This window comes from Anabas testudineus, chromosome 16 (genome assembly GCF_900324465.2).
Source record: "Anabas testudineus chromosome 16, fAnaTes1.2, whole genome shotgun sequence".
Classification (NCBI taxonomy): domain Eukaryota; kingdom Metazoa; phylum Chordata; class Actinopteri; order Anabantiformes; family Anabantidae; genus Anabas; species Anabas testudineus.
In genome coordinates, this window is record NC_046625.1 from 8397618 (window position 1) to 8538418 (window position 140801).

Genomic DNA, 140801 nt, shown 5'->3' on the forward strand with positions numbered 1-140801 from the left:
AAGGGGGTAAACACCTAAAAAGGAAAAAAAAATCAGAGGCAGAGAGCAGCGAGTCCACATAAAGATTATTCCAGAGATTTTTTTTCCCAAGTTTGGCTCTGCACTATATCGATGCGCCCACTTCTGAAATAAACTCTCATGCGAGACTGAAAACACACACACACACACAAACACACACACACACATCACAGGCTTCACCCCTGTTGGAGTAAACTTCGGCTTTTCTTTCCTTCCCTGAGTGAACAGGCTGACAGACGGGCACAGACAGTCCAAGTGTTGTAGCCGCTTGGAACATTTTTTTTTTAGATGAGGGAAATTTGTTTTGGTGCAGAACTGGAAATCTAAACTTGAAAAAAAAAAAAATGTTGGAGAGACATTTTTGAAAAGCTGTGCACTTCAAGGCAGATCAGTAACTTACAAATTAGTGAACTTTCAGTTCAAATAAAACTTTTTTTTTAGCAAATAGATGCAAATAAACAAAATCACTAACACTTGAAAATACACCGGAAAGCAGAAAGATGCCAAATACAAATACAGCCGAGCTCAAACATCACACACACACACACACACACACACACACCTAACAATGGTCAAGATAAATTATCACTCTCTCTCTCTCTCACACACACACACACACACATATGGAGCATAGAGAGAGAGAGAGAGAGAAAGAGAGAGAGAGAGAGAGAGGGAGGGATGCACCGGCTGAGGTCCCGCGCAGCTCGCTGTGTGTGAGTGGCTGTTTAATTGACTGATTGATACGGCCGTGTGGAGGTGAGGGCTGGACGCTTTAACAAATAGAGACACTTAAAGGCTAATCCGGGCCAACGCCGACAGATGAGCGCGTCAAAGTGCGACCGTACAGGCGAGAATTTCACACACCTGCACACGTACGTGCCAAAATCTGGACAGTTATTTCCTTTTCCTCCTGGGTGCGTGTTTGCAAAAGATGCGAGTGTATCATTTAAAGTTTCCCAGTTTTCTCGAACCCAGAAGAGGAGTAAAAAAAAAAAATGTAATCATTAAAAAAATAAAAGTAGAATCCAAACAACAGTGAGTAAGAGCCTGCGTAAATTACGCACGGTTCAACTTTTTGTTGAATGTGACCATCAAACCGACCGCGATGCAATGAAAACTGTTCAAAACACAGCAGAGCTCATCTCAACACTGAACAATTATATCACCAGCAATAATATATTATGACATATTGTCTAAACACACTCTCAAAAAGAACAATCACAACTTTTTTTTTTATCCTCTAGAGAAAATAATTTCAAATTTAAAAGCAATCATAATTATTATATGTAAGTAAATAAATAAACAAAAGTAAGACATCATACCTCCAGTTTTAATTTCAGGAAATGGTGTCAAAGCGCTCACCGGCTAAAGTGCGACCAGTCTATCCACACGCATTCACTCTGACGGCGCAGAGAGCCAGCGACCGGAGAGGCAGCACTACTACCAACCTGAACCCGGCGAGAAGAGCAGAGGGAGGGAGGAGGGAGGAGGAGGAGGAGGGAGCAGAGGAGGTGGGCATCTCTCTCTCTCTCTCTCTCTCTCTCTCTCTCTCTGTGTGTGTGTGTGCGTGCGTGCTTGTGTAAGTAGTTAATTAGTAAATCCCCATTCGCTGTGCCTCGGGTCGGTTTGTTTTCCCCGGTCGACAAGCCGAGAGGAAAGAGAATTTGAAGTAGGATTCGACCCGTTTCCGCTCCTGTGTCTCATATATGAGGTTTGTGTGTGTGGGAGAGAGTGTGTAGCTTAATACTGTGTGAGTGTGTGTGTGTTTTCTCTTTCAGAGCTCCATTTGCGGCCACAAGAGGAACACCTCCATCCCCTGGGTCTCACCTCCCACCGTGGAGTCACTGTGTTAGCCAACACGCTGACCCCAAAAGTTGCTCAACTTGAATCATGCAGCAAAACCAGCAGCAAATGTGGCCACTTATGCACTGGGATGCAACTGGGTTTCACTCCAGCAAGGTGGACAATGTTTTCTATGACAGCACAGCTCCATCTAAACCTCCATCTAAACCCAGCTTCCTGTTTTTACTCGGCGTGAAAAGCTGAATAGAAAAGAAACCTGAAAGAAACCTAAAACCCTGCTCACTGAAGGTCAGGCCCCACATGTCAGCCCAGCTTCACCTGAGACCCATTGCTGTTGTCAACATTTTCTCTGCAGCAAAATCCACATTAAAATGAAACACATTGTGTGTCTTCAGCTCAGCAGCATGAATTCTTTCAACCATCTGAAATCTCACACACACACCTGCACGACGACAGAGTAAACTGAGGAGATAATGCCCCAGCTTGTGTGCCAGTGAATCGACTCTGCCCTTAACAAACTTTAATTATTCAATTGATCCCCAATCAGCAACTTAATAATCAATTAGGTAAACCCCAGGAACTCACTAGAGTGCAGAGAGCCGGAGTCTATGACAAGGGAATCAGCAGATGAGAGGAGATCTGTGGACGGGGGAAAGAAAGGACTAAAGCTGCAGGGAAGATGCTGTGTTCTCTGCTGGTTACTGTTCGCTGGACAAACAATTTGAAGACACCACCTTGAGCTATGGGGCGTTATGATGGGTATTTTTCATCATTCCCTGACATTTTATAGACCACGCGATTGATCGGGCAGTTGAGAATTTAAGCAGATTAATCATTAAAAGAAAGTAATAATACTAATTAGTTGGTGGCCTGATTGTAATTTAGAAATTCTTAGTCTCTCAGATGCAACTCCTGCTTGAATGTTTTAAACAAAAAATTATGTAAAAGGAGCTAAACATGTTTCATGGAGCAATATTGGTGTAAAATGGTCATAATCACAGCCATACACATGCAGGGTATCACCCCACCCTCATACCCAGATACAATCAATTCACTTCTTTACTGCCCTCTAGTGTCAACGGCTGATCTGAGCCTTCTATCACAGCTTGTTGACCCCTGCAGCTGACACTTTCTCATCTCCCCCGCCCCGATTCTTGGCCTAACACCTGCACAAAGCTACGCCCAGAGTGTCTTTTTTTTATATATATATACTGTATGTCAATGTTATGTGTGCCAGCAACAGGATATATCACACACACACACACATACACACAGCAGATAAAAGCTTTTCCAGTACGCCAAGTCCCCTAAAGGTCATGGCAGTATTGATGTGACCACTAGTGTGTGTGTGTTATACATTTGTCACTTCTAAAACCCAAATGTGGACACACAGCAGCATGCCGGTAACCTCCAACCACTGATCGCACACCGGCTTGTTTTAACAGCCACTGTCGCGTGCGTGTGTGTGTGTTCCCCCCCCCCAGTGATCTCTGCTCAGCAGCTGGTGCGTTGGAGCTTTTGACACCTGCGAGGTATATGTGACAGAGTGAGGAGGCACTGGAAGAGGATGAATAACTGACCTATCACATCCCCATTGACTGAGTTAATTAATATAAGTAGAGCAGGGGATTCTTAGCTCACTTTTCACTGTATGGATTTGCTGTCTCCTCACATTTGGTATGTTTTATGTCTATTCAATGCAAATCCAATGTGTTCCGTCCCACTGCCTGATCATGACAGCTAATTTTGGTATGTGAGCTGTTTTGATTGGGAGGATTTTAATTGTGGCACAACACAGGACCTCAGTGTGACTGATTGATATAAAATCTCATGTGAGTGGACGCCAAATTGAGGTAGAGTGAACTGTTAAAAGGCTCACATACAGTAGTATGCATTATATTTCACAATGCGCTGGACGTTTTGGTTTCTATTCTTCTTTTGGATTTGATAATGGCAAAATAATGTATGTTCATTTAAATAGGAGTAGAGATCAGATGAGGTTTATGTTGGCACAGAAATGGGAATTGGGAAATAGTGAGGGAGAGGTAGGAGGGACAGGAAATCCTCATAGACTCTTATATGTACATGCAAACACTCTCTTCTTCTTCTTTGTGGGTTTGAAAGACAAGAGAGCTCAAGGAGGAGGGGGGATGGCACAAACAGGACAGACAGGAAGACAGCCAGAAGAAGGTGGGAAATGGAGAGAAAAGGAGGGGAAAGAGAGCAAGAAAGAGCTCCAGTGCCTAGTCTTAATCTGAGCTGTTCTGATCAATAGCCCATTTCCCATTGTTGCCAGAGCTGTTCGATCGCTACACCACGGAATTAACACACCCACTTTAATCTAGGGGGAGAGGAGTGAGGGCAGGGAGAGGAGGGGGGAAGGGAAAAAGGGGGAGAAGAGGGTTAAGGGGGTGAGTGGGGAGCAGCTGTGGAGGCATTCTCAAATGAAATCAAATCTAATTGTTATCACTGTAGCCGCTGCACTTATTACTACCACTGTTACAATTATCCACCCACCATATAGCGCCTTTTTCTCCCGCTCATACATTGCGCCATGTGGTGTAAACTGGACGTAAATAATACGAATTAGTGTTTATATGTTTCATTTTGCTGGCTGTAGATTGGATTGGGTTGGGGAGTGGGGGGGGGGGGGGGCGGGGGGCGACGGCGTGGAAGGCTTGGCTCATTCCACGGTGACAGGGAATGGGGTTTGTGGTCAGGTATATTGTGCCGGATACACTCCAACATCTTGGTGTCTCCGTTGAGCGCGGCTGCTGTGATACCGTTTTCAGTGGGGCTTCGTGAGATAATGCTGTTATGTTACAACAATGTGTTCATGCAGTGTAACCTTATTAAATGTAAGTGGGTTTGTTCTGGTGGCACCAATCAGCCATTTCTTTTTTCTGCTAGTCTTCTACAGTGGGTCTTTTCATTACTTGCAAAGCTAAACATTAAAGGGCTGGTTGAACCAAATTACAGAGCCATGAGAGTTTTGGCTTTAAGTGGCCAGGGAGATACGTCCCTAAGCTTTGTCCCACTACAGTGGATGTGAACTGAACATCAGTGCTAAAAAGATAAACCAGACCTCACTCTGAACATGGGAACAGTTTTTATTCATATCCTACTGAAGTTCCTGTTGATGCTTTTAGTTATACCAGCAGCTCCATGGATAACAATGTCCTGTTCAGGTAACCACTTAGTCCCAGGCTGGAATATCTCAGTCACTGTGTTGTGTTGCAGTAAATAATTTTTTTATGTTATCAACTGCACCTTTTCATGCTATGACAAGCAAACATGTCTTGACAACTCCTGGAAGAATGTCCATGACAGGCGATGGAGGTGGTGCAGCAGTGATCCCTTAACCTTTTATTCAGAGGAACTGTAAGGTCACATTTTCATTTATGATCAAATGCTCACATGTGGTAATTCCTCTTCAGAGCTACCTTTAGGAATTTATAGAGACTGAAATCTCCAAATCTGGTATGAGCAGTACCAGTAGCATATTAGTGTGATAGTCATAAATGGGGTGACCAACACAAAAAACTATGACAACAACATAAACTAAGAAATTAGAACAATGTGAAAGTAGAATTCATGTCAAAGCTACTGAATTGGATTCCAATACATTGTATAAGTGTATCTAATAAAGTGAGTTTATATTTCTTTAAGAGAAATACATGAAATGCAAGATGAGCTGTACAGTACTGTGCAAAACACACATCCTCCTTATTTAGAAGTGACGTGATTGAAATAAATATGATGTGCTGTCGTTCCACACGTTCTCTCCTCCTGTACTGAAGTGAATACTTGTGCTTTACCAACACTTGAGCTTAGTTGTTGAATACTCTAGTCTACAGCTCTGGGTGTTGCCAGCGGAGTCTTTGCTTACTGCCTTCCACTGAGACAGCTCGCAGGGGGAAAAGACAGCAGAAAAGCTCTTCCCTACCACCTAAGGCTACCACCCAACTTTTCCTCCAATCAATTCTACTTATGCTAGTCCTTTTGAAGTCATTTCATAACAGAGCAATTTTCTCGTTAGCGTTAGGCTTTAATTGTGGGTAATTAAGCGTGCTACAGCAGTATAGAGAGCGTTGTTCAGAGGACTGGGGGGAAATTAGCTGTAGTTCAGCTGTGAAATATGGGGTTAAGTGGGAGACCGGGTTGGGAGAGAAGAGAGAGCCGAGGTGGGTCAGTGAATCCAAAACAGGGGGCACGTTGTCTAAAAAGAAAGCTGTTTTGGGCGCAACGGAAGATGAGAAAGGTAGCAGGAAGAAAGGGGGAAACACAAATAGGTAGTTTTAGCATCATACTGAAGGAGGCACTGTGGGGAGTGCAGGAGAACAATGACTTGATGGAGCAGAGAGAGAATTGAGTGGACGAACAACACGATAAAAGGAGTCAGAGAAATGACTCTGTTAAGGAACTTTTGGTGCAATAAGAAGAGTGCATGGATTTGGTAAGAAATGTTCACTAGTGTAAGTGTTCTGATTTAAATGTGCCACGATAATCTGAAAAACATTAAGCACCAAGAAAATATATGTGCTGTCTGAGAAAAGAAGGCGGTTGGACTAAAAATGGTATTATACATGTGCATGTGTCACAAATGCTGGTAGAAGTATGATTTTTGATTTTACACATTCATGATCTTGGGGCAAATAGTCGTTAAGAGTGGCAGCGATCAATAGTGCTTCAGATCTTGGTAAAAAAAAAATGAGTGCATTTCACCTAGTGGCTTCTTTGAAGCAACCGATTGTGTGTATACAAGCAAAACCCAAGGGTGCCACTAACTGTCGCCAAGTGGATTATAGACTTTACACAAAGTGACCCTTGACTAAATGCAGCGCGGTGCTGAATGGATCTGCTGCCCTTTCGCATCCATTAATGCTTTTATTTTAACCCTGTGACAGTTAACGGCCATAAAGCAGATGAGGAACGATTGGACTCACTGACTGTATGCTCAGTGAACAAGGACTAACTCCGCTGAGCCCTTTATGAGTTTTATCCCCTGGTGGAACCGTCCCCACAGACAATAATGAGCCTGTTAAAGTCTCTATAAATATTGGCTCCATGCTTAGTGATCGTTTGAATACACCCAAAATAGAGCAGCATTTGCAACAAGTAGCTGGGCGTTGGAGGTGGTGCAGCCAATCAATGGAGGGACGCTCCCTTGCAGTGTGCCTCACAGAGCCTCGATTCATACACAAGGTGTGGATATAATGTCGTTTAGAATAAGCACAAACAGTATTGATTAACAAATTATCAACGTCAATAGGAACATTTCTTCTGCAGGGATATCGAGATGGCGATGTAGGAAAAAATAAAGACAGCAGTGGGAGCTAAATATCTTCCTGCCAGCTCCAGTGAGGAATTCAGACTTAAGAAGTCAGGGTCAGTCTCCCAGGGCTGGGTGCCAGTGTTACAGATTACATGTGAGTCCAGGTTCTACAAGCCCAGGAAATCCAAACATTCCCCAGTCGACAAAAGAAAGATTCTCTCCATGATTGATGAAGATATGTAGGTTTAGAAAGTCTTGAGAAAAAGCTACACGGCTACATTTCAAGAAGAACAGCAGTGGAATTCAGTGTGTAACTATGTCAATTGGAAATTAAGCTTTATATTAACCAACATATGTACGTATGTACATCAAAGAGTCTGACTATGTAACAAGGCTTTTCCATTGTTTGAGACATCAACTAATAAAAAAGATGCTTATCTACATTTAAGGGGACATATTTTAAGAGACTGGTCATTATTAGCACTGTAGATAAGTTATAACGTATTTAAGAAACGATTCACGAAACCTGTCTCTGAAGCCTGTTTGGCATGTGACAGAGTCCTGTGGCTTTGAAAAAATAAAAAGACTCAGTGGAAGCTTAAAAAAACAGGCAGAAAAACTAAAACCAGCCAAATGAGAATGACTCAAAACGACAATCTATCTAATATTTCACTCAAAGCATTACAGTTCATATCAACAGTAACTCCTGTGATGCACCCGTCTTCAGTCTGATCCTAATCACACACAGTTTTTCTCCTATAATGAAAAACCTTACATGCATTTATTTATATGTCACTGGGGAACTGATTTATACACATTGATTTTATATTCAGCACTGTTGGTGCTCTGTTTATTTTATCAAAAGCTGTGTCAGTGTGAAAGCTAAACATGTACCGTTTAACAGTGGCAGCAGCGTCGCCGACTGACATTTTTCTTTTTGCATGGCTAACACAGACAGAGATGTAATTTCTCATTTCCCGGCGCATTAACGATAGTATAAATTCATGCTGCACATTGGATTTTGATCCCTAAATGAGGAAAAAGTACCCGAGCCGTATCAGTTTTACAAGTGATGTTTTTGACCTTGTGTGACATGAACTTGAAATCAATGGAAAGGTCACGCTGACAGTATCCATTGGGGCTGTATGTGAGGAGAGGATTCATGAGCAGGGGAGAGTGGGAGAAGCAATTTTAGACCTTTAACAATATTCACAGTGAGCATCGGTCCAGTATTTAATTTGTGTTGCCAAATCAATATCTGAGAATGTCGGTTTCCTTGATAAAAAGTAAAAAACATCAACCTAAATTCAAAGACATGAGCTGGTAATGATCTTGTAAAATCTTCACAATAAAGCTGCAAACGTTGAGACGTGGGATGGTGTGAAATAGTTAGGCAGCAAAGTGCTCCACTTGTAGTGAAGGAGCCTGTCTGACACTGACCTCTTAGGTGAATCCATCCAATCCTTTGTTTTGCAACTAAAATGAATCTAAAGCTTGTGAACATATATAAACTCAAGCAAACACAGCATGAGTTCACAGCATCGCCCCCGTTCTGAATCAAAGCAACAGCTCTAGACTGTGCATCAGCTGGACATCAAAGATTAGTCTCACTTCTTTGCTCTGTGCGTTTGGGAAGGAGTTCTTCATAATCATTAAAACAGAGCAGACCACCCCGGGCCACAAGAATATGAAGAAATTCCCTTTTATCACATCATCCACCAGTTAAACTTGACCACATTTGATTTGAAGCTATGGGATATAGAAAAAAACATGATAGATAGTTGTGTGGGCAAAGGATGAGCAGCATATACATCCACCCAGATAACTGTTCTAATGGTTTAAGTGATCATTGATATCAGCTGTAAACATATGACTTACTTTTTATAATGAAAGGTCTGGAAATACATTAACTGAACAGGAGACTGTAGCAGCACTGCTCACCTTTACGCATACAATACATACAGAACTATTAATCCACAAGACATCAAGCAGTGAGGTTACCACCGTGCGCACACGCATATGCACGCATGCTCACCTGTGCACTTTTTGAGTTGATCAACTTTTTTTGAAGTGAAAATCCTCATCTCCCAAGTTCCTGTTCCACTTCCCCGAGCGCTCTCATGCTTCCCATCTCTCATTTGTCTGACATCAGACTGGAGCCGCAGTAGGATACAAATTACAAATGCAACGCACTAACACGTTTTCACTTTAAAGTAGGAACCTTTTAGGAATTGTTGCCGACGTACTGCGGATTGCGCGATGTTCGACAGCTCCGCGGTGCACAAGCGTGCTCAGCCTGCACCAATCAATGTGTGCTGGAGAGAGGCGCACGTTTCCCGCTCAGCAAACTATATTATATTTCTCATGAGAATCTCATTTCTGACTGAGGCGTTTCTCAATTATTAATGCTACTTGTCTGGAACAGAGTAGGGAAGTGTGGTGCTTACCTTCAGCGATGCACCTTCATTGACTTGACCAGTAGCTCCCACCCGGGGTGTTGGGAATCCTGTCGCCGTGCGCAAAGGACAGATGGCAATCAGGACAATTTAACTAATCGGACCGCGCATCCTTTCTCTTGCACATTGGCGCAGAGTTACACTGGCATGATCTGACAGTGGCACTGTGAGTGAATACCGATCGTAGCGGGGAGGGGGAAAAAATCAAGATGAGAGAGATGAGGGAAGCAGCGCGAGAGAAAAGTTGTCCTCGGAGCAACAAAAAGTTGACAGGAAAAAAGGGGACTCCACTGCAACCTGCAACGCTCCGAGATTGGTATGGTGTGGTTTACATTAGCATTGAAACCAAAACCTTAAAAAGAAAAAGCAAAGACAAGGTGGAGAAAATGTGAGAGAAGAGAGCGCGGAGGGGAGAGATCCAGGTGCAGGGAGGGTGGACAGCACAGAGAGAGGGGGGTGAAAAAGGAGAAGGTGCTGAGCCTGAACCTCCACCTCACATCAGCCCGACCGCATTTAAGTTTCTATCAGCTGCAGACTGTGTTCTGCACGTGTTCCTGTGGACTTGAGACTGGAAATTGACCTGCACAGTGAAGAGACCGCACAAGGAAAATATATGTAGACGGGTGGTGGCCAGCAAGCGGATCGATCAGGTTATAATTTTGTCCAAAGTCAAGAGAAAATAAAGTTCATGGAGGAATGAAATTTAAAAACAGATGGCGAATCCCGTCGCCCCTAAATAAGATTCGATCTTTGGGAATGGAGTGTAGATAATATTTGGTTGGACGTTTGATGAAAATGACGGATTTTTCATTTTGGACAGGTGGGGGTAGATGGAGTGAGGGGAGAGGGGGTTGGTGGGCTGGTGGGGGGGCGGTGTGGAGGTGATAGAGGGTGGATATGATGTGTCTAGAGACAGAAACTAAACTTGGGAAAGGAGGACGCAGTGTTTTTCCCCCCTTCAGATTTCATCCAAAGATCTCATCCCCCTTTCTCCATTTGTCCCCAGTGCGCACACAAGACCCCCCCCCCCTCCCCCCTCCGCCCCAAAACGCACACCTCCCCTTCACTTTCCTCCAGCTCACCCCGCAAAGACGGGCGGCTGGTTGGAGGGAGGAAAGGGAGAGAAAACAAGAATACCAAATAAATGAGAAATTTTCGTACAGGCCCCGCTTCCGTGCGTTCCATGCTAGCAATAACAATTAAATATCGACCGCTTTCCCGGCCGGAGAGAACCTGAGATACCCAGAGACTGCCAAGTACCGAGACCCCCCTCCCCTCCATTTCTCCCCATCTTCCACATATGCACTCACTCACTCCCTCACTCTCCTCTTCTCGTCATCCCCTCCCTATATACCTCTTTTCCTTCTAATCCAAGTCCATCAGGCCAATCTCTTCTAATTTGGTGTATCTCATTTCTCTTGATTCCATCCCACAACCCATTTCAGCTCCACTTTTATCATTGCTGATTTGGGGGTGGCCTCTTGGACACACTCTCATTTTCTCTCAGTGCAAGAGGACTTCCTCACACCATGCATGTTAGTTTATCAAAATCAATTATGGGATTGAGATTCACGTTGCTTTGTCCTGGATGTTAAAGCACAGACTCCACGGAGCTCTATTGGCACACTCTGCTTCAGCTTCACTCTCACAATGGATGTGTAATTTTCAGCACATCTGTGTGTCTGGTTTCCAACACTACATGCCCACAAAGACACTTAATGAGCCGGCAGTGTATGATTGAAATATATTGTGTTTTAAAGGAGCACGAACACACATGGATGTACGCCAATATTCAGAAATGCTGTACAGACATGTGACCTCCAATCAAAATACAGAAATTAGAATGATAGAACGACAAACTGTGTGTTTGTGGCCATCAGTCGGCAAACGGCTGAGCTGTTGTAACATCCACTGACAGATTATTGTACTGAATGGTAAGATTTTCTTTTCGGCAGCTATTTTCTTTCATGACAGAAATTCTGTATCACCTTCGGGAGCGTGGTGAGCTATAATTTAGTGGACCAAAAGATAAAGGTCTAAAGTTTACCACCAACCAGGCTAAAGAAACGAACATGACAAATGCTACGTTTTGGCTGCGAGCTGCTATATAATGGCGAACGGGTGACCTTCTGAAGGTCCAGTGATTCTCTGGGAACCTTTTACCGGATTGTATTGTTTTCCTTTACGGGTAAATTTGCCTTTGTCATTTCTGTGTTGGGAATTTTATTTGTGAAACCTTAAAGGCTTGTTATAGAATGTATTGGGCTATAATTTGGTTGTCTGTCTTACAGAGGACAAAACCATTGACCAAATATAAGTGTACTCAGAAGAAATGCTGCAGAGGCAGGTCATAACTGGAAATGAAAAAGACAAATGTCAATGAGTTGCTATATAATGGCAAATGGGCGAACTGCTGAAAGAGCCTGTGATTCTTTGAAAACCTCTTATTGAATCGGACTGTTTCCCTTTATGCTGGGATTTTCTTTGAACAGGAATAAATCCATGTTGGGCTCATGTTTACCTCACTGTAGATGTGATATTCTCACCCATCATTTCGGGTGCAAATGGTAATTACAACCATCCAAAGTAAAGAAATGTGTTGAATGTTTTCGTCTATGAGTTCATATACACAGTAATAGCAAAAAGGTAAACTCCCATCACATTCACCTCTTGCTGGACTACATCATTTTTCTTTGGGCCGTTATTTTGATAGTGGATGAATTCATTTTTTTTTTTTTTTTTTGGCATTTGTGAAACTTTCGAGGATCATTGTAGAATATGGTGAGCGATATCATGATGGAGCAACAGATGACCTAAAAGATAAAAGAGCCACCATATATCTACTCCTGGGAGGATTTTTCTGTGAGGTAAGCGAATGCACCTCCTTGACATTTATTTCAGAGACTGTGTGAATCCTTGTCCAATATGATGATCTATAATCTAGAGTTCTATACCCAACAGGGAACAATGGAGTCGGGGGGTTTCAGACTTTCGACCAAAAGACAAACAGGTAGACTCCATTCCTTTCCAACAACCTCCTTTTGTTGATTGACGGGGCCCCTGGATTTGTGCAACTCGTGACAAGACTGCCAGAGGAGTGGCATTATGTTGGACTTATAAGTCCTGAGCACGCCAATGCCAACTTTCCAAACGAATTGCACAACTATCAAAAGTTTCTCCATCATTGTCGTTGTGTCTTCTCTCACTCCTCTTTATATTTTTTTCCGCCTCAGAACTTCTCTCTGCTCGCACCCAAGCCATTCAATTTCTATTTATTTCACCCCCCCCCCCACACACACACACTCACCCTCCACTTCTTGAGCTCTCCCACCCCCCCGCCACCCAACACCTCCCCTCGGTCTCCCTCATCTCTCCCTTTTCACACCTCTCCGCATCTCTTGGCTCGCTATTAAAACCCATTCTTCCCCTGTTGTCGCCCTAATTCTCCTCTCTCCATCCCGCCGTCTTTTCCCTTTTCCTTATACTTCCCTCCACCTCGTTATCTCCCCTGTTTGACTTTAATTAGTTAATGCATTAATTATCTACGCCCCAATACCTGCACCATTAACATACCCTCTCCTGCCTGTGGCTCCCTCTCCGCCTCACCCCGAGGCCTCTGGGCTGGAGATGCTCTGTGGACACGGGGAGAGTTGCGCACACGCACAGACACACAAAACTGTGCTCTCCGTTTTTTACCCCATGCCTCTTTTTCACTCTATTTCTCGCTCTTCCACTCTTTGCCCCCTACCTATTTCCCCCCCAAGTCATCTCTCTCCCCCCGTCTATCTTTCCTCTGCCCCCCATACTCTCCTCTTTTTCTCTCTGTGCCTTGCAGTCGCCTCTGCCGACTGGTCTCTCTCCCCGGCGACGGAATTATGAAAAATGCGCCCATCGACAGAGCGCCTCAGCTTCGATTAGCCGAGATGGGACATGACAGGCCGCGATCAATACTTATACCGTCCTATAACGTGTCAACTAATGAATCAATCTCGGCTAAATTTTCCATTTTTCAAAAGCCGACGCGAGAGACTGGAATATCCTCTTTTGTAAAGATATTATTATCGATTTCGTCGGCAATTTGACATCGGGGGTAGTTAATTCCACTCTAGAATAAAATTGAAAACACTTGAGATTGAAGTGAGAGAGGGAGAGAGAGAGAGAGGGAGTGAGAGAGGGAGGGGAGAGAAGAGGAGGGATGCAGGGCAGGCAGGAGGGGAGGGGGAGACGGCTGTTGACTTGATAAAAGAGAATGGGAAGATGGAAGGAAGGGGAAAGGGAGTAGGAAGAAGAGATACTACTGGCTGTGTGTTGCAGAGGCACCAGCAGTCTATCTATATATCTAAGAACAAATGGTAAAAACAGTGCAAAATAACACATATACCTGTGCAGTGGCAGTATTTGTGAAGGCTTTACTGCTCTATTGTTGCTGCAGCTGTGTAGTAGAGCTTCTTGACTCAGCTCTGTGGTCATTGATGATGCACGGTGCAATGCAAATAGGCCTCTTTTTGTGTATTATTATGGTAAACTGTGTCTGTGTCAGTCACGTGAGGTTAATAATACACTAATATAGTTAAAAGAAGTTAAAGAACTCGTCACCGCTTCAGATAACTTCACTCACTGCTACAAACAAACACTTTTGTTGTCTACGAGTGCATATTAGCGAGCCGTAACTTATGGTGATATCACCATCGGCGTGTTTCAGTGCACGCACATGCAAGAACGTGTGTGTTGGTGAAGACAGAGGCAGAGAGTCAGCATGTGTGTCAGAGTGAAATATAGATGGAGGCGGCCGGTGTGTGTGAGGGTCAGCGAGGTGCAGTGTAACTGTCGACAATCACAGCCTTATTTACCTGTCAAAAACACTATCATCCCACACAGCCCCAGCCAAGCAATTTCTCCTGTCTCTTCCTCCCTCCTCTCCCTCGCTCTCTTTCTCTCCCTCTCTCCAATTACAACCAAGAGGGCTATTTCTCTCCAGGACAAAAACACTCCCCACAAGCCCTCCCTCTCCTTTCCGATAGCCCCTTCTCTCTCCCCATCGTTTCTACCTTTCTCCCTCCTCTTTTTTTTTTTTTCCCTCCTCACTCTCACCCGCTCTTTTCCTCTGCTGAGAGTTGGAGAGTGGAAATGAACAAGCTGTAAACACACACCACTTATCGCAGTGTATGCTGTTGTGTATTTGTTGGCCAAGGCTGGCGAGGTGAAGGCTGTGGTATATGAGGCCAGAGGTGTGGGCTACCTTACCAGATGGACAGACGTGAAATAAAGATGCACCACAGGTTGAAAGGCAGTTTGATCAATGCACTGCTGGTCACTTACTACACCCTCGCAACTACTGAAATGTGCATACAGTGACAGGATAAGTTGGATTTTTATACAGTGTAGAATAGGAATTGTGGACTCTGCTCTCTTTTGGACCATTAATACTCCTGTCAAGTTTCTATATTTGTTTTTAACCATCAACAAACCCCAAGTAAAGGACCAGAACTATGACTGAATTGATGCTGCCAACAAGTGTCTCAGCATTTTAAAAAACCACAAAGGAGCCACACTGCTGTGCAGAGTGACGTCTACACTGATGTTCTTGTTAGATAACTTTACTAATCATGTAAATGTGGAGCCTTCAGCAATATTAGTTTATCTTTTTTTTTTTTTTTAAATCAAACTGCATTTAGTTTTACCTATTATTGTGCATTGGATGTCTGACTGAAACCAGAACTCTTTGTGTTTGAAAGTGACTAAATATTTGTGTTGGAGTTAATACTGTGTCTCCAGCCAGTGTCGACGGCTGTGGTGTCAAAGCTGACATTACATTTGACACCAGTCTCCTTTAATGTTCTTTTCCTCCATAATCCCCTCATGAAGGAAAAGATGACGAGTGCTTGGATTAGCACTATAGTGGTGAATCATGCTAAAGCAAATACACCACTCTTAAACAGTTGTTCGGATTTGAATTACAAGTCATTATCTTTTCATAAAAAGACATATCAGACAGACTGAGGACTGAATGACAGGAAACACTGTTGTGCTGCCCGACTGAAAAGCCACTCAGGAATTTTGCTGATACATGTCTCTGGAGGATACTTGTGTGGCCTTTTATTTCCTGAACCAACTCTTGATGCCTGTGACTAAAACACGCACATGTACACGCACACACTAACAGGGACACACACATACTGATAGCAGTCCCCTGTCTGTCTTTGTGACCAGCTCTGTGAAAAGGCCATCTGACAAAGCCATTAACAGGGCGGTGTAATACCTGTGTCTGTAGTGAGCTGTGTGACACACAAAGACGTTTATGGGCACTGCCATGACAGGAGAAGCACTGTGACATCTGACTGACTGGATTGCAAGCCTGACAGATAAAGGAAGACAGAGACACCAACACCGCAGAGACAGTGATGGAGACAAGAGGAGAGGGGGCACGAATCATGTCAGGGAAAGTGAGGGAGGATTCGCATGTTCTGCAAGACGGTCGGATATCAACACACAGGAATATGTCGGCATAATTTCACTCATTGTATTGACGCTTCAGCGCCAAAGTTTTTCAAATATATCACAACGGGCCAAGATTTTACGCAGCTGGGGTCCAGTTTAAGCACACAGAGGGTCACAGTTAATGGATCACTGAGTGTTGTATCTTCAAATTTCAGCAAAAAATGAATTTTGATTATCAGTAAGTGTAGCACTCTGCTGTAAATTATGGGGAATTGAGATGTCATTTTAGGATTTCAGTTCCTTCTCTCTGGTGCCTCCAGAGAATACAACAAAAAGAAAGTCAGAGCAGAGATGTAAAGTGGGAGACAGAGACAAAGCGTGAGACCACGGGAGAAAGAAAAGAATTATGTTGGATTGAGTGTGTGTGTGTTATAGTGTGTGCAGCCAGGGCAGCAGGCAGAGGCAGCTAAGCAGAACCAGCCAGCCCTCACAAACCAATCAGGCCTTCATTAGGCTGGGCGGGAGGGATCGATGGCCAGCCCGCATCAATTAAACAGCACCACCACCACCACCACCACACTATATGTACACACACACACACACCTATTTTATACACTACCATCCTCACCACACACCCACGCCTATAGCAACACTAATCACATAAATATGTAAAAACCAGACAGACATGCACATCGAACATAACAAAAAAGTTGGAAAAGTCCAGACTGAATTATCTGAATTTTTCATACCTATGTTTCACAATGTTGTATTATCATACAATAACATGAGAAACTGTATTAAAAATGATTCCTGTCCTGAAAGCGTAGAGAATCGGACAAAATAACATACTTTTAAATGCACTTTTCGAACTACAATCACATTGTAACCTGTCCATTTGCTCCTTCACCCCCAACATATACTCACAACATTGATAACACCCAATTACACACAAGCTTACACATGGAGGGTCCTGAAAACACACAATTACCCGCGCGCCGGACACACTTTTTATTAACACTCAATTACACATGTGCATAAATCACTTGCGAGCAGTGCACCCATGAGAGAATAACTGGAGACTGGTGTGTGAGGGATTTTTCTTTTGACATTACGTTCACGAAGGGCCGAAAATGTTTTAGAGGTGGGTCTAACAACAGAACAGGGTGTGCTTTAGACATTTTACAACTCATAGACGCCTTTAATATGTCCTCTTCAACATAATTTATTTTACCTTTACAGCAGCAAACACATGACGTGCATGCACAGAGATCTAATAAGTAAGGGTTTATCGCTAATACACGTTTATTTTTTTTATGCCTTCTGTCTGTAGTTGTCATCCTTACAGTATATTTATCTTTTTGACTTTTCTGTACCGTCCTGTCAACCAGAAACTAAATGCATGTGATAACTTATGAGTCAAACTAAAAAACTAAAGAAAAGGAAGATATTCTACAGGCACATGGCAAATGTCAGCAGGACACAACAAAGCACATTTCAATTGCCAAGTTGCTGCAAAACTCCACTGCTTGTTCCAACTAAGTCTCATTACATAACAGCAGCCTATAATATAACATGTTAATTGATTTCCATTAGTCATATTATTTCTGCTCAGGTATTGATTAGATGTAATGGCTCCTCCCTAAATATCCACCGCGTGGTCAAAATATTCAACTCTACAATAAACGTGTCTGTTTTGGGCCACGCTTCCTGAGCCCCCCCGTGTCACCTGCTCGCCATGGCATTGACACGTCAGTCTCCCGCGGCTAACGCAATGTGACAGTGTTGAGATTATAATATCTGGCCCGCATTACCGGGCATTAATGCCATTACCGCGCCCCGCCCGCTCAGGTGGGCCACTCCGGAACAGAGTGAGACCAGGAAATTGAGAGGAGGCACAGTGGAAAAGGAGGGAGGGGGGCGATGAGATAGATGAATGCATTTGAGAAAATGGGAGAAACAGTTTAGCTCCAGTAAAATGCCTGTACAGCCGTCCAGAGAATGTATAAACACTGGACAATCAAATGGGAAAGATGGGGCGTTTCTGTCTGATTTTATGGCATTTCAGGAGGATGCGTTCAAGGAGGGACTGTGCTTATTGTGATCCTGCCTGTAGTAAACCATTTACTGAGTAATGATGATGAAATCTGTGTCTGTGTGTGCGCTCCTTATGCCAGAGGAGGGGCTGCCGTGTGATATAATCATAAAGAAAAAGGGCTAAGAGGGGGCAGCCCAGTTGGATAAAGCTATTTTAATAATGAACAGCTGAACAAGCACCATCACTTCACATGATTTAATGTTTACACCATGCCACGCCTGGTTTCATATAGCTTTTCCAGAGACTTCATTTGTTTCGCAGAAAGAAAACACTTCTATTCCACTGCCTTGTTGTTTTAATTAGGGAAATTAATAAATAAGAATAAATTAATGTGGCCTCCTCGGCTCCTCCTGTACCCTCCAGAACTGTGGCAGGCACCATCGCTTCCCTGCTAGCTCGCCTGCATGGGATGTATTCGGGTGCCATAATTAACGCTTAATAAGTAAGTGATTCATTATGATTAGCGTGCGGATTCGCAGTAATGGCCCCTCTCTGTGCTAGCAATCAACCTCACTCTGTTTATCCACACATAAACCCCCTGATCCATCTCTGTCTGCGCCCCCCAATATACATATCCACCAATGTACACCATTCCTCTGGTCCTGATGCTGGGCCATTTGTTGGGCTGCTGGTGGAGTCCTCTATCAATCTGAGTGTCATTAGATAAGCTGAGGAGGAGGAAGGGGCCTCGCTGACTTCAAAAAGGGGAACTGTCATAAGACAAAAGGCTCACTTGTGTTGGTGACGGGTTATAAAATATACGTATGAATATATAACAAGTATAAGTTGGTGAGAAGAAGGCGTCATGTGTCAAAGGATCACTTATTGTTGCTCATCAAATGAAGAATGTTGATGGGGGTTCAGCACAAACCCCAAGAGTGAAGGAGATTAATTAATTATTGCTGTATCTTCTGGGGTGGGGTCTAGTGGGGGAGTGCTAAAGTACTGTGACTGTTGTAATGTGATAGAAACTCATTTAGTTAATGTCTCTCAGGGGCAGTTTATTATTGTTTTGCCATCACTTATGCCCCCATGAGAGTGGTGCTTAGCATGCCAGCGGTGGAGTAATCCAAAGAGCAGTGCTTGTGATGACACCGAAGGCTTCTGTGACACGAAACACAGATGACAGAAAGTGTAGAAAGCAGAAATCACCTGTTCAGTAAAAAGTTTCTGCACATACAGTGAATTAAAACATGCTTTATACCTGCTGCATATGGCCACACTCAAGGATGTCTCCTTGAACTGCAGCAAAGGGATGGTCACACTCTAGATTTTGTCCCCTCTGTTTTACATTAGAGTTGTGTTGAAAGGGACTTCTTCATGACCACTAGAGACAGTTTAAGACACATTTAAAAAGTAAGAACTCAGTCAAGAAAATCCAAGTCAGTATTATGTATTTTAACCAAAATTACAAATTTGCCTGTACACTTACAAAACTCGATGTATTTCCATTTAACAAATGGTCTATCTGAGAAAAACAGTAGATTTAGTCATTTCAGCAAATCACCTAAAATTATTTATGCTTACCTTCAAGTGGCAAACACTGGTGGCTGCTGTCTGTCGGGAGGAAAGGCAGAAAAGTGCTGATATTGTCATAGATCCACAAAGTTCACAGGACGGGGCCAAGATGGTTGGTTGGTTGGACACAGGACACAAATATTATACCTCCTAAAAAACAGTCAATACTGCATTCTGCTAACCAGCTTTTCACCTTGACCACTAAAGTTACCCACCAATAGCAAATTAGTCATTTTAATTTAAACCATAATCCTCTCTAAACCTACTGAAGCTGTTGTTGTATCTGTATAAACCGTAATATTAGATCAATGGTTTTATTGTTGCAACAATGATTTGTACTATAATGTTTTAAAAGGCCCTTAACAACTGATGCCATTTTAATGCACTAGATGAAAACATGTTTACAATGTCAGTTACCTGTACAACACATGTGTTTTGTCTATCCTTTAACTGCAAAGTAATTTGCAGTGCAAACACACCCACACACACACACGCTAAACATACTAGTACGTTACAGTTAAAAGTTTGGCTTTGCTTGAAACTCTTGTTTGTGTAAGAAAAGCAGATTTTATAGCTTTAAACTGATCAGAAATAAAGTGTATACCTTGTTACTCATGCACAGTAAATGACTAACGGCTGGAAAGGGCTGTATTTTATGTTGAATGACTCCACAGGCGTACAGAGTCCATTACCAGTACAATAGCATGTTGTGTTCCCTTTTGCTATTTTGTTATCACAGCTGAAAACTTGAAAAACAAAAAACAAAACAGGAACATTTCCAAGTGACCCCAAACGTCTGAACGATAGAGTAGATGTAGGAATGTACTTGTACAGATGTGCATGCATACACACAGACATGCACAAATAACCCCTAAACTGGCTCAGTAGCGATCTGCCTGCACATTCACACAATGAGCTTTCTCACCAACAACTCCACTTGACAGCAGCTTGCTTGAGCCATTTTGTACCCTTTGAGAAAGGTTTGCACTTTCTTTCAGCTCTCTCTCTCTCTCTCCTTCCCCCCATGCCTCCCAGAATGTTCATTGCCCAGAAAATAATTTCTCTAGTCATTTCTGCACCTTTGTGAGCGGCAATCAATTTCTCTTCTCTTCATGATGGCCCCGCGTGTGGGCACAGAAGTTTGACCTTCTCTAAAAGATCTATCAATTTATCCGTCCATCCTGCAACCTATCCATTAATGTTTTCATCTTCCCCTGTTGTTTTTTTCCCTTCTCTCTGGCTGCTGACTGTTAGGTGGTAAAGTGGCTTTAAGCTCATGTGCTCATCAAGACCTAGTGGGTGTCTGTTTGTGCAATTATTCCTCAGTCTTAGAGCTGCACCAAAATCAGCCAGGGGAGAAAATGATGGTCATTTTGACTGAGGAGAATATGCACTTGAGACAAAGGGATGGGAAGCCCATTTGGAGCATGGTGACGATAGAGAACCCAGGGAGGGGATAGGGTCGGGCTAAGGCTAAATGACATATCACATTACCAGCTAGGGGTCACCCAATTTCTCCCAATCTACTACCAGCATTTCTGAGGCAACAGCTCTGTTAAAAGCTAACCTATCGTTTATCTGCCTCTGCCTAACAGTGTCTTACTCCCCCTCGGCTTATACGTTCATCTGTTGTGCAATAGAAATTAAAATGCTTATTGTCGGTAGGTTACTGTAGAAGTCAAGGTATTTTGTTCTTTTGTGACTGAGGACATTTTAGTGCTACAACATACAGTTACATTTATCAGTGGAGCCACATGATCTATGATCAGATAATGATGTAGTCTTAAAGTGTACATCTTGTTTTATGTGTCAGGCCCACTGGGAGTGAGCTGACAACATAAGGAGGTTCCAGGGTGCCTGAAAGGGGTCATGACCCTAGGAACTAAAACCAGGTTAGGAAATAGTGAAAACAGCCACCTTTCTTTCTGTGGGAACATAAATTGAGGCAGGGCTTCTGGACAGATAAATGATTTAAACCTGCATAAAGGCTGAGGCTGTGTGAGGTTCAAGGAGACAAAACTGCATTAATTGCTCAAGTGTTTCTCTCTTCATAGTACCAACATAATCCCTTTAAACTGATTCTGTTTAATCTTTGCTTTTTCTCTCAATAGGACAGCTAAGGAGAACTTTGGCTCTGCAGAGCCCCTCTCCATGGGCCTATTCTGCTGCATCCTCTCCATCTCACTGCACCCTTTTCTCCTCTCTTCCCCTCCACCTACCCCGAACCTTTACATTCTCATCTCTCTCCCTCACTCGTTTTCTCTTTCCCTCATTCACACTCCTCTCTCTGTCCCTTCCAATCTCTCTCCTTCTCCCGCTCTGTCTCTCTCTAGCTCACAGGACAGTATTATATATTCCAGTCTCATGCTTTGCATGATTTGGGCAATAGATGAAGCCATATCCCACTCTCCTCTTTGGGCTCTCCCCTCCCTCTCTCTCTCGCCTTGTTGTTTAATGTTTCAATTTGGAGGAAGCAAACATTCAATCAGACAGATTAACTGTTTAATGCATGTCATCAGTCAAACTGTCTACGAGAGGGGGGCCCCTCGGCCTGGTGCTGCCTCTCCCCCCCTAACTGCTGCTACGTCCTTCTCACTCCCCTGCTCTCCACGCGCACACTGTCTACTCTCATATACACAGGCCCATCCAGCCTGGATACAGAGGTGTCTGTGCTCACACACACACACACACACAAACATGCACACATACACACACACACACTCACGCATCCTCAAACACAGACATATACATGAAACGTGAACTGGCAGTCACACATGCATGCATGACCACACACCCACATACACACAATCATATACTTAGACAGCCATATACTTATGCATGAAAAACCTCATGCTGATATCCATATAAATATAGTTTATACAAAACAGAGAATGGAGTAGGACACCTGCAACCAACACAAAAAAGTGTGTGTGTGTGTTTCTGAGGTACATGGATTACACGAGACATTCCATGTAATTCCAATGCCACATATACTGATGTGCTAAAGGACACATCCACTGATTCACTTACGATTGTAAAACTGCTTTACACAATTAAGTCATGCTCTCTTAACAGACAACACACTTACACACTCTTTTCCCCTCACACACATCTCACTGGCCAGTGGATAGGGAAATCAAAGTGACACGGAGGTAGAGAAAGAGAGAGTGAGAGATTAGAGGAAATGAAAAGAGTAAAGAGGAAAGAGGGAAAGAGGGAAAGTGAGGCCATGCGTGGTGCAGATGGTTTAGACTGTAAAATAGGGAGTGATGCACACACAGTATATCAAAGATATAGTATGAATTCAGATTGAGGACATATGATTACATTTATGACAACAATCATCAAAATAACAATAATGCATTGGCTTGAAAATTTATTCAAACTTGTCACTTTCTACATAACCAGTGATGTAGATTTAATTTTAAATAGATTTTTCAAAAAAATTAAAAAAAATATTTGCAAATATGTTGAAAATAACTAGTGTGGTGGTGGCGTACTTAGTTGCAGCTAGGGCACCATTTACAGCTGCAAGTATTACTGGGTGAGACTCTACAGTACAAACACACAGGTTTGACAGTTTTTCCCATTCTTCTTGGCAGATCTTGGAAGCTCCCTCCCAAGCACCAGAATGCTATAACTAAGGCGGAGCTTAATTAGAAATAGCAGGAGTTGAATATGACAACAATAAATATCAGAGTTTCTAATAGGCCATTTTGGACTCAACGTGGATGAAGCTGGTTTGTTTGGCTGGTGAAAATGTGGATCTGTGTGTCAATTCTTTTTATGTGGTATCACATGGTAAAATACCAAGTTGGGGTCTAGAAGTCTAGTTGTTGAATGTAAATACAAAAGCTTCACAACAAGCTGCAACAACACTGATGGAACTAAGAATAACTTGTATCAGAATGATGGGAAGAGAAAAGAAAAGAGAAGGCAAGGAACGACTCATGATTCGTAGCATCCAAATCAATGTCAAACATGGTGGAGGCAGTGTTATAGCATGGACATGTATAGCTGCCAGTGGATTGGGGTCACTGGTGTTTATTGATGACCTGTGGATAAAAGTGTCAGGATAAATTCTGTATTCTGTAGTGTATAGGTCTACATTCTCTGCTAAGAGATACATGCTGCAAATCTGACCCCTGCTTCATAATGCAGCTGGATAATGACCCAAACATACAGCAAAAGCTACCCAAGAATACTTCTAGCATGCTATCACATCTACTGCATGCAGAGGCCTATGCAGACGTTTTTACTAGAGTTACTGTTGGGTTCTTGGTCACCAGTCAGACTAAGGCATCTCTTCACTTGTTACCCAGTTTCCCTGGATAGTGGTTGCAAATTTATTCCATATCACCATTACTGAAGCCACTGTGGGCCTTCTCCCTGTTTTAGTCATTGTAGGATATTAAGTGCACAGTGTTGGGCAAAGAGTGGAGATGTCTGAATACTATCTGAAGCCACTGCACATGAAGTGTTGATGCAGTAGAATATTATGAACAGTCAACCACCAATGTCAGCTGATTACAGTGTTTGAAACCTAAAAAAAAAAACAAAAAAAAACAGTTATTTATATTCATTCACATTTGTAGAAATGTGACAAATAAACACACTTTGTAGACTTTGTGCTAATGTATATTTCTTGGCAGTTTTTGTGAAAGAAAGGGTAGAATTTCTAAAATTAAGAATCTTAGGTGATGGCTGCAGATATCTGGAGCAGGTCATGAGCTCATCTACTGTAAAGCTTCATGTGCCAAGAAGTGAGAGGCTCTACCAAACTGTAACAACCTCATAAGGCTGCTGACCAGCTGTTTCGCACACTGACTCCCTCAATCATTTTCTTCTCCATCCCTCTTTGTTTTACTCTCCCTCTCATTCATTTTTATTTTATCTCCCGGTGCTGTGGAGCATCTCGTGTATCTCCCTTACTCCCCCCACTCTCTGACCACAGCGCAGAGGGTGGCCAAACCTGGTAAGTATTGACAGGGAGCTCCAGTGACACGGAGAAAGCCAGTCAATGCCCAGACACCCAGGGCAGGGGTCAATGACAAAACAGTAGGCAGCCTGAAAAGGAAAAGGAGAGAGAAGAAGGAGAGAGAGAAAGAAGAGGAGAAGGGGAAGGAGGTTGATAGATGGGGACACATGAGAGATGTGCAGTGAGATAGTATAACTTTGAGGCAAGAGAAACAGAAGGTGAAAGATAAAGAAAGACAGAGGAATAAAGACGGCATCTGAAGAACTGAACAAGAAAAATGTGTATGAAAACTTAATCTCACAATATAGTAAAAGAAAAACAGAGTTATTGTCCGATGTTAAAAACAGTGATTGATAATCATGATTTTCAGCTAATAATCAGCTCCAGTGTGATTGGAAACTAAAGGCAACATGAGAAGTTTGAGATAAACTGTGAAGCAGAGAACAACGGATGAGACAAACGAGGCAAGCTGGACTAGGATTAACAGACCTGTACCGACTCATACGCACACACACTGTTTGTGTATTGACAGAGAGAGAGGGTGTCAGTATGTATTGAACAGCGGGCAGTAAGTGAGCCCTCCTCTCTCGCCTGTACCCCCCTCCATCTCTCTTTCTCTCTATCGGATATCAGTCCCTTCTCCTCTAATCATTTCCTTCCTTTTGACTCTCTCTTCTTTCTAATGCAATTATCCCTCGATCTTCCTTTCTTTCTTCTTTCCCTTTCTATCCTTCTGTTTCTGCTATTTCCATTCTCCTTCTCCTGGTGGTACTTCTCTGTTTTACTTTGAGATTTTCTGTTTCTTAGCTTTTTCTTTATCTCTCCAGTCATGTTCTGGCTAACAGGATCGTGTTTAACATTGTCAGTTGTACTTATTGTTCTCCCTCTTTTTTGTACTTACCTGGCTCTCTCCTTTGTTTTGATCTTTAGTGATCACTCTCGCGTATCCTCAGTGTGTGACAAAAAGGTTCTCATTAATCAATATCACTCTCCAAATGTGATAACATTCTTCTCCGAGCCTCTGCAATATGGCAAAGAGAAACACGCATGATGTTTGTGAACAAAAACTGCGGTTTAAAATATAAATCATCAACTTTGCCTAAACATTAGCAAAATTTGTCAAAGTGTCACTATTATATATGTCTATCACATCCATTACATTTTACCTTGTGGCTTCCCTTTATATTTGTCGACTAAGTTTGCGTTTGGTATATTTTGTCCATATTTTTGAGACTTTTCCTCTATAGTGATTATATATTATTGCAATTTTGTTATGATATACTGATTATTTTTTCACAAATAACTTGCAACTCTGTTTTTCTATTTGCTTCATGCTACTTTGAAAACTCACAGATCAAAGTGCTAATTGCCAGACCTGTTTTGCGTCTGATTTCTGCTAATTGGCATTGTATCTAACATGATACACTTTTGTAGCAGTGTTTATAATTGTGATTCTGCTATTTAAAGATAAATTGTATAGTCTAGAAATTAGCTGCTGTAAAAAGTTTCCTTTATACTCTAAATAGAAATTAAATATACTGTACTTGTACATTTTACATATACATTTAGCAGTAGTCATCTACAAAGACCATCTATTACATGTCAGAATTTTAAATCATGAAAAAGCAGAAATACAGTTGGACAAGATGATGCCCTATAATAAATAAAATAGACCTCCTTTCCTGTCTTCAGGCTATGATCCTGTTAACACTTTCCACTGTGAAGTGTCTGGTCTCAGGTGATGTATCCGCAAGCCTCCTCATCTCACCTTTGTAAGTGTAGGAGATAACACTGCCCCTAAAGTAGAAGCAAAGTAGATGTCTTCACTTTTTGCATTGGCCCTAAATCTACCAATTCTGTCATCGTGCTAATAACAGTGATGTGCTTTGAACAACAAGGCTCTATGTTCGTCTTTTAGCTAATTATTATTATTTTAATTAAGTCAATAACAATACACTTCATTCACCCAAACATTCATCAAATCCAATCAATCATAATTTGTCTCAATGGGCTTTACTGTCCTTAGGACCCTTGAAACAGCTACAGAAGTAAATCCATTCAATGTAATGAATTTAAATTCATTAAACTAAAGATATACAACTGGGGAAAAGCCACTAGAAGAAATGTATCTGATTTAACTACAGTGGATTGAAAAGAGAGGTGGTAAGATTATATCTTCACCACAGCATGGTGTTACAGTCTCTGCTGCAAATGCTCAGGGCAATTGTCAGAGGTGGAGATTGGTTTGTCTCTCTGCCAGTTTACCTTGACACCAACTCTCTGCATTCCCTCTTCTCCTTCACACACACACACACACACACACACACACACACACACACACACACACACACACACACACACACACACACACACACACACACTAACGCCACTAACACCTGTTATCTGGATCAGAACTAACTGCTTTTAATGGTGAACTGAGGTGGTGTGAAGAGGTAACCCTATGGTGAACTATACCACAGTCATTTCCACGGTGCGTCTCTACAACGCACACTAATTTGACGCTCTAGTATTAGGTTGACGCGCGGCTCTGCTCTGCGACACTTTTTTCTCTCGTTAGGTGCACGACATAACAAATAGGAATTCAAGCGGAGAGGGGAAGGCGATATTTCACAACACGCGCACTGGCAGACAACCACCTTTCCTCGCAAATTTGTGAGCCTCGCTTCCTGCACGCCCCGCGCCCCGCGCCCCGCCGGAAACAGATGGTTCCCGGAATGTCCTCGAGCGGAGTTCAGAGGAGCTGCTAGTAGCCCGAGAGGCGCGTGAAGGATGGTGGGGGGGTGACAAACTTTACTTCATCTGTCTGTCTGTCTCTGCAGCTCTGCAGCTCTGCCTGTCGATCAGGGCTCTAATACACAAACAATGGAGCTCTACTGCAGCAGCTGAATTAGTTCATTGGTATTTTACTGTAGTTGAGTAAAGAGTCTGACCAACTGATCAAAGGGAGTAAAAGAGGTCGTGTACACTGAAAACAAGCAGGTCACGTTGGATTCAGAACCACGGACAGAGAACATGTGTCCGCACAGGACGCGACAAATTCAGCACCATGGACAGCGCATCATATGAACTCAGCAGCAAACATTAGGTCACATTCAAGGTTATGGTGTGTGTGTGTGTGTGTGTGTGTGTGTGTGTGTGTGTGTGTGTGTGTGTGTGTGTGTGTGTGTGCTATGAGAGAATATCATTCATTTGTGAAACTAATAAAGTTTAACTAGACTGTGTTTTGACCAATACACTTATTGTTGTAAGTGCTGCATTGTTGTTCAGTTCATAATATTAAATATAATGTTCTAGATCAAATTGTATATGAATTAGTTAAAATCATTTGCACCATTTACATTTTAAGAACTACAATATATATGTTCATGCAGAAGTGATAACACTCTTAGCTACAATTGTAAAACCTAATGCAATCTAATATAACAGCTCTTATAATTTATCTATGAGTTTATGTTGAAACTGTCAGATCAGTTTTATTTCTCCTGTATGTTAATTATGGTAGGTGGAGTCCTCCTGAATACTTAATAATACGTCCTCATTTGTGTAAACAGCGTGGCCACAACATTAGAAACACATCTTAACGTAAAACCCTGACTATATTTGTGCATCCGATAATGGACTGAAAGTATCCTTTCCAATTAGCCCACTGTAATCCGCAGCTCATCCCTGTCTTACGCACCACTTGCCCTACAACCGATACTTTGATCCAGACTTGGCGGAACCTGACGATCCGGCCCTTTGTTACAGAGCACGCCGGGGCTAATCTCACTGACCCAGCGCAACCTTGACCACCCACTCCCCCGGCCTTGGGCCTGGGCACTCAACGCTTCCCGGGAGAGAAAGGAGAGATCCCTCTTGATCGTTTCATCAAACGCGTCCCCGCTGCGAGAGCATGTGCGCGCCGCCGTCCTCCCACTCGTCCCAGCAGCGGGGATAAAGGGGAAGTCGATGCAACAGCGCCAACACAGCCAGTGATCTATAAAGAGGTGCCAATAGGCGAATGCGTAATGAGGGACTTTATTTGAACTTTATGTAATCAAAAAGGAAACGGAACAGATGGATGGACAGCTACGACACGAAATGAACGGATGTGGAGTCTCTACTCCATTGAAAGAGACTCATTGTTGTTGGTGTCTCATGTGCTTATAAAGGCAAAAACCGCAGAAATAAGAATAAACATCCAATTTCAGGACAGACGCTTTTACACTGACTCCACAGCAACGCGCAATAAAACACACACATACAAACAAACTCAAACAGAGAAAGAGAGAGTGAGAGTGAGAGAGAGAGGCACCTTTCACCGCCCCCACCCCCTCTATCTCTCGTTTTCACCCCCCCACTCCTCCAAAACCCCCTTCTCTCTCTTTCTCTCTGGAAAAAACGGCAAGGAGGCGCGACTCGCAGGGCCGCACATAGCTGATCAATATTCGATTTAGTTGCTAATTTAGGGCCTTTCTATAGCTGTCATCCCGTGATGTATGAGTCCTAACCCGAGGTCGCCGCGGAAAAGAAGAAGAAGAAGAAAAAAAATAAGAAAAAAATCAAACACCAGTCAACTTTTCACTTAACAATAGAGCGACTTGAATATTATTTATGGGCGAAAGACCCACTTTATGGGTGAATTGCTCCTATCGCTGGTGGGATGATGAAGCGCCTTGTAAGTACATGCCAAACAGGCTCTGACACCGGCGTAAACAGACATGCAGGCAGGGGAGAAACATGTAAACACACACACGCAGCTTTTCAAACGGGCGCAAAGCAAAGCCATGCAAAGAGGGGAAATATTCATATCAACACACGTCAATATGCCGGTCCCTCGGAGTTCACAAAGCAATTTGAACGCACACGTCTGATTAATGGCGTTTGCGTGATAAAGAGACCCCCCCCCCTCCTCCTCCATCCCCACACTTGCTCACGTGCACACGCCCGCCCCGGACCCGCACTCGTGCACACAGGCAAGTTTGAAACGACACCAAATGCATCCTATTTGTCATGCGAACTAATATTATGTATTATGGACCTAATTGTTTTTGCACATTGCTTCACGCACACGCGCGGGCGCCCATCAAATCTGAAAGCGGCTGCTTTATTTTGCCACTTAATGTCTTCCCGATCGATCACTGTTCTAAGGATGTTATCAATAATTTGAAAGCTTGATTAACTTCAACGTTTCCATAACAATTCTACCACGTTTATCCTTCTCTCGAATTTTTAATTAACGCTTGCTTAATTAGTTCGAGATCGTTTGGGAGGGAGATACTTTATTTTATGAGGAGGGGGAGGAAATTAACATAAAAATCGCTGCTGATAAATTGATATATTATCAGGAAAGAAATGTTGTAGGAATTTCTAGGCGGAACGAGTCATAAACAGACATCCATCAAAATAAGACAGCTTGAGACAACGTATAATTCTTTGGCAGCGTTATTTAATTATTTGATGACTATACTATTCTAATTTCTTCAAATAATGAGGTGTACCTCGTCTCTGCCTCAATCATTCATAGACAAAGAGGCCGATTTATAACATGCAGCAGAAACAGGAAACCAATTTCCTCAGGTGACAAAGTATTTTAAGGAACAGTAAGCTTGGTAGCTACATATATACTATTCATTGTAGACCTTGAACTTGCTCAAACCAGAATCACCTAATATAATTAAAGTGTGAGTTGTCGTAACCTCTTGAAAAAGGCTCCAACTGTTCAAATGCAGATCTTTGCCAAAAACAGTAAGTGTTGACAGAAATTTCAGTATATTTGTGTGATCCTTAAATGCAAGCAGTAGGCTGCCATGTAAAGCACTGAATGAATAAAAGGCCTTTTAATTAGTGTGATTAGTTAAGAAATCAATGAGCTGGCACTAGCAGAGCTCACAGGGAGACCTGAGATCAGCTAATGGAGCAGTACAACACTAAAGTAAGCTTGTATACCCCTGCTTTACCTAGCAGCTCCTTTTGTTATTGGCTGGTTCCTGTAAGCGGAACTTAGGAAGTTCTAGGTGTTGTAAAAAGTTATTTAGGTGGCCGACTAAACTACTAATAAATACTGTCAATAAAGGAAAAAGCACTTTTTTTTAATATTCCTTTCTCTAATGTGTTTGACTAACACATCATGAGGCTGTTAAGGCTGTTGTGTGATTCTTGGTGAATTCTGAATTTCTACACAGGCCATACATCACAAATCCAATGTGTTTAGAAGTCTCTTTGCATATAAACTAGAATATGAAGAGCGGGAGTGTGTGTATTGGCTGCTGCAGCTGTCATGCAGCCTCCAGGTTGTTTGGGGAAAGTGAGAGTGTGATTTCCCCAGACCCTACTCTCCGGGGACGCCTAGCTCCCCCTGCCATCTCCCCAGAATCCCACCAGTTAAACGGACAGGTCATTGACAAACACACACACATACACACCCTGGCTGCCTTTCAATCTCCTCTTCCTAGATAGGCCCCCACTACCATATAAAGGCCACATTTCCCTGGTCATTACCGGCAAGTCACAGAGAATCTCTCACCTCACTGTATACACGGTAATCAGATCAAACCTGGAATTATCATCATTAGAAATATTGCAGGAGGCGAATCATAAGGAAACAACCTCATGAATAATAGCCTACACTGCCAATGAGAGTTGTAATTGTAAATCTGATTCTACCCCTCAACCACATGCTGTAATGAGCACCCGGCATTGTTTAAATGACTCAAATGAAATTGATGCCGATTCACCAAGCATGAATGACAGCTCATATGAAGATGTGTGCCGGGAATGAGATATGATGGGGGCCTGAGAATGTGCGTGCACATTTTGGTTACGTGTGTCTGCATGTGTGGATGGGGTGCTTAACAGTGGTATTAATAATCTCTATGATCTATGAGCTCGTCTGGTGTCACTCAGCCATTAGAGAGACAGCCTCTGTGTGTTCTCCACACCTCGTTCCCTCCCCCCCGCCTGTCTCGGCCCCCCCAAATAATTGTGTGTTAATGGGTGAGGAGGAGGGGTTAGAGGAGGATTAGAGTCCAGGGAAGGAGGTTAGAAGGATTATCAGGGAGATGGGTCACTGGGAACAGAGAAGATGATTAGGTGTGATGACTGACCATTCCTGGTCACAGAGAGAGTGGAAGAGACCTGTGTCAATAATTAGTGGATGAACCCCACACAGAAGAGCTAAGAAATTATGTAAAGCAAACAAAAGCAGGAGCAAAGAGACATTTTAGGACAAGATAGTTCTGAGCGTATAATAATGAAAGAGGGAAAAGTAAGAGTTCCCCTGTATTCTTGTGAGATGCAGAGAAAAGCCAGGTGAGGTACCCTAAAGCCATTTACAGGTCCTAATCTGGGTGGAATGAGCCGTGAGAGGAAGAAGGAACTAAAGTACACTGACTAACAGGTCTCCCTTGACCCCTGTGCAACTCCCACTCTCCCACCACTACTTTTCCTCTTCTCCGTTTCCTCTCTCCTTCCCACCCTGCTTTCCACCACTTCCATCTACAAAACAAAGTTGGCTGGCATTGACGGCACCCCAGAGGCTGTAAGCAAGGAAAGGTGGGAGTCACCCACAAAAGCGAATAAGAGAGAGAGACGGAGAGAGAGAGGGAGGGAGGGAAAAGAAATGGGAGTGAGGAGACTGAAGCGTTTCTAATTTAAATAAACCCTTTGGCAGACTGAAACTGGCAGTGAGCTTCCCCTTTGCTCACAAGGAAAAGGAACGAGAAGAAAGGAAAGGAGGGAGGGCAAAAGGAAAGGAGAGACTGATAGATGGATATAGAGATGTCTCCATGCTGGTTTGCTTATCCACATGGGAGAGTTACAGGCCAGAAGACTGGGAATAAGGGAAATTTAGAGAGTGAAGTGAATAAGATAGGGAGGTACTAGGAGAAGAAAGAGAGACGACACAAATACTGGTGAAGACACTGACAAGATACAAGGGTTAAGGTAGGTCAGAATAGGAAAGGACTTTAATAGTCAGGTAATAGAGAGCTGTGTGTGTCAATAGATAGAAATGTGATCTATCTGGAAGAGCTCATCCATCCTCCCTCTCCTGAAGAAACACGCACGTATACATCGGGAGAGAGAGTGAAAAAGAAAGTGGAACAGGGTCCCTCAGTAGTGGGTCCAATCAGTCTCATCTCATCAAAACTTGGCTCAAGTTTTTTGGATGGATCCCAGCTGCATTCTACTTGAGCCACCACACTCTTCTCCGTCACACTGTCTCCCCCTGTCTGTCCCTTTGGCTCGTCACAGCAGTAGCCCACTCACTGGGCTATACACTCCTAATAGGCTGCCATGGAGAGAGGAGCTGCAGCACTATGGGCTGCAATCTAAAGTCTCACTACTGAACGCCAGAGGATGCCCATTTTGTTTGTCTGCTGTTTGTTATGTTGGATGGGTAAGAGGTGACAACAGGCAAACCATGCAGGTGGAACATTTGGAGAGGAGAGGTTGCCCAGGAAGGCACTGGAAAAATAGAAAACACCACAAACAAAACACTTCATCAGGGTTGTGCAGAGGGCAAGCTCGCAGAGTTGTCCCAAGATTGCTTTTATCTGGAGATGAGCTGATTGACATCTTAAATCTGTGATGCATCCGACTGATAAACTATAATTATACAGAATGAGAAGAGGTTATGCGTTTCTGAATGCTGACTGTGCTGCCAAAACATCATCTAGAGACTTTTTTTTTTTTCTTTCCCACATCGCTTTTTACATAATGCACAAGTCCCATGCTCATATGCATACAGGCTAGTTACTACAGATATATTACCAAGTCAACAAACGTAACAGGCCCTGACACGCCTGTTGACAAAAAATGACAAGTTGCGATTACACAGGCTCTGGACTAAGGATGTGTGTGTGTGTGTGTGTGTGTGTGTGCGTAAAGCCGAGACACGCATGCAGTGTATAGGCCCACAGGTAGGGGCAAAGTCTATAGGATGGATGGAGAGAAGGAGAGAGAAGGAGAGAGAAGGAGAGAGACTCCCGACCCCCTCCTTCAAACATACACACCGAGAACTGGCTCCGGCTCCGGCTTCGCTGGAGTGGAGAACCATAAATCTTCATATAGCGGCTGTTTTGATTAATGCAGCCGAGTCGAGCTAGGGGGCTGGACCTATCCCATTACGGCCTAATGGAAGATGGAGCGGCGCTGTCTCCACCACTAGGCCCCTGTCATTTGTTCCACTTTGCAGTCCATTTGGCCGAGAGACTACAAGCCACTCCATCAAAAATATTTTCAGAGTTAATTTCCGCCCGCTTAATTCGCCTTGATTCGGATTGCGTATCGAATGGCAGGATCGATTTTCGCCTGGCGTCTAAATTAAATAAAAGAGAGGGGGTATACTTTAAGTCTGCGTTTTCTTTCTTTTCTCTTTTCCATTCCTTTCTCCCACCTCTTTTCCAGCCATCTCCTACTGTGGGCCTGCTCATTCTTTTCTTTTTAAACGATGCATCTCATTTCCTCCTTTCTCTCCCGTTTTGATAGACCCACGTTTGGAGAGCAGCAGCAGCAGCAGCAGGAGGAGGAGGAGGAGGAGGAGGCACAGATCTTATTGTAGTTAAAGATGAAGGGAAACCTACTGATAAACGTGCTCAGGTGGATGGATTTATGGATTTGTCATACATTGCAAACACACACACACACATAAAGAGCTGGATGCAGGGCAGACACCTTTTTATGACAGGCAGGTTATGAAGTGGGAGAAAGAAAGCGAGATGCTATACGCTCACATGACAACGCAGGGATGTCACCACAATGTGTGGATTCTGAAAAATAGATTTGGAAAACATGGAGTGAAGAAGAATTGGACAGGCCTACACGGGGAAAGTGGGGTAAATTAGGGGCATCGGGGTATTGAGGGGGTGAAAAATAATAGGAGGGAAAGTACCAAAAAAAAAAGAAATGAAAAGAGGCAAAAAGCACAGTGACAAATTGGTCGAGTGTGTCGCGAATTCCCTTTTAGATTTAAAGCCGCGTGTAGCCTATCGTCATATCTTTCCAGAGTAATTTATTTTCTCATTTCTCTCTCTCGCTCCCCTCACTACCTTTTCCCTCTCTGTGTGTGAATTTATCTGGTAGTCACGTGGACAGAGGAGGGGGAGAAAAGTCAATAAAAGTCTCTGGCGACAACTGTTTCCCCCATCGGTCTCTTGTCTCCTTCTTGCATTATCTCCCCTGCTTTGCTTTCTATTTGTTTATTTGCTGAAGCTGCTTAGCTCCTCCCCATTTCCTCTTCCTTCAGCTGGGTTTCCTGTTTTTGGAGCCTCTCTCATATCATTGGACTACACAAACCTATATCTACTCCTCTCCAGAGAGGCCCATTGATTTTATTCTCCCCAACAGCAAGCCTTACGCTTTGAAATTACAAAATCAGGAAGCTGTAGGATCCATCTCTTGTATCCAGCTCAGAAATGTTTCGATAAGCGTCAGAAAGTTCTCAGAAGCTTACAAGTTTTGAGATGAAGGTCGGGGAGCTTTGGCCGGGAGTCATGAAGTCAGCTGTAGATTACTTAAATCAACAAAGGAAATAAATATGAGTCAATTAGATTTTATCACACTACAACCCATCCACAAGTCTGTCTACAGCTCTAACATGCAGCACAAAGAAATTAAGGAGGAATCACACAACATTCAGGAACATCTGAACACTCTTTAAGACCCCAAAACGTCATTTAAACTGCAGTGTATCGTGATACACTCACAGTGGTGGGAAAAGTATTCAGATTGTACAAGTACCACTTCAAGTAACAGTCCTGCATGTCAGTATAACATGATAAAATAGATCCTGTCCACTTTATGCCTATTTATTAGGTACCCGCAAGCTCTGAGCTCTGAGCTAGTTCTACTTTTACAACATTATAATGTCTCAGTATTTGTTGAATGATGATTGATGTTTTTGAATATTTGTAAATTGGGAGTCCAAAACATTATAAAGTGGTCAAAGAGTTTATCTTGTATGAGCAGGATATTGTTGCAGGATCCTGCTATTGTAAAATTGGTTTAGGGACATAAAAAGATAAGTTGTTTTTACTTTAAGAAACACTGGTGTTTAGGGAGCCGTCTGTGTTCATATATTTAAAAACTGATTTAGTAATTGAAAACTTGTGTACAACTATAAACTGTATCTTATTTTTCAATAGGTGGGTTTACTAACATCAAATCCCTTCATCTCGATAAGTACTAATAACATATTAGAACATGCTAAAGAGCTTATATCAGAATATTTATTTATTTTTATACTTGACCCAGTTTCAGGTTTCATCCCTGGTCCACAGTTATCATAGGAGGGTTCTCGTGATTGGCTGTACTTGTTAGATTAAATGCATTATCGGAACAATAACAATAATTACATTTCCTCATTTATTAGTCAATAGTAGGCTATATGGACTGCTGACATATTGTGCGTCTGTAATTACTGATGCATGATTGCAGCTTTTTAATATTGGCTGAAGTGAAGCTGAAGTTAATTTCAGCTGCATCGACACATCAGCTAATATTAGCTTATTGTAGATCCATATGTGCTTATATGTTGACTGACAACAAATTGCATTAGAAGTTTTCCCAAATAGGGTGTATGTTCTGAATTTTGAATCAGTGATACCATTACACAGTTTGTCCTTTACTTTCAACTATATTACAAGAAGTCCTGCAGACTACATATGTTGGTTACACTGCTTAAATTAAAAATAAAATGTAATTTCAACGTGTTTTATTATAAATATGCTCCAAGATGTATCTTAATGTGGATAGGTGCCATCAAAGCCTCCTGTGACTCCAGAAGTGAATTTTGCCTCTAAAAGGTTTTTGAATGAGGCTCACCCTTCTAACCAATCAGAGACTTTCAATTAATCCTGCTTGGTAAATAAGTTTAGAAATATTCTCATTTATTGTAATTTCATGAGTACAACTACATAACAAAGGAGATTATCACAAATGGTTGAAGTAAAATAGGATAGCCTGGTGCATATATGTAGTTATATTATTTAACTTAATATATAAAATACAGTATCAGTAAAGTAATTTGTTTTGTTACATTTTATACCATTATAATACAATTGGCTTAATAGGTAAATGTTGTAATAACAGTATACCTGAAATGTAGTTAAGTAGAATCTTTAAGGAAAAAAGTGAAATGAAAGTACATTTACCCTAAAAATTATTCTCGAGTTAAAGTTTCCACATTATAAGCCAATATAAAAAGATATAAATGGACATGCTGTGAAACATTTTAACACTACGTACAGGAGCTTATGGCTCATGCAACTGTCGAACTGAAGGGGTTGATAAAATGGAAGGGTCTGTGTCTGGGTATCCTTGAGGGGTTTACACTTCCACAGCAAACACGACTGATGGTCGACCCACACGGCAATATGACTTGTTCACTCAGCCCCTCCAAAATCAGTGTCTCTATTTCAGTCGCCACATCTGTTATTGTCTGATTCTTAAGAAAAAAGTGGCTGAGCAGAGGATAATGAAATCAAAGCGCAACACACGCAGTCAACATGCCCCTGGTAAGAAACACACTGTGTCAATATTAATCTCCCAGACAGAAAGTCGAAATATGGCATCTGTCACACATCATCTTCCCTCTCTCCTGTCTTTCTGCGGAGCGAAAAAAGATGGAGAGGAGGCGGCTTTGGTGGGAGAGAAAAGGGGGAAGTTGTTGGAAATTGAGGACATGGACCAGAAAGGGCAAAGGACCCTGGGATTTTCAAGAAATATTATGTTGTTGCTTTTGTCTCCTTGAATTTGGAACATTCAAAGGTTCAGTAAAATAAATGTTAATTTGAATTACAGTTGTATGTGATGCCATATGTAGCGATAATTGTCATTTGTGTTGAGCAGATATCACCAAAGTACGTAACAGCTCAAAGAATTTAAGTTGCACTTCTAATTAATGGTTTTCATCTCTTCAATTAACACTCAAATGAGCTAAACTGATTTGCTAGCCAGTGGGTGAGCCAAAAATAAATAACTACCATATGTATCTCAGTCAAACCCATCTTGCACATTGCTCTCGGCTGCAGGTTTAGTTTTAATGCTGCCACTGAGAGAGGCCAAAGTCAGTGTAAACTGATCTGCATTTTCTTTATTGTGTATTGTTTGGCTGAAATCATTTTGTTTCGAAATGTTTACCTCTCTCTTGTTCATACAGATGTTTTTAAATAGACAATAATAGATAGAAAAGTCTGGTAAAATCCTGGATTTTCATCATCATAAAATCCCATGAAAATATCAAAAGCAGCCATAAATGCATCCGAGTTTTTGCCCAATATAGATTGCACCACTGTGCCAAAGACCTCCATTGTTGGAGAAAAAATATTAAAAACAAATCAGTGATCCACAGTGCTGCACAATTTTGAGTTAATCCCATATACACTGACATAGTGCTGTAAACGCCAAATTCACAGCTGAAAATAGCCCACAACAAATACCTCTTTCACTTCTTTTGGAGTGCTGTTTGCCAGTAATCACTGTGCTCAGCTGTTTTTGGAAATTATTTAGTTTTTAAAAAAGCATAGCCCACCTAAAAATTTTGTCTTAGGAGGGAATAAAAGAGCCTTGGGCTGAGCCACACTCTGGGGAAGCTGGAAAGGTCTGATGCTAATGATAATTTAAGTTTAGACAACAGTTTTGTTTTTTCATCTCATGCTTAAATGGCACTTAAAATCCAACTTTCACAAGGGTCTAAGAACATATTCACAAAATTATGCAAGAGGCAGATATCTAAGGTCAAAATGTGAGAAGCAATCAGACTGAGTGGGACAGAGTTCCTGACTGCAGGGCAGCAAAACTAATGTTGCTCTCACAACAAGATGCTTAAAGGCTATGACCACTAAACAAAATCTCTTGGTGATGAGATATAAAATGTCCTCGTATAGTTCATCAGCTTTCTTGAGCATGCTTGAGGTTTCTCCTCTCCACGCACATCCGCTATCCTTTATTTATCCTTCAATCATCCAGGACTCTCCCCCTTTTTAGTCTCTTATCTCTTTCTCCCACTCATTTCACCCAGAACACTTTCCTTTCTTTCATTCTCTTTCTATCTGCTTCCTATTCCTCCCACCTCTCTTCTTACTCCTCTTCCTCACTCCCTCTCTGTCTTTTGGACATTTCTCTTAGTCCTTTCTGTATTCCTCCATCCTGCCTCCCACCCCCTTTCCCTCCACTTTCCCCTGTGATGAATGAGTCTGTCTGCTGGGTGCAGTTCATATTTACTGAGCAGGGGAGCGCACACTGTCAGCCTCTCTCGCCCTCCACATCTCTATCCCTCCACTAAAGAGACAGAAAGAGCAAGAGGTTACAGTGGGATGAGAGGAGGAGGGAGGCCGTGGTCAAGAGATCCACTCCAGCAGTCACCAGGATAGCAGCTGGCTTGGTGGGGAACACATTAGTCTGGACCAACACAGTTTCTCTGTGCTAGCATTAGAAGTTGTTGAGGGAGAGAGAAATCTTCCTTACCTCTTGACCAACCTGTCAATGTGGTGATACTAATAGGGAATAAACAGCGTCTTTCCATCCCTTTATGTGTAACTCGGCAGCCCACTCTCAGCACTCAATGCAACACAATTTAATGGTGTTTTCTCTCTCCTTCCTTTGTGTGAGCCATGCTTTTAGGCACATTTGGACTTGAGAGGGAGAGAAGTAAGAGCTGCTACCAGCTGCAGCTTACCAAAGGCCCACAAAATACACAGTTTCATCTACACCCACACACACCAGTGTGTTGCGGGGAGTCAAACGGTGTGTTTTGACCCGTGCATTGACCCCTTCATGAATGAGAGAAGTGGATGTGGGCCTGCCAGAGCCCGAAGGGACAGGCCAAGAGACGAGGCAAAGCCCTGCAGAGCCACCATCCCTTCCCACTCACTGACCTCTGAGGCCAACCAACACCAAAACCACCACAGCGTGACGACATCAGTGACACCCCGCGCCAACGCACACAATGTGTTCCTCTGCCAAATTGACAAAAATATAGACAGTAAGTACAAGGAAAATTGGATAGCTCAAATTACATCACAAAAAGAAAATCCCCTCAACTGGACTTTTATAAGATTCAATATGGGGTAATTTAATTCTCAGGCTGCAACCTAAAACACTACCAACTGTCTGTCAAAGGGGGCAGATTGAAAATGTTTTTGCCATTTGGCTTTGGGACAGGGAAGACTAAATAAATGTAAGGTTTTATGTTTCGATTTGTGGATGATTTGCAGTAGACTCTCAGCCATCGTAGAGTCTACTGCATATATATCAGTGCTGATTAAACATAATGTCACTGTAAACATTCATATCATGTAGCTGTATGTCAGAATCTAAGGAGGAGAGTGAAAGAGAATCAGGGGGAAATAGGAGCATGAGAGGAAAAGAGTAGAATACTGAAGGGAGGGAAGGAAAGCATCATGCCATAATCATCTGAATATTAGGGAAAATTGGACATGGGAAAGGCGAAAATTGGATATGGGAAAGACTTCTGAGGAGCAGAGAAAAGCCTGAATGCATCAAATGTGAAAACAATGACCGATATCAAAACGGATGGAAACAAATGTAGGCCCCTCTGGATAAATCACTGCTGTAAAATATCCTTTAGAGGTTCTAAAAGCCATCTTCAGCAGACAATGAGAGGGTCAGAGGTCTTACATGGCGAGCACTATCAGCTGAAACAACACTGTTTATGATAGTGGATGGAGGAGACAAGGTTTATAATGGGATATAAAATATATTTTCTACATGTAATACAGACCACAGATTCTTTCTATATAGGAGTTCTAACAAATGGCCCGAACTTCTGAGTGATGGACATTTCCTGAGCTCGCCTATTCCCTGAAGCATCCTTTCCACAGCTATCCATTTCCCCCTGGTGCCTCAAGAGAGGAACTACTGCTGTTTCACTGCTGCCTCTGAGGAAGAATTCACCTGCTTTAAAGCTGATGCAGGCCTCAACCTGTGATGTATCCAGCTATCACCTGCCAGACGATGAGATACAAACACACTGCAAGGAAAGGGTAAACAGTAACACCTTTATTTGTCAGGATGCATTCTCTGCCACCCTGTATTTGTGTGTTGCAGCGTCCCTCCCACCTCCTCGTCCCTGGATCATATTTGTCCATCTGCCTGCCACGCCAATGGAACATTCCAAGAACGGCTGCTGTGCAATCTATCTCAATTTTCCAAATCTATTAACTTTCTTTGTGTGGCCTGCCTCTCCACAAGCCCGATCTTTAAAAACCGTGGTTGTTCAACAATTATGATAACTGCAACAGGGGGAATTAGAGGATCCACCCATTCATCTCTCTGCCCCTCCTCTGCACAGACATGACGCGGCCAAATGAAAAATGGACACACTTTAAGAAGTATTGATTCCAGCTTTAAACAAAGGTACAGTCAATATTATTTACTCCTAAATATATCTTTGTTATCTGTGCTGGACTCGTAGTTACTGCTCTGTCCTTGTAATTGCGGACATAAAAATAATAGACCAATTCCCAGTGAATTGGCCGAGACAAGTTTGACTGTGGCCCTTGTCCTAGTGATGCATATCCTGGGTGCAAATGAATACGTGAGCAAGTTTTTCCTGTGATGACTGCTGGACTAGAGGCAGATATTTATTTCAATCCAAACAGAAACTAAAAAGCAAGAGTTACAGTTAAGATAAAAAGACAATGTTCATCCACAGTGTATTTTGAAAATAATCTGAAGCATTCATGACATTTCCATCTTGGTTCCACTACGGATTTTTCAGGTTTTATTTTTAAAAATGTCCTTCTCAAATATGACACATTTTTAGTCCAGATTTTTAAAAATTAATTTCTTTTGAATAATTTCATATTAGGCTTATTTTGTCATTGACCAGTCATCTTAGTGGTGTTTTTTTTTTTAAATGCAATACTATAAATGAGTTTCTTATATGAATCTACTGTTCATTTATGTGCAGATACACATATACAATAAAAAAAATAAAACAAATAAAATAGAATGGATGAGTAATTTAAGAATACAATTTCTCAAAGCTAAGAAGTAAGATAATGTCAATATGCTGCAACTAAAACCTGTTTTATCTTAATATTATGATAATTATGTATTTTTTTGCTCATGTTTACTAAAAAATGAATTAAGAGTAGATCACTCTAAATCTTGAGAGCATACAGAACCACCAGTTAATGGTGGTTCTGTATGCTCTCTGTCAGTATTCTGAGTGAATCTGAAATTACTAAAGATATAAAAAAAGGATTTTTATGTTTCCTTAAATATTCACTAAATGCAAAGTCTTTCTCCACCAGGAGGAGGTGTAAAGTTTTATTTACATGTTGTGTCAATTCTGACAGTAATGAGTGCACATTCTGGACAGTAGTAGGTTTCCCATGTGAAGGAAAAGGACAGGTCAGTTACTTTAGGACTGTGAGCTGCATCAAAGTCTGGAAACATAGAGAAAGGTAGACAAGCCATCTTGAATCCATTAACACACAATTATTGAATTCTGCCAAAAAAACTATGCAAATCTAAGTTTTGCTTATATTTTTCACTACCATAGAAATTCTTTGGCCAGTAGACAGTCTAAGTGCACAGAGGTTTTTCTCTTGGTATGGCTTAACTGTTAATTCTAATGAAACCGACACACTCAGTTATTGGTTCTGGTACTGTTGATATTCAAAAATATAGCTATGTTAATTTTTTTTAATTTGGAGAAAACTGGGCAAAGTTGCTTAGCTGTTTTATGTAGATGTAATATGAAAACCCTGCTTAAACCTTAAAGAGTCTTTCAGGAAACCACGTGTGATTTTTCACATGGCAGGTGAAGTGGGTATTTTCTCCTTAATGCATGCATTTCTTTTACATTGCAACAGTAACCCAGGAAAAAAAAATCTTCCTTTCTGGTAACAATACACTGGCCTACATGAGTCATTGTGCATTGTAATTGTACATTGTTTAGTGGTGAAAACAATGTGATTTGGTGAATGTACAAGACAGAAGGGGAGACTAAAGTAACAATTAAATCATTTAGAATTACTCTTAGAATGAAGACAAAATTTAATTTAATAAACAAATTAAAATAAAACAAGTTTGAGCAAGAAATTAACATTCCAATTAAAAATTAGTCTTAAAAACTCTTCAATTAAGCACCTAGCTGCATTGACGAGGATTAGTGAAAGATTAGATGTGAGTGTTGCTTATCACTGCCTCAGTTTGTGGTGTCTCCTCATGGTGTCCAGTTAAGCGTGGCACAGTCTCTCCCTTAACAAATGCCTCAGGCCTTCAAATTCCCAATTCCCAAACTTTGTTACATGGCAGATTTAATGTGTCTCAGACTCTGCTGCCTCTCCTTTGACTTATTTACAGACAACTTCATTCGGGCTCATGCTCTTCTTTTCATTTTTCAACTCATCTCCATTGTTGGAGTGGGGTTTTTTGGGTTGTCCTCTTTTTTTTATGTTGTTTGTCAGGGTGGGTCCTTCACTGGGCTACGAAGTATTCATTTTGGGTCACTAGATCCCTTTTTGATGCACTTCATTTTCTCCCCCAGGGAAATATGCCATGCTTTATCTTTAGGATGTCCTCATCCTCTCTTTGCAGATGACTTACAAGAAAAGAACGGGCCAAAGACAGTTGCTCTTCATCCCCTGGTATGGCTTCAGTTTTTTCGGGTTTTGAATCGCTGGATGTTCATCTTACCTACCTATAAACAGATAACCCATAAGTCAGTTTAAGCTTGCAAGGTCACTCATAAACTGGAAAATAAGACCAAGTTAAATTTATTTTGATTCCCTCCTTTTCTAGATAAATGTATACAATATTATGACAATTTACAATGCCAGTGTAGTAATGACCTTGATGGCATATTATGTGTCATTACTGTCTGATTATTTTGTGCAATTCATTTTAAGCAGGATGAACAACCACAGTGTAGGTAGACATTGTCAGACTTGTTAGGGTTAGGGTGAAACCAGTATGGCCTAGAATTATTTTGTGTCCTATTAGATGACACTTTTACGTTACTTTCTTTTAATAAATCCTAATAATATAAGTGATTAACAATGTGACCTAGGCTCAGATAAGGAGCACAGACTACATAAATGGATTAACGTATTTAAAATTGCTCATTTAGGTTTTAATGTGTGTGAATAGTTGATTTAACTAACAAATCACTGTTGTAAAACATGGGACCCTTCATTACCAACATCACTGCCTCCAATACAGATTAGCTAATTTAGCTTTTCATTTTAGTTAGGATTTTTGTTGTTACGTTACAGACTTTCCTACCATCTAAAGTCTTTGAGAGAAACTTGTATACACCTATTAATTCAGATACCATATCCTACCAAAGAAACGACAGATATATTGAAAGGCTAGCTCGAAAAGCTAACACTAGCTGGTTCAGCTAACTAAATGACTAGGTTGGTGTTGGTTGTTTTGGGGATATACAGAGTACATTTGTTTACAATGTGCTTAGAAACATTAGAAGAGCCTGTTTTAATACGGTTAGCTAGCTAAATTATGACAATTTAATGTTAGTATAGCTAGGTTAGCGCTAGCTTCAGCTACTTTCTGTGCTCACGCATTAGCATAACAGCTAACGGCTACATGCGGCTCACAGAGACGATGTTTAAAAACACCCAAAGTAAGTTTAAAACACTCACCGCTCTAATTTCAGCATCTTTAGGATCGCCAGACTCGTTGAACCACATCGATGTAAAAAAAAAAAAATAATAAAGACCCTAAAAAACAAATCGTCCACAGCTCTGTAAAACTGATTCTCACCTGTTGTGACGACTGTCCTGAAAACAGGTAGACAGTGTTAGTGCTCAGGTGCAACAAGCAACAATAAAGGTGCTTCAATTCATTTGTAATGTTAGTTACTGCAAAAAGAAAAACTAACAAGCAACTAACATGTGTACTTTAATGTAAAAATACTAAACACTCTTTGGTTTTAATCTCTTAAATCAGATAATTTACTTTCCTTTTTTTGCAGTAGTAATTGGCTAATTTGGAAACTGGACTGTTGACAAAAATGGTAAATGTAAAAGTGGTTCCTGAAAATATAAGAATGCCCTTTTTCTTTTGTTTTCATATTCATATAATTAATTAATTGTTTTTAAAAAACTGTATTTTATAGAAACTGGTGGTTCTAGATAACCTTCACCTCAATTAACAACGGCACAGTTAAATCTAATAATAGTTTTACTTTTTCAAAAAAATATTGTGGGTATGTAACACTACAAATAATTTGGCCTCTCCCAGTAACTTCACACAGAGTAGCATCACACTTATTTATACATACATGCGATCTTCAAATAATTTATTAGACTTTTTACAGGTAATACAGCATTGATCACTAGAGAAACAAACCCTGCATGTGTCATTGAGCTCTGCCTCACGACTCCATTATAATAGTGTCTTCAAACCCAGTTTGACCCAACTTAGCCTGAACACAATTCATACAAGGCCTGACATAGTGCTTTTCAAAATCTCCATGCAATAACATTTTATTTACTTTTAGTAGTGAAAACAGTCATCTGAGTCAAGAAGGTTATATAACGTTCATATAAATAATTTACAGAGTTGATTTTGATTTTAATACATTAAAAAATCCAGTAATACACTGTAAGAATCTCCTATGATTATCACTACCAAATCTGGACTAGCTTATTTACAGTCATCTGAAAAAAGTCAGCGGCATTTAGCCACATGCCCAGAAAGATGGTGAGATCGAGCAAACCTGCGGAGGCAGTTGGGGCAGCAGTATGGTTTCTCCCCTGTGTGAGTTAACATGTGAGTTTTCAAATGGCCTGACAAGCGAAAGCTTTTACCACATTCTTGACATGTGTAGGGACGCAGGTTAGTGTGGCTCCTCCTGTGCTTGCCCAGATCGCCAGACGATGTATAACAGCGGTGGCAGTCTGGACATTCGAAGGGCTTTTCCCCCGAGTGTATCCTCTTATGCTTCACCAGGTCGCCGGACTGAGTGAAACTCTTGTCGCATTCAGTGCATTTGTAGGGTCTCTCACCAGTGTGCGTCCGTTGGTGGTTCCGCAAGTGTGCAAGGCGAATAAACCTATTACCACAGACTGTGCAGTGGTAGGGCCTTTCTCCAGTGTGAGTCCGCAGGTGTATTTTTAAAGCCCCAAGGTCTCCGATCTTAAGCCCGCAGTCGCCACACTGATGAGCTTTTTCATTGGTGTGGAGTTTGGAGTGTACTCTCAGGTTTCTCTTTGTGTTAAAGTTTTTCCCACACACATTGCAGTGGAACGGTTTCTCACTGGAATGCGTCCTCAAGTGGAGATCCAGACTTGACTTAAATCCAAACTGCTTTCCACATTCGGAGCAAGAATACTCCTTCTTGCCAGAGTGTGTGGTTAAGTGGCACTTCAGGTGGTGTGATCTTAGGAAGGCCTTCCCACACACCTGACATTTGTACTTCTTCTCCCCTGTGTGTATCTTCATGTGTTGCCTCCATCCACTGCGCTCCACAAACCTCCTGCCACAATCTTTGCAGACAAACGGACGGTCACCTGTGTGGGTGCGCATGTGGTCCTCCAGGCTTTGAGGTGTGCGTACCTTTTTACCACACTCTGGACACTGCACACCTGTGTCCAGACAGATTGGTTTATCCTCATGTTCAGTGTTATCTGGCTCATGACACAAATGAGGCCCTTGACCCCAGGTAGCTTTGAAACTCTTCCCGCAGTCGGCGCAGCTGAGATGCCCCCCTCTGGTAACCACAGACATGTTGTGCCAGCGCTGACAGTGATTCTTCAGATTCTTCAGGTACTGGAAGCTGCGTGCACAGGTTGGGCAGGGGTGGAGCCTGCGAGGAGGAGCAGAAGGATGGGCTTCACGTAGGTGGACCCTAAGGTGCACTTTGGAGTTAAAGGTGCTGCTGCAGACTGTGCAGGCGTGTTTGGGGATGAGGCTTAGTGTGCGGCTTGAGAGGCATTTTTTCAGTTTGGCCAGATACTGTTTCTGATGGACCCACTTGACATGCTTCTCCAAGAAGTCCAAGTCAGTAAAGGAGACAGTGCAGTGGGGACATGGGAAGAAGTCAGATGATGACTCTAAGCAGGAGAGGAAGACACACAGACAGCAGAAGAATGTATTATCTCACACTTCCCTTATAGACTTTAAACAAGACATTTAGATGTTTATTTATGGGAATCAAAGTAAGGCCACTGTAGACACCAGAGCTGGTTTGTTAGGCTAATATAATACTGATACAAGAAGGCACAAAAATAAAAAAACCCAACTGTGTTTATAACCTATATATATATAGGTTATATATAACCTTATCTTTCAGCTGCCTTTATGTTATTTAGGCTCTTTTAGCAATTTAAATCTCTATTATAAACATAAAAAATACCACATGCAGAGCTATATTACACCTATAACAATGTGTGTGTGTTTTATGCTGACGTTTGGCTCCATCTGAGAACACGCCGTGGTAGCAAATGATAACCAGGCAGCGTGTGTGTTTCATAAACGAACGCCTCCTACCTGTGCACATCGCCTCTCCCTCTTCATCATCTCCCTGGATCTTGCCTGGATCCTCTGCCTCCTCCTCACTGTCTCTGTCCTCCTCTTTAACCCAGGACTCCGACTCCTCCTTGACAGCAGCTCCACTGAGTTCATATTGTGACTGATGGTCAGAGTCGTACTCGTCCTTCGTGGGTCCCAGTTGAAGGTGAACATCTGACCTGGCTGTGTCAGGGTCAGGCTTAGTGTCTACACAGCCTGATGTGTCCCAGTCACTGTGCTCCTCACTGATCTCCTGTGACTGGGGCTCCTCTTTGATTTGGACGTGAAGTCCATCTCCATTAGTGTAAACTTCCTCTGCATCACCATCCAGCTCTGCATCATTTTCAGTTTTAACTATCACCCCACCGAGCTGCTTGTTTGTCTTCTTGACAGATCTCTTCATGTTGTCACCATTTGAATTTCGCCTCTTTCGTTTGCTGCAAATCAGGAAAAAAACACATAACTAAAGAGACCATCCTGGAGGACGAATACAGCGATGTACGACTCAGTATTAGCAATAATAAAATAGGAATTATTTAGCCATCTGTGTTATTTAACGTTAGCAACATAGCTAAGCAATAACGCTGCAGCATTAGCTTAGCAGCAGTGCTAACGCTGTGGAGCCTTTACTGCACTTTTCTTGCAGCTGTGCATATGTCAGTGTTGTTTAGCTTTTGTCTGCCATAAAGAAAATACTTACGGTCGTAAATGACGCGATTGAGCCGAAGCTGTTTCTGGATATTTAAGCTGTCGTGTGGTGACTGTCTGTGTTGGTGTGTGTGGTGAGAACAACACAGGAAAAGCACAACACTTCCTGCGGCTCAGGCCAATGAGCTCAGATCAGCGATGTCCAGGTTGCAGCCCACAGTGCGGTTAAAGCGACAGCCTGTCCATAAAAGACACCAATGCAAGACTAAAACAGGGCAAAAACACAAGGACAACAGGGTATTCTGATCAGAATTTAGAAAAACCTCAAATAAAATAATACAAACTATTTGTATTGACAGATCTGATAAGCTGATGACATGACTTCTGGACAGTAAACCTTAGTGTAGTAAGATATAAACTGTATTTAAGTGTCTGCAGGGGTGAATGAGGGAATTGTAACAGCTAAGTAAGTGGAGTAACATATTGGTGGAGGTGGGATGCAGTGGAAAATGACCCCACAGCTGTGACTGTGCTGATGGTGCGTGGAGAGAGGACTGGGGGCGCTTTTCCTAAAGACTGTTATCTACTGTACTTCCAGGCTGCTGTGGCTGCACCAGGATGTCTGTCACGCCACCTCTTGTCAGCAGGTTCATCCTCGTCCTGCATCAGCCCAATTGTGTTACCTGCAAACTCAGCCAGCACTCTGCAAGCATGCAACCCTGAGGTGATCCTGCGCTGACGGTCAGAGGGGACAAAGTGTGCTTTCCCAGCCTCATGCGCTGCCTGTTGTCTGTCACAAAGTTGATAATTAATCATCTAATAGCATTTGCAGTACTGACAGCATGATTTTCTTTTGCGTGAAACACTCGCACACAATCATGTTCCACAGACTTTATTTCAGCCAACTGAGGACAGAGAATCTTCACACAATCTTATGTACAACACTGTTCCCTTCTTTTAAAACAAAAAACAAACACAAGAAAATTTATGTACAAAAATAAAGTATGTTAAAAAAAACATACACAAAAATACAAGATCAAAATAAAACACTATTAATGCGCATTTGTGGAGGGTTGCTATAAATAGTGACAGTATTTATTTTAACTGTAGTTAGAAAAACTATCCCATGGAGATTCAATCTTTTTTTATTTGATAAACCAGGAGCACCATTCTGAGTTCATCCTTGATGCTGTGTGCCTTCTGAGGCTGGACGGCATCTGCTCTTAGTGTTTCACATGAAAAATGGAGCTTATTGGTTCCATGCAGTGCAAAAAAAAAAAAAAAGAAAACAAAAGAGAAAACAGAAAATACTAACTCCACCACTGACCAGCAAACAAGTCATTCAGTCTCATTGGAAATCAAAATGCTTTCAGGTCTTTCAGAAATCTCTCACCAGGAGAACTTTCTAACAAAACTCTTTCCAATACCATTGTTATTTAAACAGAGTAACATTTTTCATACTGTATTTTTTCCACATCCAATTTTCTTGATCAAATTGTAGCTACGATTTGCTCATACAATCGTCTACGCAGGCACGCTGCCTCAGGAAAGCAGTTCGGTAAAGCTAGCCAAACACCAACATACATTTGTTTTAGACAAAAATATTTCAAGGACACATCATTCAGTGATTTTTATGGATGAGCCCCGTTGCATTATTAAATTACTGTAGTGTCAGTGTCAGAAACTAAAGACTAATATTGAAAATATCCTTCATTTTTTTTTTTTTACAAAAACATGTAATGAAACAGCAGTGTTAGTGTAAGCCAGATGACTCACAGACAAGGCAGGAAGTGAAGGCAGATGAGCAGAGAAACAATACCCAGGTAACAGAGCAGAACGTATATGAAAAACATAAATATAATAGCTTAGAAGCCTGCCATATACCGAGTAACAATGATAAATCGCTCATATTGACTATGATATAAAAACCATCTCAAGAGCAACTTTGACTTTTTTTACTTGCACTGAGCTGATGATCAAAATCTTGCACATTGTTTTGAACCAGTTTTAAAAGTCCTTTGTTCTCAATGGCAATTCTGATTGTCACCTTTTGGGGTGTAAAGCACGTTGGTTCCAAGGTGAGTCTTTCCTAACACCTCAAATGGCCAATGAGAAGAATCTTTTTGTCAGTACGAGGCCGACTGCTGGGTGTGCCCATGCCTCTTCAGTGATCACAGACTGGATGCAACATTGTTTTGTTGATACGTATAGCAATTGTAGTGCATTCTAGAGATAGCTGGCTTGGTCAAGTGAAGCACTGAAGTACAGTATAGCAATACATAATACAATAAAAGACAATAATTCATTATACAGTGTATGTACAACTGTGTTCAAAATGCTCACATTAACTGACTTTGACACAACTTTCAGTTAGACTCTTGCCTTGCAGCTAGGTTTCTTTCAAAAAACTAATTTATTATATATCAAACACTTTACAGACTTATTCCATCTCTTTTATCTTGGTCTTAAACCATTAATATCCCTTGTTTCTCTACATAGCCATAGTGGTCAGGTGCTGGTGCCCGAGCAGCCCCTTGCGCCCTGCTCCTGCCCCTGGGTGTCCTCCTCCATTGCCATGGCCACAGTATTCTTGTAGGTTTTGACGCAAAGTAACCAGTGCAGAGCCGAGACAGGCACGATTTGGAGCCAAGACACCTCCAGGCAACTGGAAGAGGACAGTGGCCACTCCAGCCATACCATCATCTGTGGGCTCCAGGGTGATGGGCCCTACTTTAAAGGATGAATAGGAAAAGCCCATGAGTTGAGAGAGGAAGGGGTCAGAACGGCAAAAGTGTTGGTAGCCGCTGTAAGTGGATGGGTGGTGGTGTGAGGCTGGGTTGCCAGCGGTGGTGCTGGCATAGTGGTGGGTGTTCAGGTAGTGCAGTGGCAGGTGCTGGCCGCTGTTGCCCCCTCCACCAAGGGTGAGGTGATGGTGATGGTGAGCTGTGGGCCCAGAGCCTGGGTCATGTTTATAGGAAACAGCTCCTGCCCTACCCCTCTGGCCCACCACCACTCCTCCTAACTTGCTCGTGCGGGCATGAGCAAGTGATACAGTGCTGCCGCCGAGCCCTCCACCCGCTGAAGGCAAGTAGATGAGCTGCGGCTCCTCTGGCTCAAGGTATATGGTGAGTTTAGCAAAGGGTCTTGATGCCATCTTGGTCATCTCCTGGATGTGACGACGCTGCTCACGACGGAAGTCCAGGAACTGCTTAACCTTCCACAAGAGGACACAGACAGACAGGAAGAGGAAAAAGCAAGAAAAGAAAACAGAGAAGAAGACAAAAAGGTCGATGTGTGCTTGGTCCTGTCGCAGAAACAGCAGGCCCTGCGACTCTCCCTGCCTCTCATCAGTTCCCACACCTCTCAGAGCGATGTAGAAGCGGCTGGACTTCAGGGAGTGCACCTCATGGGGGAAGGTGATGACCACACGATCTCGAACACCTCGGACAATCAGCACTGTCTGTGGTTTCCACACAGTGATGTAGGTGATGAGTCCTTCAGCCCGCTCCTCCTTAATTTCTCTCTCTGCCCCTGGGGGTTTTGCTTGTAGCTGCAATGGGTTGTGGGAGAGCACTGGACCGCCAAGGCTGGATGAGGTGTTGGCAAACACCTTTATGGGGGATGGAGGAGAATCCTTATCCATTGTTGTGCCCCGAGTTACAGATTCCTCTTCAATCTTGATGGTGTGAATCCCTGTGTACCGGTCAACATCCACAATAAAGGTGTCATGAGAGTTGGACACATACACCTCCACCTCACCAAAAGTGACATCAATGGTGACGCGAATGTCCACATTAGTGAACTTTGGCTGGGCAGCAAAGAAGACAGTGCGCCCCTTGGGCAGATTGCGGATGGTGGGATCATGGAAGCAGTTGGTCTGCGATGTTGGATCAAAGCAGCACTCAGTGTCCACGTTGAACTGACGGTAACACTGACGGCCATTCACTGGTGTGCCATTGAATGAGTCTTTGCACTTGGCACACTAAATAGAAGTGCATAACAATACAAATTTAATAAACCCCAATAATAACAGAACAACATATTTTGTACATAGTTTAAATACTGCTTACATCTAGAGAAGCTATATTGTGATACAGGTAAGGTTTTGTGTAGATAATCTCTAGTCCGTACAAACCTGTTGCCTGTAGCAGTCTTTCCGGTCACTCTGAGGGCTGCTTAGACAGGATGAGGTCTCTGTGTTATTTTGGCAGGGGCAACCAGTGCCATCATGTTCATTACAAGTGTCTGCGTGGCCATTACACTGACACCTACAAAAAAGAAAAGGAAATTCACACATCAAAAAGGAGAAAGTTCACATACTCTGAGGGATGAAAATTTGCACTAAAAAGGAAAAACTATAGACACTTCAAGGTAAAACATCCCAACTGTAAGAGTAAAAAATACAAGTTTGACTATTACTCACTTCTCACACTTCCCCTGCAGCAGGAAGTAGCCACTGAGGCAGCTTTCACACTTGTCACCCACACTGTTGTTCTGACAGTTCACACACACAGCATTCTCCTCTGTAGGGCCCTCAGAAACCCAGTTCTGAATCTGGAAAGTTAAAAATGAACCTTTATACTTAATAAAAACTGTGATTAAAACAAATTTTCTTTATAAGTAAGACATGGTTACAAGAATCTTAGACACTTACACTGTTGGGGTCTAAAGGAAAGAGCCTTGGGTTTTCAATGGCCTTCTTGTGTTCATCACGGGACAAGCACACAGCACTGTTTCCCTTACAAAACTCTCGACATGGACGACAAGTGCCGCCCCCTTTGGCAGAGCCCACAAACAGTGGTTTACACTTTTCACAGTGCTTACCCTAGAATTAGGGTGAGAATAAAAGTCAGTATACACCAAGTAAAGTCAAAGAACAGTGTATAGATGTGTTTTACTATAAGCACTTACTATGGTGTTATTGTGGCACTCAAGACATACATCTGGTTTGTTTACGCCAGCACAGTTGCTGTGCTTGTTGCAGCTGCACTGGGAGGAGCAGTTATCACCCACAAAACCAAAGTGACACTGGCAAACCCCTGGGGACACGCACGTCCCGTTCACACAGCCTTGTGCACACACTGGCTCACATTGACCAGAAACACTGACAAGAAAAATATAGAAAAGGAGATCTGGGGTTAACCTGTCTAATTACAATAAAATGCAATAGCATTTTTTGACTTATTCTTGTCGGTCAGTGCTACCTGCTGAGTATATAACCCTGTTTGCAGGTGCAGTGGTATCCCTGGGGTAGGTTGTGGCAGTCCTGGGTGCTGTTGCAATGGTGATGGCCGTTGGCACACTCATCCTCCTCTGGACAGTGGAGAAAAGACCAACTGCTGTTTTTCAGGGGACAGACACCCTCACTCACACCTAGGAGACAAAAATGGTGGAAGGTAAGTGACTCTGGGATTTGAAAGGCAGAAACATGCAAAGAGGAAAATATAACATTGAACTGGTTACATTCTACATTTGTCAGATCATTGTGAGAGGATATTTCTCACCATCAAGTCCTCCCTGCAGGCAGCGTCCAGCCCCATTGCCCCCACGAGTAGCACACCAGCCACACTGAGGCCTGGCAATGCACTGGGAGCACTGGGTGAGCTGGGAGCACTGTGGAGAGCAAGTGTCACCCCCAGAAAGCAGACGACCACATTGACCCGCCTCACATCGCAGTGGCACGAAAGATGGGCTCATGCACTAGAAGAAGGAGAGAGAAGTTAGCCATGTATAAAAAGGCTTTTATTGATGAACTCACATGAAATGCAGTGTTACCTGCTGCAGAGCCATGCTCCACACACAGCGCTGCCAGCCCCCATCAGAGCCTCGGGAGCTCAGACAGAGGCTGCAGGTGTGGAGACTGTGGCAGGGTGGAGGACACGGCAAAGGCGGAGAAGACTCCACCTGCATCGGTGAAACGTTCAGCAGAGCGTAGCTAAAACAGGTCCAGTCATAGGTGGGGTTCACACTCAGGATGCGTCTTGTCTCACCTGTAAAAATCCCACCACAGTCAAATGTTTTGTGGAACACTTCAAGTGATTATCAAAACTCTACAGTGAAATTCTATTTGATTTGAGATCAAAAAGCAAATGAATCCCAAAATAATAAAAATTATAATAATAATAATAAATCATTTGTCTATAAATTACTTTTAATATGTTCTGGGATGTGGGATCAAAGAAGGGTATAATAAATAAAATAAAATAATAAAATAATAAAATAAATAAGGTTATTATTATTATTATTTTTTTTTTTATTTACATTTACAAAGGCAAAACTGCTCCTACCTGTGCGTTTGAATTGGCGAGTCCACATGCATTTCCCAGACGCAGTACACTTGGGGCAGTCAGAAGCCTCACAGCTGGTCTCAGTGCAGTTGCTCGATAAGAATATCTCCCTCTGATTGATCCGACAGTCATGCTCAGATGTACAGCTAACAGAGCTGCTGATACAGGCACCCTCTGGACAGTTTGTGCACCACTTACACTGTAGACCATGCTGGTGAATTCAGTAAACAGATAGTTTAGTGTCACTGTCTTTGTGCTAGTGATATTACAGCAGGTGTGTTGTATGTTACCTGTGATGGACTTGAGAATGTTTTAGGGTGTCGGGCGAGGCATTCACTGCAGGTCTTCAGTCTGCGACACTGATCTGGCTGACGAGGAGTTGGGGAGCAGGGTGACTGTCCAGTGAGGCAGCCCATTCTGGTGGAATGGAAGAAAGAGAATTGAGAGCAGGATTAATGTGTAGCAGCTACGCAATTAAATATACATTTCATAAAATCACAGCAAAAAGATTTGTGAGATTGTAAGGTTATTTATTTCAACCACATTACCTCTCTGCAGTATCAGAAGAAGCACAAGTTCCCCTACACCAGATGCAGCTGCCTGTGGTGGTGTTGCAGGCCTCTGGTGTGGGCAGCACAGCACAGGGGTCAGAGGGCACAGTCAGTGTTAGGAGTCTACCCAGTGTGACACCATTAAAGCCTCCTGATAGGAACAGACGGCCATCCCAGCTTGTCATGGCAAGAGAGACGGATCGATTAACAGGAACACCTACAGCTGAGACTGAAAAGAAAGAAAAATAGATTACAGTTTTCTAAATAAGGTTCTGATATAGCTGAATATGCAGACATCTACAGACAACCATTTTGACAGTCACCTGGTTGGATCCAGGTGTTACAATTTATCTGGTACAGAGACACTGAGTTACTGTAGTCTTCTGCTTCTGTCCTCCCACCAACAATGACCATGGTGTCTTTCATCAGGGCTGCAGCATGGAAAAAACGTGACAGGGGCTGTGTAGGAAAGAGTAAACAGTAAGTTATCTCTATGCAGCGAATTAACTGATTAGCTGTAAAGATGAGGCATAGACTAAAGGAGACTTACCTTATTACCCTGTGAGGGGACCAGCAGAGACCAGGTCAGGTTGGGATAGTACAAACTATAAAGCTCGCCTGAAGGCTCAACAGTCTCCACATGAAAGCGGTAGCCTCCAAAAACATAGATGGCATCTGTCTGCTCATGGTAGATGGCCGAGTGGCCATATAAACCTGATTGCAGAAAATAGGAAGCAAAAAAGGTACAAAAGGAAATTGGCTTTATGCATCTTTGCGTTGACTATTTTTACACATTTTCCCAATGTAATGCTAAATGTTTTTGTGTGATAGTAAATAAACATTTTGTGTTTATAACAGTGGTTCATCAGTCATGAAATTACTAAGTATAAACTATGTCTGAACCTTCATACAGCAAAAGGTCTCACAAACCTGTTGGTGGTGTGCCAGTATGAGGGGCAATGGTCCAGTTTCCAGAGTGAGGGTTAAATTCCAGCAGATGGTGGTTGAAGCCATTCTCTGGAGAGTAACCTCCAATCAACAGCACAGAGGAATCTCGACGTACAGTCAAAGTGTGGCCAGCCACTGGTGGCAGCACTGAGCTCTGTCAGAGGAAGAAAGAACTTTACGTTTCCAGAAGTAAAAAAGGACACTATAGATTTTCTTCAAATATTTGTTTTTCCAATTTAATCCTAACCATGTGTTCTCTCCAGACTAAACTGCTGAGATTAAGACTCCAGGTATCCATGGCAACACCACTTTGAGTGACACCGCCCACCACCAACATGAAGTTGTGACTGGCAACATGATTTCCAGAGCCAGACTCATGAGTGGTCAGTAGTGCAGAGGCGTGGTGGTAGCGAGCAGTAGGGGTCAAGCCTTCTTCCACAGAGCTTGTTAACATCTGGGTCCAGCGGTGTTCCAACACAGAATATCTGAATGAACCAAGAACAAGATGCATAACTGTACATGTAAAGACAACACGTATGCTATATACATACCGTACAATAATACATTATAAGTTTTGTGACATAGTAATTTGATCTGCAGTTGAATGCATCTACCTGTAGACATTTCCCAGAATGCCCTCTGACAGAGAGAGTCCGCCATACATCCAGAGGTTGCCCTGTGGTCCAGCCACCAGAGAATGGCCCATCCTGTGGAGGAACCTGTGGGCCTGGTTCTGTGGAGCAACAGCAAACATTAAGGTGTGTGTGTGTGTGTGTGTGTGTGTGTGTGTGTGTGTGTGTGTGCTTGTTTGTTTGTTTTTTTCTAAGTATATATTTAATGAACTGTGCAGATTACTTTTTTTTTTTTTTTACTGTTTAGTTGTGTTCTGGCCATACCACTGTCAGCTGTGTATCCAGCAGTGTTTCCCAAATGAGGCTGTTGGAGTCCCGTGGTTCAGAGCAGTCTGAACCAGCCCAGCTGGCTGAACATACACACACTCCCAGGGACTAAAACAAACAAAATATGTTGGTTAGCCATGCTTTCTTGTGTTTTTGTATTTCGAAATTCCAGATAGTAGAAACTTGATTTGTTGTTTGAAAATGAAACCAAATCTAAACATCTTAGTATATATTTTCATAATTCTTACTGTATTACAAGCTCCTCTTCCTTCTCCTATTCCACAATCTTGAGGACAAAAGGGTCGGTCACAGTGGGGTCCCCTGTACCCATGAGGACACTGGCAGAGCCCACCTACACACTGGGCTCCACCCGGACACACAGGTGAACCCTCTTCACCCTCATCTGAGCTCTGGTGACATCGACGCACCCAAAAAGATGCATTGAAGCCTTGTGGTTTGTTTGAAGAGACATTGGCCTCAAAGTAGACCGAGATCACACCTAGTGGGGAAAAAACAGATTACGGTTACAGTGTCTGTTAGTGAATCAGTACCTTAAGCTGCTGCCACAGTTTAGGTCTCAAATTCTAAAAATACCTGAGGTGGCCTCCACTGTGATAGGTTGAGTCCTTGTGGTGCCACAAAATGCTCCAATTAGGTTATGATCTGAATGCACAACTCCATTGCCCAGAAAACGAGGAAGGCCATCAAACACGTAGACATATGAGCTCTGCAGAATAAAGGCGAAGGAACATAATTGTTTTTTTTGTTTTTTTTAAGACTTAATGAAAATGTTGATGCTACAAAACAAATTGGTTTTACTCACTTTACAATATGTATGGGAGTCTGGATGTAGAGTAAGGGCTACAGGTGGACAAACTTGTCTTGGCAGACAAGGTGCCAGGTTCTCTGTCACAGACAGGACCCACAGACAATGGGAGAGCCCTCCTTTTCCCTCAGTGCCACTTCGCCACCCAAGAGAAGAAGAGAGAGACATGATGGAGGGGGAGGTGGAGGAGAGCAGCACAGACCGGCCCTGGCACTGGCGGTAGCATGTGCCATTGTTCCTAATGAGAAAAGAAGTCATGACCAGAAAAACACAAAAGTCAAACAATTTTGTCTGATTTCACTTTTAACAGTATCTAGACATAAAAGAAAAGTGTGTATTATATACAATGAAGACCTCTTTACCTGGGGTCTCCATAGTAACCAGGCAGGCAGGACTCACAGTGTGGTCCTTGGGTATTGTGAGTGCAGTAGCACTGGCCTGTCTGGTTGTGACAGTAGCCTCGGAGAGGATCACCATGGCCGTTACACTCACAAGGAACACAGCCGCCACCATCAGCAAGGGCTGAACCAAAGCTACCTGGACGGCAGTGCTCACAGTGGGGCCCTGTAGTCCAGTCTGAAAGACAGAGAAAAGGTTATTTGAGTATAATTTGGGGAAACACAGTGGAGCAGTAGTTAGTACAGCTGCCTCACAGCAAGAAGGTTCAGGGTCTCTGCACATTCTCCCTGTGCATATGCAAGTTTCCTCTGGAGAGTACTCCAGTTACCTTCCACCATCCAAAAAACATAGAAGTCGCAAGTCAGTGTTAAAGATTAGCACTGGGACAGATTCAAGCATAATTATGTGGATTAAAAATGACTTAAGTAAAGCCCATTAAATCCAATCCAATCCTTTCCTAACCAAACTTTACTGTCTTGGTCTCTTTAGCAGGTCAAGCCATTGATAATTAAAGTTACATCTTCAGTTTTTGGATCAAGTATCTGGTGAAAATTTGGTCTGTGTCTAAGGCAACAGCTGATTTTTCACTGTATCAGATGCACATTTATTCAATATTTAAGTAAGTGTCTGATTCATATTTTTTTCCATGGAACGGTAAAGAGGATGGTTACCTTGCCAAAAATAACTAAGAACAAGCTATTGAGATCAGTCTAAAAAGGTCCTACCCTGACATTCATCACAGATGCCTGGAGCAGTAATACATGTGGAGTGGAAGTTGCAGCCACAGTCCACGTCACATTCAACACCACTCAGCACGAGGGTTGCAGGATCAGACGTCCAGCCTAGAGAACATTCACACTCAAACCGTGGGCTACCGCTACACTGTCCCACTCGACACTCATTGTAGCATCTGTAGGAAAATGAAAAATTAAGGAGAGGGTGTGAGGCGAGGGACTTAAGGTGTCCTTCTTCTATTTAAAAAAAGCAATAATCATGAAGACTAACAAAGGTAGAAGAAGATTTCTATGCTAAGAGAGTTGAAGTAATGAATCAACACATTTTATGTGACGTTGGTGTTTTCTTACGTCTGATTGCAGTGTAGTGTGCCATCCCCCGTGTATCCCCTCTCACAGTGGCACTCATAGGAGGTTGGAGTGTTGATACAGGTGGCAAAGGGGTGACAGTTGTGGAGTCCCAGTCTGCATTCCTCAACATCTGGGCAGGTGGGGTAGGACCAAATTGCATCTTGCTCTTCATCATCCAGGTGCTCCAGCTCCATCTCCATTTCCAGGGGCCGAGGGGGTGCAGATGTCTGGGGCTCAGGGCTGGATTATTAAGACAGTCATAGAAACTTATTAGGTATACTGTCTGTCTTTTTTAGTCCATCCATTTAGCTATGTCTCTATGCAGAATTTCTGTTTTAGCTGATTTGACAGGCAAGGTATATGAAAGATACGAGAAAAAAAAAAAAAAAAACACAATTAGTAAGAAATATATTGTATATATATATATATATATATATATATATATATATATATATAATTAAAATTAAGGAAATAAAAAGCTGTGTCTAAAGAGGACAGTATAAGTTAAGAAAATATCAATATTTTGTGTACTGTCATCATGATGTCGATATCTTACTTTGCAGCCCGTGCTTCAGCAACCGCTACGCTGCAGTTATACACCGAGGGGTCATCCATGCCTGCCCAGTCTCCCCTTAAACATCTGAAAATATGTGTAGAAATAAATACAAGAAACAATCACTAATAACAAATTTGTAAATTAAATTCCTTTTTTTAATTAAAAATTTTAAATACTAACTCATATTGTTTAGAATACTCACTTTCCAATTGTAGGATTGTTATAATCACCACACCAGCCACACTGGAATGTTCGCAAGCAGTCTGTACATGTGTATAAAGCTGAACACTGCTTACACTGGGGAACTGAATGAACGCTGGTGGGCAAGAGAGGAAAAAACTATAATATTAGATTACAAATAAGCATTATAACTCCAATGTCTACTTAAAAGACTAAAAATCATTACTAGTTTACCAAAACCAGCATGAAAGTGCAACTACAAATTGTTATTATGTTCAACATGTTTCAGCTAAAAATAAAAAAAAAAAGGGGTTTTTTTACCTGTCATACCAGTCCCTGCACTCTCCATATGGGTATTTTGTAAGGTAGGCAGCAAAATAAAAGCAAGCCTGGGCTGACTCACACCAAGCACACTGGCTGGAGTTAGACAGGCACTCACCACAAGTCCTTCTCCTTTGAAAGACAAAAAGATGACCAGAGAAATCAGGACAATAAGGGTGAGGTTCCTGTTGAAATGTGTATGATCTGTAATTGCTCATGTTAAAAATCTAGTCTTTCAGCTCACTGGTTGCAGACTTTAGGACATCCCCTTGGGTCACGTATAGATCCCTCAAGCCTTCCCCGTCTGCTACATTGGTAGTCGCCTTTCTTATTGGAATTAATCTGCCACTCACAATAAGGGTCCTGCAGCCCAAAATTAGCTTAGCATGAGTCAGGAATACAGTTCCTCCAGATTAAGATATGTAATATAAGTAGTATTAGAAGTTTATTGTTACATTTTTAAAGTTGTAATCTGTGTTTTACCTGAGTACAAGCAGAGCAGTCTCTATATTCTTCACACAAAGTGCAGTGCTGGGGTGCCAACAGCAGATGGCGCTGATCTTCTCCTTTGCCCTGCCCCTTTTCTCCTTCACTTTCCCCATTCCCACTCTCGGGGCAAGGCTCCAGGTCTGGCCCATCTCGCAGCAGGCAACGGGATAAAGACGGGCACCAGCCACAAGACTGGTCAGACAGACAGGCCAGACAGGACATGTACCCCGAGCAGGAACCTGAGCGGTAGGGCTCCAAGAACAAGAACGAGATCTCCTGGATATAACATGGGAGAGAGGTAGAAGTTCAGCTAATGGAAAAACTTATTATGCCAAAACATCCTTAGTTGAGTTCAAATTCGAATTAAACAAAAGAAAATAAAACAATTTGCATCATTGGGCTTTACAGTTTATACAACAAAAATATCCTCTGTCCTGACCCTTATTGAATAAAGACTCCTTTATAACCATCATACCAGAGAAGAGAAGAGAAGGTTTTCAAAGTCCCTAAGGCCCCCTGTGAAATGGGGAAGACTAATGTCTGTGTCTATGCACCTTACTACTGGAATGAGCTGTACTCACACTTCCACCTGGCAATGTTCTGTTCCAGATGAGGGCCATCTCACTGGTCTGTCCTGAGCCCGAGTTGTTAAGATAACCCTCAGCCTGAACAAGGTAATGGTTGCCCCTGGTCAGATTGGAAAACAGTTTACTCCCATCTGTGCGAGTCAGCAGCTTTAACTCTTTCTCTTGCTGGGCTGCCCAACGTCCAACCACCTCCTGTTACATTAGTAAATACATAAAGAATTATGAAGAAGAAGGTAAATAAAAATGGCAACAAATAATTATAAATTAAAAATAATAATAAAGATACATAAAAAACTGAAGGTATAAGGGTATGGTTATGAAACCAATACCAGAACCCCAACAGGTCCACGTACCCCTGCTGTCCCATAAAAGAGCGACTGGTACGCTTAACACTGCCTTTGTGTACTGGTGTTATCCAGCCACTTAAACCACATCAAAGCACTTTTTTTTTTTTAAAGCAGTTACAATGTGAGAAAGACAAAGTACAAGCTCAAGTAGCTATCGGATTATGATTTATTTGGTAGGTGGTAGTAACTGAATTTGTAGATGTGAGAGGAAATTGCTCTTTTATGAACATGGTATTCGGGACAGCCTTGGTCTGAACCAAATTGTGAACCAAATTGAGGACACCCTAAAAAGCATCCTTAGGGAACATTATTTACCAAGAACTCATACTAATAATCTACTACTAATGCTTAGAAAACATATATGAAATATCGACATGCATTTCCCCTCACCAGTTGGCTGGAGTTTGGTCCTGATGCCATTCGAGCCTCAAAGTGGAGCCTCTGGATACGAGCCCACATGGATACAGTCTCAGTGGGTGGGGTTGTAGGTGAAGGGACCCCCCACAATGGGTGGATAAAGCCCCTGAACTGTAGAGCTACATCCATTTCTGTGGTAGGGCTAAGGATGATGTTGGTGCTGCGGAGGATGGATACCTGGTGAAGGGAAGGGGTGAGGAGGATGGAGAATAGTGGGTGGAAGCGTAAACACATTAAAAGAGGCAATATTCTCTACAAAATTCTCCATAAGTTTGACAAAGTACTTGAAAAAGGAATCTTCTCTATGAGCGCATTGCAAAAAAAATGAAAAAAAAAAAAAACAACAGAAGTGAGCATTGGAGTCATAAGGTTAAAAAGCAAACTGCATCCAGAAGAAGTGGACAATAAAAGAGAAACAATTATAATATATAAGTTGGAAAACTATACTGGGGTCAAAGCAGTGCTGGAGGCAGGAAGGAGGGTAAGTATAAGCAGAGAGGGAAGTAGTTACAACCACAACTAGAACAGACAGCACTTAAAATTTGGACTCCATACCTTGTCAGGCTGGGAGTCGTTGCGGGGGTGTTGGAAGGTGAGCAGGTGCAGTCCCGGGACATAGTTCTCGGTGCGACAGGAGTGGAGGGAGGTTAGGAAAAGGGTACGCTCCCCCCACCAGCCGTACGCCCCTGAGATCTGGTCCACACGGCACGCACTTCGCTCTGTGAGACCGAGAGGGAGAGGTCAGCACACAAAAACACATCTGACCTCTTATAAGTCATAATACAGCAGTTTCCTAATGTGCACTACTGTACTAAAACAGGCGAGATCTGTGACTTTTGTGTGGCATGTATTCAAAAGGAGTAAAAAGACATGACATCACTGCACCAAAAGAAGTAGGGGACTGGAGAGGCAAGTCAAATCGTGGTTTGAGTAACCTGTCCAATCTTAAGTAGGTGCAGTAATGCCACTGTGCTCCATCTCTGAAACACGCCCAACATGAGTCTAGTCCCTCCCACGTCAACTCCCAACATCTTTTTTCCAGTATGAGGCACATCTCTTCTGCCCTCCTTCCTCCCTCTCTGGGTCTCACCTGACACTGGTAGGCAGGACTCATTTTGAACACACCAGCCAAAATCACCAGGGGCACGAGCCAGAGAAGCTGGAGTGCCACTGAACACCACACATGACTGGCAGTCAGAAAGGAAGCGAGCCAGACCTAGGCAACCAGTACTGCCACACTGTGAACATGAAAAAAGGGATTTTACATCATAATGGCAATCTTGACAGACATTGATGCAGACACATAAGTGAGGGCAATGTTTAGGTTGCCTGACAATGTCTGAATTGATGTGAGAATAATGCATTTTAATATAAATTTGTATGAATCAGTCTAAGACAGAAAAAAACACAAGGTTATGTTGAGGAAATTATTACCGGATTAGTGGGCTGGTACTCTCGACAGCGGCCTTCACACCAGCTGCACTCTGGGTTCTTAAGGCACATACTTTCATCAAGCGCCTCAGCACAAACAGCATCCTGGTAAGACAACCCACACATACTGCAATGTAGTTATATCTAGTTGCTCTTATCCAACACAATCTTTTCAGTCTTTGTCCCACCAGTCTTGACACAGATTATTGAGAAAGTTTTGCCAGTATTCTCAATGAGATGACTCCCTTTTCTTTAGTTTTATATTTTCACTCACCCTGTCGCCTTGATCGCTACTGACGAACAGTGGGACTTTGTAAGCCACCAGGTCTCCAAGGGCAACACCACTGTAACCCCCAGCAATCAGCAGCACTCTGCCCTCCATTACAGCAGCAACATGGGAGTAACGCCCCCGCACAGCATCCCCATCTTCAAAAAAAAAAATTGGAGTAAATATCAGGAAACTACTTGCTGATGAAAACTGTACTGTACTGTAGTGGAAATGTGAAGTGTGAAGATTAAATGTACAAAAACTCACTGAGTGACCATCTCTCCCCAGTAGACACCCACTGATGACAGCCCAGATGATAAAAGAAGATCTCCTCATCATAGCACTTCTCCTCTTGATAGTGAATATGTACGTTCCCTCCTGGGAGAGAAAGACAGGAACAAAAGAGATAAACATATACACAGGACTGCAATTAAAATGGAATAAGGCTGATAATGTTCACGATGCTCACCATAGACCACCATGTAGTTTCCAATGACAGTGGCGGAGTGGAAAGCTCTCTCTCTGGGGCCTGTTGCTGGGAAACGGGAGCGCAAGGATGTCCAAAACCGCCTGTCTACATGGAACATGTCGGTGTTGTTGACTCTCACACTAAACCTGGGATAGAAACACACCAAAAGAACTTCTATTATGTAAAAAAGCGCTTCACATTTTTCATTTAGTTCATAGATTATTCTCAAAATGTTCACTTGATAACCACTTTTTTCTTCATTATTTTGAATCATTTCTACTTCTGTACTATTCTGTAATCTGTATATTACACACAATAAACAGAAATATCACATCTTCCATCATATATAATTACCAACCACAAATAGAGAAGTGTGTATGAAATGTTGACACAAGTCACAGTCCTCATTTTCTGTACCTCTAGCTTTTGACTTTCTGTGTACTCAATTTGCTCGTGAGAAGATGTGTACCTGGCAGTGGTAGGCCTGTGGCCTCCGTAGACAAGCAGTGTCCTGGACGGACTGTGGAAAACCATAGAGTGACCAGCAGTGGCTGGAGGCTTCCCACCAGTGGGCTGAACAATCTCCCATCGTCCAGAGCCGCGCAGGCTGAAACGATACAAAGAAGAGGAAAACATATCCTCTTCTGTGCGACCTGTAAAATAAGGAGAAAATGAAGGATGATGAAAAAAGATGCTACTTAGATGCCAAACACAAACTGCAAGCTGACAATATACCAAGAAACCCACCTCCAAATACATAAAGATAACTGTCTACTACAGCTGCAGCATGATTGGCCAGTTTAGGAGCACCACGTGAGTTTGAAAAGCCAAGCTGTTGCCAGTCATCTTGGATTGGCCGGTACATCCAGACATCACTGGCCAGCGAACCGTTGGCGAGCTCTCCTCCAAAGATAACCATATTACCCATCCACTCTACTGCTGTGTGGGAGTGACGAGCCACCTGACAGTATAAGACAGCCAAAGAGTGCAGGAAGGAGGGAATGATAAGAAAATGTTATAACATAATTAAGGGGAGCACTTACATACATCACTTAAAAATTAAGAAATGTATTTACTTGTACAGCAATAGCCTGATAACTATAAAAACCAATATTTAAAGACATATTATATAATCCGATTCCTGCTCTACATTATTCTTAATAATATTTGGTATAATATATAGTGTATGATGCTCCGGGATGAGAGTTGTCTGCCAAGATACACTGCTTGTCCAAAAAAAAGTCACACATATTTCGTTGGACCTCTTTTAGTTTTGATTACAGCACACATTTGCCGTGGCATCATTTCAATAAGCTTCTGCAATGTCACAGCATTCACAGCAGAGTTGCATAAATTTTTTGCCAAGATCATGTATTGATGATGGGAAAGTCAGACCGCTGAGCAAAGTCTTTTCCAGCACATCCCAAAGATTATCAGTGGGGTTAAGGTCTGGACTCTGTAGTGGCCAATCCATGTGTGAAAATGATGTGTCATGCTCCCTGAACCACTCTTTCGCAATTTGAGCCCGATGAATCCTGGCATTGTCATCTTGGAATATGGCCGTGCCATCAGGAAGGCATAATGTGTGCATCACTTCACTCGCCCCTCTTCTTATCCTGATGCGCCCATTATTCTGGAACAGGGTAAATCTGGACTCATCAGACATCAGTAAATTGAAGCCTTTTTTCCCCCAATTAAAGTGGTTTTCTTAAGGCTACACAGCTCTTTAGTCCCAATTCCTTGAGTTCCCTTCACATTGTGCATGTGAAAATGTTCTTATTTTCACAATTTAACATAGCGGTGAGTTCTACTGTTGTTTTTTCTACGATTTGATTTCACCGAATGTTTAAGTGATCGGCAATCACGATCATTCAAGATTTGTTTTCTAACCACATTTTTCCCTTGAAGATGATGGTTCTCAACCATCCTTCCAGTTTTTAATAATGCCTTGGACAGTTCTTAACGCGATTTTAGTAGTCTGATCAATCTTCTTAGATGTTTTTTTTGATTGATGCATGCCAATAATTTGACCCCTCTAAAACAGATTGACATCTTTCACTGCATCAGTTAGGGTTAAAGAACTTGTTTCCAGCTGAAAAATAATCATCCATGCTTTAATTAAATCCAATGGGAGGGTCTTACCTAATTGCTTAGTTAAATTCCAGGAGGTGACTTTTTTTTTGGGACGGGCAGTGTATTTAGACTGACAATAGAATGAGAAGACAGTCCCAACAGTTAAAATTTTAGTGAAAAAGTAATTTCAGTTTTCAAATGATTAGCCGTGGAAACCAAATGTGTCACACTTGACTAGTTCAGCCTGGGTTTAAGTTGGTGTTCAGTTGATTTTCTATTGGAAGACTACTTTGCAACAACTAATTATGTTTCCTTTTATCTCTCTGTCAAAAAAATAAGATTTCTCATCCAAATGGTGGGTGTGTTGACAGGGTTTGTCTACATTTGTCATCCTAATTTATAAAACCAAGGTACTTGTTTACATGACATTTAAAGGACCTAGTTACTGCATATGATACTAATCAGGACACACAGTCAGGAAACACAAAAAATAAGATGCAGTAAAAGGAGTAAGCATGTGTATTCACAGATCACTTACCGGAGAGTGACCATAAGACCTGCTTTCCCATTGGTTGTATGTAAAATTGTATTTGATCAAATCACCAAGAGCCCTGTTCAGATCAAACCCTTTAAGGACAAGAAGAAACATACATCATTGTCATTGAACATCAAAAGCACTAGAGACTGCAGCTAAAAACAAGATGGCAGTATTAAGGTATTAACCTAACCCTTGTTAATTAGTGTTTAGAGTCAGAAATTTATAGATCTGCTGTTTTATTGACATACAACAAATGTGTAAAAATGTGTTGGACAGTATATTTGTCACTGAACAAAAATCAGTAGAATTCTGTAGGAGTTAAGAACATGCCACTCTCACCGCCAAACAAGTACAAAGCTCCAGAGGAGGACAGGTACACGCCAGCAGAACCTGTCCTGGGAGGTGTGGAGGGGTTTCCATCATTTACACGCCACCACTGTCCTGCCCCACCATCATCGTGGAGACCAAGCTGGCAGCTCTGACCCATGAAGCTGGCATTGCACAGACAGCGCTCTCCTTTCTGTGATAAAACATGAGTAATTGAAAAACCTGAACCAACTAACAATAAGTAATGTTTTTAAACTGCACACATGACATAATATTGGATGGGTGACCCTTTGGCTAGGTTGTTCCCCAACTCTTACCTTGTCACACTGGCCATTCACAGAACAAGAGAGGGAGCACATAGGGGTTGTACAAGATGCTCCTCCCCAACCCTGATGGCAATGGCACTTTGATGTAGAGGAATCACAGCGGCCATGACCGCCACAGGCTCCGGGGCACAGAGAGAAGGTGTAAGTTGCATTGAAGCCCAGAAGGTTGTAATTAGCATCACTGAAGAGATGAAGCAGCATCTGGAACAAGAACATTAAATAACGTAAAGTTAAAATTTGGCATAGTTACAATGCTTCAGTGTTTCATTCGTTGAGTCCTAATTGGTTACCTTGCCAGATTTGGCTTCGATGGGCTGAGGCAGAGTGTTGCCACTCAGACTGGCTATGAGAGGGCTCTGGTAGGAGTCTCCATCATAAACAAACAGGTAATCATAGGTACACTCTGTGTCCATGAAGGTGAAATTCAAGACAATGCGGTAACTGTTGTTGGGAGCTGGAGGATATAAAGCAAATAGTATATAACAGTATGACTAGTCTCACACTAGTATTCAGCTTAAATGATGTCTATAGGTTGTAGTTTATGTTTTAGTAATCAGATTATCCTTTGTCCAAGGCATATCATCTAGATGAAAATACCTTTAATAAGCCACTCGCAGTTTCCATTTACAGAGTAGTTTCCTGGTCCATCTGTGACATAGCCTGGTGATCCCCTCAACACCTGCCTGTGGCCCTTGCAGTCCCCTGCCTGGCACACAGAGGACTCAGCCAACAGCAGAACCACCAGGATAAAGGAGACAGGGACAGGGGAGGCCATCACTGGCACTGCCTGGATGATGGGAAGCAGAAGGGGAAAGATAATAATTTGGTATTAGCATTATATGAAAGATTTCCACCACAAACATACAGCAAAAATGTGGATCAACTACTTTACTATATTATTCCTGACAGGTAACAGTCTCATAAACAGCTTGGTGTGGCCTGGTTTTGTTTTGAAACATTTTTTTTGCTGGCTTGTCACTGCAAGATTTCAATTCAAGACTGCGTAGCACCTCCGTAAACTGCACTGCCACTCACACTGCATCCCTAGACAAACCTAAAGGTACCTGATGCGCATTACGAGACTCTGAAACAGTGTCATAAAAAAAATAAATAAATATTGAGGTTCAGATGGAGCCAACAACTGTTAACACTAACCCTAACCTAACTCAGTCTGCAAATCTCACGAACATAAAGCAGTCAACATTAAAAGAAGGTTTTTACACACACATAACAGTGTCTACAAACATTGTTATACACCGCTTAGCGTTTACTAACTGCATTTCTAACAACCATCTAATGCTAGTACCAGTAACGAGGAGCTCCCCGCAGGCTATCATAACAAAGCTAACGTAACGGCTTGCTAAGCTAACCCAGCTAACCGAACACCGCTAACAGTCTGGGGCCGTTAGCTGACCAGTTTGCACATTTTAGTTATTTTATCATACTCACCAGTTCCCGTCTCTTTAGTCCCATGTCAATTTACATTTTCGATTACCCTTTTTAACGTTAGCTACCACATGAGCCAACCTGAGTTGTGAGTTGCCCGAGACTAAAAGCTAGCTACTAACGCTAACTCCGAGAGCAGTGCCAGGCGACAACACAACGCTCTGCTAGCTTGTTCGCTAGCTAGCGGTACCGTCTTAGCCAAATCCAGATGCGCAATGTCCACTGGCTGCAAAATATCACCTCAAGTCGTTCATCATTACGTAACTAGACAGTAGTGTTTCTAAAACCCTGACATTACACCAGTAGGAAGCGCAGCCCACTAACAACAGATCCTTTACTGAGCTACGACGCGATCCCTGCGGTCCATCGCTCGGACAGACTCCCGTTGTTTTGGTGTTTGTAGCTGACGAACAGTAACCGGTGGCTGGCAACACAAAAGACAGCGCAGCCAGTAGCATGTCCCACCACTGCCATCCAGAGGAGATGATAAATACCGTCCAAACATCTGGACGCTTTGGATTTCACACGCTGATAATAATGCATTACCCAGGGAATTATAATTCTATATCATTTTACCTTCACATTAAAGTCAAGTCTCTAATGCAGTGCAGGACTTTTACTTGCAAAAGAATATTTCTACACTTAGTAATGATAAGATCATTCAGCACAGTAGTACCATGAACACAGGGATGGAAAAAGAAATCCTTTCCTGTCACTTGAATGCTGCTGTTTTTCTTATATTGGTAACAGAACATTGTTGGCTCTTCTTTTAATTAAATTGGTAATATATATTGTATTATGAGTATTGCACCTTTACTCGAGTACTGAGTTGTATTTCTGCCACTTCTGCTTAAACAAATAAAAGTCATCTGTCAAGGGATAGTTTATTCCAAAGTAATCTTTAATCACACTTTGTTTGATTCTAACAACCCAAGACAAGTTTTATGTGTTTTTGATTAATGAAACCAATACATTTGATTTAAAGATACTTTACTGAGTTTTAACATAGTATATATGGTATATACTGTTTTAAGTTGTGCTCCGCTCAGCATGACAACTCCTCGACTACACTTTGTGTTGCAAATGATAAACAGAAAGCCAGTTCAATTATCCTAAAATGAAGAAATCAGCCCAGATTATTAGTTCTATAAAAACAGTAAAACAATGAACAATGAAAGCACGTTTCCAAACATGAAAACAATAATTCAAATAAATCCATTATCATGCAAACATGACATATAGATACAGGCATACTGTATTAGCAAAGACATGAGAAGTGAAAACAGCAAACAATTCACATTCACTTTTAAAGGCAACATTTTGATGAGCTCTAATTGAGCTGTAAATGTTATTCTGCTCCATCCCTCCATAGTAAAGTGACAAAAGATTAGTCAATCTAGTTTCCTCTAAGGCACATCTCAAATATTTGGTATCCATTGTTTTCTCTTTGCTTTTATCACATTACACTTTCTGCATGACCTTTCTTCACAGACATGTTTATCTACACTTTTCTGTCATTGTGAGACTTTAAACTTTTATTTGATGTTCTACACAAATTGTGCAGAGTGTGCGTTGTCCTAACCCATCATGATGTGTGCACAGCTATTTTTCCTGGAGCCAGAACCATAGGCGTACTGTGGAGACCAGGGCCAAAAATAGGAAACAACTTTTCTTCAAACTTGTGGGTCAAAGTAATCAGGTGCTTTGCAGCTCCCCCATCCCAAAATGACACCTCTCCCTTTTCAATGTTTAGCTTAATGCGGATTCTTTCAGGTCGCTGCTGTACCTGTAGCTCTTGACGCTTAGCTGTTAGGGCGGTGTACACCCCTTTGCTGAGTCCTATGGACCAAACACCACGGTTTGTAGAGACTGTGAACTTCTTTTTACGGGCCACTGACTCATTGCATACTCCCACAATCCACTTTGGGTTGTCACCAACAATGACATCCCACTTGTGTTTGCCAGTGGTGTAACCTTCAGCACCTAGGACAAAGACGCAGGGATCAAAGCGATCAGGGTTGTCAGGGACGGTCAATCGCTCTGAGCTTTCCTTCACTTCGCTGAGATCAGAACTTAAACTCAGCCATGGAGATGCAGTGTTTGGGTTCAACAGCACTGGATCTGCAGACACAGGTAGAAACAGTGTTATATTTCTTAGAAGAGTTGTTAAATATGCTACAAAGTCTTTAAAGACATGCGCAATGTTTTCAGACTAACACAGAACAGCTGGTAGCTTCTCTATGAATTATATTTGAATGATGGATACAGTCAATGAGAAAACTTTATCCAATCAATATTACACATAAACAAAACTAGTTCAGATCTGGTTTTATCTCCCACTATTTCAAATTCAAAATCCACTCCCAACTCCCAGTATGTAATTCACTCACAATATTTGACATGTGCCTGCATCTTCTTCCAGATCTTGAAGCTTAAAGCACCAACATGCTTGCCCATGTCCAAAAGAGAGTCATCAGAGAGGCAAGGGTCTGCGCCAGTCCACTGGGCTCTAGAGCAAAGAGGGCAAAAGGAGAAGTTAACAAGATATTTGTGAATCAACATAATTCAGCAGAACCTGGGATAAACACTGACTGAAAATATATCCAACTCTGCTCAAATGTACTGCATCAATCACGCCACCGACTGTGTTGCATGGATATTTAAACTTATTGATTTATCGTACAGCACTTAATGTTTGTGATTGCCACAGTGGGTTTCCATCTACTTACTTTCTTTTTAAATTCTGGAAATTCTAAAAGATAAAAGAGAGAGATTAAGATTAGTTCTTGGAAAACACCCGAGACAAAATAATGCATGGTCTCAACAGTCTTATGTCTGTGGGAATTAAATGTTTTACCCGCAGGAGGGCTAGATCCTCGTTGCCCATCTCTTTCTTCAGCGTCTCGATGAGCTCTTTCAGTGCAATGATGTCCTTGTTAGTGGTCTCGATCAGCTCGTTTATGTCTGCAATCTTCTCGTCCTCCTCAGTAGACAAAGCTTTGAGACGCAGAGCTTCTTCTGTTACAAGCACTGCGCGAAGCCTCTCGAACTCTGCCTTGATCTGATTCTCCGCTTGCTTAGCTTGATGCTGCATGAAGACATAGAGGAAAGCACAGTTTGTATACACATACAAAGTAAGATACTCTACATGTATCTCTTTGTACTGTATATAGTTGTTTGAGCACAGGCCATGTACTGTTTCAGTTGAATCTCTTTTTTGCAGGTTATGTTGTCTCACACTGTCAATAATATTGTATTCTGGGATTTTTTCCAATATAAGATAGTGTCACAGTCTCTGTTTGTGCTTTGTAACGTACTTGTGTCTTTAAAAATAGTTCACTGTACCCTGTGGGGAAGTCGAAGTAAGTTTGTCCGTTAAGGTCAATGTTGATACCAAGACAGTGTCAAACTGAGGTGTGTGATTAAAAAACTGCAGATGCCTGAATAAAGAAAATGAGTAATGAACATCATGAGATCTGTCAGTAACTTTACCTTGATGTATTCCACTGCGTTGTTGAGTTTAAGTGTCATTTTCTTGTATGAGTCCACTTTCTTTTCAAAAATTTGGACTTTGAAGCTGAGCTCCTTCTGCAGGGTCAAAGAACAGAACATGAAACAAACCAAAAGTCATCATAATCATCATCATCATCATGATGCTAGAATTACTATTTTGTAAACCTAGGGCATCCATCGGTGCCTCTATACTGTTTTTGCTATATTTTTGTGGGGAAAGGGATCCATTCTCATATCACACCATAACTACCATAACGTTATTCATTATTCTTCATCATGCTGCGCCAGTTAGAAACTGGTCTGGGCACATCCACGTACCCTACAGATCGGGGCTCCATCTCTGAGGGACCACAGCCTGTGTGTGTTGTGCAGCGTGACACAGTCCGCACACAGAGGCTCCTCGTCCTTCTCACAGTACAGCTCCAGCGGCTTCAGGTGCAGGTTACAGGTGTCCTCACTGGGACGCTTCTGGTTCGACCGCCAGTTGTTCTGTCTGAGGAAGGTCTCGCATGCGCTGCTGAGCGCACGGTTGGAGATGGCCTGGCCTTCCTCAAACACCTCCCTGCACACGGGACACTTCTTGTTGACCTCTGAACTTCTCTGCAAACATTCCCGACAGAAGCTGTGGCTACAGTGCAGCAACACGGGGTCACGGTAGACGCCCTGACACACGGGGCAGGTCAGGTCCTGCTGGAGAGGTTGAGGATCCTCCATGTCTTCTTCCATACTGTCGGCCATGGCTTCACAGGCCCTCTCGTTTACTTTCGTTACCGAAAACAGGCTAAACTGACAAATATATAAGCCTACAGATAAATACACACCCACCCGTCTGTTTGTGGTATATTGAGGCTTCTCTGGTCCAACTACGATCACAAAAATGTACAAACAGGCCGAACGACAGGCTGAGAAAGCACAAAATACACCCAACGCACTGTCACACAGATAATGAGGCTCGTTTCCGTGTTTCTGTCACAGGCATCAAACACTGCTGAGAGTTGTAACACTGCCCTCTAGTGGATGTGGAGGACGGAAACTAAATGACAGTGGCCAGTGCAGACTGTATCATTCAATTTCACATCAACAATAACTCTCCTTATTACAAATGGCTTTTTATTTATTGTGCATTTTTTGTGAATAAACTCATCTTTTATTACATTCACACATATTGCACATATTGCACATATTGTCTTTGTTTATCATTTGAAGAAAAAAATATGTTCTTCAAATAAAATAACAACTAAACAGATGTGGTTGTTCTTTTTTCTAAGCAGCGCCTGTTTAGTCTTTAGTGTTTTTCTTGAAAGTGAAGGATGAAGAAGAAGCTTTTTGCTGGACTCACTTTTTGTTATATTTCACATTTTACTATGTATACACTCATGGGCATAATTGTTGGTACACTGGTCACCGGAATAACCTGAAACCTATTGCTAAAAACAAAATGAAACTGGCCTTGACAAACTTAATATTTTGTTGTACAACTGCTTGAGGCAATCAAGCGATTTCAGTAAGTCTCAGTGAGAGCCCAGTCTTCATGCAACCCGCTCCGGCACTCCAGGACAGTTTCATTAGTTTGTTTTGCAAAAATCTCTGGTTGAATCACAACTCAAAAGCAATTTCTTATTTTTATGAATTAATTTTTAGGACTCACAGTGCAAGTATGTCCAACAGATGGAGCTGCAGTACTATTAAAACAGCATTGTGCCTACTGTGATCATCTGGCATCATGGTCACACTAGGGTTAGAGTTAATCTACTGAAACACACCATGTTCACATTATATGTACTTCTGCACCTTTCCCCCCACAAACACATACTAGACATATTTCATGGTACTTATACTTTGTCATGTACATTGAATGGCTTTGATTTCACTCTGATAACAGGATAGAACTCTAGTTTGTAGCAGCAGCAATAGCTATAACACTGATGACAACAGATTCACAGTGCGATTAATTCATTCTTGTTACAATGCGGTGAATGTGTCACACTGTGAACACACAACATATAAAAAAAAAATTAATGTATTTAGGTGAGATATTTGCTCGTGACTCTACTGAACTACATACATTGGTGCTGCATAAGGTGAATATATGGTTTGTCACTGCCACATGAGCTGAATGTCACACAGGAAACCCACAAAGGTTCTGTGGGTTCTCTTCTTTTACAAGAAAAGTTGCACAAATTATCACTTTTTGTGAGACAACTTTGCCCTCTGTTGCCCTGTTGGGGGTTTACTGCCAAGGTGAGGTGTGGAAAGTTTTAAGGAAGAGGCTGACAATGATCATTCATAAAAAGTGAAGAAATGTTCACAGTGGGACAATAAGAACTGGTGATATGAGCATGTAGACTGTGAGATGTGGGAAATTCATGTGTTTTAAAGTCCTTTTCAGAACTAAGGTAGAGAACTCTGGATTAAAATAATAGATTTTCCATAAAAAGTAATTCTAATATTTTCATTTTAAGAATACAGTAGAAAATCATAGCTATAACTGTCAGATATAACTGCGAGACCTATAGATATTAAACAGGAGAATGAATGAAATGAAACAAAACAAGGTGGAAGCTAGGGGGCAAAAGAAATCTGTCACCAGTGTTTATAGTCTTGTAGCTTGCAGGTGGAAGTCTGCCTGAGAAAAAAGGTGTTGTGTTGTCACCACAAAACCTGTGACCAGAGTAACATTAAAACATAACATAGTTTATAGTTAATATTAGCATCCTGCACTGTATAGTCTAGTTTTTGAATCGCTCTCATACAGGAAGTTAGATAATTAAAGGTAAAATACAACCAGCTAGCTCAACCTAAAATAATCTTTAACCTGGCTGCATTAAGATTTAGGAGAGCAAAGAATTTTAAATTGTTTGCACTATTTTTAAGGTGACTTTCTGTCATTGTTAACCATTATTTAATAGCTTTAACAGTAGAGACGCAGACAGGAAACATGTAGGGAGAGAGAGAGGGTGACATGCAACAAAGGTCACAAGCCAGACTCTAACTGGGTACGTTGAAGTTACATGGTATGTGTACACATTATTAGGCTTAACCCACTGTTTTCAGCCAGGTTACTGTTTCATGAAAAGCTTATTTAACTCACAAAATAACTTAATTTCCCCCACAACTAAAGCTTTCATTTTCTAATTAACATAGAAGTTATTATTTAACAACAAATAAAATACAATTTTATCTACATCCAAACCTGATCTAAACAAGAGTGGCTGGTACTATACCATAAATAAGAGAAGCAGCACTTGTCAAATGCCAGTCTTACTCCTTATCTTAAAGTAAAATTGGTTGATTGCACAAGGTCTCTCTCTATCCCTGGATAGTGTGCCTTTTACAAGGAGAAGTGTAGGTAAGTGCTATATTTGGTGTATGAAACTGAGTGTGAAGTAATGTTAGTATAAAAACATTTGCATTGCTTTGACAGACCAACTGAAACAACCAGAGCTTGTGGCTGCCACTGATTTGGCCAACTTCCCAATACTTATAGCAATAAAACATCCTGCTTAAAGTCCATGAACTTTCAATGTCTGAAATGATTCTGTATTTGCCTGAATGCGTTCTTTGAGTGTTTTGTGTTAGTCTGTGTTATGGCTGTAAAGAAGATCAATCAGTTTCTCGATGGATGCAGAATGATGTGCTCCTCCAGTAGGACAGAAAGACTTGTCTTCGGGCATCAAGTCTTGATTGTTTCCAGCAACTATAAGCAGTACAGTGTCTACTCTACTTACAGCCTCCTTCCCTGAATAAGAAACTCAGGTAATATAATGAAATATCCAGTTATTAAGCACATAATGGCACTGTACAAACATTCCTTCCCTGCCCATGAGGATAGCAAAGGCAGCATTACCATATGTTTTCAGTGGCAGATAGACACAGGACACTATGTCCTATATTTAAAAAACTACTCTGTACATCACAACAATGTCTCTTAAAAATATATATTTTGTTAATGTGGAATATGCTTTTAGTTAACATCAGTGGTGAGTTGCTAATGCTGTTTCCTATTTCTTTTCCACTTAGTTATTAAATCTTGCAGAACTTTATCTGCTTTTGCCACCATGTGACACAATCATTTGCAACACGTTATTCATTTGCAGCATTGATAATAATTTGTTTATAAAGTTACACCACCCAAACACATGTTGGATATTTCCACATGCTTGTTAGTAAAGGCCAAGTAAACAAAGCTGCCAGTATACGTAAGTATAAGCACAATAGGCCAAATGTACTTAGACTTTTCTGTATACTGTCAGTATAGATCAAGTAAACTTAAATATAATTGTGTTTAGTACGTCTATGATAAGGACATAAAAGGTAAACTAAACATACACACATTTATTATTAGTTTAAAAAGAAGAATACTACTGGTACACTCAAATATAATTATTTCACCTGTACCTCAGCTGAAACTTCAGGGATCCTCTTTCAGGCAAAAAGGAAGTCCACACAAAGCCACAAAGCAGCTGCTCCTCTCCTCTGGGTTGAAGTCTCAGTAGAGAAATACAAAGACAAAAGACGGATTGTCACTACTGCAACAGTTAACCATGCTGGAAGCTGTATTACTTCTTATAGTTGATTAAGAATTACTGCGCTGCTGAACAAAACCATCTTTGTGCAGCATCCAGCCAGTGGAATACCAGACCACAGCCAGTAACTAGAGACTTTTCAAACTCGGTGAGGTTTTTACATGAGTCAAAGTGGAAAGGGCTCATTCAACTAGGAAAGTCACACAATTTCACAAACAATATAAACACAGAAATGGAGCAGATGATGATGAGCGGACGTTTTCTCCTGAGAGTCACTTTTCCCAAACTGCTAACAAGCCAAGTCTACTTTTAAAACCCTGCGCAACACTGGTTGTGTTCGGCTCCTGTGTATTTAGGTTCTGATATGAGTGGCACATAACCTACACTATAGCCATATCAACCACACTCAGTCAAAACCAGAAACTGCAAAAGGTAAGCAAGATTCAAAGGAAGAGGTGTACAAAACCATTTTTCCTATTCTCATAGTTTCAGTGCACTTCTTTATATTTTTCTGTTTACTAATGTCATAAATGTAAGGAAACTTCCAAAAATACTTTATTTAATGTTACTACCTGCATCTTGTAGAAGAAGAAGATGATGCAAGATGACTGTGATTGTAATTGCTAAGTTAGTACAATACTTATGTCTGGCTGTATGAAATTATTGGATACAATTCAAATATAAGAGCGATGACAACCAACAGTTGTAGGAATCAAAACTAGCATGTGAGGATATATATGTATATTTAAAAAAAAATGTGTTCTTTCAGTTCCTCAAAGACCACGGTTGCATGGTAACACAATTGCAGGAAATCTAAATATACCAATGAAATTTTAACTGAATACACTCCATAATGGGTGAAACTGAGTTTTATCTAATTTTATTCAAATTCCTAACTATAAGTTTCTTATATTATGTTGTAGTACATTTCTGCTGGAGACAGTTGTTGTTGAATGATATCCTTGGATTATTGAACAGTTGTTGATGAAAAAAATATCTATGCCAGATAAAAATATTGGGAATCAGCCACACACAACTGCATCTAGTATTTGATTTGCATCTAGTCAACCAAATTCTGAAAATATTATCAAATATCATTGTGGGACTATAGAATAAAACATTTTGGTGGCTTTGTCAGAAGCTAAAATGAGGGTATAGTTCTGTTTCTATTCTATTTCTATTTCTATATTTAATTTTTTCCTCCTCTAAGTATGTGAAAATTCTAAAGAAATGTATTCCTTTGAGCTCTGTTTTCAGTCTAACTCACATGCACTGCACAACAAAACACACAGAAAAGGTCAGACGCATGCTGATTTCATTTTATGTGAAAAGCGTAAATCACGACTCAGTTATTTTCCAGCCAGGTTTTTTTTTTTTTTCGGGTTGTGGGTTGAAAAATAATGCTTTGACTAAATAGGTAGCTGCTTGCACTTCCATCAGCCCCTCTCACCACATGTATTGCATAAAAAAAAGTGCAAAGCTGAAGGGGAAAGCAAAGGTGTGAAAAAAACAGGAACAAGATCTGAACCTTTGCACTGGAGATGGGCCCAGAGGGGGGACAGACTGAGACTATAAACCCTCGTGTTGCAGGTGTTGTGTTTGCATGCCGATGTCCTGTCTGTGTATACATGAGTAATACTGAGAAGAAGAAAAAAAAAAGGTGTGATAGCAATCTTGACTGTTTTATACATGAAATGATAAGTGAAAATGAATTTAGAGATTTTAACACTGATAAAAGTCTGGTTGAAAGAGCTGTCTGACTAATGAGCTTTATTCATGATTTTCACGTATATTTTTCATTCACTCTGTTTCAGCACAATAATAACAATTGTGTCTCACTGGGGTGAGAAGTTGCTGGTGTCACTACATACATACATACATACATACATGAGCAAACCTTCCTGTGAATTTAATAAGCACAATAATAAAAGTCATGTATGCTCATATCGCTGCTGTTTCTCTGCTATAAATGCTTCAATAAAGACTTTTTTGATGTGTATTGCCTATTTTTATTCGTCTAACTTTTTGTTGTAACACAAATGAACGTCCTTTTATTCAACTGCTCAACAGTAGTCACATGGGATTTTATTTCTGTGATTAAACTGCAATCAAAGCAAAACTAACACTGAATAAGTATTAGTGGTAGTTAGTGTTACTACTGCAGTAAGTTTCATTTTTTATCTCCTGCAGTCTTTTGATATTTGTCACGGTGCTATCACGGTACGTGCACACGCATGAATGAATAAGTTGAATCAACGACACTTGAGAGAAATTGAAACTGAAAGTGTTTCTTTTTTCAAGTAATCGCTGTGGTCAAATTGCGTGATGATAATTTGTGTTTAAACTGGTTGAAACAGAAAGGTGAAGATAACTGATTTAAAGTAAATATTGAAATACCACAAAATTGGTGATGAATCTGAGATGTTTATCACAGGTTTGTCCAAGACAGCAGATGAAATTTTAAGGTCGTCTTCTTAAAGACCACCTTTCATCCGCCTGCTCTTCGCTCAGCGCGTGTATCTGTCCCCAGAGTTAAAAAGAAACCTACAGGGCCTCTTCCTCTGCAGTGCCGTTACTCTGAGTCAGTTTTATATCTAACAATTAGTGGTTTACTCTTCAGGTGTCATACGTTTTACCATTCTCCTTCCGCCACGTTGGCCTCAGCCTCAGTGAACGTATTAAGTCTACTTTGCTCAGAATAGCTCATATTGTGCTGTTAGATATGTGTAAAGACCATTTCTATGAGCTGTCAGTGCCACATTTCAGATGTTTTGGATCGGGATCTTCATCCTGCCAGACTCCAAGCTTCGTCTCTTGTCCCCCTTCTGTCTCCCTCGAGTTCATACTGTCTTATTGTCTCATCTTCCGTGTTTTGTCTTCTACACAGTTGAATGTGTGCTTTACGTTTCCCTCGTGTGTTTACCAAAGACTGTCCCCTTTCCAGATCACAGGAGCTGGTTCAAGTCTGGTTGCACCTGCATGTGGCTTGGCTCTGTCCAGGATCATGTTCTTCGGCTATTTAATAGTTAAGATTTTTATCAGGCTCATTTTTAACACTGTAAATCTACAGTAATTTAAGGATGGCATTAGTACTCACACACTGCCTATCTGTGCTACACACACGATTGTCCCCTTGGGGAAAAATTGTGATTAGTCATATTAGCCTGTTTAAACCAGACTGAATGAAAATGTGAATGCAATTTATTGTAAAATTGACTAAAACATTTTCCATAAAGTCAGCAAAGTCATTGTGTTTTTCTTTTAAACATCATAAACCCGATGAAACAGCCTGATAAAGTGTTTTCAGACTTCAGTGTCAGTGTTAATTCAAAGAAATGTTAATCATCAGTTTCTAAGAAAAGAAACAGCCTACACATGAGATGCGCTTTAGCATAAGATGCATTCAGACTACAGGGTGTAAAGTCCCTTTGGCAGCGTAAGACAAGAGTCCCACTTACATATATAAAACCAAACATTTAAAATAAATAAATTCAGTTTTGCAGGGAATCTATAAACAAGCAGCTTAATTTCAGTTTGGCTGCCTGGTTTCAAATGTCTGAACCATCGCTCACATCTCTGACCTGTTCGGTGTTTCAATTAACTGAAAGAAATCAACAAAAACAAAATAAATTATTTGTCATTATACACATTTATAATGGGAGGAAGTCACTGTTTTGTGAGAGAAAAAAGCAAACTTAAAATATCAAAAAGAAGAAAAATAAATAATTATTAGAAATTAACAGTAACAACAGTTTTAATTTCCCCTTTAACACATCAAACTCTGAGCAGGACTGTTTGTGTCTTAAAATGCATCTTAAAATTAAAACGCTAGAAGTTTCACACTTGTTGTGGTGCGGGGCTCAGTTTTTTTTTTTTTTTTGTCTGTCTGTGCTTCCTCTATCGTGTCTCTATAGATACTGTTATTGGCAACACATGACACTAGATCGAGTTCATTTCTGCTGTGTAGGCCTTTCAAACACCTTCATGAGCGAGGACTTCACTATGGCATTCTCATTAAACTTGGTAAGCTTTTAATTTATTATGTCTTAGGTGCTCATTCAGATTTTAATTCAGTGGCATATATCATTCTTTATTATTTAAAGAATTTAAACCATAACTGTGAATCACGCACATAATGTATTTAATTCTTCTAAACACGCCTATATTATGCTTGTGCTGTGCATATGTTGTCTTCGATAATTGATTAGTACAGATGAACAAAAAAAATTACATTTGTGTCTTTTTATTTTTGCTTGTTCTTTCTTGCTTGTTGTCACACATTTAGCTCACCTTAAGAGACCACAGCTAGACTGTGGTGTGGTTAATAGTAGTATAGTGTCATTGCATTACTTCGCCATTCAGTAAAAAGTTGCAGTATCTTTACGAAGGATCATGAAGGGGGAAAATGATGGAGCTACAGTGAAATATGTCATTAACGTGACGTGAGGTTGATTTATAAGTTACAGGAGAAGTTGTACAGTAAGATTGTGTTTAATATTTTAGTGTCTCAGTGGTCTCACTGCTTTCACTTGTCAGGCATCAATTTCTCTTCCCCATCTGCTTTAGCACAAGGAAATTCTGTAATAACAGTACAATGAGTGAAAGGTTTCCGAATTTGTCTAGACAGGGAACTGAGATCATGCTGATTGGCACAAAGTCATAAAGATCTTCAGGCACCATACAGCGAAACCATAAATGTTCTTCTTTCACCTCATGTCCACTTCGTCCAGAGGGTACAGCGTGACAAATACATAATTTACAAAATTTACTGTAATGTGCTTCTTGTCTAAGCTCCTGAAAATTATTATCAACTATTGCTGTCATTTTATTCTTATTTTCAATAACATTTCTGGATTCTAATTCTAATTTGATCTAAATTAGATTTGAAATAATGTATGATCAAGATTTAAAGAAGCAAACAACAAGCAAACAGGGATTTCTCTTCCTGAAAGCTGAAACATTGTTTTTGCATCAAAATGCTTCTGACAGTGACTTTAGGGTAACTGATTCCAAATATACAGATAGATATTCACATAGATAATATATAGGTTTAAAGGTAAACAGCGCCACCGTGTGGTTGTAACAGAGGACACAGATCAAACCAAGTTAATGTAGACATTTCTTCTTTTTCTGCAGAGTTTGCTCGACGGCGCTGATGGGTTATATAACTATTCCTATGAGGATGATGGTTGTTGTGACGGGGGTGATGTATGTGACCTGAGTGAAGGCAATAACTTTGAGATGGTGTTCATCCCAGTTCTGTACTCACTGGCGTTTGTTGTCGGTGTCCTCGGGAATGGGGTGCTGCTGGGAGTTCTGGCTCAGACCAGGAAGAGCTGGAGCGTCACAGACACCTTCATCCTCCACCTGGGTGTCGCAGACGTCATGCTGCTGGTGACACTGCCCCTCTGGGCTGCACAGGCCGCTCAAAAGGAAGGGTGGACATTTGGTCGTCATCTCTGTCAGATAACTGGAGCTATTTTTACGGTAAGAGATGTACAATCAGCAAAAGATGCAGTAAAACTTCCTCCATTTTTCTTTTTTGACGTTTCTTGATGTCTTTGCACCCTCAGATCAACTTCTACTGTGGGATCTTTCTGCTGGCCTGCATCAGTCTGGACCGCTACATGTCCATCGTTCATGCTACCCACATGTACTCCCGCAAGAAGTCTTGGGTTGTCCAAGCCAGCTGTCTAGTAGTGTGGCTGTTTTCCCTGCTCCTCTCCATACCTGACTGGATATTTTTGGATGATTTGTACGATGTAAGACAAGGCAGAAGAGAGTGTATTCGCGACTACTACAAATTTGGCCTCAGGGCATTTCATAACTGGAAGCTTGCATCACGCCTGCTCTACCATACAGTGGGATTCGTGATCCCTTCAGCTGTCTTGATATTCTGCTATTCCTGCATCCTGCGACAATTGCGCTGTGGCACCCAGGGCCTTCAAAAGCAGAAAGCTTTCAGGGTCATTGTGGCTGTGGTGTTGGTCTTCTTTCTCTCCTGGACGCCGTATAACATCACACTTATGGTGGACACACTTCATTCTGATAACAGCAACGAGACCTGCAACACCAGATCATCTCTGGAGAAAGCCAAGATAGTCACCTCGACTCTGGGTTACCTCCACTGCTGCCTCAATCCCATCCTGTATGCCTTTGTGGGTGTGAAGTTTCGGCGCCAGCTCCTGAACATCCTGAGGTCAATGGGTTGCAAGCTGAAGACAAGTGCCAAATTCCAATCTGCTGTCAGCAGCAGGAGAACCTCCTTATGGTCCGAGTCTGCAGACTCCTCCAAGTCCATTGCTATCTGAGACACACACACACACACACACACACACACACACACACACACACACACACACACACACACACACACCTAGCTTATGGACATCTCTTGAAAAGCTGACAAACTGACATGAGACAAAGCTGAGCATACCCCTACCAGGCTTTGCTTTCTTTGAATTTTCTGTAGAGCATTTGTAGCAGAACCTGAACATAAACCACAGAATAAAGGCTGTACACCTGCACTTGTGGGGAGCACATTTTTGTATAGTAGAAATAAAGTATTTGCTGACACTGTGACTTGTCAGGGTAACATACAACTGTAAACTGAACAACATGATGTAATAAATGCTGTGTTCTTACTATAGCTATCTTCGATTTACGAATGTTTATGTCACAATTATGTTGCATTATATTTTTGTATATGTGGTATTCAAACATGTAATAAAACGTATTTTTGAATACATCGTTTTAATTTTATTTTTTGTAGTACAATACAGAAATGAAAACCAGGCCTGCACACAGCTTCACAGGCTCTTAGGTTCATATGAAAACCAAAAGTAGAGCAGTAAAACACATCAAACTGTGAAGTCATTCTGTCGAACTCATGTTCTATTGTTCAGATTTTATTTTCAATTGGGAGTCTGGGAATAAGTTTGTGTAAACTTGTCCAGGCTCATGAATGCAAGCTATTTGGCTGCAGGGATTCTCAGGGGATGTGGATCTCACTCATGACTGCAGCTGGTGGTTATTTATAAAAAAATTGTGGTTTAGAGTTTAAAGCGTACATAGTTCATCTCTTGTATTGTTTTGTAAAAGTTTTACTTGAGCTTTTCTACCTTTTTCTAAATTGTTTAAAAAAAAAAGTTTATTTATCAGAATAGATCTTTACACCAGCTTCCCTATGCGTGTTGCGAAAGTATACTGTTTTTTATATACAGGTAGTAACGGCTGCGAAAACAGGATAGATGAGTTTTCAACCTTAAATCCTTTGACTGTGTACCATTATCTGTTTTCTGCATCTTCAAACACCTCAGAGATTTTATGACACAGTTGGTGATCACACATGTACATGCACAAAGACCAAAGAAGACTGCAAACCCACGGCTGCAGCAAAAGATACTTTATACTTAGTTTTTCACAGGAAATGACAAAACAAGCTGACATAAAGCAACCGCACATCCTGAAATGTCCTGTGTCAACGTTTTTCAAGTCAACTAACATACGTATGATAACTATAAAAAAACATGCCACCATGCGTATGCTTCACAGGTCTAATTCAAAATTTACACGAGAGGCAAATATTTAACTGCCAGCTGTGGTGACACTGATGCAAAGGACATCTTAACCACAGTGAGATGTCAAGAGTGGCTCAAAGCAAAGCGGGCAACAGGTTCTTAAACTGTTCTCAGTTCTTCAGAGTACAGAGCTCAGCTGCAAACTATTCAGACACATGAAGCTTTGTGTGGTGTGTGGGCTGCGTGCATTGGTCTTGTTTCTTTTTTTTTTTTAAACATCAAGTCACAGATCTGAATGTTTTTTAACTTTTGCAACTACATGAAGCAGAAGACAGGAGAGTTTGTGACTGTGCTGATAACAGTTTTGTTACTCGTTCAAGTCCTTAACAGCAGGTTCTCTTTATTTTAGTCAACAGATAACACAGATATGACAAATAAGCTGCTGAAGCAGGAAGTAAAATTTTAGTTTGATGCAACACTTTCTCTCATAGTCAACCAGAATGACTTAGATTAGACTAAATTCTTCTAACAGCAACAAAAAAAAAAGAAATAGGTGGGCTGAGAGAACGGAAACAGTTTCATTTGTGAAATGACTGCACATTGAGTTCTGAAAGTACATTATATTTCAGTTCACATTTATACATGGTAAAATTGCAGCTAGTGCTGTGATCTTCTTAAGATCTGTTATGTTCATGTTCATCGCTCCATTTTCCACCTACACTGTTGTGTTTGAACAAAGCATGCTACAGTTTTCTCTCTGCCCAACAGTCAAGTCTTCAGACATGAGTAAACATAGAGCTGACAAAGGCCGGCAGCCCCAGCGGACCTTTCTTCCTCCACCGCCTCCTCTCAGTGAGAGAAAATCGCTTTCTGTCACCTGACTTATGACATCACAAATAGCGTGACTCATTCTGAGTCCGTACAAAGTCATGTTGCAACAGAGAAGTCAAAAACAGAAATAACTGTGGGATTTACAGAGAGAGAATTCCCTTATTGCCTCAGGTTTCTCCCAGTGACTGCAATCATGGGATTTACACAGTCTTTTAGATAAGTGCATGATAACATGAAGATGACAAGTGAAACGGATAATGACAAGTTATCTGAGACACAGTGTTGAACTGTTAATGTAAGAACACAGTAAAACTTGGAAAGATAAAATTAAATACCTTAGAATTTTTATGATGATTGTGTAATAGCTTAGAACTGTTCAGTTTTTTTTCCACTTTATATTATTATTACAACAATTATTATAACAATAATATTAATACACAACAAAAATACATATGTGCATATCAGATAAGGAAATAAAAAATTATTTCAGTTAGAAAAATAGTTGTGCAATAATAATAGTTGAAGATGTCTTCATGACGTTAAATCTTCCATTAAAAGTGAAAGTATTCTTTTTATAAATACAAATACTCATCATGATGATGATGTTTCTCCATCCTATGAACCCATGACATGCTAAATTCCCCTCTAGGGTAAAACAAAAGATCAGGTGTCTTCTGAGTCATGGTACGGTGTTTTTATCTCGTCATCATCATTATGTTGATCACACTTAATGCTCACTTGATTGAGCTCATTTGTCTCGTGGCTTTGATGAGGCAGGGGTTCCTCACCCGCAACCATCTCCCACAGCGACTTTTCAAATTCATCTTTAGACTGAACGCCGACTTCGCATCTTAGCGTAGCCACCACTTGTTTCCTGAAGTTTGCACACAAGAGGAGATAGAGCAGCGGTCTGACACAGGCATGAACACAGGCCAGAACAAATGTGACCATCAGACTGTTCGAAGAACCTTCAGATAAACTGTCCTGAGGTTTCTTTGAGCTGTTCTCGTAGGTGTCCACAACGAGTGTGATGCTGTACGGCATCCAACATATAAAGAAGACCACCACCAGCAGCAGGATGGTGACTGCTCTTTGCTTCTGGAGGTCTTTGGGGCTACACTGCAGCCGTAGAAGGATGCAGGACCAGCAGATGATTAGTGTGGCTGCAGGCAGCAATAAGCCCACAATATGGTGGAGCAGTCGGGCCCACAGCTGCCAGTCGGTTCCCGAGTTAGAGTATTTGTGAACACACAACGTTTTCACTTGTGTTGTATCTTTCTCGTTCACCAAATAAATCCAGTCGGGGATGGTGAGGATCAGGGAGATGAACCAGACCAACAGGGGAGTGGCCCACAATAATATGGGTTTCTTGTGGGAGTACAGCTGCACAGAGCGGGTGATGGACAGAAAGTGATCTAGACTGATGCAAACCAGCAGAAAGATCCCACAGTAGAAGTTGATCTAGGAAAAAAGAAACAGGAAATTTAAACCATGATCTCGTGCGGGACACACTTTTCCCTTATGATTTAACTTTCACTTCTCCCCAACTCAAATCTCTTGCATTTCCCAGCATTGCTGAAATGCCTGTAAGAACATGAACCTCACTAAGGGGGTAAACTTCCTCTGTATTAAAAACAAACATCCTTATCTATCAAGAGTCTTGAGGAAATATGAAAGAAATTCTTACAGGCAACCACAATACACCCAAAAACATCAGATCTTGATTTCACTTTCAGCCCCTGCCTGTTTGATACGACTTTTTACTTACATTAAACACAGCTCCACAGATCTTGCAGAGAGGAGTCCCAAAGCACCATCCAGACTGCTGAGCTGCCTGTGCTGCCCAAAAAGGCAGCGTCAAGAGCAGCAAGATGTCTGCAACTCCATGGTTTAAGATAACTATGTCCGATATCCTCCAACATCGTCTCTTCTGAGCAAGAACAATCAGGAGCAGTACATTTCCCGCAAGGCCCAGAGCCAACACCACAGAGTAGACAGTCGGTATCAACACCTGCCCCACATCGCCATTTTTTAGCTTAACATCTTCTTTATATTCATAGTCGTCAGTATAATCATAATTGCTGCTGTCATTGAGAAATCCACCAACTTCCACTTCCATGATCTTCTACTGTGGAAACTAAAACGTTAAGCACAGAGAGAAATCAAAAATGCTGCAGTGTCACAGAGGCTGGATTTTAAAACTATCATACATGCACCTCTCTCTCTCTCTCAGAGTCCTCAGATGACAATTTATAAACAACCTCACACAGAAATCACATGGTGCAATGTCACTCTATATGAAGCAACTGAAGTGGGTCTGAACGGAAAGTACATTTCCCCTTGCTGATGACCTGCAATCACACGTACGCACACACACTCATACAATTTGGCTTTTTGAGCTGCTGTTATGTAAGTGGAACCGTTTAGGGAGGTGTGTTATAAAAACAGAAGTGGCCATAAATGTTAAGATAAGACGCACATACATATGCTACTAAACCTACACAGAAAAGAATAAACCACGCAGGGCAGAGTGGTTTTGAAAATAACAGGGGAAATCAATGAGTAGCCTACTGTTCTATTCATATCGCATTTGGTATATTTAGAACTTTTAAAACGCTATGTAAGTAATACATATAGTTTGCAAATGTCTTATCTCACTTACCATGAAGAGCTTCCGCACTCTATGTTTGCGCGCTGGGGACAGATGATCTGCAGGAATCAAACACACAGTAACCTGCAGACTGTGCAGCTTTCTGAGCACTGACACTGTAACTATGTTACCAACTTGATACAGTTTCTGTTTTTAGAAGTGAAGTTTCAGCGTCTGTTGCGTCGTGCGCACATCAACTCCACAATAAACGCACTTTCTCCGTGGCTGTGCGCAAACTTCAGGAACTACCAAACCTCTTTTTTATATATATATATATATATATATATATATATATATATATATATATATATATATATATATATATATAAATTGAATTTTACATTTAAGCGAGACGAAGGTGAAAATGAATCCAGAAACACGAAACCATCGGGCAGCACAACAGGGGAAACACGATTTTAAAAAAACAAAAGCTGCGCCCTTTAGCTGGAAGTTTTACAAAACGCACAGTTTACGTACAGACTGCGTCACATGTGCAGAACTGACTCAAATCCGCTTTATTCGCTTCCCATCTGGGTTGTTTGGTTCATTAAACGTCACCCAGCTCGTCCTTTAACGCATCGACTGAATCTTCTGACACAGAGAAAGCAAAACAATAAATGGCCCGACGTGGGCTTTCAAAATAAAACACATTATCAAATTCACTAAAGTGCCTACGCGTCTAAATCTAAACGTTGCCGTAAATTTTGCAAAGCTCTATAGGGAAAAGCAAATTAATTAATAACAAATACACAGTCCTTGCGGTTTAAGCGATTGTAATGGGAACATGTGCTTTATTCTGGAACACCCAAGTCACGTGTTTGTGGACACAAAGAGGACAAACACTGTCCCGCACCAACCCACGCTTCACACTAGATGGCAGTGTTGTGTTTCAGTCTGCACTTACACACCACTGTCCGAGTTAAGGTCAAGGTCAGATGTGTTTTGGCATCAGTGTTAGAAAAGGATGTTTTTGGGAAGCTATGGTTTTACCCAGTTAGACAGGATATTCACAAGTGTGCTGCTATGTAATGTGTATTCAAGCCAGATATGTGTCCAGCTTCATGAACACATTTTTTCAACTGCATTCTGTCCACACTGACCCCAACTGGAAAAAAGAAGAAATTGCATGATGCACATTTCACACATATCATTACAAGAACCACCGGAGTAAACTAGGTTAATTAAAAAAAAGAAAAAAAGGGGGACACCTAAATCACATACTCGATCTTCAGTGAGCTCCTGAATAGTTTGTGACAGTACTTCATGATGAATATATTCAGACATAATGCACCACAGGTGTTTAATTGGATTTGGGGCAGGGGAATGTAAGGGCCAATCAGTATCATGGCTTTCATCATCCAGGAACTTCCACATGAGGCACCGTCCTGCACCAGAAAGAACTCAGGGCACACCGCCCACAAGGTCTGTCAGTCACTGAGAGGATTTCATGCCGGTACCTCACATACACATAGTCATTGTACTGTATGACTTGGAGGTCTGTGCAGCCAAAGACATGACTCCCCAGACCATCACTGACCCACCACCAAACCTGGAATGTTCAGTTATAATACTGGAAGCCAGTGTAGAGTCATGAACAGTGATGTGACGTGGATCTTTTTGGTTGATCAAAAATGAGACAGGGTAAGTAGGATGGCTAGAGAGGAGAGTGTGTCGTTTTCAGTCAGCACAGAGAATAACAAGAGTGGTGCTCTGTGTGATGGAGAGTGTCGCCCTCTGGTGGACAGAACTGGGAGCTGATGGCATCTGTAGAGTAGAGGAGTGATTTGAAGGTGAAGAATAGCTTCTTAATGTGTGTGGTGTTGCTAAACGTCTCATGGTAGTTCACAGTTTTATCCTTAGTTACGCTGTGTGAGGAAGGACAGGTTCTGTTATTCAAGCGGAGCAGATGGAGATTTGGACTTGGGTGTGAGAGGTATGATTTCCTCTGAGCAGCTCTGAGTGTGTTTTGTTGCTCACGGATCAAATATGCAAGAACTGCAAAGAACTGGAATTAAGATGCAAGGAGGGAGCAGGGTTACACCAATCTCAATGGAAGGAATGTGTTTTCTACAACTGTGATTGCTCATGTCAGCGTGTCTTGATAGCCAGTGACAGACATCTCATTTTATAAAAATATCCAATCACCCAGTAATCTTCAGTGGTAGGTGAAACAAAGAGAGGACACTCTGTGCTACACTAAAGAAACGATTTGAAAGAAGAAGTCATCATTTTAGGAACTGAACCCTTGCACATTTTAAACAGATGCAAATAGCAATAGTAGAAATCGATGAGTGTATTAGGGGAATTAAAAACAGAGGTCACAGGCTGTCCATGCAAGTTGAGAGTGTGGTGCAGGGGCTGTTTGTAGCTGTGTCGGGTGGAGAAGATGTGGGAGTAGGGATGAGTTGAAGCAGTTAGTCACAAGTGGGGTGGAAACAAGGGGTGACTCACGGAAGAAGATAGTGAAGAAATGATCAGATTAATCTTGAGGGGTGACTGAGAGGTTGTCCATGGTGCAGTTTCAGATGAGGTCTAGGTGGTTGCCAGCTTTATGAGTTGAGTAATGTCTCTAAGATATGATAAGCTGGCATCTACTAAACAGGGAAGAAAGACAGCAGCATATGTCAATGTGTGAAATACGTCAATGTGGGTCTGAATTTAATTTAACCACAGTAAAGCTGCAGATAAGTAACTTCAGATGGTGGTTAATAATATACAAAACAAAACTTTGCTTTTATTCCAAAAATATTTATTATAAAAATATTTGTACATCACAAAGACATTGGCATTAATGACGTACAGAATTTCTGAGTCACGTTCATTTCCTCTATTGAAGCTCGGCGTTATGTGACACATACAGCAAAGAAAAAATATGTAAATGTGTAATAGAAAAAAAAAATTTAACATAATAATTTCAAGACTTCAACAAAAACTTTTAGTCTATACAATAATTGTCACTGTTTTATAAGTTGAAAGCTCAAACTATTTGAGGATGAACTCTGATGAGAAAACAAACTGGCCTTTCAGGATGTGAAATATGAGTCTCACGTCTGGAGCCACAGACTACAACTTAACTGCTGAACAAGCTTTTATTTGAGTATGAAGAAATCAAAATGTTTCACAAGATTTGACATATGTACACAAAAATCAACGCACCACCGCAAAAACATTACGTGACAGCATCAGCGATTTAGTTGTGGCATGTTTTCTCCCTCACATTTTACATCATCAGCATTACATTTACAGCATTATACCAAAAACCAGATGGCAAAGCACCAGTGGGAGATTTGAGGCCCTTTGAGAACATAAACCCGGCGCCCTTTCTTCCTGTCTCTAACCATTCTCACACCATCACAGAGTATGAGGTGTTTTCACTTTCTGCAGAACTGAATGAACCAGTGGTTCTTCTGGACCCCCTGCTCTTCCATTTCTCCAACCCCATCCAGCTTCTCTGTCCCATCAGCCCCTTAAACATTCTGACCAGCTCCCTCCTGAACTTCACCCCAACAAAGCCATACAGCAGAGGGTTTAGAGCGCAGTGGGTCAACCCCACACTTTCAGTTACCAGAGTCCCAATGTCCACCACAATGCCAAAGTGGCAACCATTTACCACGCCCAGCCGGTGAAGACTATCTGCTAGCTGGAAGCAGTTGTACGGAGCCCAGCAGAAGACAAACACAGACACCAGTGAGATGATGAGGCGAAGAGACTTGCGCTTTTGGCGGCGAGAGGCGTTGCACAATGACCTGAAAATGCGGATGTAGCAGTAGAGCATGATCAGCAAGGGGAGGCCAAAGCCTAGAACTACACTGATCATCTGCAGCCCCACCTGCCACTGTATGGCGTTGTCAGTGAACCACACATGGCACAGTTGTGTCTTCTGGTTATACGCAGTATTGACTTCTACCACCTGTTTAAAGGCAATCTCCACTACACTCAGGCCCAGGCAGATCACCCAGATGATGGTGCATGCAATCTGGGCATGACAGGTGTTGCGCTTCCAGGTAGAGCTGACAGCATGAACGATGGCTAGATACCTGTCAAAGCTGATACAGGCCAGGAACAGGATGCCGCTGTAGCGGTTCAGAGAGAAGAGGGCACCAGAGATCTTGCAAAGAGCCAAGCCGAACACCCACTGGTTAGCCCACTGCACTGCAAACAGGGGCAAGGTGAAAGCCAGCAGGAGGTCAGAAATGGCCAGGTGAAGGAGGAAGGTGTCGGTCAGAGAGAAGGCACATGCTCCACCACTCTGAGAATTTCGGTAGCGTCGGATCACACACAACACCAGCACGTTGCCAACAACAGCCAGGAGGAACACCAGGATGTATATAACAGGACAGTACTTCTGTGCAAACCCATAGATATCCTCCTGATAGCACGGGGCTGCTATAGGCTTGCTTATTGATATGTTGTCAGTGTATTCATAATCCTGGTGACAAGGATGAGAAAGAGTTCTGTCAAACATTTGTTCAGTGATAGATTTCCACATATCTCACCTTTTTGATAAGCTATTAATTTGTCTTAGTGAGCAGACTTTGACATAAATCAAAAAACATTTGATTGACTTGCACCAATCTGAACGGAAGAAATGTGTTTTCTACAACTGTGATTGCACATGTCAGCGTATCTTGAGCCAGTGATAGACATCTCATTTTATAAAAATATGCACTCACCCAGTAATCTTCAGTAGTAGGTGTGACTGGATCCATGTTTGCTGCAACTGAAACACAGCTCCCTCTGCACTCTCTTTGCTACTCTCAAGGGACGATTAGAAAGAAGAAGTGAACATTTCAGGAACTGAGTCCTTGCACATTTTAAACAGATGCAAATAGCAATAGTAGGAATCGATGAGTGTATCAGGGAAATTGTGACATTGTTTTTTAAAACATGGTTGTAGCCAGCTCCAAACCTCTTCCAGACAGACAGCACATGACTGACGCACTTGATATGGAAAAACTGTTCTATTTTCTAATTATGCACCCCCATGCCCATGCAATTTATGTTGTTGTTGTGTGTAAAATGCTTACACATTGCTGTTTGAATTTGTGGGAATTTAACCATAAAGAAGCAGAAATGAGTTTTACAAAACAGTCCCTCCACAAATGGAGGAGAAGTGAAAGTGCTAGATTCGCAGGAATATCACGGTTTTCAAAATGTTTTTATTTATGTTCTGCTTGCTTTACACCCAGGCTGCACCACTGCCGTAGTAGTACTGTACTCAGTGATTACTTTTAAAGAACGTTCTTTGATTGTCATGAATTATATTTATATTCTCAGAATATCCAAATATTAAATTGTTTAGGAACAAATTAATTAATTTTCATGTTATCGATTTTTAATAGCAACACTTTTACAAAACGTAACTCAGATAAAACCATTCAATATAATCTAGTTGCAGTAATTCTTTTTTCTTAATGAAAGCAAAGTAAACAATTTAATTTTTACAAATGAATTACTTACTTATTCTCTGAGAGCTTGTGTCTTGTGTAGTCGACAGGATGGAGAATGAGGGCATGATATGAGTCATATCTTTGATAAACCGACCCAGGAAATTAAAATTATTTTTAAATTGATGTGGTTAAATATGACATCCTCTATAACAACAAGCATGGACTTTATCTGGGTGCATCATGTTAGAATGCTTTGGAAAATACAAAACCAAAAATGCAATGTGCAGTAAAGCTCCTTGCAGTAAAATCAAATTATTAAATTATTTTAATGTATCTTGTAATCTGTAAATCAACTTCAAAAATAAAATGGTGTTGTGATAAAACTTTGCTCATTAGCAGCAAACGCTTCAGTGCATCCTGTAAGAGGTTCGTGATAATTACATGTAGATTTAGCTCAGAAGCACTTAAGTGATGGTTGAGAGGTGAAGTACAGAAATGAGTCACAAAACCCTTTTTGCCTCTTATGTGCATGATTGCTTTTGCTTTTGTGTTAAATTTCTGAGGAACTGAACACTACTGCGGTTAGCTCTGTCTTGACCAAGGGTCTTCTGGTAAATTATATTGTTGTGTAACATCATCAATGTTTTGCTTCTTTCTGCCATTTTGCACGCATCCCAGATTATTTTTTAAAAAGGGCACTGCAGCCTGGGATTCAACTGTATTCTATCTGGCTGTTATTTCCAAAGTATTTCAACCTAGATGTGAGAAGCAGAGCTACAGGTGTGTGTGCACCGCAGCAGGAGCTCAGGGAGCAGGAGGGTCGTGTGAAGGGGGATGACAGCACATAGACCAACAGCCCAGACATAGAAAGGGACGCATGGACAGAGTGGGAGATATAAGGGGAGAGTAAAAGGCCACTATTATTATTATTAATAAATATATATAGTACCCAAAATCATGTGGAAAAGCAAAATATAACAAAATATTAATTTAAATATATTTCAATATATTGGCAACTTATCAATGCAAACTGATATGACTAAATGTTATGGTGCCACAGTCCACCTCACTACAATTTACTTATCTGTATTAGAGCAACTGGTTAATCTATCCAGATCTTTTAGAAACTCTGTAAGTGAGGTATAGATCAATAACACATGATATTCTATTCAAAATATTTTTTATTCTAATATACTGAGGAAAATAAATAAACATTTTTTTTAATAAGCCATAATGGGAAAGATAATCTACTTCCTTTTTTCTTTCCTCTTTTTGCACTCTAGAAGCTTTTGATTCTGTATATTTGATATGCTAATTGCCATCTATTGTTTGAGAGGTGGTAAATTATATATTTGGGGAAATTCTAATAGCTGAGAATAACAAAGCTTTTATCTGTTCGGTCTTGTTCTGGCAGGTTTTATTGTAATGTGAGTCCTGCTGTTATGTGGGAAATTAGGAAACATGAATGTTTGCACTCCCTTGATGTTTTGGATCACCAACCATCTTACCGACCTTATCCAGTGTGTCCGGAGATACAGTTACACAAAGTATGCACTGAGCTAAAAAAAAAAAAAAAAGGCAGTACATGCCTTTCTGCAGTCAACTCATGTCTGTTCTTGAAGGTCACAGGTAATTTTTTATATATTTTCCCATACACATAAGTGGGCCCACAGTGTGTACACACACCACACCTGTGCTAAGGGCAGCACCAATATGCAATATACCTACTTTGTTTCTCATTTACTGCATGCTGATAAAGATAACAACGCGTTTGGTGTACCCTTTTGAAAAGTACGCTACGCCTCGAAACTAAACATTTTTGTCTTAAGAAAGTGTTTGCGCATGCCAAAGTGGTCATTGTTTGCCCAGTCATATCAGTGGACAAACTGAGCTCAGGTGTGTGACTGATGTCACACTGGGTATAAGAGCTGTGGCCATGTCCCTGCCCTCTTGTTTATGGATTTAGCCAGTGACCATCTACAGCATCATCTTAACTTTTTCAGGAGCCGTACGACCCTCAGGAGGAGACATCAGGTGAGATGTGAAGCGGTTTTTCCTTTGATGGCACAGGACTGAACTCAGAGTATAATTTCTAATTTGGAGGAAACACTGGGAATTAGAGCTAGAAACCACTAACATGTGAACTGAATTTGGATATTTCTTATTACTTTGTACAAGTCCTTTACAATTTAGATAAATCACATTATTTTCCGTTCTTACACTTTCAGTATTTTTTGACATTGCTTTTCTTCTACTTTCAGCAATGGAGTTCCAGTCGAACGTGATCGGCTCGCAGCCTCAGGTCACAGTCACACAGTACACTGTGTCCTCTGGATTATCAGAGTGGAGCTCAAATGTGTGCGACTGCTGTGAAGACTGTGGAATCTGTACGTGTTCTCGTTCAGACAAGTAGAAATAAGCTAATGCTGTGAAAGGAATTCAAATACAACAACATGTCTTTCATCCCCAGGTCTTTGTGCAACATTTGTCCCCTGTATCCTGGCCTGTAAGGTGGCTCAGGACAATGGGGACAGCTGCTGTGTGGCCTGCCTTCCTGGTGCCATGATAGCTCTAAGGACAAGTATCCGCAGCAGATACCACATTAGTGTAAGTGTGCTGATGTAGTCTAGCCACTGATTAGAGTGGAATATAATAATACAACTGATTTTATTCTGACCGTAAAATGCAGGCCCAATCCCTATCTGTAAAAACACATCTTGTTTCGCTTGAACAGTGTCCTGAGATAAGATATGAACATTTGCCACCAGTTTACTCAGCTTGTGCTTTTTCCCAGGGCTCCGTGTGTGATGACTGGATTGTCATGGCCTGCCTGCCTTTGTGTGGACTGTGTCAGATGGCACGGGAGCAGAAGATGAGAGGATAAAAAGAAGAGACGCCATTTCTAAACTACAGCAAGCATGTGTATCTGTATATGGACATTTACATTTCTTGGTTTGGACACCAAATCTGTTTGAATGTGCTGTATTGGTATGGCCGTACATCAGCCAGCATTGCCTGAACAATACAATAAAACAAGGTTTACAGTTCAACAACAGCAGCTTGTTACTCGTTATGTAGTGGTAGAGCAGTTGTCCACGAACCCCAGGGTTAGTGGTTTGATTCCCGGTCTCTTCTAGCTACGTTTGGAGGTAGTTTCTTGGACACCACACTTAACCCCATACCCTTGGCACCTCTAAGGGGCAGTGTGGGACTAATAAAGGTTTTTATATCATATATCTATAACATGTTAAAAATCAGAGGTGTGGGCAGCATTTCAGAGACTTGGCTAAATACTTAAGATGCAATGGAATGAGAATTTACCTGAGTACTGTTTTTCTATCATACACTATTATTTAATAATGAATAAATACATGTATTCATTTATCCTATAAAATGAGTATTTTATGTTTGTTTTATTAACAGTGTATATTCTTGAAACAACAGTATTTTAATAAAACCTCCTTCAACAATTATCTTGTGTCATTAAATGTAACTGAATATGGAAGGAAATGACTGGGCTGCCTTATCTTCCTCTTTCTGATTTACTGCACATCCAACGGCGTCACAGAACAACAAAACTTTCAGAAGAGGCAAGATGGCGTGAACAGGTAAGACATCCATAGCAACTTTAGATTTAATAATCTACAGTATCTGGTATTGACTGGTTTTGTTTGGTATCAGATAAGAGAGTGATAAACTGTCTCAAGTTTAAAACTATAAGTTTAAGTTAACTTACAATTATACAAGAACAACTTGTCACTGAAATGTAGGACGACTAACAGGAGAATGTTTAAAACAGACATGGCACAAAAATCATTTCACATGTTTGTGTTAATGCTGCAATAAATCACATAATAATGTATTGTTGTATCAGTGGACTCCTTGTTGTTTAGCCTAGTCAATCTTTTTATGGCTCGTTTGATAGTTTGAATTACAAACAAGTAAAATAAATGTCTGGAATATGAGGAACGTAAGTGCAGCACAAAATGGGATATGAAAAAGTTGCATGAGGAACAGAATGCTTAGGGTTGAATTTCTTGATAAACACAACCGTACCTTAGGTCAGTTCATTTGACCTCTGATAATCATATAAACCTTGTGAACGAGAGTTCTGGTAAGATAAATTACCATTAGCCTAAGATAGTTTGAGTTACATTGGAGGAAAATACAATGCCAAAAAGAATGCACTTATCTTAATCTCAGATACTATTAGCTGTTGCGTTTCCAAAATTTCCTGAATTTCCCTTTGAATTTCCCCCTTTTTTATATCTTATAATGATTTAAAAAGGTACATTTTGAACTTTCTGTTAGCTTTATAATTTAAATACCCACCTAAAAAAACGTACATTTATTTACAATTCATCACATGTCCCGTAAGGTATGAAATAAGGATTGACATGTACAGTATGTTGTTGTATGTAGGATTGTGGAAAAGGTTCTGCTTTTGGAAATTTGCATAAACGACAGGTGACAAGAACTTCACTCTCAGCCCGACCTGAAAATACAACTTTCAACCCTTTAGTACAACATGAGGTGAGATATGCTTAATAAAGTTAAAGCTTATTTCTCTTATTCTCTGTTCTCAGATTCCTTCCCCATGTTCAACTGATGAGGAACTCGGAGGCCATTTTGGCACAAGCCAGACCACGAAAGACACTTAAAGAACTGTTTCACTGAAGTGCAGCAAGACAAAATGGCAAGTCTAACTCAGCTGTTGTCGGTTACAGTTGTTCTTGGTGCTTTTAAGCTCATCAGTGGCTACAGCTTTAAGAACTGCATTGCAGACGCATACTCAAAAGGAAAAAGCTTTACCTGCATCCATCGAAAGCAAAGCAACATGTCTGCTATTGTAAATGACCTGCCGCATTCTGCCATCAATCTCACCATCTCCATTAATCCTCTGAGTCACATTCCCAACAACAGCTTTGTTAATCTGCCGAATCTCCAGCACCTCAAAATAGATCATAACCACTTGATGGACATCAATGAGCATGCTTTCGACAAGTTGTATCAGCTGAAGTCTTTAAATTTGTCCTTTAACTACATATCAAAACTCAGCCCTTCTGTGTTTAACGACCTGCACAACCTCACCTTTCTCTCCCTGACCAACAACACAATTAAGCAGCTCCACAGGGACATTTTCTTCTCTGTTGTTAATTTGGAGACTTTACTACTGAGGCAAAATTTTCTGAGTCATTTCTCAGAGATTGCTGAGTCTGTGTCACATCTAAGAAACCTGAAGACTCTAGACCTTTGCTTCAACAATTTGACCTCTCTTAGCCACTCAAATGTGTCACTACCCAAATCCCTTACAATTTTATATCTATGTAGAAATAATCTGTTTACATTAGGATGTAAACCTTCATTTCTCAGGTTCATTCAAATCCTCGATTTGTCGTACAATTCTAGGCTCCCCGCGATGGCTTTTGAAGGAGTGGATTTGGGACAAACAAACTATCTGCGCTTGCGTTCAACAGGTGTCAAGATAGCGGAGTTTCTAAACATCAGCAACATCAATGCAAATCATGTTGATTTCTCTGGCACAGGTCTTAAAGATGACAACCTGCTCGCAGAGTTTTGCACAATGTTAAAAGCGAAAGTGAAAAGGATTAAAAATTTGGACCTGGGCAATAACAGGATTAGGAATCTGACAAAATACACACTATTCAGATGTCCTGATATTACAGGAGCTCTGGATTTATCCCGCAATGAACTGAAAAACACAAGGTGTCTTAATTTTCTCAGACAGACAAATATAAGAAGCTTCAATGCAGAGCATAACCATCTCACCTCCCTCCAAGGCTGTAAAACAAGAAATATGGTTTCTTTCTTTAAACTGAAAGAAATGAGCTATCGTTACAACCGCATCCTCTCAGTCAATTCTTATGCTTTCTATCATACACCAAATATAACGGAGCTAAAACTTAACATAAACACAATTGCTTTTCTCCACCGTAAAGCTCTCAAAGGGCTAAAAAAGCTTGAGACACTCCGTTTAGACAATAACCTCCTAACTGATTTGTTCAATGACACCTTTGAAGATAATGTAAACCTGAAAATCCTCAACTTACGCAACAATCGAATTTCTGTCATTTTCAATGGGACCTTCCTCAGGCTCACAAAACTAACAACACTGGACCTTGGAGGCAATAAGATAACTCACTTTGAGCCCTCAGGTCTCGATGGACTAAAACGCCTATCCAAATTCTATCTAGACGGAAACAACCTCAAACAAATTGAATCCTCCCTCTCTCATGTCTTTCAAGACACACTCACAGTGTTGGATTTAGCAGGTAATCAGATTCGTTTCCTTAGTGAAAATATCAAGTCACCACCATTTGTGAATCTCAGCAAACTCAGTGATCTGAAACTGGATGCACAGCGGCCCTTTGGCCTCACTGTTTTACCCCGCACTTTGTTCCGTGGCCTCCGCTCACTGAAGTCTCTGTATCTTACAAACAACTACATCAATCACCTTCCTCCTGATGCCTTCGATGATCTGACAGGTTTGCATTTCCTGACACTGGATAACTGCTGTGTTGGGGTCATAGACCTACAACCAGGAGTCTTTAAAAATCTAAGAAATGTAACCAAACTAATTGTAGAAAATATGGGCATTCAGAACTTCTCAAAGGAGATTTTTGAGAATTTTACACGGTTACACACATTGCAACTCAACCGGAATGTGATGCAGAGCATTAACGTAGATGCACTAGAAAGTCTACCTAAACTCCAGTACCTTGACGTACGCAATATTCCTTTAAGCTGCACCTGCTTGAACCAAGGTCTGCAAGACTGGACCCTAAAGAACGTAAATGTCCAGGTAGTCTACCTCTATAATCTGTCATGCCAAAATGATGAAAACTACAAATTCTACAACTTTGACACCAAAGTGTGCTACATAGATCTAGGAGAGTCCCTGTTCTTTAGCACAGCCGCTGTGATCTTCCTGTTTACAGTCATTCCTATACTTTATGTCAAACTCTACTGGAAAATGAAGTACAGTTACTATGTGTTCCGTTCTTGGTTTGGTGAACAGTGGCGCAGACTTAAAGAGGAGGAGGAAAATTGCAAATTTGATGCTTTTATTTCCTATAATTCTTCTGATGAACAGTGGGTTATGGACCAGCTGCTGCCCAACCTCGAAGGAAATGGATCATCTTTTAAACTTTGTCTACATCACAGGGACTTTGAACCGGGTCGGTACATTGTGGATAACATCGTCTCTGCTGTTTATAGCAGCCGTAAAACTATTTGTGTGGTGAGCAGGAATTTCTTACAGAGTGAATGGTGTTCTCTGGAAATCCAGCTTGCCAGCTACAGACTCTTCGACGAGCACAGAGATGTTCTTCTTCTTGTGTTTCTGGAGCCAATCTCTGAGAGGCAGATGTCGTCCTATCATCGCATGAGGAAAGTCATGTTAAAAAAGACTTATCTGCAGTGGCCTGGATCAGACTGTGATGACCCAGAACCGGCCCAGGACCTGTTTTGGAATAAGCTACGTAGGGCGATGAGGACAGGAAGCAGGGTCAAAACAGAAGAAAGTGACAAAAGTGAAGGTTGTGTTACAGATGAAAGTAAAGACAATGAGATTTCTGATGAAAACTATTACTTGTTGCCTTAGAAGAAAATGTTATTTGTGATATTGTAAATTAATAAACTTATCTGCTGTGAGGAGAAAGTTGCGGAAAATAATGTCTAATGTGATGCATTGTAAGACTAAGAGTAATAATAATTTATACAAGGTTGAATGAGCAAGTTTATTTTTATGTTTAGCAATGCTTGAAATGATATTTCTGTCTTGCATTTAGATGTAATACACAAACACACAAATCAAATAGCTCTTACATGCAGCACATCCTTGCCTAACATTCTTGCTGTGTAAAAAATATCCTAATACAGTTTCTGTGTTAATGAAATGTTTCTGTACAGTACTGCATATTAAAAATGCTTCAAATATGCAAACAACACATAATCAAGTCTTTTTATCTCATATACGAGACAACAGAATACTGTAGGAGAGGTACCTGTTGTGATTGACTGTGTTATTGCTATTACATTTATTACTGATTTTATTTAAGAAGTACAAGTTGGTATGAATTAAGAGAGCATTGTTGTTTAATTATCTATAGAAATGTTCACTGACATTCACCTTACATTAATACAGTCTCATGGGAGGAAAGGACCAGTGCTCAGGACTCGGTAAACTAGAAAAAGGAGGTGCTGGCTCTCTGTCGAGCATGTGAGATGGGGGATAAAGCATCATATCAGTGTTGTGGGACCTGAGGGGAAGGCAAGTTGAGGGTTGACTAAATCTGCTGGATGTCTGAAAGTAGTTGTTCTGGTTAGGATGGTGAATTTGGGCAGAGAAAATGGGAGCATAAGCATGTCTGTCAGTTACAAATTGGTCTGGCTCCTGGGGAAAGCGCACTGGCTCTGATGAATGTCCATCTGGCTGCTGTGCTGGGTAAGAAAAGAAGGGGTGGCTGTTGCTGCCACTATGTTGTGACCCACAACTCTCTCTAACTAACCTGCTGTGGTTCAAGAAACTGTTTTCAAAGGAATCAAACATGAATGACTCCTTGCTCTTTGGCCTGATCCAACTATCTTCCCAGTGCTGAGATGCGGAGGTTTTTCCTGCCCAGCATGAGGTAGCAGAAGGTGAGAACAAATGGTCGCTTGCTGAGGCTTCAGGAGGATCCGTTTCCATGCAGAACTGAGGAGAGCAACTAGGTCTGAGGACACCATCCAAAAGGCTGGCAGAAGTATCAGTGGGGTCTGTTAACCATTCAGCAGTCTTTACATGAAAAACCAGAAAGCATTTTAGTTCAGGGTAGGAAAGTCGTATGTTATCTGTGTTATGTGAAATTTACTCAAATAAGAGAGATAAATTGTAAGCATTATGTCTTACACTTTCCCAGCTCCTGTGCGGATGCAGACTGGGCCAGTTAAAATTCCTAATTCCGGACATTTTTAAAGATGTTGTTCTGTGGGTGTCAAAACCTAGATGAATGGCAGTGTCAGCTCGATATGCTGGAACATCTGACAAGAAGGCAACAAAGTTGTAAATGACCCAGAAACCATAACATGTACAGAACTTACTACTACTTTTTTAAAATGTAAGTTAAGGATAGCTCTATATTTTTAAGTGTGTCTTAAATATTCAGAAGGATGCAAAACACATGCCTGAAAACAAAAATATCATTAATTTCTTTTTTACCAGAATCTGTCTGGTAATTTAGTCCCTACCTGCAGGAAAGTGCACATCTTCGTCTTTCATAGTCGTAAGATCGCCATCTAAGCTAAGGTGTCGCTGCAGCTTGAGGAGGTTCTCCTGAAGTCGTGGGCCATGCCTCTCCTGCAAAGCTCTCAACAGCACGTCCCTGCTTTCTGTCACTAAGTTTCTCCTTCTCAGAAATGGGAAGTGCAGACAGTCACACAAACGTGCTGCCACTTCACAGACAGACTCACATACACGGCTGGGATCTTGTCTTCTGTTCTGTATTTCAGAGTTTTCAGTAATGGACGAGCTCGAGAAGTTAAGTTGGCTTGGGCTAAGACACTGAGCTTGTGTCTGCTGGATGGGAGGCTTTTGGTTCTTTGGAGTGTGTTCAGCAGTAGAAGTAACTTGTGTGTTTAACTTCCTCTTTATTGTCTTCAGATTGTCTCTGTCCCCAGTGGAAGATGACTCTGACTTTCTGTTCCCTTTAGACATGACAGAGTGGGTCTTCTTGCTCTTTCTCTTACTTACTACTACATCAAGAGAGCTGTGTTTAGATGAAAAGATGCTTTTACAGCCTTCAGATGAAAGATTGAGTTCTTGCTGTGGTCTTTGGCCTGGTGTAACATCTGATCCATCTGACTTGTCTGACCCTTCACTGATTTTCTTCTCTTTTTCCCAGCAATTGTGGGCGTTTGTAGCAGGGTCTGCTTTCTTTACAAACGGCACATTAATATCAGCACCTGACAAATCATTACTGGAGACCGGAGAAGGATTGTGACATGTCAAAGAAGGATGTGAAAATACATGGTTCTTTTCTGGCACTTGCTTTTCAATTCTCTCTTGTTTCTTTTGCTCACTTAACAAGCGTTCAATGTCAATAGACTTCACCTCGTGGTTAAACAGGCCATGGTGTCCTATCAGGCGGTTGTCTGTGATGATGCTTGGTTCCTGCGTAGCAGGAATGACATTTGGAAATGATGTGTCTCTCCTTAAAGTACAATAACAGCTGCTGTGGTGTTGGTAATGGTGGTGATGCTGTTTGGCCTCCCTCCCACCACCTCTCATCTGACTCCTCTCTTTGCGGCTCTTCAGTCGTTTCATTTTGTAATGTCCATGTGTATAGTTGTTATGTTTAAAACATTTGCACTCTGCAGAAATGCTGCTCACAGAGCAGCAGTATTTCTGTGACGTTTCCGAATGCTTGTTGAAAACATCTAAGATCTTATCTTTGTCTGATAAAGCCCTGTCCGTCATGTGGCTCATGCTGCACCCAATTCTGTAGAATGATAACTGCAGTTAGAAATTCATAGATGAATAGAGTGTAGATAAAAACAGAGAGAAGAAAACTTGCATTATGTTTTTGCTTAACTCTTCTACAAGATTATCAACCAAATTACTAATGTTTTAACTACAGTAGCCAAATCCAAGACAGTGAAATGCCTGCTGACATATACAGCAATAATCAGTTTACATTAGAAATTACACTGTTTGTGTTTTCTTCACATAAATACTTCAACTGAGGATCCTCATATTGAAGATAATCTGACTGAAAACCAATCATTTAATGTGCATTTAAATAGAATAGATTTTAATTACATGCTGCTCTATGCAACAAAACCTACACCAAACAAGATTTTTCTCTGAATCTTAACATTAATAGTACTGGTTGGCCTTCTATAATAACGTGGATGACTGATTGAGCAATAAAAAAATACAGATTAAAAAAGTATTATATTAAATATGTATCTTGAGCAATGATACTGTATTTCACTGTGCTCTGACCCCTCTGACGCAGGTTTTAGTCACACAGTTTAAAGTGTGTTAACTTTTAAAAAGACAATTAAGAGATTTGAGATGTAACTAGCTACCACAGGTAATGTAGCCTAGCTAAATGCTAGCTAGTTAGCTAGCAAACATATGATAATGGCAGTTACAGTAACTTCAGGAACACGTGTATGAAGCTACAATATTCAACTTCAGCTAAACCGTAGTCATTTTATAAACATGATATGGGATAGAACTGAATCTAAATCAGTGAAACTTTTTATACAAACTAAATTAATTAATTAACAGAACTGCTTACCCAGGTTGTTCACGGACGTTTTTTAATCCGTCGTTGCTCGGCAACAAGCCGCAGACGGTGTTTCCACTTGGCCTAATCAGAACCAACTGTGGTAACGTTCAACATTTATTTAGGACACACGCTAAAAAGAGGTTTCACTGTTCTTAATAAACCTATTAATGTTTGTTTTTAAAAAGAGGCTATTAGAAAATGAGGGATGGGTTTCATACTGGAAGAGATGCCTCTCTCTGGGTTTGAGAACCCCCTGGGATGCATCATACAATAATTTGTTTCTATGTTTGATTGATTTGTTACAGATTTTTGCCACAACTGAAGATTCAGATGTCTCCTTATGTATGGATTATATTCCTATCTCTTACAGTTTGAATAAATCTAGAATGTACATTTTAAAGGTATATAAATAATGTATTCTAACAACGCGTTCAATTAAAGACGGAAAACAATCCAATTTGGCAACACCTGCGCAGATGCGTCTCTGCGCAGCACTAACTCCCATGACCACTAACGATGAGGGCGAATCCACTTACACAGACGAGGAGGTAAAACCGTCTCATGGTTTATATTCTGCTTCACTTGAATCGTGCTTCCTTTAACATTTTCTCTTACTCTATATTTAGTATTTTATCCAAAAACATATATTAACAATACACTGATTAGCAATACTAAAATATATGGTAATATGTGTTTTTGCTCATGAAGGATAATGGTACATGCAGCTGTGGGGGAAACTGTACTTCCTGAAACTGAAATGGGAGATGACGATATTTTGATTTTATGGTAGCCTGTGTATATTATCATCTCTAAATGTAAACGTTATATAAAACTGTGACTTCTCCTTTATGCACAGTGCAATTTTGCATGAATTAATGTTAATACGAATCAGTGCTACTAGTGTATGACCGTTATCTCTCCGCTAACTACATCTGTCCTGTGGTGCAGCTAGTAGGCTAGCTGCTGCGGCTAATTCTACCACACACCACAGATTTAGCTAGCAGTTACAGCTATACAGGCTACCGATTTAGCGATTTGATTTATTTTTTAAAAGTATAAAAAACCTACGTGACTGCTATTCAACACATACAGTCAAGTTATGAGTGCTGAAGATCCAAATCCAGCCGCCACACCCACTCCCTGTGAAGACACCCAGGGAGATGGACGATGGATGTCTCTGGTGTGTTAAATAACATTATTACTACTAATATCATGAGTTTTGCTTCTTGGCTTTTAAATAGCAGCAGCCTGAGAGCAGCCACGTATTGTCCTGTGTTTTCCAGTCTGCAATGTCACTAGTGATTAGTTTTGTGAATTTATAGTATAAAGACTGAAGATGTGTTATTATATACCTACATGTTTCACAAGAGTCTTCGATTCTGTATCTAGTGGGATACTTGATATTTTCTTTTCCTTTTTCCTTTTGTAGCACAACCGCTTTGTGTCGGACAGCAAAGACAAAGAACCTGATGTCCTTTTTGTTGGAGATTCTCTTATTCAACTCATGCATCAGTTTGGGGTAAAAATGTTTTTGTGTTCTATGTGCAATATTTGAAAGTTTTCAACACTTTTGTATGTCCTTCTAAACATGTATGCTCAAATGTGCACATATGGACATGTTTTTTTTTTACCATTTGCAGATATGGAGGCAGCTGTTCTCTCCTCTCCATGCCCTGAATTTTGGGGTGGGTGGTGATGCAACACAGCATGTGCTTTGGAGACTGACAAATGGCGAGCTGGATAACATCAGCCCAAAGGTTCAAAATACCACCACAAATGGAGAACATGATCATGCTTGTGTATTCAAACAGTAGACTCATTGTGCTCAGCTTTGTGCAGTGATTCTACTTCAAGGCACATTGACCATAAACTACCAGTGACGTCTACTTATGTAAACCCTTTTCTTTTGTTGTTGTAGGTTGTAGTCCTGTGGGTAGGCACCAACAATCACGGACACACTCCTGAACAGATCTGTGGAGGCATCATGGCCATTATCCAAGTCATCAAGAACAAGCTTCCCCATGCCCACACGCTTGTACTAGTAGGTTTTTGTTGATATATTCTTTAAAGGAAGTGTTAATTTACTCACCTGCATATCTGTGACAAACAAAGCTCATGCAACCATCAAATTGTGCCATGATAAGAGTGCTTTTAGTTTCATGTTAGATTTCTAACAACAATAGACCTTTGGGCACAATGTATTAATTTATTTTAAGGATAAGTGCACATTTTTTCATGCCTGTCTTAAACCACTATCCATATGCCCATATTTCTGTTAAAGAGACAGACCATTAAAAGTATTTAGAGCGTTTCTTTGTTAAATATGACAGTAAACCCGGTATCTTTGGGTTGATTGCACAAAAGCTGTTTGCAATTTCATGTTATGCTCTGCGAGTTATGAGGAACATTTTTTAGAATTTTTTTATGTTTTGTTGATATTAATCAGTTAATGAATAATAAAAATACTCATTAGTTGCAGTAATTTGTAGTCATGTTTTGTAGATAATTTATTGAGAGAGTGTGTCCCACATGTCTTCTTGTATACTGAAAGTATATAAGTGTATTCCTGTAATGGATCTTGCAGTAATTATCACAGCAAGGAAAACAGTTTCAGTGTTTTTTATGGGCAGCTGACTATCCTGTCTTTTAAAAGCACACAGTTTATGTGTAAAGACTTTGGATTTGATATTTGTTGAAGTTTAGAAGTGATTCAGCCTAATATTTGTTTCACAGCAGCTAACATGTTTCTAATGGTACCTTTTCAAAAGTTACAAAAGAACTGTCAGGGAATGTTCCATCTCCATTTCATCTAACAACTGCATTTATACATCTGTTTTCTAGGGCCTTCTGCCAAGAGGAAAAAACCCAAACCCCCTGAGAGAGCGAAATGCCGAAGTGAACAAACTGGTTCAGGAGGCTGTGTCATCCCTCGCCCATGCCTCTTTCCTGAATGTGGACCCAGGCTTTGTTCACTCCAATTGTACCATCTCCCACCAGGATATGTATGACTACCTTCACCTGACCCCTAAGGGCTACCAGGCCGTGTGTGAACCACTGCATGCTCATCTCACGTCCATGTTAGATAAACCAGCTGAGAACTGAGCAACCAGGGCACGAATTTACACTACGGCAGTGGTCCTCATCCCTGTTTGCAGAGACCATCACACTCAGCTTATTAAGACCCTGAATTATGGTTAGAGTCAATTATTAAGGGGCAACATCTGCACAAACTGTTTATATCAGTCCTCTCCATGACCAGGGTTGGTGACCACTGTCACAGGTAATGTGACCAAGTGTTAATTGGACAAAATGGGATAAAGATTTTTGTGTGTATGATAGAGTCCAAAATTAAATGTGCTGTTCTAAAAAGAGAAAAGTCACTGCCTCAATTCCTGATAACACCAAGTTCCACTTGTTTTCGGTTCTAAAAGTATTTTTCCATATAAGGATGATTTCATTTCTCTGCCACATGATACAAGGTTTGTGTATAATAAAGAGATGATATGTCACGCAAAGAAATCAGAGCCACTGACTCAACAGTGAAGACAATGAAATGACAGATGATATCCGGAGCAAACGGTAAATAAATCCAGACGCCCGGTGGTTATGAATAAAGCAGTTAAAAAAATGCAGCAACATTTCATATATTGTAGGTCAAATAATTAGTTGTTGCTCTTTATTTAAACCTTTGTTTATTGGTGTGTTTGCTCCAGAGCTCCTCTCTTCAGTTAAAGTTCTGTGAATTTGGTCACATCAACCTTTCACAAAAAGAAAAAAACACTGTGACATACACTATGTGAACAGGCTACAAGAACAGGAACTAGTTGATATTTTTGTTAAAATCAAAAATAAAATACAAGAACTGCCATGACTAGAAAATCCCTGTAATTTGTCATTTTGGTGTTGAGTTCTATGGTTTATTTGACTGTAGCTTTATTTACTCTGATGTTTTTTGTACATGTTAATTTGAATGAACGTCTGCTTTATTTTTATCACGTCACATGTAATCTTGTTAATGTCCTTTTTGCTTCACCCATTGTAATAGCAACATTGTTTGACATGAGAGGCTTGTAAACGTGGGTGTGTTTGAATAGGTTATGAATCTGTTGATACATCTACAGTTGCTTGTGCTTGAAGTTCATTCTACTCTGCAGCATGATGGTCCCTCAGACCACCCAAAAAGCTTGATTTCACACTAAAATGCTCTGAGTTTCTTTGATAAGGATGCTACAGGACTTGAATTATGCTTTTGGGTGGCTGATTGTGTAAGTGATGAAAGAATGCATTAAACATGGAAAAAAATACACCTTTTTCCTTGGTTGATTAATCAGATCTGCACTCTGATACTGATAGTGACAGATTTCATTTGTCCCTGATGTGGTGCTACATTTTATGTCAAAGACTGATTAATAACGGCCAGGTTCATCAAGAGTACACATACATGGATAATGTCCAGATAAGATTCATTGCCTTTGGTTGACTGATTTTGTTCTTGATTGAGTCATGATTGTGAGCAGAGAGCTGGATTTCTGAAACATGAGGAGCGTGAACAAGTCTGTCTTTGCTTTCACCTTCATCCAGTCTCGTCAACAGCAGTATAAGACTGATACCTCTTCCAACAGCCGTAACATAAAATACAGTATTTCATACTTATTTGTGCCATTGCTTAAATAATAGCAAGCGTGATCTTAAATGTGACATGTAGTGAAGTTGCAAATGCAGTGTTTCTGGCAGAGATGATGATTGCAATTTATTGTCATTTTATCTATATCGTGTCTGTTTTTGTTATGAAGTTTTTTTTCCCACAGTTAAAACATGTCACAAAGGGTCCGATCACAGTCTGAATATGTAAGGGTAAGCTTAAACTAAAAATGTGTTTTTGACACCCTTCTCTATTCAAAAAATAACCGAACAGGAGCTCCCATTTTCCTGAAACAACAAGCCATTACTCAAATCATTCAGATTTGCTGGCAGGGTTGTGTGTCCTGTTCCACCCACTGTAAAGGTGCTGATTGGCTAAATCATGGTTCGTGTAACTGGCAGTCTGTATATGTGCCACGGATGTAATTTCAGAGCTCAACACCTCCTTTTTAAAACAACAGCAGCAAAACAATTTAATGCTTTCACGAGGAGCTGGAGTTAGTGCACATACAGGACTTCTTTCCCTGACATAACAGATTGAACTGACTTTTCCTACAGCATGGACTCAAGGATGCTTTTGCTGGTGGCGCTTGTACTGCTGATGATGCTCGATAACAGCCAAGGTATTGTGTACTCAGAAGTTTAAATAATGTGCGTTTACTTTTTTTGAGAAAGAGTGTATTTCTAGAACATTCTCTGATGTAAGAATAATGTTTAAAACACATTTTCATTAATGATGTTGAGTTTTAATTCTATTCTATTATTATTTCCTATATATATATATATATATATATTTCTTTTTATTTATTTTTCATATTTACACCTTTGTGTTTAAGCCACTCCTGCTGGAAAGCAACTGACAGCTGCAAATTCAATCGACATGCGGAGACAAGACAAAGGACTGTGTGACTGTAAAGGTGAAATAATTAATACTTAGAGTAAACTGTAAAAACATATGCATGTAGTTAGTATCTCCTCAGTTTATGTGTAAGCACAGTCTCAGCACATTATTATAACCCATTATTCTGTTCTTGTGTACTTAGGTCAACCAGGAAAGGAAAAAGAAAATAGCCGTTGCCCTTGCACTCGGAAATGTGAGTAAGCTATTGTTATGAGACCTGTGAAACTAAAAGGTGATAATAAACTCTTCAAAGTTGTTGATTACAGATTTTTTTCTGTTCTTGTTTTTCCTTACAAATTTTCTTGATCGCCCTGGATCTGTTCAAGGGAAAATGTTCTGCCTCAAGAAAAAAAATAAGAACAGGAAAAAGTGCAAGAAATCTTCTCATCCCACCACCCCGATATGATCAACACTGAGAAGCCGTCCCTATATATTCTTTACATCGGCTGCATTATATTTTTCTATATAACAGCGTTTTTGTAATGATCTTAGTTATATTTGTTTTTGTATACACGCTCTACTGTATTAAACCAGTGTTTATAACTGAGTTAAGTTTCTGGTGACTGTAACTTTTTGCATCAGGACAAAGAACCTTTTGTATACTCCTCAATAAAGTTTCCACAAAATGAATCACATGGATTTTTTATTGATCAATAAATAAATACAGGTAATCAAAGCGTGATCAAACATACAATTTCTCACAGTTTTAATCTGATCATGCATACTAGAAAAAAGCTGATGGTATTTATAATAAAGATCAGTAATTTGTACCAAAAAAGTTTTTTTTTAAATGAACATATTTGCTTTGTTGCAACACAATCACTCGAGCTTGCTAATAATGATGGCGCCGAACATACTAACCCCACACCAGATGCTGCAAAATAACTTGATAATTTGCTCTTCGACTGTCATTGTGAATGTTGCATCATAACTATACAATACCTTCTCTGTCATTTTAATTAAAATTGTAGAGGGAGCAAGGAGACTTTTGGTTTCAGTGAAATGAAGGACTCAGTTTAACAGCATGAGGAGAGACAAAGCAAATACACCCATCAACATCAGACCACTGTGGGTTGGGAAGTGGATAGCAGCGGCATGATTTGAGGCTGACAGAGAGAGAGACAGAAATCATTTTCAGAAATTGACTTACATAAGTGTATTATTTGACTCTCAAGTCAACATATTTGTTGAATGAAATTAACCCCTTTGGGTCATATTCCACTCATATTTGAACTGTGAGATCATCACATTTTACAAAATGGCAGGCAAAAAAAATCCTGTAGAGACTATGTAGAAAATATGGAGAGGTAATATGTAAAGCTTACTCACCAGTGACAGTAAAGACTTTGGTCTTGTATAGTGTGATGTTGGTCACAGGGTTCCGTGCTTGGCATGTGTAGTTTCCTTCACTGTTATTGTGCACAGAGAACGTCGTAACGGGGCCCATCTTCATAGCCACTGAATAACCAGCGAAGTACCACTGGAATTCACAGTTTGGCATAGAAACAGCAGAGCAGGTCAGAGACACGATGCTGCCGAGTGCTGCTGAATCTGGACCAGCGATGGTCACATTCAGAGGGCCATCTGCAAACAAAGTTGTAAAATTATGATTATTATATTTTAATATTTTTAATATTATGTTGGAGTCTTTGAGGACCTTCGCAAAACTGTTCGTAGTATTTCTGTTCTGTCCCGTGCTCACGCATAGTAATCACTGCTACAGTATAAATTATCAATAGTGGAAGAAACACTACAATAATTTACCAAAAGTACCAGTATCCTACTTAAGTAGCAGTACATTAGGACATAAGAAGTTTATTATGATGTAAATGTGAAAAACGTTTTTAAAAACCTGCTTAAATGAACTGAATGAGTTCATGAAAAATGAAAATTCCTGCAATACTCACAGTTCACCAGGAGGTTGTAGGGGGGACTTTGCACTTGCGTCAAGGTGTTGGAAGCGACACACTGATACATCCCATCATCAGAAATTGTCACTGGAGTGAAATGCAGCTTATTGTCTTCAATGTAATAATGCGTGTTATTGGCTGAGGTGGTCGTGTTGAGGGTCTGGTTGTCCTTCAGCCACTGGATTGTGTAATCGAACCCAGTAACTTCACAGATGAGAGTGAAGTTACTAGAGCTTAAAGGAACTGTGTGGGTTTTGATCGTCGCTGATATCAAGGCCTCTGTTGAGAAAGATTATAGTTAGTTAAGAAGGTAAGTCATAGTCAAAGTGATTGTGCTGTATCCTAATAGATAATGTAAAACATAATGGAATGTAAATCAACATTTGATCAGCTCAACATGAACATGGCAGACACACATTTGATTATGATCAAGTGTTTTCTTACCAATGACTGTGAGCATCACTGTGTTCGTGCTGTTGATACCCGTCACGGTATTGTAGGCCATACAGGTATAATTTCCGGTCATGTTTAAAGACAACTCGTTGATCATAAACATTGAAGTGTTGGTTATCAGGGTGTCATTGAACCACCAGCTGATCTCACTGGGAGGCACTGACAAGGCGGAGCAATTGAAGATGGCTGGTTTTCCTGTCTCAGCCAGCTCTGGCCCTTCGGTGATGGGCGTCTCTGGTCCAACTGCATGAGCAAAAGGAGATTGGAGGCTTTTATGGTTTCATGGTACCTCAGCAACAATAAATGTTACTTATTGGTATTAAACACTATAGTACACCACAATATTTTATAAATCGGTATCATTATGTCTCATTTACAGTAGCACAAATCTTGTCAATGTTATACTCACAGTTCACAACCAACATGTAAGGAGGGCTAGTCACATTTTCAGCAGCATTCATAGCCATACACTGGTAACTTCCTGTATCATTTCGCTCCAGTGGGGTGAAGAATATGGTTTTGTTCATTACAAAGCCAGTTGAGTTGTCGGCAAGCAGTGACTGATTATTCAACAACCAGTAAACACGGTCAACAGGTCCAGTCACACTGCATTTTAAGTTATATGGAAAACCTTCAATGGCTGACATATCCAGTGGAATTACTTCTACATCTGTTATTCTGCCTAAAAAAAAAGCAGAAATCTGTGTTATTAAACTCCATCCAGTGCCAACGTAGTAGACAAGTAGTAGACAAACATCATTACAGAGACATTAAAATAACCATCCCTGTCTTACCAACAACAGTAAGCATCTGGTTTGCAGTACTATTTAGGCCGGTGATGTTATTGTAGGCCACGCACGTGTAAATCCCAGTCATGTTGGTGGTAAGAGGAGGTGTGACATACAAAGGGGTGTTAGCCACTACAGAACCATTAAAGTACCACGTGTAGATGCTGGAAGGGTAAGATGATGCGTAGCACGTGAGGTTGATGTTGTCTCCTGTGGTTGCTGCATTTGGTCCCATGATGGTTGCCATCTCTGGTCCATCTAAAGATATAGATATTACTTTAAAGCACCCTCAAAGACAACACATTCAAATGACTGTCGAGCCATTTGAATAATGTGACACCAACAAGCTGATGGTCATATTGTTTCAGTAGTTAATTAAATAAAATACTTACAGTTTACTTGAACTGTGTAGGGGCTGCTGGTCACCATGCTCACAGCATTAATCGCCTGACACGTATAATTGCCGCTATCTGACAGTTGGACTGGGTTGAGAATCAGTGTGTTTTTAGACAAGATTGTCGTACTGTTAGAGGACATAAGCAGACCATTTCTCCACCACTGGATGCTGTCAACAGTTCCACTCACGTTACAATTTAGAGTGAATGACTTATTAAGTATTGCTGGTCCACCGATTTGATTCACCACAATTGCTGCCAGCGGATCTGAAAAAGAAGAAATGAAGTGAGTAATTTATACATATGTGTTGGCTGTTCCCCTACAATGTTGAACTAGTTAAAATAAACACACAATAAAGAATACTACTCTCCACATTACTGCAAATCTCAGCTTACCCACAATCCAGACTATCTCACTTGCACTGCTGAACCTTAATGTAACACTGTTGTAAAATAGGCACGTGTAGTTTCCTGAATTGTTCGGTGCCACATCAAGTAGTTGAAGTTGTGGTCCAGACTGATTGAGATACACATTATTAATCATCCACATGATCGTTGCAGGAGGGCTGGACTCTGCCGAGCAGTTCAACGTGATATTAGACCCTGTCCTGTAGGCGTGATTCAATGATGTGGGCTTGATATCTATCATTGTGTTGCTTGGGCCATCTGATGACACAAAAGGGAAACAGTTGAAGTCTTTTGGAGTTTTTAAATACATACAAATACATTTAAAGGCTGATATTTTTTCTTAAAAACTCACAGCTGATGTTCAGAAGTACAGAAGGACTGACTTCATAACTGACGCCATTGGACACATTACAGGTAAAAGGCCCCTCATCATAGCGGGTCACGTTGACTATGGTTAAAGTGGTGTTTCCATTGCTGAGATATACATTCCCTCCAGCTGTGACCTGAGAGCTGCCATTCAACCACACATAAGATGGCACCGAGCCATTCGACAAGCACGTGAAAACTGCTGTGTCATTGAACTCAACCAGGTTGGTTGCTTTTGCCATCAGTGTCACATTTGAAATAGGCACTGCAGAGAGAAAAACACGACTTACAATTTAATGTTCTGTTGAAATGTGGGATTGGACTGAACATGAATAGACATGCGCTCTCTCTAAAGGTCAGCAGAGCTGGAAACAAAGCTCCTGTGACATCAACTGAGACCTGATTTGAGCCAAAATTTGTTTTAACCTTTCAAGTAACGTAGAAATTATGAGTGATGAGTGTTAGTCTGCCAGACGATCTGTCTACAACTACAGTCCAAGCTGAAATGTCTCAACAACTTGCTTGATAGATAGATAGATGACATTAAACTATCTACAGATATTGACATGTCCCCATAGATAAATTGTAATAACTTACTTAATCTAGTGCCATCAACAATATAAAACCTGAATGCTCAGTTTGCTGGTACATGACAAAACACCTTCTAAGAAGGTGATATTTGCATCACTCGTTCTTTGTGTTTAAAGCAAAATAGCTGATTTAAACTTTAATAAATTTGTGTGACAGTGGGTAAGTAGTAAACAAGTGTTCATTTGTATGTAGACTGATTTTAACGTGCATTTGTAGAATGTGAAGATGTATGTGTGGAAACTTTTAAAGACGAAAAATGACAAAATGATCCTTACCTTGGACTGACAGTGTCAACTGAGCACTGAACAAATTAATTGCTTCCAACGTGTACAATCCAGAGTCGCTCAGAGTTAGTGACCTTATAGACAATGACGAGGTGTTTGAATCAAATGTAACCCTGCTACTCCAAATGCTGGGTATGATGCTGTTTCCTGGAATGATTATTACAATGAGACTGTTGTTGAACAGCCATGCACCTTGAGTGACGCTTTTACTGCTAAAAAATGTGACATTGCTGCCCACGGGAATGGGGTTCTCAGAGGCATATATCAATGAACTGGTAGTCTGGCTGCATACGGGACCTAGAAAGGGAAGAAAAAACAGATTTGTCCCCAAAGAAATATTCTGTAGTTATTCATATGTACAAATTTTCCTGAAAAATTAGTAAAAGAGAAACTGAGTGAAAACTCAGTGAGCTGAGAATCAATATAGTAAATGAATTAGACAGAATTATTTAAACTTACCTATTTCAAAGATAATTGTGGCCAGGATTAGAATAAAAACCCTTGGAGACGCCATTTAGCTCTTAAGTTTCTTTTTGGTTGGATCTAAATAAGCTGCTCCCACTTGACTCACTGTGGTAAATTCAAATCAGGCACTACTGTAAGGTCACAACCACCTTCTGATCAGCAAATATTTGCTCTGCATCACCCCAGCTGACTGTTCTCTTGATGTAAATGCTTATTCATTGTCTACCTTCAACAAACCACCTTACATAGCCTGTCCTGACCACACCTTGTTTTGCCCTGGTCCTTGTAGACGTTCTACAGGTACAGACCAAGGAGTGTCCATTTACTGTAAATCTCAACTTTTAAGCAACAGCGTGAAGGGATAGGTTATCTTTTTCATTGTGCTGCATGAATCATAAATGTAATACAAGCAAAACCCATTTTGCAGAATCACGCATTGCAAATAAATAATGCAATTAAATGTACCATGAACTAACGCTATTTCTAGTGTTATAATATAATTTAATGGAGTAAAAAGTAATTGATTTAAGTAATATTTATAGCATATAGCATAACTCATTTAAAAATAGCTATATGACTTGTCTTTTTCTTCCTCTCTCTGTTTACTGTATCTATAATAGATCCACAGAGTAAATATCATAATTGTTATTGAACGCAGGTGATATGGAGGTTTTTGTTGATTTCAGAATTAAAATCTTTAAATGTGCCAAATAGCTGGAAAGCTCTTTGGGATATGGTAATGTTATACTGCTTTGGAGAATTAAATCATGTATTTTCAGTCATATACTGAACAACGTAACTCATTTAAAGGGATACAAAGTAAATTAAGTTAATTTAATGATACAGAGGCTGTGCAAAGAGTTTAGATTATAATATAATATTGTTATCTAGGTGCATTTCATTTACTTGTCAAAAAGTAATGCTTGTAATATATAACTGCTTTAAATTTGCAGCTAACACAAAATTATGTTTGTGTGCATGTGTTGTTTGTGTTTATCTTAGTATGTACCTCTTTACCATGTTTACCATGAGAACTTTCTTTTTGCACAAAGTCTGTGAAAAAATGTGTTTTCTTTCTTCCATATTTTAAATAAGTCTGAATATCAGTATATTTAGACTCATGCTTTCATTTTCCCTTAAATGTATTTAGCAAAACAAATGAGCTATGCAGGTAACTAACCAAGAAAATAGTTTCTTAGAGAACACATTAGAATAACTATGGTATATTTAATGTCAGTTCATGATTTATTATGTTTATATATATATATATATATATATTGAAGAGTATAGATGATGGACAAATATGATAAAGTAGTCATTTTATATCTTTCCTGGCAATGACAACAGTAATGCAGCCAATAACAGCAGAGGAAGGAGCCACACATTGGCTTCCTGTTGTTGAGATCCTGATGAGTCTGTGGAGACAAACCAATAGAAAGAATGAAGTTGGCTGCAGATGGATAAATGTGGAGATTGAAATCACTGCACTAACTCACTTGCTATTGTGATTTGCGTGGTGATAGTGGTGTTTACAGTGGTGGCATTGTTGAAGGCCAGACAGGAGTATGGACCACTTTGATTCTCTGTAGCGTTGTACAGATACAACATCGGACCTGTAGTGTTCACATTCTGCCCTCTGAAAGCCCACTGAAGCTGGGCTGGGGGACTGGACTGTGCTGAACAGAGCAAGGTTAGGTTGGAGCCAACTAAAAAAGAAGTCATGCTCTGCCCGTTAATTGTGAGAGCCATGTTATCTGGACCATCTTAGAGAGAGAGAAAGAAACAGAAGAGAAGAAGCTGTGTCAGTGGAACTGATGTAACAAAGAACAATTATAGCTCTTTATAATTAAATTAACATTGTGCTACTCACAGAAGACGGTAAAGTTTACTGTGTTGCTGCCATTACTGACAGAATTGAACACGTAACATGTAAACGGCCCCTGATCATAGCGGGTTACATTGAGTATTGTGAGAGTGGCGTTTCCATCAGTGAGTTGAACTCTGTCACTGGCTGTAACCTCAGAGCTGCCGTTCAGCCAGAGGAAAGAGAGTGAGGATCCAGAGGAGACAGAGCACGTTACGACTGCTGAGCTGCTGAACTCCACCAGGTTGGTCTGATTCACCGATAGTGTCACATTTGAAACGGGTTCTGCGGAAAAAGATGAGATTAGGATCAATGTGTGTCAACAACAAATAGAGACACAGAATCCAGGTAAAAAGAACACCTGTACACCACCACCACACTGCAATAATTATATATATACATATTCATATTAAGTTTTTGGTGGGATTGTCAGTGTATTTATTGTTAAGCTCATTATGTTATAATGTCAATACACAACCACCACTGACTGACCTTGGTGCAAGTTTGATTAAACTGCATTAGAAGGAACAGATGTAGGAATAAAGTGGATACTGTACAACAGGGCTTATTTTGGTACCACCTTCCACTACAGTAAATGTTTTATGAAATAATAATTATAATTGATACTTTATTAATCCTTTTCTGGTTAATTCTTGAGAACAGGAAGCTCCAGCTAACGCTCCAAGGGTTCAGGGTTCAGTTTCTTGAACATGTGGCCCCGAATTGGCGGGAACCAGGAGTCAAACCAGCAACTCTGTGGTTTGTAGATCTAATCTTACAATGCTGGTCAACTGCTTTCATGCAGATGTGTAGTTTATATGAAAATTGCTGTATAAATAAAACTAGAAAAGCTGGAAGGACCCGGGTTCAACTCCACCATGTGGATTTTGCCTGTTCTCCCTGTGCTTGTGTGAGTTTTTTTTCCCACCGTCTAAATTGCCCAGAGGCGTGAGTGTAAATGTTTGTGTCTATGTCAGCCCTTTGATACACTGGCAGCCTGTCCAGGGTGTGTCCTGCATCCCATCCCAGTGACAGCCTGGATTGGCTCTAGCACCCCTACGACCCATAACAGGAAAACTGGATAAGACAATGGATGGATGGAGTACTGCGGTAACCTAATGTTCAAGGCACATACTCTGAACTGTAATGTTGACTTCACTGACTCCAGACCAGAGGACCTTGGCTGCGTCATACCCATCTATCTACCCATGTTTACCACACTAACTCTTAAATAGAGGCCAAATTCCAAAACAAAAAACAATTTACTAAACATGAAGAGGGTATATTAGTACGGTATTTTAGACTTTCCTTTTTGACAAGTGGCACATTGAACTTGTAATCTAGTGTAATAATGTACGAAATCTTATTATTATATAAAAATTATTACTTTAGTCATGTAAAAATAAAAATAAGGATTTTTTTAAAATGACAAAAAGATGTTGGGAGCTGTTGATGAAGCAGAAATAGACTTTGTTACTGAAAAAAAATGTGGCCTGTAAAAGAAAAAGAGAAGATTGAGATGGCTGCTATTAGCGACAGATACAGATGGATACCAGTAGAGGACACGGTCATGTGAGCTGCAAACCCAAAAGACCAGCAGGATGTGACAGTAAGCAGCAAGTTGCTCATGTTTGCTGTTTGCCAATTGAAAAATCATGAGACATAGACACAAAGTATTTGAAGTCCCGTATGAATATTGTTTTGGTATCTTCAAGTATCATCAAAACAGGAACCAGGAATAGGGGTATTGTAAACAACTCCTCAGCACATCTTACTGTAGTCGCCATGTTTGCGTTTCTCCTTGTTCTTCCGCATTGCAAACAGTTTCGAGAATCTCTTTAACTATGTAACTTAGATTATACTCAAAACAATTTATTTTCATGCTTCCATTAGTTTGGTTTTAAATTTTAAATGACTTTTAATATCAAATTTGGTTTTATAGTGTTGATTTTATGTGTAACCCAACAACTAATTACCTCGTTGACTATACATTTCACAGCAGGCAGTCCCCTACAAACTATTTATATTTTATATTTAGATAACTTGACCATACACTGGCAGAGCTGGGAATGTTTATATGGGGTGGTGTGAGGTTTTAACAGGAAGCATCTGGAGGTTTATACCTGTCATAATGAAAGTGTTGAACAGAGAATAAAAACATGCCAGGAGGTCCAGTTGTGATAAGTTCTGGGAATTTAAAATGTTTGAGGGCAGCACGAGAAGGATCACTGCACCCACTTTCCATTATATGGATCTGCCCTCTATGTCCCAATACTGAACTCACTGTATTTACTCAACAATACAAACAGCAGAACACTAACCCAGTGAAACCAGGATCAGGAAACCATTCATTCTCAGAAGCATTCATTCCATCATTCATTGCAACACTGCTATTAATAAAATGTATACACGCTATGGTGCAACAAGTGCACAAATACCATTTTAAAAATCAGGGATTACATTTGACTCATGACATGCTTTTAAATGAAGTCTCACCAACAACAGCGATGGAAGTGTTGGCTGTAAACTGGGGGTCATTGCTCTGCACGATGTAGACTCCTGAGTCGACCAAGGTGATGGGGTTCAAAGTGAGAGCTCCAGTGGAAACATTGACTGACGCTCTGCCAATGTAAGTGGGGAAGACTGCCTGCTGCTCCCCAACCCAGGTGAGGATGAGAGACGCACCCACCGCCCAGCTTCCGCTATTCAGTGTTGTTGAAGGAGATAGAGACAGAGTCAATGGACCCCCAGCTACAGCAGGACTGATGGAAGGCTGGACCTCCACAGCACCAGAGAGAAACACTGAAGAAGAAACAAGTGTTATTTACTATAAATGACACACTTTCACTTTCCTTTTAGTTTAGTATTAGTTGTAATAGAGCATACCTTCTATTAATGTCAGCAGCACAAGAACCAAGGTTCCTTCACTGTTCTTCTCCATTTTTAACGATGGTCCTAGGATGTTCTCACATTCTCATTTCTGCATTATTATACAGGTCCATGGTATGTCCAGCCCCCTGCCCACAAATAATAGCAACCTAGGTTCTTATCTGCAGGTGTTTCTTCTATTTGGTGTTCACTCAAACTTACAAAAGGTGCATTACATCTTTTGTTTACCTTCTTGGGTGAAGTTCTGCAAATTGGCAGTGAGTAAAATGACAAATTATGACAGAAGGTATGCAGGCAGTATTGGGGAGTGGGTGTTGTGAGTGTGTGGTGTCATTTTTATTTAAGTTTACATTTTTTGTCATTAAATGTCATTTATTTATCGGGGAAAACACACATTAAAACACACATCAGATTAAGCTAAAAGGTGTTGTCCCTGTGCAGTTTGATGATAAAGAGAAGCATGTAGCCCCATTAAAAGTAAACATGGACAAAAATATATCAAATAACACACAGACATAAGATCTTTAATTTAATTCTCTCTCTCTTTAAGTCTCTCAGATCAGACAGAGGTAGGTACTAGCTCATTGATGGTCAAAATTAAAAGATTGGTCACATACATTTCTCCTACATGGTACAATGTAGTTATGATCACAATTAAATATTTTTAAATCTACAATAGCCAAACCTGCTTTAGACGATCTGTGCGATATGAGGAAGAATCATTGGAAACATAATTCCTAACAATGTGATTGTATTTCTTGACTTGTTTATTAAACCTGTTTTGGTTGAGGTTTAGTCCTCATCATTTCATTATCTTATCTCTGCCCTGACCCTTCTTATGTGTTATGTTTAGACTGTGGGATGATCTGTTTTTTTCTTTCCAGTCCGACTCACGAATGTTTCGGTGTACACGCCTTACATAATGTGTGACTCTGTTAGCACAGTTTATTTTCCTCTGTGCGTGTCAAAGATAAAGATATCACATGTGTACTGCACTTTTTTCAGTAGCTTTACATTCAATATAAACACTGCTGCACCTGCAGCAGACTTGGGATCTACATATTTACAGAAGCCGTCAATTGGTCCTGTGCTGTAGCACCACAATCGCCTAGTTTTCTTTTATGAGACAGACAGAACAAGACATGCAGTATTGTCTGTTAAGCCAGAAGATTAATTAGTGATGTCACAACCGAGTGCCCCTATATTTAAGATTAAGAAATGCTGTCTTTCATAATATCAGTAAACCATTATACGTTTCACAATACCACTCTGTAAACACCTGTGGCATTATTTGATCAGTGGATGTGCAAAGTTCAGCATTTGAGCACACCTGTGTTTTATACCTGACACACAGTTTTGTGTTTTGTGTGTGATTAAGATTGATGACCACGCTGTGATGTGCATAGAGTATGAATGTGAGTATGATTGGACCAGATGAATAGTCTAGAAATAAAAAAAACAGCTTCTAATTATTTAATGAAATTGTTTGTTGTTAGGCAATATTACATATATCTAGTAGTTTCTTTTCCCTGATACTCATCGTTTTACACTGATACTTGTTTGTAAAGATGTGTACGCTAAGAGATGTATTGATACTAAAATAATGATAATTTAGCCGACAATTTTCCCTGATAAATTAAAATTGACAAATAAGAGTAAAAGTAAAAAAAAAAAAAAAAGAAATAAAGGGAAAAAATCCAAACTTTTCTTTAGATTTTTTAAAAATAATATTTTTAAAAATACAACAAATGAAAATGTCCCAGACAGATTTGTTGGTACTAAGATGCTAAGGTGCTAAGATTATACATAATTGCATTATAGTGATGATTCACTATAGTGAACTACTATACTAGTGTTTCCTTTAATTATCCCGTAACAAGTTGAACCTCTTTTCTTCTAGGTTTAAAGTGACCAACACAGCAGTATTACAGGTCCAGACATAACAATATGACATAAAACACACACACACACATAAACAACAGCACTTTACATTGAACAGTATTAAAACTAGTCCATACATTGTTACTAAAACCAGTCAGAAGATAAGTGTCCTATGTGTGTGTGAATTGTCTGGAATAACTTTGCATAATTTATACACGAATAAGGCTTCATTTCATGGTCGTCTCACACATTTGTTCCAGCAGTTCCTGAGTAAATTAGCATTTTAAGATGTACATAGAAAGCAATGATGTAGAGAAACTAACAAAACCTGTCAGAACTCTGGTGGGTTGTTACAAAAAGCCATTTTGCTTTTTGTAACAATTTCTCCTGTAAATACAGATAGGCACTGTACTGAGACAAAGAGTGTTGCTTTTAAGATTTAACAAATTATCATGGTCATGATCATGGTCATTAAACTCTACACAACTTCCCCTAGTCCCCCAAAAGCGACATAGACTTCATTATGAATCGATTCCAAAAACAGCTGTGTTTGTTTTGTTACGTATTTAACATCACCATATATTTCTAGTCAAAAGTGTAGTGATGGGCAGTTTGCAGATATTCCTGGTCCTACACCGACCTAATTCAGGAATATTAGATACATTCAAGGTGAGGTAAACATTGCTTGTGCAAACCAACAAAGCGAAACAACACCAAGGATCTGTCTCCCTCATGTGTTTAATCTGTGTGATTCCCTCTAGGTCTCAATTGTTCAGTTTCAGAAGAGTATATAGAGCTGTGTCACATACCTCAGGTGCTTTGATGGAAATTTTATCAATGAACAGCTCTGAATAAATATGAGAGTCCTTAATTATACATACTTTATAAATACTGAGTTTCTGCAAACTTTTCTGAACATGATCCATCAAAAACATGTTGTAATAAAATGCATTTCATAAACCCAGAATGTTCCTGTATGTATATTCAGCAGGTCAAAAATGGTAGATATTCTACTGCAGTAAATAATACTGCACCCCTGCTTTTGCATAGTAGTGATTAATCAGTCTCTTTTTCATGGTAAATTTACATCAAATTGTTGTACTGAGTTTATGTAAACTGAGAGATCATCACATACCAATAAATACCAATAAAACATATGTTATGATACATATTATGTGTCATACACAGTGACAAATGTTGAAAGGTTTTTTCCAGTGTTTAGTGTCTCACTTTGTTGACAAAGATATTTTTTATGAATAAAAAAAATTTCAGAATAAAGAATTTATATAAAGGCAGAAGATTAAACCCTTTCAAATTACGGCACTTTTTACTCTCAGGACCCAAAAGGTTCCCTCTCAGAAAAGTATAATAGATTTTTTTTTTTTACACTTTCACTGCAATACATATTTTATTATTATTATTAATTGTAGTTGTGTCTTCTAAAAAAGCTACTACAGCCTCTTCGTTTCATAACTACAACAGGTTGTGAGCGAAGCTTGAGATTGGTATTCAGGTTAAAAAATATAAATTTACCATGGTCTACAGTATCCAAGAAAAGAGGACAACACTCTGTCTCCTCAACAACAATAACCATAACATGTGGTTGATTATTAACTACTGTTAAAGTGCTTTGACTAGGTCGAAGAGCTCGGCTTTCATTTCCTCGATGTGGGCGTCGTAGTTTGGAGGAGTTGGTGCCGCATATTGCGTGGAGTTATTCTCTAATCCATGTTGGACAGTCCCATCTTCTGTCATTCTCTACTGTTGGAGACATAAAATGGTCAAAGTTACCATTCTGCAGTTGGCACAAACTGTTTTTATTTAATATTTAGCAATTAATTGTAAAAACAAAACTCCAAAACGTGTCCCATGTTTATCTCTCTGTTCAAATTAAAATTTCCTCAGAAACACAATTTCTGAGTAACATGATTTTTACGTGTGGCGACCTTTACCTGACTTGGTGAGTATGCAGCATTGTCCAGGCCTTCACCTTATTTGTACGACACAAATGTACAATGCTTAGATTAATTAAATTATGGTAGTAAATACTACAGTATAAATACAAAAACACATATAATACATACTAACAGATCTTACCTGTTCTGGTCGCAGTGTCTCTTTTAGAAGATTCTGTTTTACATGTAACACATGTATAAAACAACACATTAACCTTTAGTTTTTTTACCACAGGACTCTCAAAATGAAGTTTTAAAATAATTGTGATGGATTATTAATAATTTAAATACTGTCTGGGTGTATTTTAAAGCTGTTTTTCACTTACGTCTTATATAAAACGCGTACAGCAGAACAGCACAAGTGACACCACCAATGCAATAAAAGACTATTATTGCAGGAATGACACCAGCTGGTGTTGGTGGATCTGGGAAGGTGGAAAGAATGTGGTCTGGCTTAATAGAAAACAATTTAATACAACACACAATTTGTTTGTTAACTTTTCAACACACAACTTTTCTAACTTTAACCAAAGTACTTTTGTTGCTAAATTTAACCACACATAGGACTGTGCAGTTGAACTCTGGGGTGTAACAGCTGTACACATTACACAGCCACCAAACACCTTGTAACTTGCTTTCCATAATTTTTAAAATTCAGATTTTGAGATTGGTGTTGCATTGTCGTGTTTATACAAAAGACTTATCTACCTGCTCGGGTTTTAGTTGTTAATAAAGAAAAGAGTCATTTTGTATTTCTATACAATTTGCCTTCTCTTTTCATTTCAGGTCCAGATGGGTTTAGGTTCTGTTTTTTCTATATGTGCAGTGCAAGAGAGTATGCACAATCCACGATAAGCAGCTAATGTGGAGGTTTTTGGGATCACGGGTGTCAATACTGAAATTAATGAATTCATGACACCTCAATGGTTGATGGTTGTAGCAAATCATGATGAACACAGTGAGTAGAGCTTCTATTGTTGTTAGCTGGAGGAGAGACAAAGGATCCAGAGAGAACTGGAGCTTGGTTGTAAATAAACTCAGAAACAATAATAAGAAGAAGAATTTGAGCAGCTTATTCAACATCCTAACTTGACATTTGCAAATGAGGAATGTTTAAATTTTGACATTAGGCCAATATACACTGGCCATGACACAGAATTTAAAAGTGATGTGACAATAGACAGAAGTCAGTACCTTTAACTTGTATAATTTTGGTGTCTTCAGCAGAGCGTCCAGATTTATTTTTAGCAATGCAGGTGAAGTTTTGGACAGTGTTGGGTTCGGAAGGGGTCCACTCAATCACACTACCATTGAGCGAAAAGTAAAATGAAGGGGGGAAAAGTCCTTCATACTGCCAAGAGATGTCACATTCTGCATTTAGAGTACAGTTCGCCAAGCAGATGAACTGACTCATACGACCAACAATCACAGTGTCAGGTCCAGTGATGGTGACGTTCCATTGATCAGCTGCTAAATATTGGGACTCTGGGACATCTGTTACATAGGATGAAAGAAGAACTCATTTCTATAGCATGCTGTAAATTGTTAACACTGATCCATCGATATGAACATGTAGAGTTTTAACTAATTTGCACTGTTTACTTTTAGGTGTTCAAATCCACTGCTTCCCAACCTACATTGAAATGTGTGGAATACGAAAACAATTAAAAAATCTAGCACATGAATTTGTACATCTTTTTAGAGAAACATAAGAAGGAGCTCCAAGTAGAGACTGTCTTTTTATGAGGAGTCAATTCATTATAATGATGATCCAGTATGATCTATCCTTGTGTTTTTTATGTGAAATCTTATTTTGAAGTGAAACTACTTACTACAGGATGGCAATATGTAGTGAAATGGAACTACAAACTTGAAAAAGAAATCTAATAAAGTACCTTAAACTTGCAGTTAAGTACTTACTCTGAACATGTACAGTGGAGAAGGTACTGCTTGAGATTCCTGTTTCTGCGTTGAGGACAGTGCACCCCAGTTTCACAGTTTTTTCCAGTCCATCTGGTGTCCATGTTAATGTGCTCCCATTGATGGTGCGGCCTTTAAAGAACCAGGTGTAGATGCAGTCTGAGAAGCAAGAAGAAGAACAGGTGAAAGTGGTGCTGACACCAGCTGTCACCTCACCGGTCCAGAAGATCTGCACCTTGGCCTCCAAAACTGGTACACCTGAGAGACAGGAAAGAGTCAGTAGATACACGGATAGGTAAGGAGTAACTGCCTACTTAAAAATGTGCAGTCAGTGAGTTCAGTGATCTTACCCTGTCAGAGCCACCAGCAAAACACAGTAAAGACTCTTCAGTGTCATGGTAATGGCTTTATGCCTGGCTCTAATGTGGCTTTCAGCAGGACCTGCAGACCTCTTTTTACATCTGGCTTGCAGGGAGTTGTTCTGAAAACCTCTCAAAAGATAATATATAAAAGTCACACCTTGATTTTACAGCATCCTCGAGACCAGGATGCTCATGATGATTAAATAGATGCAATGAACAGCAAAATAAGTTACCATAAACCCTGACAGAGAGACTGTGTTTACAATACAAAGGTTAGGTTAGTTCTGGAACTTTTGGAGGGATTTGATGGAAAAACGTCACACAAACGTGTTATTAAGGAGAGTTTTGTCAGTGCACTGAATGAAACACTAGATGTCACTGTCTCACATTAGTTTTTCATGTAATTGTAGTTGTGTCTTCTAAAAGAAGCAGCTACAACCTTTTTGTTTCATTATCACAGCGGTCCTCAGCAACGGATATTGGTATAAAAAAAAAAGCAGCACTGCATCTGCCGCTTCACTTGGCCTTACGGATAATTGAGTTAGACATGTGCCGTGAACTACATTCTAAAAGACATTCCCTGTAACCCAGTGCCAACATTTTAAGACATAATGATGAGTTTCTATTGCACTCAAAGTTCATTATTACATGTGACAGAACCCAGTTCCCAGATGTCTCACACTGAGATAAGTGAGATTCTTCTGGAAAAGGATGAACAGAAAAATGATGAAGTGAGCAACATGTTAAAAGAGCACAAAAGTAGAACAACACAGTCTCTTCAATTTTAATATAGAACTTTAACTACCAACCCACTAACAAAAGAACCTTTAGAGTTTTAATTTTTAAACTATTTATGATGGGAAGTCTACTAACATGCTAGTTTTGTTTCCTAAAAAATTGAATTCAGCTGAGTGAACTTAGAATTTCAAAGCAGAAAAGCAAGTTCTATAAATTCTGACAGTAAAAACTAGATTCAAGATTCTAGATTCAAGATTTTAAGACATCTATGTTAATCTACAAAAATTAGTTGATGTTCCTATATGAGAGTTTACAGTAGAAATTCTGGCACTGAGTCATTAACATACTACTTGAAGCATGTTGTTGTATAGGTGTAATTATGTTGTCACAGCCATATGTTATGAATTGAACTTTGAAATTCGGAAATTCGATTTTGCATATACTTTTCCTGCTAGCCTTGCCTCCTTCTGTTTGTGCTCATTATTTACTGATAAATAACCTTTGGCAATTTTAATGGTCTATCCATACATTCATTTTCTTAACCGCTTGTCCTCTTTCAGGTTGCAGAACTGCTGGAGCCTATCCCAGCTGTCATTTGGCGAGAGGCGGGCTACACCCTGACCAGTTCAAAGGTCTACAGGGCTAACAGATACACAATTGCCGACAATTTAGAGTTACCAGTTGAGGTAACATGCACGTCTTTGGAAGGTGAGAGAAAGCCACCCTTGGCACGGTGCATGGTGGCAAAGGTGGCACAGTGGTGTAGTGATTAGCACTGTTGCTTAGCACAGTTGCTTAGTACTGTCACCTCACAGGGGAGAGAAAACAAATGTTTTTTAGTTATTTCCTCTTGGGAAATCACAATTCTTTAAGCAATTTTAAAGACACACTGTAGCTGTTAATATCAAACACATATGATAGTTTTTTGTCACACATACAGACTACCCTGCAGTACAACTATGTTCTGTTGTAAATTTATAGTCTCATGCATATATGGTTCGCAGTTTAGTTTAAGCACATGGGAACAAAGCATGGGACAGTCCATGCAGGAATTAGACACCGCATTTTAAAGAAAAGGAGAGCACTGTGATAAACAGATTGATGCATTTGCGCCATACTTCAGTAACTGCAAAATAGTTTATTCATTTAAATTATCATTACAAATACAATATCTACTGCCTGAGAGTTACTTTCAGTTTTATTCATTTACATCCACCAGACTTTCATTTTGGTGTGGTTTGTGCTGAACAAAAACGAATAGGCAAATTCTCAGAAAACAAATAATGTTTAAAAGTATTTAAGTTAATGTTCTAAAATCTGCAGGCGACATCACATTCAGTGTGAAAATCGCACATGAACTTTGATCTTCATTAATGTGTAACTAATCCAGGGGGAGGGAAATCTGAGCAAACACTGTGGGAGACTGCCTTTTTCTCATCTGGTTTAAAGAAGATCATCGTTGTGTAGAGAGGGTGAACAATAACTAAACAGGGACATGTGTATAAAGCCTGATTCAATACACAAAATCTGACCTTGACATGCTATACCTGCTTGGATATAATAAATTGCACTTCTGGCATTTCTCATTACTGCATTACTGACTTTTTTGTTAAGTTTAAAACAATACCAACGATTACAACTTTTGGTTGGTGGTTGTCAATGATCTTTAACGTGTTAAAGTATTTTTCAAAAGCTCCTTGCAAAAATACTGCATCTAAGTTAAATGGAAGTTATACAGTGTGTCACTTGACATGTAAATGATCTCTTTTTGCTATTTTACTCATTTGAACTAGTTCTTCCCTTTTAGGTGTGGGCCCTGATATTCACAGTAAACCTGCCCTGAATTCGACTGCTGTTTTTGCATCTTTGCTGAACAAACAACAAGACTTAAGAAATGTATTACATCTGTAGTTATCTGAGAAATAACCACTGGATATCTCATGGAGATTCTTTGGCTATGAACAATTTCTTTGGTTTTTTGCATGTTAGAGGTTTGGCTATAGACAAAAAAAAGTCAAATTTTGCAGTAATAGACAATCAAATCTCTCGATTTTTGTTTTACACATTTGTACTGTTAAATAAATAAACAGAAAATAAGCCAAAAGCTGCTGACTTGAATCTCAACTGAAATCACACAGGATATAGCATGTGGAGTGAAATATTACAGCAGATCATTGTCACCATTATGCTCAAGAATTAAAAAGCATTTACATTAAGATTAAGGTATTGATGCGTTGAATGTACAAATAAAATACTGAACTAACAAATAAAAAAGCTACAAGTAGTCTATTTAGGAAAAGAGGACAACACTGTGTCTCCTTAAAAACAATATGATCTGGTTGATGATTAACTACAGTTAAAGTGCTTTGACTAGATACAGTCGTGCCCACATTAGTCACCTATAAAGGACTGACACTGACAACACATTAACTGCATCTGGCCTCTGGTTTGACCATCTGATCCATCATATGTAAGATGATCAGTTGTTGTAGACCTGAGCTTAGGTTTGTGCACCATTTGTTCTGCCTTGCATTCGTTGCATGTGGACGTCATAGCTGGGAGGAGTGGGTGCTGCATTAGCCCTGTTAGCTTGAATCACAGCATATTGTGTGGAGTTATTCTCTAATCCCAGTTGGACATTCCCTTCATCTTTGTTCTGGAAACAATTTTCTGCATAGTTCACTTCCTGTACAGTTGTAGCACAAAAAATCAAATATGAAACAAATATTTGGTTAGCAAAACATAAGCAACATGACATACAAAACACCATAAAGCTGTGGGGTTAGGACATATCATATAATTTATATATCATGTCATCTTGGTTGATACACTGTGTTGAACAAAGGTCCTACATAAATCTGATAGGTGGGGAAAGGGAGCCTCTTTGGAACAAGTTGTAAATAGCTACTATAACAGATAAGCGGCTCTCACTGCTGTGTGTGCTGCTGTAACAGTAACAGTGTTAACGTGTAGGTATTTCTACCTAAAGTCAATTTAATAATAGTAATGTTTTATTAACATATTTTACTACAATTCTAAGAGTGCTAGCACACCCAAAGAGGTTAATGACTCAGATCCAAGGTTATTCAGTATTAATAAAAAAAATTAAAAAAACAAAGCAAAACTCCCAAACTTGGCCCATGTCTGTTTCTCTGTTCAAATAAATTTTACATGGAAACAAAATTTCTGAGTAACATGATTTTGACGTGTGGTGACGTTTACCTGACTTTGTGAGTATGCAGCATTGTCCTGGCCTTCACCTCCTTCAACACACAAATGTACGATGCTTAGAATAATTAAGTCATGGTAGTAAATAATACAGTATAAATAAATGAATACATACAACACATGGATCATACCTGTTCTGGTAGGAGTGTCTCTTTTAGAAGACAGTAGTTTTTTCTGTTTTCTGTTTAGAGAGTCGTTATTATGTCAATTAAATGTTTAACATATATCATCTGCCATTTGCAACACAATGATAATATTTTTTTCATTATTCAGAAAGGAACATGTCAACCTTTGGTTTTCCTTACCACATCTCCTTCAAAATGACATTTTAAAATGATTGATTGTTGGTAATTATTAATAGTTTCAAATGAGCTATTTTCCACTTACTTTTTTTTATAAAAGTAGTACAGCAGAACAGCACAAGTAGCAGCAACGACAACACAAGCGATTACTATTCCAGCGATGCAACCAGCCGAACAACCAGCTGGTGGTTGAGGTTCTGAGAAGGTGGAGGATAAGAACAAGAACATTTTGTTAAAAGGGCACTGTTTCCTAAAATTATGTTAATATGCAACTAAACTGCAAATGCAATTACTTTTGGTAGGAAATGTATTGCAAATGGATTACATTTAAGTTGCATATAAATATTTAATCTTACAAAAACGTTTTTATTTTGTGTAAGCACTTACAGCATTTGGTTAAATTAGGGAAAGATTGTGGTCTGATTGTGGTCTGGTTTAATGGTTAGCCAGATATCATTTAGTTTTTATTTATTACAGAGACTGAAACTTAGGCCTCTATATCTCCTTGAGCTGGAAATTTTCTGTTTGGCAAAAGGGTCAACCGACAGACAACAGTTTCCTAGTATCAGTAAAACAGTTCATTGTTTTACGACTTCTTTGCTTTCGATTCACATTTGCTCTTTCTTTCAGGTACCCTTCCCCTCCCTTTGGTTTTGGTTTTCTGCCACACATACACACACTCTGTTTATGGGCATTCACTCATAATTAGGTCATGGTCCTTCGTGCCTGACATCAACTTCATATTCCCTTCACTGTTTAACTATGCTTTATTGCCTTCTTGCATTGCTTGTTTCCTCAAACATGTTTCTACAGTACGCCTCCTCCTGAGCCAACCTTGGTATGAACATTGAATGCTCTGTGAAGTCCTCTATGGTGGAGCCTTGATAAACATCATGATGCCACCATTTTGACATTATTTGTCACTGCTGAAAGGAAAGAGAGACACTGCTCACCTGTGTTAACCTGTGAAACCTGTTTATATAAAAGAGTGCCTCAACTTACCTATACTCATGTTTCACCTCATTGTAAAGAGAAAGGAGTTCACTTCCCCCTCCACCTGCTAAAGTTTTGTAGTTCAAATGTACTGCTTGGTCTGCAGTTTGCCAGTCCCCTGAAGAGGTCCTTCTTTTGATGCCAGATGCCAACTTGACCCCTCTCTTCTTCAGTGGCCTTCTGAAGCTTCCTGTGCCCTAAATAATAATCCTCATGGAAAAGAGAGGCTGCTTACCTGTATTAATGTGTTATCTGTTTATACAAAAGACCTACCTACCTGCTCATGTTTCATCTGTTAATAAAGAAAAGAGTAATTTTGTATTTACATACAATTTGTCTTCTCTTTGCATTTGATTTCCAGGTGGGGTCAGGTTCTTTTCTTTCATGTGTAGAGCAAGAGAGTATGCACACTCAACAATAAACAGCTAATGTGGAGATTTATGCCATCATGGTTGTCATTACTGAAATTAATGAGTCTAGCCTCTGTTATTGATAGCTGGAGGAGAGTCGGGGGATCCAGAGGAGAAGCTAAAGGAACTGTTAAACTGTGTTACACAGGCTTGAAGGAGTTTAAACAGTTTAACAGTTCCTTTAGGAACTGTGGGAAAGCACACAGTGGGTTTATCTTTGCCACCACTTGAAAATGAGTCACAAGAGTTCAATGACATAAATAAGGAGCTGAGTCTCAAAGTGGCCTGAGACACATTGCACTGCCTTAGAACTAGAAAGTGAATGCTTGATGATTTTTGAAGTGGTGAAGTCCTGGTGAATAAGACAAGATAAAGGACAGCACACGTCTTGGTTGTGAATGAAACCCTCTACTAACAAAAAGTACAACCTCCAACAGTGACTTACCCACTACAGTTATGGCTGTAGGTTGAGATGTTCGATATCTCAGAGTTTTGTTGTTAAAGGCCTGACAGATGTAGTTTCCACTCTGATTCTTCTGAATGTTTGTCAGTCTGAGTTTTGGTCCAGTGTCAGACAGCAGGGATCCATTCAGAAACCACTTGAATTGGGCAGAAGGTTTGGAGTCAGCTGAGCAGGTCAGGTCGATGTTTGAGCCTTTCAAGTAGTTTTCATTTGATGAGGATTTGTTTAAATGTATATCATCGGGGCCAACTGGGTGATGAATGGAGGCAAAAACCCACAAGGAAGGAAGTTTAGGAAGGAAGGTTAGTGTTGATTTTCCATAGTTTGATGGACTTAATCTGCCAGTCAGCTATTAAAGCATAACAAGGTATAAAAATTTAAAAAATAATAATTCAGCACTCTCCTTATTTACTTCATATTCAATTCAAATTGTTTCTTTGAAGCTCTTTTGTATTTGCATGCATGTAATGCAAGTAGAAGAGGTTGCACATGCAGGTTAGAAACTCACAGCTGATGGAGAGGTTCACTGGATCACTGGTGCCATTACTGACTGGATTGAACGCACGACACCTGAACGGTCCCTGGTCGTAACGGGTCACATTGATTATAGTGAGAGTGGAGTTTCCATCAGTGAGTTGAACTCTGTCACTGGCTGTAACCTCAGAGCTGCCGTTCATCCAGAGGAAAGAGAGTGAGGATCCAGAGGAGGAACAGGACAGATTGACAAAGCTGTTGAACTCCACCAAGTCTGTGTTGCTGACAGTTATCGTTAGATTGGAGACGGGAACTGAGGGTAAAAACATAGTGGTTTATGATCTAAACTATTTGAATGTCTGTTTTTCTGCGTGTGTGCGATGGTCATTGTGTTACCTACTGTAAGTGCTTCACAAATCCTTTGACATAGGCGACAAGTAAGAGTTCTGGGACAAGAATACATTTTGCTGTTGTAACTTTTGCAATTTCTTGTTTTTCAAAATCACCATTTGAATAACAAGTATTTAGAAGATATACACAAATGTATGTATGGCTATTGTTTGTTTCTAGTTGTTTGTTTTTTCGCACAAATGATTATTACAGTCATTCTTAGAGAAAGCTTCAGCTATGTTACTAAAATACAACTAAATAACTTCCATTATAAAGCTTAAGAATGTAAATTTTCAATTATTTTTTAGTAGAGACCTACTCCATAGTATATCTTAATGCGGTTAAGCGCTACAGTTAGCTTGAGTCCCCAAAGTAGCATATTGTAGCTATAACTTTGTTTATAGCTTTATTTTAAATCAGGTCTGACAATAATCCAGAATAAATACACAATACATGACCCATACTTACCAATAACAACTACAGCTGAAGGTTCAGATGTTTGATATCTCAGAGTTTTGTTGTTAAAGGCCTGACAGATGTAGTTTCCACTCTGATTCAGCTGAATGTTCGTCAGTCTGAGTTCTGGTCCAGTGTCAGACAGCAGGGATCCATTCAGAAACCATTTAAATTGAGCAGAAGGTTTGGAGTCAGCTGAGCAGGACAAGCTGATGTTGGAGCCTGTCACATAGTTTTCATTCGATGAGGATTTCTTTAAATTTATATTTTCTGGACCATCTAAATATGGGAAGCAAAAAGAACAAATGTAAAGTTAGAGTTTTGTGGTTTCAAAGTTTTGTTGTTGGTGTTTTGTTGTACTAATTAATTTTATTATGCATTTGCAATGAAAAGACAGAAAATGCATATTAGTAACTCACAGCTGATGAAGAGGTTCACTGGATCACTGGTGCCATCACTGACTGGATTAAACACACGGCACCTGAACGGTCCCTGATCATAACGAGTCACATTTATCAAAGTAAAATTGCGATTTCCATCAGTGAGTTGAACTCTGTCACTGGCTGCAACCCCAGAGCTGCTGTTCAGCCAGAGGAAAGAGAGCGAAGATCCAGAGGAGGAACAGGACAGATTGACAGAGCTGTTGAACTCCACCAAGTCTGTGTTGCTGACAGTTATCGTCACATTGGAGACGGGAACTGAGGGTAAAAAGACAATGTTACAGCAGAGTAAATAGGAAGTAGTAGAGTAAAACAATACAATGTCAGTCAGGATGATTCTTCACCTGATAATGAACGTTAGCGCAAGAGAATTCAATTTATAAAGTCCCCTAAAAAGGACAGATACTAGAAAGGTACTGTATGAAATATATTTTGTCTCTGTGGTATTTGTTCATTTATTTATTTATTTTGCTTTCAGTATCTGTGGTTAGTTAGTGATGGTGCAAGTCCAAATTACCATATGTAGGGTTTCTGTTGTTGGCTCATTATCAAAAGAAAACAAAACATAACCTTCAATTAACATCAAAAACTAACAAAGATAGAATTTATTAGAGGACAACTGTTAAGTTACGTTTGAGTTTTGTGAGTTACATGTTACATGTGGAACATAGTTTTGCTCACCCAGTATCTCCAGTCTAGTTGATCCTGTGACCTGTACTCCTCCATCTGGTGTAATAGTAACTCTGTATTCTCCACTGTCATTAAGAGACAGATTCCTGAGCTCCAGAGATCCAGTAGATCTGAAGAGAGTGATTCTGCCTTCATATGCTGGTCCAGTGGTGTTTCCAGAGGTGGATGATATTATATTGTTATCAATATTATTAAGAATAAAAATCCAGCCCACAAACACAAATGGTTTTTCTGGTGGAGTCACTGTTGTGTTAAACATCACTGTCCCTCCTACAGCTGCAGTCAGGGGACCATCTGGTAACACACCAAGTCCACTGGTTAAACCTGCAGGAGACAGTTAAACATTTGAGTAGGACTGAAATTGGTCCACTGCAAATAGGACAAGACAAAACTACTGGACACAGCAGATTAGCTCTAAAGTCGCTATTCTGTGTGTTATAATAAAATCAGTAACAGTTTGGTATCGATGCTGGTCTTTCTGTAAAACTGAACTGAACACGCTGAATAAAGTTTAGTTAGTTGCGTAAAACCGTTGCTGAAGCTTGTGATGCGTTTACCCAGCATGGCATCAGATTTGCCTTTGTTATCTTACATTTTCCTATCATGTTTAAATCTACAGTTAATTTAAACTTCAGTACATGTAAAAACTAAAGGTTGTTGCGACTTTTCTTTAAGTGTTTGGAGAATTACATGAATGTTTTGAGAGAAATATTTGACCAGCGCTAAAAACATTAACTTATAATTTATGATTATACGAGATTTTTACCTGTAAAGGCCACAAAGACAATACAAAGCACCTGTAATGTATCCATTAAACAATCTCCGAGAGGTGAATCCAGAAAAGTTCCCTCTCCGACTTCGTCCCCAATAAAAGTGAACTTCCGGTAAATGACAACATATTACTGAGGTCTTAGTAAAACTGTCAGCACGATCAGATAAACCCACTGGATTCATGGAGACATGTCAAAAGCTGCAGAGCATCGCCCTCTTGTGTTTGTTCCACACAGTCTGAAGAAACAAGAGGACTGCAAAACTTCAGGACAAGGATGAAACAGCATCTTATAATCTAAAGCTGCAGTTTGTCCTCCTGTGGTGCAACTGTGGCTGCATGTGAGGAGCATGAGATGTCTTCTAATCTGTCTAGAAGTTCCTGTAAGGACATAACTGTGGTCACATGCTATGTGGGAATATACTCTATTAGATTGATTTGTTAAGATTAAAAACAATGCCAGCAATTACAACTATTAGTTGGTGGTTGTCAAGGATTTTTAAAGTGTTAAAGTATTTTTCAAAAGCTCCTATAAAAAAATTCAGTGCAAAATACTGCATCTAGTAACTCACAACACAGTACATGGAAGTTGAATGAAAGTTGTACAGTGTGTAAGAAGTAGCAAAGTGACATTTACTGCTTTCTGACATAATTAAAATACAGTTCCTATAAAAACACTGTTTATATTGGGACCAGTGGTAAAACACTAACCTATTAAAATGAGCTTATGGGAAATTTTGACAGAAAACTTCCTCATGCTGTTCATGCCTTCATACCCGGAGGTGAACAATCCTCTTTTTAGCTTTATGTACAAACTACTGTTAATGATCAGCAAAGCTGCTCAACAGTGCAGGGACACTAGGGGAACTGTCAGAGGTAGGAAAATTTACATAGACTGAACACACTGAAAGAAGCATTCATAACTAAAACACCAACGCAAAGTTCAGAAGTGACGGACGACAAATTCTTTTGGTGAAATGAAAACAGCTGTGATACATTTTATCGTCTTAGGAATCGTCTCAGGTGAGCTCTTTTAACAGATGTATTAGATAAAATAACATTTCACTAAATCCTCCAAAACGAATGTTGTATTGTCAGATTGATACTAGTTGATTTACCGTATTTCTACAGAAGATCATTATCATCAAGATCACTATAACAGCATTAAAAAATAATGCTGATAATACAAGTAACATTTAGACCTTTACATGCTAATGATTGATCTTGTTGGGCTACATGTGTTTTTGTTTCTCTTGTGAAGCACTTTGTAACATATGTTTAGAAAAGTGCTCTATAAATAAATTTATTATTTTTATTATTATAGTAGTTTAGCTACTTAGTCACTGGATTGTTATCAGTATATCATCCTGTGGTCCTTCTTACAGTATTATTTCAGTTCTTCTCCAAATGTTTAACTGTCTCCTGCAGGTTTAACCAGTGGACTTGGTGTGTTACCAGATGGTCCCCTGAATGCAGCTGTAGGAGGGACAATGATGTTCACCACAACACTGACTCCACCAGAAAAACCATTTGTGTTTGTGGGCTGGATTTTTATTCATAATAATATTGATGCTAATATAATATCATCCACCTCCACAAACAACACTACACCAACGTATGAAGGCAGAATCACTCTGTTCAGATCCATTGGATCTCTGGAGCTCAGGAATCTGTCTCTTAATGACAGTGGAGAATACAGAGTTACTATTACACCAGATGGAGGAGTACAGATGACAGGATCAACTAGACTGGAGATACTGGGTGAGCAAAACCTTGTTCACATGTTTCTGAATAAAAGGATTAAGTAATTACCATTAACTTAAATATTTTAAGGATTTATTCTTGATCTGTGTCCAACTGAGGAGATTTTAAAAACTCCCTTAAAGGCAAAACGTGACTGGTGGTAATTTAGTACACAGAATTATTACATGAGGAAATACATTGACAAAAATGGATGCATGGATGGATGGATGGATGGATGCTCAGAATCTAGAATATATTCTGGATCAGTTACTTCATCTTGAGCAAAAGTATGTGTGATTATTTTGAGGGTGTGGATTGGAGTTTCGACTGATAAAAAACACTCAAACTTTTTAGTTACACAGCTACAGGAAGCGCATGGTTGAAATTCTTGCTGCCAAGAGGGGGTCAACCAGTTATTAATTCCAAGGGTTCACATACTTTTTACACTATCACTATGAGGTTTTCATGGTTGTTCCCAATAAAGACATCAAGAGATCAGAGTTTTTTGTGTTATTATATTAAACACTTGTTAATACTTTTGACTTAGATGAAGATTAAACATTTTATAAATAAATAAAATAAATAGTAAAATAATAATAAATAAATGAATGCAGAAAACTATTACAAAAAAAATTCCAAAAAGTTCACATACTTTTTCATGCCACTGTAGAAGAGCACACTTACTTAAAATGCCTGAGACATCTATTTGTTATAGCAGTATCAATTTGAAAAACTTGGTTTCTTTTACTGCACCTTAGCTGGTGGTAAATAATAAACCATTGTGTTTTTACCCTCAGTTCCCGTCTCCAGTGTAACAGTAACTGTCAGCAACACAGACTTGGTGGAGTTCAACAGCTCTGTCAGTCTGTCCTGTTCCTCCTCTGGATCCTCGCTCTCTTTCCACTGGCTGAACGGCAGCTCTGAGGTTACAGCCAGTGACAGAGTTCAACTCACTGATGGAAATCGCAATTTTACTTTAATCAATGTGACTCGCTACGACCAGGGACCGTTCAGGTGCCGTGTGTTTAATCCAGTCAGTGATGGCACCAGTGATCCAGTGAACTTCTCCATCAGCTGTGAGTTACTAATCAGCATGCTCATTTTTTTGCAGCAGCTTAATAAACTCTAGTACAACACTACATCAAAGCAAAAGAAAGTGCAACAAGGAAAAGCATCATACAGCATCATTTAAATATTTTAAATGCAATGCAATGCAAATATTTTAATGCAAGACTGTTCTATGGGTCCTGTAGTTTCTCATGACATTATATATAGTTATATAGGTATACATATTCATTTGTGATCAAGCTGCACACTGAGGCAAGCGCTTTATTCAGGCTTTTCCCATGTACTATATACTTACTGTATACAGTATATAACCATGTATGAGAACATATATAATAACTATATGACTCTAATTTTGTTCTCTGTGCTTCCCATATTTAGTTGGCCCAGATGATGTAAATTTAAACAAATCCCCATCAAGTGAAAACTACTTGAATGGGTCAAACATCGACCTGTCCTGCTCAGCTGACTCCAAACCTTCTGCCCAGTTTAAGTGGTTTCTGAATGGATCCCTGCTGTTTGACACTGGACCAGAACTCAGACTGATGAACGTTCAGAAGAATCAGAGTGGAAACTACATCTGTCAGGCCTTTAACAACAAAACTCTGAGATATCAAACATCTCAACCTTCAGCCATAACTGTAGTGGGTAAGTTAGCATGTGGATGAAAATGACTTCATGACTGACCTTTCACCTCCCTTGACCCCAAATTTATTATCGTCACAATCCATGCTCTGCCCTGCCCCTCAGTTTCAAGATACAAAATACTTTATTGATCCCAGAGGGAAATTGTTTTCTTAGTACAGTTGTTCTCAACACAGACAGAAAGTAAGGGAACCACAGCCATGAAAGATCCACACCAACACAAATACAGAATAACATCAATACAGAAAACTAACAGAGTCAATGATTATAGTCCAGAGTGGAACGACAGTAATTATAGAGGGAGGAGGAATTGTAACGATTGATGGCCACAGGTAGAACGGACCTCCTGTGGCGTTCTGTGGAGCATTTAATGTTCATCAGTCTCAGGCTGAACGTGCTCCTCAGTCCAGCAGCAAACTGTGTAGTGGGTGGGAGGGATTGTCCAGGATTGAGAGGAGTTTGGACAGCATCCTCCTCTCAGCTACAACATGTAGAGGGTCCAGCTCCACCCCAGAACAGAGTCAGCCCTCCTGATCAGTTTGTTCAGTCTGTTAGTGTCTGCCACCGTCATGCTGTGGCCCCTTCAGACCACAGCATAGAAGATGACACTGGAACCACAGACTCATTAAACATCTGCAGCACCATGTTGAAGAACCTGAGTCTCCTCAGAAAGTACATCTGGTTCTGAGTCTTTTTGTACAGTGCTGATGAGTTCTTAGTCCAATCCAGTTTGTAGTAAACTCCCAGGTATTTGTACTCGAATACGACCTCCACCTCCTCCTAGATTTCCTAAAGTTCATCATTAGCTACTTTGTTTTAATTTATTTATAAATCTATAGGTCGGGGTTTGGACTAAGTTTAGTTTTCATAGTTAGTCTCCTGTTTAGTTCTCTCTCCTGTTTTTTTCTTTGTGTCTCACAGTTCTGTTTATTTACTTTAGTTCCTGTCTGTTAATGTTTGTTCAGTGAGTAGTTCTGCATTTGGCTGTTAATTGTTTTTCCTACACTTAGATTCATTTTTATCTTTATATCCTTAGTTTTATTCTAATTAAAGCTATTTTTATCTTAAGCTCTTGCTGTAGTCTAAGCTCTGGATCCACCACTTTCACTCATTCCTCACAATAATAGTCGAGTATCAGTGTCAGTGTGTTGTGTTACTGTACATATTTATGTTTTTACGTTATGTTATTTTATCCTATAGATTGTCAAGGGTATTTTGCATAATGGAAATTGAAATGTTAGAAACCAGGTTTATTCTTTTGCAATCTCCATGTGTCTCATGCGTGCGTGGGATCATTTTTAACAGTTGTATGTTTAATCTTTTATTTTTTAGGTGTGAAAATGTTTATCTGCTGGCAGATAAAAATTTGCCTTTTGGCTATATTTGGCATGTTTTCAGTAATTTTTGTCAAATGTGTGACATCCCTGTCCAACTACCTAAAGAAAAGAAATAGATTAAAAAAGAATTAGAACAAGCCTTATATTATATTAATTATTATTAAAAATATGGATCTCTTGATGTTAATTTGTTCATGCCCCTGGTACTCTTGAAATACATTTACAATGCAATTAAATACAAGTAAAGAATACAAGACAGGATCAGTGTAATTAAATGCATTTAAAGTACTTAAACTACATTATTAAATAAAGATCTAGCAATGCTTGTGTGGCTTCATCTCTCATCTACTGTT

At 40.3% G+C, this 140801-nt stretch overlaps 14 protein-coding genes and 1 long non-coding RNA gene across 20 annotated transcripts in view; 5 read left to right on the forward strand and 10 right to left on the reverse strand.

Annotated features, from left to right (window-relative positions):
* Positions 1 to 43104: 43104 nt before the first annotated feature.
* LOC113170679 lies at positions 43105 to 44355 on the reverse strand. Its single transcript, XR_003299658.1, has 2 exons — positions 44216 to 44355; positions 43105 to 43254 (listed from the first exon to the last, which is right to left on the reverse strand). It is a non-coding gene; the product is annotated as an uncharacterized LOC113170679 (long non-coding RNA).
* Positions 44356 to 44864: 509 nt separating this feature from the next.
* Positions 44865 to 47929, reverse strand: LOC113169076 (oocyte zinc finger protein XlCOF6). Its single transcript, XM_026370215.1, has 3 exons — positions 47788 to 47929; positions 47067 to 47524; positions 44865 to 46630 (listed from the first exon to the last, which is right to left on the reverse strand). Exons 2-3 carry the CDS (start codon positions 47488 to 47490, stop codon positions 45246 to 45248), a joined length of 1809 nt encoding a protein of 602 aa, XP_026226000.1. The 5' UTR covers positions 47491 to 47524; positions 47788 to 47929; the 3' UTR covers positions 44865 to 45245.
* A 682-nt stretch (positions 47930 to 48611) lies between these two features.
* megf8 (multiple EGF-like-domains 8) lies at positions 48612 to 68927 on the reverse strand. Its single transcript, XM_026370788.1, has 44 exons — positions 68509 to 68927; positions 67657 to 67846; positions 67350 to 67513; positions 67051 to 67260; positions 66746 to 66926; positions 66407 to 66495; positions 64543 to 64756; positions 64265 to 64448; positions 63796 to 63941; positions 63594 to 63704; positions 63333 to 63484; positions 63062 to 63163; positions 62718 to 62865; positions 62183 to 62346; positions 61601 to 61804; positions 60858 to 61055; positions 60271 to 60552; positions 60032 to 60150; positions 59788 to 59919; positions 59489 to 59602; positions 59287 to 59370; positions 58731 to 58970; positions 58371 to 58555; positions 57609 to 57822; positions 57244 to 57484; positions 57015 to 57147; positions 56669 to 56919; positions 56418 to 56528; positions 56136 to 56254; positions 55769 to 56006; positions 55504 to 55675; positions 55124 to 55287; positions 54897 to 55032; positions 54571 to 54802; positions 54313 to 54439; positions 54023 to 54233; positions 53511 to 53725; positions 53240 to 53435; positions 52940 to 53108; positions 52647 to 52839; positions 52390 to 52560; positions 52159 to 52289; positions 51871 to 52003; positions 48612 to 51717 (listed from the first exon to the last, which is right to left on the reverse strand). The coding sequence occupies exons 1-44, from the start codon at positions 68530 to 68532 to the stop codon at positions 50227 to 50229; spliced, it is 8685 nt and encodes a 2894-aa protein (XP_026226573.1). The 5' UTR covers positions 68533 to 68927; the 3' UTR covers positions 48612 to 50226.
* Positions 68928 to 69385: 458 nt separating this feature from the next.
* Positions 69386 to 73004, reverse strand: trim35-28 (tripartite motif containing 35-28). The gene is made up of 6 exons (XM_026373448.1): positions 72337 to 73004; positions 71998 to 72093; positions 71363 to 71593; positions 71235 to 71257; positions 70896 to 71014; positions 69386 to 70626 (listed from the first exon to the last, which is right to left on the reverse strand). Exons 1-6 carry the CDS (start codon positions 72754 to 72756, stop codon positions 70091 to 70093), a joined length of 1425 nt encoding a protein of 474 aa, XP_026229233.1. The 5' UTR covers positions 72757 to 73004; the 3' UTR covers positions 69386 to 70090.
* A 7485-nt stretch (positions 73005 to 80489) lies between these two features.
* Positions 80490 to 83290, forward strand: cxcr3.1 (chemokine (C-X-C motif) receptor 3, tandem duplicate 1). Its single transcript, XM_026371607.1, has 3 exons — positions 80490 to 80567; positions 81681 to 82031; positions 82118 to 83290. Exons 1-3 carry the CDS (start codon positions 80529 to 80531, stop codon positions 82853 to 82855), a joined length of 1128 nt encoding a protein of 375 aa, XP_026227392.1. The 5' UTR covers positions 80490 to 80528; the 3' UTR covers positions 82856 to 83290.
* Positions 83291 to 83934: 644 nt separating this feature from the next.
* LOC113169861 (C-X-C chemokine receptor type 3-like) lies at positions 83935 to 87808 on the reverse strand. Of its 2 annotated transcripts, XM_026371605.1 has the most exons (3): positions 87558 to 87808; positions 86664 to 87032; positions 83935 to 86356 (listed from the first exon to the last, which is right to left on the reverse strand). In XM_026371605.1, exons 2-3 carry the CDS (start codon positions 87012 to 87014, stop codon positions 85559 to 85561), a joined length of 1149 nt encoding a protein of 382 aa, XP_026227390.1. In that variant the 5' UTR covers positions 87015 to 87032; positions 87558 to 87808; the 3' UTR covers positions 83935 to 85558. The 2 variants fall into 2 exon arrangements, with proteins under 2 accessions (XP_026227390.1, XP_026227391.1); XM_026371606.1 differs by lacking the exon at positions 87558 to 87808 and having other exon boundaries at positions 86664 to 87540.
* Positions 87809 to 90292: 2484 nt separating this feature from the next.
* Positions 90293 to 92340, reverse strand: cxcr3.2 (chemokine (C-X-C motif) receptor 3, tandem duplicate 2). The gene is made up of 2 exons (XM_026373553.1): positions 92219 to 92340; positions 90293 to 91974 (listed from the first exon to the last, which is right to left on the reverse strand). Exons 1-2 carry the CDS (start codon positions 92252 to 92254, stop codon positions 90889 to 90891), a joined length of 1122 nt encoding a protein of 373 aa, XP_026229338.1. The 5' UTR covers positions 92255 to 92340; the 3' UTR covers positions 90293 to 90888.
* Positions 92341 to 94735: 2395 nt separating this feature from the next.
* Positions 94736 to 96251, forward strand: cnfn (cornifelin). Its single transcript, XM_026372671.1, has 4 exons — positions 94736 to 94969; positions 95197 to 95322; positions 95406 to 95542; positions 95730 to 96251. The coding sequence occupies exons 2-4, from the start codon at positions 95199 to 95201 to the stop codon at positions 95817 to 95819; spliced, it is 351 nt and encodes a 116-aa protein (XP_026228456.1). The 5' UTR covers positions 94736 to 94969; positions 95197 to 95198; the 3' UTR covers positions 95820 to 96251.
* Positions 96252 to 96489: 238 nt separating this feature from the next.
* On the forward strand, positions 96490 to 101068 carry tlr21 (toll-like receptor 21). Its single transcript, XM_026371214.1, has 2 exons — positions 96490 to 96543; positions 97522 to 101068. Exon 2 carries the CDS (start codon positions 97629 to 97631, stop codon positions 100557 to 100559), a length of 2931 nt encoding a protein of 976 aa, XP_026226999.1. The 5' UTR covers positions 96490 to 96543; positions 97522 to 97628; the 3' UTR covers positions 100560 to 101068.
* Positions 100682 to 104840, reverse strand: si:dkey-250k15.4. The gene is made up of 4 exons (XM_026371215.1): positions 104242 to 104840; positions 102185 to 103434; positions 101847 to 101977; positions 100682 to 101732 (listed from the first exon to the last, which is right to left on the reverse strand). The coding sequence occupies exons 2-4, from the start codon at positions 103419 to 103421 to the stop codon at positions 101094 to 101096; spliced, it is 2007 nt and encodes a 668-aa protein (XP_026227000.1). The 5' UTR covers positions 103422 to 103434; positions 104242 to 104840; the 3' UTR covers positions 100682 to 101093.
* A 155-nt stretch (positions 104841 to 104995) lies between these two features.
* Positions 104996 to 108536, forward strand: pafah1b3. The gene is made up of 5 exons (XM_026371216.1): positions 104996 to 105412; positions 105662 to 105751; positions 105873 to 105989; positions 106151 to 106273; positions 107074 to 108536. Exons 1-5 carry the CDS (start codon positions 105332 to 105334, stop codon positions 107332 to 107334), a joined length of 672 nt encoding a protein of 223 aa, XP_026227001.1. The 5' UTR covers positions 104996 to 105331; the 3' UTR covers positions 107335 to 108536.
* Positions 108537 to 110428: 1892 nt separating this feature from the next.
* On the reverse strand, positions 110429 to 115652 carry LOC113170490 (carcinoembryonic antigen-related cell adhesion molecule 5-like). The gene is made up of 11 exons (XM_026372600.1): positions 115429 to 115652; positions 114961 to 115266; positions 114081 to 114359; positions 113717 to 113986; positions 113318 to 113587; positions 112932 to 113183; positions 112547 to 112819; positions 112129 to 112380; positions 111682 to 111963; positions 111104 to 111358; positions 110429 to 110880 (listed from the first exon to the last, which is right to left on the reverse strand). The coding sequence occupies exons 1-11, from the start codon at positions 115481 to 115483 to the stop codon at positions 110786 to 110788; spliced, it is 2589 nt and encodes an 862-aa protein (XP_026228385.1). The 5' UTR covers positions 115484 to 115652; the 3' UTR covers positions 110429 to 110785.
* A 1086-nt stretch (positions 115653 to 116738) lies between these two features.
* On the reverse strand, positions 116739 to 120239 carry LOC113169070 (carcinoembryonic antigen-related cell adhesion molecule 6-like). The gene is made up of 5 exons (XM_026370207.1): positions 120185 to 120239; positions 119795 to 120100; positions 117305 to 117583; positions 116931 to 117197; positions 116739 to 116849 (listed from the first exon to the last, which is right to left on the reverse strand). Exons 1-5 carry the CDS (start codon positions 120237 to 120239, stop codon positions 116755 to 116757), a joined length of 1002 nt encoding a protein of 333 aa, XP_026225992.1. The 3' UTR covers positions 116739 to 116754.
* Positions 120240 to 129726: 9487 nt separating this feature from the next.
* Positions 129727 to 135804, reverse strand: LOC113170956 (carcinoembryonic antigen-related cell adhesion molecule 5-like). The gene is made up of 9 exons (XM_026373287.1): positions 135656 to 135804; positions 134881 to 135213; positions 134179 to 134457; positions 133772 to 134038; positions 132948 to 133226; positions 132422 to 132688; positions 130659 to 130770; positions 130403 to 130452; positions 129727 to 130306 (listed from the first exon to the last, which is right to left on the reverse strand). Exons 1-9 carry the CDS (start codon positions 135699 to 135701, stop codon positions 130200 to 130202), a joined length of 1740 nt encoding a protein of 579 aa, XP_026229072.1. The 5' UTR covers positions 135702 to 135804; the 3' UTR covers positions 129727 to 130199.
* Positions 135805 to 136499: 695 nt separating this feature from the next.
* The window catches only part of LOC113170746 (carcinoembryonic antigen-related cell adhesion molecule 6-like), a 7413-nt gene continuing 3111 nt past the window's right edge, over positions 136500 to 140801 (forward strand). For all 5 annotated transcript variants that reach the window (XM_026372978.1, XM_026372979.1, XM_026372977.1 and 2 more), the window contains exons 1-4: positions 136500 to 136681; positions 137087 to 137419; positions 138199 to 138477; positions 138848 to 139114. In XM_026372978.1, the coding sequence (XP_026228763.1) occupies positions 136636 to 136681; positions 137087 to 137419; positions 138199 to 138477; positions 138848 to 139114 (925 nt within the window). In that variant the 5' untranslated portion in view covers positions 136500 to 136635. The remainder of the gene's footprint in view (positions 136682 to 137086; positions 137420 to 138198; positions 138478 to 138847; positions 139115 to 140801) is intronic.

Excerpts from the sequence above, each read along its gene's own strand:
- LOC113169076 (XM_026370215.1), bottom strand. The coding sequence starts at position 47,490 with ATGAAGAGATCTGTCAAGAAGACAAACAAGCAGCTCGGTGGGGTGATA. Across the intron at positions 46,631-47,066 it reads GGGAGAGGCGATGTGCACAG|AGTCATCATCTGACTTCTTC; the intron begins GTAGGAGGCGTT and ends TCTCCTGCTTAG.
- si:dkey-250k15.4 (XM_026371215.1), bottom strand. The coding sequence starts at position 103,421 with ATGAGCCACATGACGGACAGGGCTTTATCAGACAAAGATAAGATCTTA. Across the intron at positions 101,978-102,184 it reads AGATGTGCACTTTCCTGCAG|ATGTTCCAGCATATCGAGCT; the intron begins GTAGGGACTAAA and ends CCTTCTTGTCAG. Across the intron at positions 101,733-101,846 it reads CGCACAGGAGCTGGGAAAGT|ACTGCTGAATGGTTAACAGA; the intron begins GTAAGACATAAT and ends TTTCATGTAAAG.
- LOC113170956 (XM_026373287.1), bottom strand. The coding sequence starts at position 135,701 with ATGGATACATTACAGGTGCTTTGTATTGTCTTTGTGGCCTTTACAG. Across the intron at positions 134,458-134,880 it reads AACTAGACTGGAGATACTGG|TTCCCGTCTCCAATGTGACG; the intron begins GTGAGCAAAACT and ends TTTTACCCTCAG. Across the intron at positions 130,453-130,658 it reads TACTACTTTTATAAAAAAAA|AAAACAGAAAAAACTACTGT; the intron begins GTAAGTGGAAAA and ends CTCTCTAAACAG.
- cxcr3.1 (XM_026371607.1), top strand. The coding sequence starts at position 80,529 with ATGAGCGAGGACTTCACTATGGCATTCTCATTAAACTTG. Across the intron at positions 80,568-81,680 it reads TGGCATTCTCATTAAACTTG|AGTTTGCTCGACGGCGCTGA; the intron begins GTAAGCTTTTAA and ends CTTTTTCTGCAG. Across the intron at positions 82,032-82,117 it reads TAACTGGAGCTATTTTTACG|ATCAACTTCTACTGTGGGAT; the intron begins GTAAGAGATGTA and ends TTGCACCCTCAG.
- LOC113170490 (XM_026372600.1), bottom strand. The coding sequence starts at position 115,483 with ATGGCGTCTCCAAGGGTTTTTATTCTAATCCTGGCCACAATTATCTTT. Across the intron at positions 113,184-113,317 it reads CTACACAGTTCAAGTAAACT|ATGGACCAGAGATGGCAACC; the intron begins GTAAGTATTTTA and ends CTATATCTTTAG. Across the intron at positions 112,381-112,546 it reads TTACATGTTGGTTGTGAACT|TTGGACCAGAGACGCCCATC; the intron begins GTGAGTATAACA and ends TTGCTCATGCAG.
- tlr21 (XM_026371214.1), top strand. The coding sequence starts at position 97,629 with ATGGCAAGTCTAACTCAGCTGTTGTCGGTTACAGTTGTTCTTGGTGCT.
- cxcr3.2 (XM_026373553.1), bottom strand. The coding sequence starts at position 92,254 with ATGGATCCAGTCACACCTACTACTGAAGATTACTGG. Across the intron at positions 91,975-92,218 it reads CTACTACTGAAGATTACTGG|GATTATGAATACACTGACAA; the intron begins GTGAGTGCATAT and ends CCTTGTCACCAG.
- LOC113169861 (XM_026371605.1), bottom strand. The coding sequence starts at position 87,014 with ATGGAAGTGGAAGTTGGTGGATTTCTCAATGACAGCAGCAATTATGAT. Across the intron at positions 86,357-86,663 it reads TCTGTGGAGCTGTGTTTAAT|ATCAACTTCTACTGTGGGAT; the intron begins GTAAGTAAAAAG and ends CTTTTTTCCTAG.
- megf8 (XM_026370788.1), bottom strand. The coding sequence starts at position 68,532 with ATGGGACTAAAGAGACGGGAACTG. Across the intron at positions 61,805-62,182 it reads ACGACTCCCAGCCTGACAAG|GTATCCATCCTCCGCAGCAC; the intron begins GTATGGAGTCCA and ends TCCCTTCACCAG. Across the intron at positions 51,718-51,870 it reads AAGACTGCTACAGGCAACAG|TGTGCCAAGTGCAAAGACTC; the intron begins GTTTGTACGGAC and ends ACTTCTATTTAG.
- pafah1b3 (XM_026371216.1), top strand. The coding sequence starts at position 105,332 with ATGAGTGCTGAAGATCCAAATCCAGCCGCCACACCCACTCCCTGTGAA. Across the intron at positions 105,990-106,150 it reads TGGATAACATCAGCCCAAAG|GTTGTAGTCCTGTGGGTAGG; the intron begins GTTCAAAATACC and ends TTGTTGTTGTAG. Across the intron at positions 106,274-107,073 it reads ATGCCCACACGCTTGTACTA|GGCCTTCTGCCAAGAGGAAA; the intron begins GTAGGTTTTTGT and ends TCTGTTTTCTAG.
- LOC113169070 (XM_026370207.1), bottom strand. The coding sequence starts at position 120,239 with ATGGAGAAGAACAGTGAAGGAACCTTGGTTCTTGTGCTGCTGACATTA. Across the intron at positions 117,584-119,794 it reads CACTTCCATCGCTGTTGTTG|AACCCGTTTCAAATGTGACA; the intron begins GTGAGACTTCAT and ends CTTTTTCCGCAG. Across the intron at positions 116,850-116,930 it reads CACGCAAATCACAATAGCAA|ACTCATCAGGATCTCAACAA; the intron begins GTGAGTTAGTGC and ends TTGTCTCCACAG.
- trim35-28 (XM_026373448.1), bottom strand. The coding sequence starts at position 72,756 with ATGGCCGACAGTATGGAAGAAGACATGGAGGATCCTCAACCTCTCCAG. Across the intron at positions 71,258-71,362 it reads AGGATCTAGCCCTCCTGCGG|AATTTCCAGAATTTAAAAAG; the intron begins GTAAAACATTTA and ends TTTATCTTTTAG. Across the intron at positions 70,627-70,895 it reads GCAGGCACATGTCAAATATT|ATCCAGTGCTGTTGAACCCA; the intron begins GTGAGTGAATTA and ends CTGTGTCTGCAG.
- cnfn (XM_026372671.1), top strand. The coding sequence starts at position 95,199 with ATGGAGTTCCAGTCGAACGTGATCGGCTCGCAGCCTCAGGTCACAGTC. Across the intron at positions 95,323-95,405 it reads CTGTGAAGACTGTGGAATCT|GTCTTTGTGCAACATTTGTC; the intron begins GTACGTGTTCTC and ends TTTCATCCCCAG. Across the intron at positions 95,543-95,729 it reads GCAGCAGATACCACATTAGT|GGCTCCGTGTGTGATGACTG; the intron begins GTAAGTGTGCTG and ends GCTTTTTCCCAG.